The sequence below is a fragment of the Sus scrofa genome, chromosome 3, assembly GCF_000003025.6.
Source record: "Sus scrofa isolate TJ Tabasco breed Duroc chromosome 3, Sscrofa11.1, whole genome shotgun sequence".
Classification (NCBI taxonomy): domain Eukaryota; kingdom Metazoa; phylum Chordata; class Mammalia; order Artiodactyla; family Suidae; genus Sus; species Sus scrofa.
In genome coordinates, this window is record NC_010445.4 from 114,855,617 (window position 1) to 114,997,639 (window position 142,023).

The following is a 142,023-nucleotide window of genomic DNA, read 5'->3' on the forward strand; positions in this document are numbered from 1 at the left end:
GCCACCGGCCTACGCCAGAGGCACAGCAACGCGGGATCCGAGCCGAGTCTGCAACCTACACCACAGCTCACGGCAACGCCGGATCGTTAACCCACTGAGCAAGGGCAGGGACCGAACCCGCAACCTCATGGTTCCTAGTCGGGTTTGTTAACCACTGCGCCACCATGGGAACTCCTGTTTTTAATTCATTTAAATTTATTCTGGTTTGTTCAGTTTTAAGGGCCCTCTCTTTCATTCTTGTTGTTTGTGTGTTTTAGAAGGTAAAACTTTAACATATATACAAAAGTCATGACTACATAATAGTTAGACCCAGAGAAGTATCACTGCACCCATCCCATCTACTGTGGAAGGTAAGCAGTCTCATTAGTTTCTTTTTATCTGCCTGGTGTTTCTTTTGCTAAAATCAACAATTACGTGTATATTTTCTTATTGCCCCCCCTTTATTCTTAGACTAAAGGGAGTTATTATAGATACTCTTACACATTTCCTTTTTTACAAAATTATTTATTGTGTGTATGTAAGGGGGGGGAATGTGTGTGTGCGCGTGTGTATGTATTTTTAGGTTTACAGAAAAAGTGAGCCTAGAGAGTTCCTTTATATCCCTTTACCTCCCCACCCCTCATACCCAATTTCCTCATTATTAATATCTTGCACTACTGTGGTACATGTGTTACAATTTGTCAGCTAATATTGATACATTACTAACTAAACCCCATAGGGCTCACTCTTAGTATTATACTTTCTATGGGTTTTGACCACTGTATTACAAGGTGTATCCATCATTGCAGCATCAAGACCAACTTCACTTCTCGAAAAGTCTCTTGTGCTCCATGTATCCATTCCTTGCTCTCTGCCCTCACGACCACTGATCTTTTTACTGTCCCTGTAATTTTGCCTTTTCTCAAATGTCATGGAGTTAGAAACCTGTCAATTTATTGGGTAAATACCAAGTACACATGCCCACTGGTTTATATAGAAAGCATATATTTCCTTTTTTAGGAAACTGCCAAACTGTCTTCCAAAACAGTTTTACTATTTTTATTTTACATTCACAGCAGCAACAAATGAGAGTTCCTGTTTCTCCATGTCTTCATCAGAATTTGATGACGTCAATGTTTTGGATTTTGGCCTAAAAATAGATTTGTAGTGGTATCTCACTGTTCTTCTACTTTGCAGTTCTCTAATGGCATATGATATTTAGCATCTTTTTCATATACTTATTTGCCATTTGTACATGGTGAAGTGTTTGAAAATCTTTTGTCTGTTTTTCAGTTGGGTCTCTTGTTGAGTTTTGAGAGTTCTTTGTATACTTTGGATACCAGTCCTTTATCAGATATGCATTTCGAAAATATTTTCTCAATCTATGGCTTGTCTTTTCATTTTTGTAATTGTGTCTCTATTACTCTACTTTCATTTAAAAAAAATTTTTTAGGGCTCCACCCATGGCATATGGAGGTTCCCAGGCTAGGGGTTGAATCAGAGCAGTAGCCGTGGGCCTATGCCACTGCCACAGCAATGCCAGATCCAAGCCTCTTCTGCGACCTACACCACAGCTCACAGCAACACAATTTGTTTCTGCTGAGCCACCAGCAGAAACTCCTTATTTTTTAATTTTTAGAAATAAATATTTGGAGGAGTTTCTGTCGTGGCGCAGTGGTTAACGAATCTGACTAGGAACCATGAGGTTGCAGGTTCGATCCCTGGCCTTGCTCAGTGGGTTAAAGATGTGGCGTTGCCGTGAGCTGTGGTGTAGGTTGCAGACGCGGCTCAGATCCTGCGTTGCTGTGGCTCTGGAGTAGGCCAGCGGCTACAATTCCGATTAGACCCCTAGCCTGGGAACCTCCACATGCCACGGTAGTGGCCTTAGAAAAGACAAAAAATAGGGAGTTCCCGTCGTGGCGCAGTGGTTAACGAATCCGACTAGGAACCATGAGGTTGCGGGTTCGGTCCCTGCCCTTGCTCAGTGGGTTAACGATCCGGCGTTGCCGTGAGCTGTGGTGTAGGTTGCAGACGCGGCTCGGATCCCGCGTTGCTGTGGCTCTGGCGTAGGCCGGTGGCTACAGCTCCGATTCGACCCCTAGCCTGGGAACCTCCATATGCCGCGGGAGCGGCCCAAGAAATAGCAACAACAACAACAACAAAAAAGACAAAAGACAAAAAAAAAAAAAAAAAAAGACAAAAAATAAATAAATGAATAAATAAAATAAATATTTGGAGTTCCCATTGTGGCTCAATGAGTTAAGAACCTGACATAGGGGTTGCGAGGATGCAGGTTCGATCCCTGGCCTCAGTGGGGTTAAGGATCTGGTGTTGCCTCAAGCTGTGGCTGAGGTTGTAGATGGAGCTCGGATCCAGTATTGTTGTCGCTGTGGCAAAGGCCATCAGCCACAGCTGATTCGACCCCTAGCCTGGGAACGTCCATGTGCTACAGGTGTGGCCTTAAAAAAATTTAAAAATTAAAAATAAATAAATACACTTTATTGGAGTGTAGGACTTAGAATGTTGTGTTAGGTTCAGATGTACAATAAAGTCAGCCAGCCACACTTATACATATATATCCATTCTTTTTCAGATTCTTTCCCCATAGAGGCTGTCACAGAGTACTGAATAGATTTCTCCGAGCTATGCAGTAGGTCCTTGTTACTGATTGAATTTGTGTATATCATTTGTATGTATATGCAAATCCTAACCTCCCAAATCCCCCCCCATTACTTTACTTTTAATTTCTCTATATTATTATGTTTTAAGTAGGTTTCTTTTAGAATGAAACCAGAATCTTTTTAGTCTTTAAAAACCAATTTGGGGGTTTTAGATTATTTACATTTAACATAATTTTTAAAGAATTGCAGTAAAATATACATAACATAAAATTTACCATCTTAGGAAGTTCCCTTCATGGCTCAGTGGTTAACAAACCCGACTAGGATCCATGAGGATGTGGGTTTGATCCCTGGCTCGCTCAGTGGGGTAAGGATCCAGCATCGCCATGAGCTATGGCTCGGATCTAGCATTGCTATGGCTGTGGCATAGGCTGGCAGCTGTACCTCTGATTTGACCCTAGCCCGGGAACTTCCATATGCCATGGGTGGGGCCCTAAACAGCACCAAAAAAAAAAAAAAAAAACAAAAAAACAACAAAAAAAAATTGACCATCTTAAATATTATTAAGTGTACAGTTCAGTTAGGTATTAAGTACATTCGTGTTGTTGTACAGCCATCACCACTATCCATCTCCAGAACTTTTTTTATAGCGCTGAAGCCCAGTCCTTACTAAAGAACAACTGCCCGTTCCCTCCTCTCAGCAGCCTCTAGCAACAACCATCCTGCTTTCTGAGTCTATGAATTTGACTGCTCTGGGTACCTCATGTAAGTGGAGTCTTATGGTATTTGTCCTTTTGTGACTGGCTTATTTCACTTAGCCTAATGTCTTCAAGGTCCATCCATAGTATAATATGTGTGAGGAGGTCCTTCCTTTTTTGAAGTTGAATACTATTCCATTTTATGTATATACCACCCTTCTTTTTTTTTTTAATCTGTTAGCAGGCACTTGGGTTTCTTCCACCTTTTGGCTATTATGAGTAATGCTATGAAAATGGGTGTACAAATATCTCTTTGTGTTTTCAGTTCTTTTGTGTATATAGAGAAGAGGAATAGCTGAATCATATGGTAATTCCATTTTTAATTTATTTGAGGTACTGCCATAATATTTTCCATCATGGGCACACTATTTTACATTAATTTCCCCTCATCCTCATCAGCACTGTTAGGATTGTTATTTATAATAACAGCACTGTTGTTATTTTCTGTGGGTTTTTTTTTTTTTTTTTTGAATAGCAGCCACCCTAATAGGTGTAAAGTGGTTTACATTTAATGTAATTATTGATGTGTTTGGATTTAACTCTGTCATTATGTGATATGTTTTCTGTTTGTCTCCTCTGTTTTTTAGTCCTCTAATTCCTCTCGTTTGGAGTCTTTTGGATCATTTAAATACATTTTAGTATTCCATTTTAATGTATCCATTGGTAAAAGGACTTTGCAGATATGATTAGGGGTTGTGAGTTAGGGAGATAATCCTGGATTACCTGAGTGGCCCAGTGTGATCACTTATAAAAAGGAGGCAGTAGTAGCGGAGTCAAGACAACATATTGACAGGAGAAGCTGGAGTGATATGCTTTGAAGATGGAAGAAGGGGCCTGGAGCCAAGGGATGCTGGCAGCCTCTAGAAGCTGGAAAAGTCAGGGAAAAGAGATTCTTTCCTAGAGCTCCAGGAAGGACAGCTTGATCGTGGTTCATAAGACCCATTTTAGACTACTGATCTCCAGAACTATAAAGGTTTTCCTAAGCCTCTAGCTTGCAGTAATTTTTTTATAGCACCAGTAGAAAACTAATGGTTCGGAGTTCTCTCGTGGTGCAGCGGGTTAAGGCTCCAGCATTGTCACTGCAGTGGCTCTGGTTGCTGCTGTGGCGCAGGTTCAACCCCTGGCCCTGGAAATTCCACATGCCTCAGGTGTGGCCAAAAAATAAAATGAAATAAATCTTAAAAAAAAAAAAAAAAAAAGAAAAGAAAAGAAACTAATGGTTCCGGGGCCAGTCTAGCAGGACATGGGGTAGTCATCACAGTGTGTATGTCACAGCCTTTGCTCCGCTGATCCTGTTCAGTTCTCTGCATGTGCATCTCAGGATCTCATACAGTAGTTTAAAGGGCTTCATTCTCCAGCTCCCTACTCTTTGTGATCTTCTCCCTCACTGCCCCATTCCCAAGAGCCCCCTTTCCTGGTTGTTTGGCTCAAGAGGGAAAAGAATCTTCAGGGTTACACCTGTTATCACTGTCACTGCAGCCATGAAGAGGCTGATTTATTACTGGGGCTCACCTGGATTTGAGTCTGAAGGATGTAGAGAGAGCATTTTCCTTTGGGGATTCTGGCTGCCCTCGGGTGTAAGCTGGGGGATATCAGTGACAAAAGGCAGACCAGGGAACTCACCACCGTGTGGGTCATTGTTTGAGTTCACATGCTTTATTTTTCAGAGCCTTTAGCAATTAATTATATTGCTTTACATTTGCTGTCCATATTTTCAGTTGTAACTGGTGGGAGAGAGTCTTAACCAGAACCAGGGGCTTCTTCATTTCTTTGTTATTTTAAAAAATTTCTTATCTTTTCCCCACTTGTGTTTGTCTTAAGGCATCATCTGTTTGTTTGTTTGCTTTTTAGGGCTCCACCTGTGGCGTATGGAGGTTCCCAGGCTAGGAGTTGAATTGGAGCTATAGTCACCAGCCTACACCTCAGCCACAGCAATGCCAGATCCAAGCCGCGTCTGCGAACTGCACCACAGATCATGGCAACACCGGATCCTTAACCACTGAGCAAAGCCAGGGATCGAATCTGCGTCCTCATGGATACTAATCAGATTTGTTTCCACTGAGCCACATGGAAACTCCTGTTTTTTTCCTTTTCTAAAACTAACTCTCATGTTCTTTCTATTTTCATTCATTCATGTTCTTTCTATTTACATTCTTTTCCCCCAATTCTTTCTGAGTTATTTCACATCCTTTGTGAGTTTTTCTAATTCTGGTTTATACTGTTCTTTCTTCTTTTACTGTTTTTGTCCTTTTCCTTGTTTTGAAATAGTAGGTTACAGTTTTCATGTATTTTGTAGGCATGTTTTTCTGGAGAGACTTTATTGCCTGTAGGGTTAGGTTTCTCCTTTTAAAGATTTTTCTTGTAATATATTTATGTGAGATTTTCCCTGTCCTTTTGTTCCTCATTTTTATATGAAATTACTTTTCTTGGACTTTACAAGGAAGCCTGAATTTTATGGCTCTAGAGCTCTCTCTTCTGTTATTTTTGTGAAATGTTTAAACGGTATATGACTGCTTACTTTCTGAAATCTCCTTACTTTGTTCCCTGCCCCTACTTTTATTTGTATTTCTCTTTTGTCCCTGTGCTGTTCAGTTTAGAGTCTATCCCTAGTAGCTTTTTTTTTCTTTTTTTTTTCTTCTTCTTTTTTTTTAGCTGTACCTGCAGCATATGGATGTTCCCAGGCCAGGGATCAAATCTGAGCTGCAGCTGTGACATATGCCACAGCTGCAACAACACCAGATCCTTAACCCACCGCACTGGGTCAGGGACTGAATCCATGCTGCTGCAGAGACAATTCCGGATCCTTAACCTGCTGTGCTATATCGGGAACTCCCCTAGTAGTTTTCTTAGTATCAGGCTTGGTTCTGAAATGAGTCTTGGCTGATTAGTTTTGAGAATTTGCAAGGTTCATACTTACCACGGAACCTTTGCACTCACCTGACAACTAGAGGGTGTAAGACTCAGTGTCAGATGCTCTCTGCAAACTGCCTCCTCCCCCGCCCTGGGCTTTTTTGATTCCTGTGATACTTTGATACTTTCATTAGACTTTCATTAGACTTTCCTCTACTTTCATCTTCACACATGTCCCACAATCTCATAGGTGTTAGTGGTTTGATCCTACTCAGTTGGGATTTGAGTTGAGGAGGCTCCTTATTATTCATTTTGTTTTAGCTATAATCCATGAGTCTTTGAATGTTTCGCCCTGGTTTTTCTGTTTTTAATGGTCAATTCAGGAAGAGTCACAAAAGCTGTATGTTGCTTGCCGCCATCTCCCATATTTGTTATTTTGATGTAAAGTTGTGCTGTTCTGGTAAATGCCAGGGGTTCAAAGTAAGAAATTTAAGGGGGAGAAGTGAGGGTTATGGGAAGACAAAAGGGAGCTCTCCAGGAACAGATGAGAATAAGGTCAGGGCACAGGTGAAGGTGGTGGCCATGCATTAGTACTGGTGCCAGCCTACATGAATGTGGGGTTTTTCTCCTTGCAGGTGTCACCCCAAGTGAAGCCTCAGAGGAGCTGATCGTTGGATTAGGACTATAATTAGGTTGTTGGTCCAACGAAGCACCGGAAAGTTAGGGGATTGAGATAACTTTTGGGAGGGAAATTCCATTCCTGGGTATGAATGGAAATGAAACCAGAGTGAGGTTACTAAGTGGAGAGACAATGGAAAAGACCTAGAAACTGAGCATCTGTAATAAAACTAAAGGGCAGATACAATGGGAGGATCCATGTGAATAACTGGATGGAGACTTGCCTGAGTAGAGTTTGAGAATCCTGAGGTAGAACAGTTTTTTAAAAAAGGTCCAGTGTTGGAGCTCCCATTGTGGCTCGGCGGTAACAAACCCATCTAGTATCCACGAGGACCAGGGTTTGATGCCTAGCCTCACTCCATGGCTTGGTGAACTGGCATTGCCGTGAGCTGTGGTGTAGGTCACAGACGTGGAGATCTGGTGTTGCTGTGGCTGTGGCGTAAGCCAGCAGCTCCAGTTCCAATTCGACCCCTAGCCTGGGAGCTTCCATATGCTGCAGGTGTGGCCCTACAAAGCAAAAACAAAACAAAACAAAACAAACAAACAAACAAAACCAAAGACCTAATGTCAGGTGCAGTTTCGTATACTTGCTCCCTAATAAGTTATTAAATGTTCTGGGATTTCCAATTTCTCAACAAATGATAAATCAGTAAGCATTACTCCAAAATTGTGTATTGTCCTAGGAGCTTAAGAGCCTACCAGTAAAACCACAGGCTTAAGAAACTTTGGAACTATTAATAATAATAATAATAAAAAAAGCATGACGAACTTGAGCCATATGTCTGTGGCTATCTACACAGAGTACAGAGCTTTTCTAAAATTCTCATTATGACAACAAAGCAAAATTAATTTTGATAGGAGATAGCAGTATTTCTAAACATGTGTATAGTTACTAGCTTATAGCTGAAAGTTCCTTGAGAAAGTGTTAGAAATTGATAACAAATTTCTATTTTAACATTTTAATAAGTGCAAAGTATTTTAACAAGACTTTGCAAACAGAATGCCCTTTTAAAAAGTAGTGTGACAACCCACAACTAACATTATGCTTAATATGTTACTTGAAATAAAGGTTATTTGTGGTAGGAAGTCTCAAATTACTTCACATATTTAAAGGGAAACATCAGTAAGCTGTCAGTTCTGTAGTTTACCACAGTTTAATAAAGAAACTTCTTTAATAAGATTGTTTTAAATGGAGTTTGTAGCAAAGAAAGGAGTAATTGCCTATCACACTGTAAAAAATCAGTTTCACATCTTTGGAATGTTTCTTTACACTTCATTTCCACATTGTTTGAGCTTAAATATATATCTCCAAAAACAAAAAAGCAGAAGATCATCAAAAAGCTCTTTTTTTCCAGATATGCTCAAGGTTTTATTGTTGGAATGGGGTGAAGCTTTGTCTCACTATTACCACAAATGTTAATCTAAACTGATACTAGAATATTTTTATATTTTAATATATTTTAATGAGAATTACTGGAATTAATATGAAATTTTGATTTTTATTTAAAAAATTTTTTAAGATTTTTATTTTTCTGTTAGAGTTGATTTATAATGTTCTGTCCATTTCTACTGTACAGCAAAGCACCCCAGCCATATATATATATATATATACATATATATACATTCTTCTCACATTTTCCTCGATCATGTTCCATCCCAAGTGATTGGTTATAGTTCCGTGTGTTATACAGCAGGATCTCATTGCTTGTCCACTCCCAATGTGGTAGTTTGCATGTACTAACCCCAAACTCCCAGTCCCTTCCCTCTCTCTTCCCCCTGGCAAACACAAGTCTGCCCTCCATGTCCACGATCTGTTTCTGTTTTGTAGATAGATCATTTGTACCATATTTTAGACTCCACATATAAGTGATATCATATGGTGTCTGTCTTTCTCTTTCTGACTTACTTCACTCAGAGTTTCTAGTTCCATCCATGTTTCTGAAAATGGCATTATTTTGTCCTTTTTTATGGCTGAATAGTATATATATACATACCACAGCTTCTTAATCCTTTCATCTGTGGATGGACATTAAGGTTGTTTCCTTGTCTGGGCTATTGTGAATAGTGCTGCAGTGAACATGCCGGTGCATGTATCTTTTTGAATGAAAGCTTTGTCTGGATATATGCCCAGGAGTGAGATTGCCGGGTGGTATGGTAGTTCTATATTTAGTTTTCTGAGATATTTCCATATTGTTTTTCATAGTGGTTGTACTAATTTACATTCCCACCAATGGTGCAAGAGGGTTCCCTTTTCTCCATATCCTCTCCAGCATTTGTTGTTTGTTGACTTGTTAATGACGGCCACTCTAACTGGTGTGAGGTGGTATCTCATGGTAGTTTTGATTTGCATTTCTCTAATAATTGCTGATGTTGAGCATTTTTTCATATACCTGCTGGCCATCTGTATGCCTTCTCTGGAGAAATGTCTTTTTAAGTCTTCTGCCCATTTTTCCATTGGGTTTTTGTTGTTGTTGTTGTTGAGTTGTATGATTTGTTTGTATGTTTTGGAGATTAAACCTTTGTTGATTGAATTATTTGCAAAGATTTCTCTCATTCTCTGGGTTGTCTTTCTTTCTTTCTTTCTTCTTCTTCTTTTTTTAATGGTTTCCTTTGCTGTGCAGAAGCTTTTGAGTTTAATTAGGTCCCATTGGTTTATTTGTGTCTTTATTGTCATTATTCTAGGAGGTGCATCAAACAAGATGTTGCTGTGATTTATGTCAAAGAGCGTTCCGCCTATGCTTTCCTCTAGGAGTTTTATAGTATCTGGCCTTACATTTAGGTCTTGAATCTGGTTTTTTAAATATTGATGGGACAAGTGATTTTTCTGTTCTCTGCTGCAGCTGACTCATTGAGAAGATTATCATGTTATGCAAGATTAATAAAGTACAAAATGCCCAAGAATCATTCCCAGGAATTGGCAGGTCACACTTTTGCAACTGTCATTGGATAGTTGGGTTGGGTATTTTAATTACTGCATAGAATGGTTATTGTGTGATTATTTCCATTTTATCCATGTATTCACATTGTAGTGTAAGAGAAGCTAAAGTCTTTTTGGAACTTAGAAAATTGCAGTGAAACGTATTTTTCTACATTCAGAAAAAGTTTTTTTGTGGGTTTTTTGTGTTTTTTTGTTTGTTTGCTTTTCTTTTTTTTTTTTACCTTTTAGGGCCATGCATGCAGCCTATAGAAGTTCCCAGACTAGGGGTCCAATTGGAGCTGCACCTGCTGGCTTATGCCACAGCTCACAGCAATGCTGGATCCTTAACCCACTGAGTGGGACCAGGGATTGAATCCATGTCCTCATGGATACTAGTTGAGTTCATTACCTCTGAGCCACAATGGGAACTGAAGGATTTTGTTGATTTCAAAGAACGTTGATCTCATTTCTTCTGCTACCATATAAAAATGTATCAATTTTTCTTAAGAAATAATCTGAGAATTCTCAACTAATTTGCTTCTGAATCCTTCACAATATTACCTTTACTTTCTGATGTTTTTCTTTCAAAGATGAGAGGCAGAATGTATTGATCCCAGAATCCCATGTAACTATTAGAGCTTGTGTCATAATTTGGTAAAGAAAAGTTTTTTAGATATAGGGCGTGGGGTGGGAGCAATCCGTGGCCAGATAAGTTTGGAAAACACTACCTTGTATATCCCCTTCAGTAAAATTGTAACACATGTTATTGTGTTCTTGCCACAGATGTTCCATAGTAAAGAAATCTGTTTAACTTTGTTAAACCCAGCATTTCCCAAATTTGTCAAGTCTCAAAACCTTGTATATGATTGTTTATAGCTGCATTATTAATGGATAAAATGAGGAAAGATTGCAAATGCCCATCAACCCATGAATGGTTAAACAAATGTATCCATTTATATATGTGTATGAAGTTTATCATATGTGAAGTTCATGTCAATAAAGCTGTTACTTAAAAAATAACCATAAAATGAGTTCCTGCTGTGGTGCAGTGGGTTAGGAATCTGACTCAGTGGCTCAGGTCACTGCAGAGGTACAGGTTAGGTCCCCAGCCTGGCGTTGTGGGTTAAAAGATCTAGCGTTACCCGCATCTGCAGTGCAGGCTGAGGCTGCGGCTCAGATTGAGTCCCTGGCCTGAGAACTTCCTTTATGCCACGGGTGTGGCTCTTAAAACAAATGAACCAAAAAATCCCCCAAAAACATAAGAAAGAGGTTATAGTAGCAACAACTAAGGAGAAGTAAGGACTTAAAATAGGACAGTGGTCATAGAGAGGTGCAGAGAAGCAGGGGGTAAAGTGAAGAGCTTCAAAGACTGAGTTTTACTACAAGGGACACCAAGGCCCCAGGGCTGAAACCCTAAGGAGACAGGGCTGATGGATCCTCTGTGTGTGTGTGTGTGTGTGTGTGTGTGTGTGTGTTTTGTCTTTTTGCCTTTTCTAGGGCCACTCCCGCGGCATATGGAGGTTCCCAGGCTAGGGGTCTAATCAGAGCTGTTGCTGCCAGCCTATGCCAGAGCCACAGCAACGTGGGATCTGAGCCTTGTCTGTGACATACACCACAGCTCACAGCAACACTGGATCCTTAACCCACTGAGCAAGGCCAGGGATCGAACCCGCAACCTCATGGTTCTAGTCGGATTCGTTAACCACTGACCATGATGGGAACTCCCTGTGGTGCTTAAGTTTGCACTAGCAGTGTGGCTAGCTTCTCTGATGGGATTCTATACACACAGTAAATAAAAACCCTTTAACAAAAACAATTGCTCCTTTAGTCACCTAAAGTCATCTAAGGGATAGCTTAAGCAATGCACAAAATTGTGGCCTCGCCTTTCAACTATCCATAACTCAAGATATTTCTCATGCTGCCAATAGAATCTGGCTGCCACTGCTTATCAAGGTGAGGTGCCCCTGGGCAGGGACAGGGGAGATGAGAGAACGTGGTTCCTGCCTGCAGAGGATGTCGTCTTATTGACCTAGTGTGAACCACTCAAAGGCTGTGCTCGCCTTGCGCTAGGAGAGACTTGCCAAAGTCATAGAGGTTACATAGAGGGTCACAGAGCACATGGATCATAAACTGGGGAAGATGAACGTAGATTTTTGGATGGTCTGATTTTTGCCATCATGTGGAAAAGGTGGGCTTCTTGGAGTTAGGTCCTCCTTTGAGGCAGCTCTTTGACCCAGGTTGGGAAAACATTTTCACCTTCTGCCTCTTTGGGTGCCAAGGTCATGGTGTGTGGCCTTTGGGGCCGAAGATGGTGCAGCCAGGCCCGTCTCCCCTTCCCTTTACTCTCCCTGACCGGGGCTGTGGTCAGCAGGAAAGTAAGGAACTCTTTATGAGTTCATTGCAGGTGAAGGCTCACAGCAGGAGTTCCAAACAAGGCAGCAATGTTATCTCAGTCAGTGGCTCTTTCTCTCCCCCCAGTGCAAGCTGCCTGTGTGAAGCCGAAGCCTTTGGTGGAGGAAGCCAGGGTGGTGTCGAGACTCTTACCAGGCATTTCAAAAACCACTTCTAAAGGGGACTGTATCTCACACAGAACTGCATGTCTGTCTACTGTTGTCACTCTGCATTCTTTTTCAGGCAGCTAGACTGCCTGTCTCCTCCTCATGTGTGTTTTTGTCTTGTTCCTTTGTCTGGAACACGTTCCTTTGTTGTCTCATGTTGTCTAGCTTTCTGTGTTTGCGGTCCCCTTGACAGCAGCTGTGTAGATGGAGCAGATGTGCCCAGTCCTGGAGTTCTCAGGGATGGTGGCAGCTCTGAATGTCTATCATATTCACAGAATTCTCTGCTTTCTTAACACAGATTTCTCAGTAGCTGGGGAGGAGGCAGAAGGAGGCTTCGTCTTGGAGCCATAAAAGCTACCCAATGTCAGGTGGCCTTGCAAGGCTGTGTGATGTAGCACAGCCTCCCTGGAGTCCCATCGAGTGGGGTTTGAACACTGGTGTGCCTTAGATTGAGCCTCTGCTTCGTGTCTGGAACCTGTGGTCTCACCTGTGAAGCAGGGATAACCAGCCTCTGCAGGATGGTGATGAGCATTAAATGCAATCGTGAAACTGGGGTGTAACTGTTCCTGCACACACTGCTTCACTTTTTGGAGATTATTTCCTCTTAGAGAGTTGGAGATGATGCCATGGGCCTTTTAGGGGAGTTGAGAGGATAAAATGAGATCATGTATGCTAAAATATATTGTGGAGGTTTAGTTGGAGAAGACCTTCATGAGGCTCTTGGGAACCTCTTCCAGAGTTCTTGCACTAATACATGTATCCTTATGTTGAGCTACAATCTTCCCTTTATTGTTGTCCTTTTCTTCTTTCTTGACCTTCCAAGGACACAGAGAAATGTTGGTGTTCCTTTGGTTCATAAAAATCTTCCCGCACTGAAAGATAGAATCCACTCACCCCCTAGGCTTTAGGTTTAAAAAAAAAAAGTCTTTATTATTACTGGAAACCTATTTTCTTATTTGTAATTCTTTGTTACATTATTCTGAGCCCTTTATAACTTTTCCGTTGCTTATGGTGCTCAAGAGAGGAATGATCCTGGAGAGTTTCTCAGACTAAAATATACTTTAGTAAAAAGATGACTTTCCGTCCTTCCCATTCCCCGTTAAAAATATCTGTATCTTTATTACAAAAGCAATGTCATCACTTTATATACACTTTAGAGAAGAGAGAAAGAAAACTACCCACAATTCCATCAGTTGAATTTCAGTAGTTTTATGACTGTACATCTGGTCATTTTTATATACAGATTTTACATATCTTTGTGTGTGTGTGTATATATATATAGCTTATATATCATCATATACATATCTTACATAACCACGATCATACACAAATATGAGTCTTGTCCCCCCTCGCCCCTTATGTTTTCTTTAGTCGCTGCATGGCTTTCGTCCCTGTCTAGTAGAATAATGAGGATTCGATGCTTGAAGTGCTTAGCATGTTGCCCTGCATAGAGTTCGAGTCAATAAATGGGAGCTAGTTGTTGCATGACTTCTGCAGTTTGCCTTATTTCCCAGTGGGTGCCTGGAAGGGGATTGACTGGGTCAGGTAGGCTTTAGGTTCTGGATACAGGGCACCCGCCACCTTGCTTTCCAAGAGCCATTTCAGTTGACAAAGCCCTTGGTGCTACTCCAGAGTTCACTGCTCACCCGCAGTTGGAGTCCTCCCCGCACCCCCTACCCCGCCTTTATTTTTAGGTTTGGGAAGCTAATTTAGTAGGTAAAGATGTTACCTCATTGGTTAAGTTTCATTATTTTAGAATTATCATTTATGTGGACAATTTTTGTTGTTGTGTGTTTACTAGCAAGGTTGCCCTCTTTGCAGGGTCTGTTCATGACCTATTTAACCATTGGAATCACTTAACAGTTTCTAACTGAATAACACAGGCTCTTGAATAAAGATGTTAATCTTTTGTCATATGGACTGCAAGTACTTCAGCTGTTTTCTTCTTATTTTGAGTTTTTAAAAAAGTCCTCACACACGCACACGTGCACACGCGCGCGCGCACACACACACACACACACACACACAGAGCCATCTCCTGTTGGTGGCTGTCATGATGAACTTTCTCACCATCCATGCCTTGTCTGATTGTGGGACCTTGCGTCCAACAAGAGACTCTCCCCTTGGTTGCATGGGCCCCGAATAGAGTGGACATGCATGTTTTCTATGGTAACTACACACACTTTTCATGGGCCCAGAGAACGGTTATTTTAGGACAATAGAGTAGAGGAAGGAAGGAGCTAATAAAATTATTGCTTGGCTTTTCTAATAGGTTATAATTTCAGCTCTTCGTGCTTGGCATTTTCTAGACATTGTCCATCCTGTCCTCCAGGACTGGTGTTGCTGAAGATAACAGTGCAGGTATTTTCGGCGAGCGTATGCTCCACTCACCACAAAGCCTCAGCCAAGTTCTCTGAGAACTCCCACCTACCCCAGCCTGCCTTCCGATTTCTTCTTGCAAGGAGTCACTAGGTCTTGGTGGGATTTGGGGATTAAGGGTGGGGGGCTCTTCACGTGGGTGAAATGCTGGTAAGTCTGCCTTCTTCTACTAATCCGTTACGTCTTCCCTGCCAGAGAGGGAGCCGTCTTGTCTGATGTTCTGCGCTGTCACCCAGGGCTTTGCGTGGGTGTCCTTAGCAGTGCAAAGCCGGTCAACACAGCACGTTAAAGAGCCTCAGACATGACTGAAGGCAGGGAGGCCACCCTGACTGGGTTTTGGGACGGAAGTCCCACCTCATTCTTCCTGGAGGAAGCGTGCTGTGTCTCTTTTAAGGCCGACGAGCTGGAGTTGCCGCGTGGATGTGGCAGAGTCCTCCACGGGGGCTCAGGCACAGGAGTCAGATGTGGGGGCAGCAACCTTGGAAGCTTTCAGTTGCACGAGCGTAGTAAGAGCACTTAGATGGAAGCAAGAGCCTCAGCATCAACGCCAGAGTGTCCGCTCGGCCCTTTCCCCTTTGACCTCTCATTGCCCTTGACAGCTCTTGGCTGTCATGGCCTCCGGCCCTACCTACACCTTCTCTTGCTAGGGAGCCCTGTCCTTTTAGGGTCACCAAGACCTGCCTTCAGGTCTGTGACAGGGCCCAGACAGCTGACGTGAGGGGCAGCGTGGGCCTGCACTGGGGTTTCTCATCTCGGTGGCAGGGACAGTGGCACACAGAGGCATTACATTGGCTTCCGAGTCTAGATCTATAAATATATTTATTATAATATAACAAGAACTTAACAATAAACATAGACTATGTACAAGATCATTACAGAGAACCCTGTTTTCTATCATTCACAGAAATAGCCAGTTTTGCTCCAGTGTGATAGATGAGGAGAGAAACGGAATTTCACTGTCATCTGTGTTGAGTCTCGCTGACCACTAACACCTCCTTTGGAGGCAGACGCACACCAACGCTAACCTTAGCCCTGCCCCAGGCAGTTAGAAACTTGTGCTCCAGTCCTTGGGTTCACACTTGCACCCTGTTTGACATAAATACTTTAAATGACATACAATGTATGTAATTTTGTGCTTATTACTTTTTTAAAAGAATAAATAATATTAAAAACTGCATAACGAAGCTCGGTATCTTGTCCAAGTGGGAGCCACACTTGTAGCGCTAGAAGTGGATGCCCGACATTGGCATTGGAACTTTGTGTCATCAAATACTGAAACGTGGAAAGCGTGTCCTGTCCTTGTCTCCTTACAAATGGTGTTTTCTTTCTTTTTTTTTTTTTTTTCTTTTAATCATGTCATGGCGGCAAGTTGACTTCCCAGATAGAAAAATGGTCAATGCGTATTTGGTACCAACTTCAACTAAACAGCGCAGCAGCGGCGGCCGCGTTCCTCGGGCCCCGGAATGGAAACTGGTCACCGCGTGAGGTTTGAGGGTCTGAGGACTAGCGGGAAGGCCTTTCTCTCTGAGCCACGGTGTCTACCTCCCTCCTGCCTCCCCTTCTCTGGGGTTAATACGCCACTGGAGGCGTGATGCTGTCCTTACCCCCCAGGCCTTGGCTGTCATGGCTCATCTAAGAAGGCTGTCCCCATCCTGAGAGCTCTTGCGGCAGGTGCCTGAATATATAGCTATAAATATCAAAAATAGTCTCCTGTGCTTTGGGGACGTGTATTCTCCCTCCTTCCCTTCCAGCCCGGCCTGGGTCCTCAGCTTTACCTCATGGAGGGAGCTGCCCGGTGGCCAGGAGCCAGAGCTGGTTTCCTTCTGGAACAGAGTCATCTTTCTCTGACACGGCCTCCACGAGGCACAGCTTTTAGGGGGCTGTCTGGGAGTTACTTTTTCGAAAAATAAAACGGGGGCGTTCACCCCCCCCACCCCACCCCAGGAGAGAGCCTCTATTCTGCACATAGAAAAACGAGGGCAAATGCCCCACTCTGGCACTACCAACAAAGAGCTTTGGGAATTCCCGCACTAACCCTCTTGCGGCCGCCGCCTCCTCTCGGTACTTAAAAATAGCCTTTTGTTTATCAAGAAAATGCCTTGAAAATCTAAATAATTCATATCGGATAAGAGAAAGCTAGCACAATCACCTTGACCTCCTCCGGCAAATACATGGTGGAAAACCCTGCAAAGGGACAGACGGCTCCCCCCAGCTGTCCCCGCGGCCGCCCCCCACCCCGTCCCCGCACCGCTGCTCCAGTCACTTCTGGCTCCACACGGTGGCTGGACTTGTCTTCGACCCAGTGGGGACCAGCAGCCTCCCAGGCCCTGTGCCCCGTAGTAGTGTCCCCTGTTTTCCCTCGGCCATTGAAAGTGTAGGTTGGTTAAAAACAAAAGTAGGAATCAAAGTGATAAGGACACTTTGATCTTAATCCAAGAGAGCCTGATGCCTAATATTGTCATAGGATAACTGATCTATGGTTGGCTGGGGATCAAGCTTGCTCTGCAGGAAGGAAAAAAACAGCTTCTCTCTCCCAGTTGAAAAATATGTGAAACTCTATTGCACTGGGCAGAGTGAGCGCCTCCACTCAGAGCAAGTGCCTCTGCAGGAGCCCCAGGCCCAGCCGGCCTGCCTGGCTCGCCCGCTTGCTGGGATGGTCCTGGTTCCCGCTGCTTGGAGGCGTCTCCCTCACTTCCCCCAAAGGCGAGGATGATTCTCCTACATTCAGGGGAGAGTGGATTCAAAATGTTTAGCGCAGTGAGTTCCTCGACGGTGTCGGTCAGCCCCTCGTCGGTCGGTGCTGCTGAAATTGATCTCTGTGAGCAGCATTTGCCTCACCAGACGGGTCCACAGTCTCATCATGGGCTTCCTGCCGCCGCCGTCAGCCGCTTTGAATGTATTTCTTTATCACCACGCAGCCGTGTCTGAACACGGGGCAGGGCATGTGGGGAGGAGGGTCCACGTGTTGGTGGCAGGCTCGTAGGCTTCCATGTTGCCCAGGGCGGGCCCCTCGCTGCTCACGATGCCTCCGGTGGCGTAGATCTTGCCGTCCAGCACCACAGCGCTGTCGGGGAAAGCAGGGAGCATTAGCCCTTGGCTTCCACTGCGGCCTGGAGACAGGTTCTCAAAACCCTGGCCTGTTGCAGGCCGCCTCTGCCCTTTTGCAAACTCATCTGGGATCCCGCGGCTCTCCTCTGCCCTCTGAGCCCAGCTGGCATAAGGAAAACACCTTTCCCCAGGATCAGTCAGGACGCCGTGCCATCCTGCCTGCCCAGCTGTGGAGCCGAGCGGCAACTGAGTGTTGGCCGCTTAACCAGGAGCGTCACCCTTGCCTGGGGGCTCAGAGTCAGCTTCCTGTGGTGGTTCCTTCACACGCAGGACCTGGTGCCCGTGCCTGCAGGGCCCCGGGTGCTCTCTGTGGTGTTTCCTGGGGCCCCAGCACCTCCCCTCTGAGGCTCAGGGGCCGTGGCCCTGCCGTCTCCCTGACCGCATCTCCGCTAACCCTGCACACAGCCAGCTATGCTTCCAGCCTGATTTCACTCTCATTTCAGCTCAAGGCCGTGTCTTCCTGGCTGTCCCCCGGAAGTGAACGGATACCCTTTCAAAGTCTCCACGCATTTCGGAAAACCTGAGCCTCGGTAGAACATGCGCATCTAGACTCTTAATCAGGCACTGAAGGCCCGGCCTTCTGGTCCAGCTCTGCACCATCTGAGGCCCCTGGCGTGTCTCCCCGAGCACGCCCCGTCCCTGCTTCTCTTGCAAGACCAGCTTAAATCTCCCCTCAGGAACATCTCTCCACACCCACTTTTACTCCCGGGGCGAGGGAGCTCCCCATGCTCAGGCACTGCTCCCACTCCAGGTGTCTTGATCAGTGCACAGAGTCGTCAGAGTTGCCCTGCACACTGCCACCATGTAGAGCAGGTGACATGAAAGCAGGGCTCCAGAACTGCAGCATCTCCCTACGAACGGGAACTTAGCCTCACCTGGTCCCGCGGCCTGATTCCTGGGTAGAACTTCCCCAGAGAGGAACTTACTTGCCCAAGGTCCCATAACACTAGTAGGCTGAAGCTTCTCTAGCTATGCTGCACACACAGTGGGCACTCAATAAATGCTTCATGCTATCCCCTCACAGAGGATTCAGTGATACCTCTGCCCAGGTACAAACACGGTCAGGAAGGCTCTGTTATGGAAATGCTGCAGATGGGGTCTCTGGGGCCCCTTTTTACTCCTGGTTCCTCTTGGTCCAGGACAGGATGGGGCCAGAAGAGCAAGTCTGTGGCTCACTGCCCCTGGCGGGTCAGAGCACCCCGGGAACCAGGCCACACTCTGACCACCTCTCTCTTCCTGTGGGGGCCGGTCTGGGTGTGTTTCTGCCCAGTCAGCCTTGAGACTGCAGGGCAGCTGGGCTTGTGCCTCGCTTGGTCCAGCTCCAGAGAGCCACCAGGATCGTGCAGGCCATCAGAGCATTCCCCCCAAAGCCACCTGTCCCCTGCAGGGTGTCACGCAGCTCTGCCTGGCACTGCCTCTCCTCTGTGATGGGGCAGGCGGACCTGGGGCTGGTGCCTGCAGGAAGCCCTTCATGTGCAGCTTTGAGAGGGGGTCACTGGAGCCACAGGGTTGGGCCTCTGAGCCAACCTACCCTGGCACTCACAACCTACTCTGCCACTTGTGCAGTTGGGGAAGGGGCGGTGCTGCTCGGGCCCAGGTCATTGGATGGAGGTCAGTCATCGTGCTCCAGCCCCTCCTGTGGTCCCTCTCTGCGTCCTCCTCCTCCCCAGCTCTCACCCGGTGACTGCGACCCCTCACCTGCAGAACTGGCGAGAGTGGTTCATGTTGGGGCCTGCCTTAATGTTCCCTTTGTCAGGGTCGTAGATGGTGGTGGCTCTGGCATAAGCCCCGCCCAGGATGAAAACGAAGCCGTTGAGGGTGACGGCAGGAGCGTACTTGTTGTCTGCAGGGAAGACAGGCAGGTCAGAACCCCTTCTGGGCCCCCCTTCTGTTCTCTGTCCTGCAGCCCCTCCAGCCTCACCGGCTGGCCTGAGTTCAAGGCTGGGGCCCGGAGGCACCTGGCAGGGACCAGCTTGCTCTTTGTCTACGTAGCGAGATCTGCAGCTGCACCTGGGCTGGGGCTTCGCCTCCCCTGGACTTGGGTCTGCAGAAGCCTTGGGCTTAGCTGGCCCTCCGGCCTTGGAATGTCGACACTGAGACAAACAGTGTGTGTGTGTGTGTGTGTGGGGGGCTGCCCTGGTCCTGGGCCAAGGGGATAGCTGCCTCTCACCAATCATCGGGGACTCGATGAAGCTCCAGGTGTTGGTCTGTGGCACATAAGACTGGAGGACGCCTGCGGCCCGGCCCGCCTCATTCACTCCCCCGAACACGTAGATCTTGCCGCCACACACCGTGGCTGCAGCGGAGTGCACTGCCTTGGGCAGAGGGGCCACCGCCTCCCACTGGTTGGTGATGGTGTCGTACCTGTTGAGAGAGGAGAAAAAGAGCCCAGCATCAAAGACGGGCCTCCTGCAGGGCCAGGGCCCCCACCAGGGCAGCAGACATGAGGGGAGCACTGCCACCCGCTTCCTGCCCTCAGTATAGCCTGAGGTCACATGGCTGGGGGTACTTGAGATGAGTCACTCCAGGTCACCCAGGATCGAGCCCAAGCCAGCCTTTGCAGCCGTCCTCCTGAACCTCAGGAAGGCTTTTTTTTTTTTTTTTTTTTGCCTTTTTTAGGGCCGCTCCTGCAGCATATGGAGGTTCCCAGGCTAGGGGTCTAATCGGAGCTGTAGCCACCGGCCTACTCCAGAGCCACAGCAACACAGGATCCGAGCTGCGTCTGTGACCTACACCACAGCTCATGGCAACACCGGATCCTTAACCCACTGAGCAAGGCCGGGATGGAACCCGCAACCTCATGGTTCCTCGTCGGATTCGTTAACCACTGAGACACAACAGGAATTCTGAGGGAGGCTCTTTTCTGTCTGTCAAAACCTCTGTGCAGACTCCGGTCTCCCCTCCTTCTGGGCCTCTCCAGCCCTCTCTTTCCAACTCAGTCTTAATCCTTCATTCAGCAGTCCTGCACCGGGCACCCCCTTACACACTCAGCCCGCGGGCGGAACCTGGGGAAATAGCAGCCTAGACCAAGGAAGGAGGTGGGAACTGAAGGAGAGGTGAACGGATGGGGCTCAGTCACTAATCCATGTCTCAGTCCAGGGTGTTGCTGGACGCCTCGGGACATGGATGGAAGGGGCACTACTTATGGGACAGGGAATTGAGGCTGGGAGAGTTTAGGGGAGGAGGATGATTTCGTAATATTTAAAAATTTTTTTTTTTTTTTAATGGCTGCATGTGAGGCATATGGAGGTTCCTAGGCTAGGGGTTGTATTGGAACTACAGCTGCCGGCCTACACCACAGCCACAGCAACCTGGGATCTGAGCTGCATCTGCAACCTACACCACAGCTCACAGCAATGCTGGATCTTTAACCCACTGAGCGAGGCCAGGGATCGAACCCATATCCTCACGGATTCTAGTCAGGTTTGTTACCACTAAGCCATGACATGATAGGAACTCCATGACTTAATTTTTAATACTATCCGTAGCTAACAACTGACTTGCAAAGTTCCTGGAGATGTAACGGTGGGTTCTCACGAACCAGTATGAACCAGCTCCAGCACATCATGGGCTTTGTTTTAATTTTAGAGGGAAGGTTTAATTGTGTTTCCATGCTGATAGGAAGGAGCCCAACTGGGTAAGGAAGGATGAACTAAATATGAAAGAGAGGGGAGAGCTGATGATGGGAGGCTCCCGGGAGGCAGAGGCAAATTGGATCCAGCACAGAGAGGGAAGCACTGGTCATTCAGACAGGAGAGGGGAAGGCAAGGATGGCACGAGCCTGAGGACATGGAGGAGGCACGGCAGGAAGAGGAGAGAGTTCTTGATGGATGGGTCCATTTTCTTTGAGGAGCCGGTGTCAGAGTGGGTGAAAGTATCAGAGGAGTCTGTGGGGTAAAAACCTTGAGGAGAGGCGTGAAGATGGGAGACCAGCCTCTTGAGAGGGAGAGAAATGGCTGCCAAGGGAGACGCGGAAAGATGACCTGTGCCGTGAGGACCCCGTAGAGGCTGGAGGACTTCAGTATATAGCGGAGCCAGCCTACAAGACCCTGGGGTTTTGTGTGCCAGCCATCAGTCCCTGGGGGCAGGCATGGAGCCAGTAAAGGGTTGAATTCTACAGGGCTGAACAGATTGCAGGTGTGTGGTGCAGGACAAAGTGTCAAAGTCAGAGGATGGAGAAGCGATCGCAAGGCAGGACAGCACAGGGAAAGCAGTGAGGACAGGCAGCAGCTGATGGCAAGAGCAGAACTGGCATGAAGAAGATTAGCCACGGAACAGGGGTCTTTGAGCTCTTTCTTCCTGGGGCAGCCGTGTCTCTGCCCTCACAAGCATTTGCCCTGGACCTTCCATCTCCAGCTGGCCACGCCGTTCACCACCCCCTCCGCCCTGGACTCGCTGCACCCCCACACTTGATTTCTCCCAGCGCACCTTTCCTGGGGTGCTCACGGGGCCCACTTTTCCTCATCAGCCTCCTTGGGACACAAGCCATAGCACGGTCACAGCTCGGTGACCCAGGAAGATGGCCTGTCTGAGCCGAGCCCCTGGCTTTGAGATGTCCAGCTCTGTGCTTTCACACACTCAGGATTTCAGAAGAGCCTCAAGCACCTTAAAGGGCAGCAGGAGCTGATTCAATTAAGCCCCCTGCAGAAGATATGTGGCTAATAGGCAATGGAGTAAGTGCCTTTTTGGACCATGTCAGAAGTTCAGATATCTGTTTTTTTAAGCCAGTGTGGCAGCGAGCCAAAGAGCTCCTGCAGGAGGAGCTGGGAGACAGTGGAAGATGATGTGGCTGTTAGTCTGCAGGCTTTCGGTATAATGGCACATTCTGCCGAACGCGAGAATTTCTTGTTATTCCAGGTGGCCGATTGCCAAACCGCAAGCCCTCCGTCAGCTCAATCTGTCAGCTTCCTGCTTGAGAAGGATATGCTAATGACATGCAAATGACCCCGCGGAGTGAGGCGCTCTGCTATCATTTATCCAGTAACCACAGCTACTGCAATATATTGCTGTAAAGTATTAGACCCAGTTATTTATATAATGATATAATACAGGTTTGTCTATTACACTGTTGTTTTAATCTATAATTATATAATCTTGCTCTATTCCTGTAATACAGTAATGTAATGTAATTATAATGCACCATACATCTCATTCATTATCGATATAAGAGCAATTTGTATCGTTAGTGCTTCCTGGGGAACAAAGCGTCCTCGGGTCTGTCCCCATCCCCCTGACCTTCCTGTCACCATGAATTCTCATCATTGCTACTGTGTGGCACAGACACTGACTTGACCAATGGGGGTCCAGAGATGCTCCTTGCGGAGCAGTGGGCGGCTCTATCGCGCATCCGCCACCCAGGAGCCTCCAAGTCTGTGCCTCGTTCCTACAAGGATGGCAGACAGATCCCACTGGGCTGGGAAGGGGCTCGGGGCAGCCTGTCCTGGGCTGCTCCTGGTCTCCTGGGGTTCCCAGGGTGGTCTGGCTGGTTCTGTGCCCCAGCTGATGTTTCACAGGCCCCGCCAGCCCGCAGGACAGGCTGCTCCAGGCTGCTCCTGGGCCTTAGAGGACCGCTTCTGGGCCCGAGAGGAGTGGAGTCTGTCTCCTGGCTTGGTGCATTTGATCCGTGAACAAATCCCTGTATTTATCAACAAGTATAAGTTTGCAAAATGAGTAATCAGTGTCTTAGGAGATTAAAAATAGCTGACAAAAGCAAGACAGGATGACAGATCTAGCTCAGTTTACTCCTACATAGAAAATGTCTCCTTTTCATGTGTTTCTAGGGGATGACAAAGGATTGGAAGCTGGAGCTGCTGGAAAGCGTGGGGCGTGATGGGTCCCACCAAAGGCTCTCAGCATCAGGGCTGAGCAGGGTTCAGCAGCAGTATTAATATCTTCATAATCACACGGGGATTCCCCATTAGCTCGGAATCAATATGACAATTAAATGCTGTTACAGAGCCATCTCTGGGCTCCACTTGGGGGAGTTAAAGGCCCACAGTGAGCATCCAGGGCCTGTCTCACTCTGAAGCCATCTCTGCCTTAACATTTGTCAAGTGTCCAATTAGCCATCGAGGGAAAAATACAAATTGAGGGGTTCGTGTGGCTCCACAGGCAAAAAGCTGCCACATGGGACAATGTGCTTTCTGTGGCAGCGGGTGACGGGTCGGGGGTGGGGGCGGCGGCGGCGGGGCGGTGGGGAGTGGGAAGAATGCAGGAGGGGGCTCCAGTGATCCTAGCCGTGACCCCTGAGTTAGAACTTAGGGCCAGTTCAGCCTAACTTGTCACTCCCTGGGCGGGCACTAGTTCACTAGTTTCTCTGAAAGCAGGACTGCACGGCAGCCCTGTCTGGTCCCCCCTCCCTGCCCCCGTCCCCGCCCCCAGTCCTGCTGCTGATTCATGAAGCAGCCTGAGCTCTTTCCGAAGCTTCCCTCCAACGTGCCCGTTCTCTGCATGAACTGTCTCCCCGGCTCAGAGAAAAAGACTGGTTCCACCCAGACAAACGCGCACCTCCAGCCCCGGCCCCTCCCGCCTCCGCGGATCCCTGGGATCCCTCCACGAGGTGCGGCCCGTTTTAAAGGCTGCGGTGAGGAAGCCAGCGCGGGACTTCCAGCAGAGGGCAGGCTTGCACACGTCTCCAGACAAGTGACAAATTCTCTTCTAGGAAATTCGAGGGTCCGCCTGACCTGTGTGCAGTGACCCTCCCTGTGTTACAAGCAGATTTCCTGGGAGGTGTGGGATGGAGGGAAGAAGGGAGCTCCCTGGTGTGTCACCTGCACTGGGCAGGGACACAGACGCACAGCCACCGGCATTTGGGCATCTGGACCATTGGTTCCAGCTATGCCCTATGTCCCACCAAGCCTCTGGGCCGCTGCTTCTAGTCCCAGCAAGTCCTCTAACTGCCTGCTCAGGGCAGCCAAACCCATCCCGTCCTTTTCCCCAACTAGGTCTCACACCTCCAGCTTGTGTGATCCCCTGAATGGGACAGGAGTGCCCTGAATCGGCGGCTGGCAGCTCTCATCTTCTCTGCTTCTCCTCCACGGTGCCCAGGGCTGTCCCTGTGCTGTGTGAGAAGAGCCTGGGACTGCGGCCTTTAAACGTCCAGGCTCCAGGGCGTCTTCATTGGGTGGGGGTTGGGGAGGAGGAGCCGTGCGATTTTAGCTTTCGGGGGATGTCAGAGGATGCCCCTGTCGTGACCGTGGCCTCATTACCTCTCCACGTGGTCCACGTTGCCCGCCACGCCCAGTCCCCCGAGGGTGTAAATCTTCCCATCGTAGACAAGGCTATTGTGCCGACAGCGGGGGACCGTCATTCTGGAGACGAGGTTCCAGTTATCGAGCAGGGACATGTAGCACCAGACATCGGCCAGCGTCACCCCTGATTCCATCCCACCTGTGGGCAGTAGGGGAGGTCCAGAGAGCAGGCGGGGAGTGAGGAAGGGCCCAGGGCTGCGCAGGCCCAGCCCCAGGGTCGGGGGAGAAGGCTTCACCTGCAAAGTGCACTCTCCTGGGCCTTGGCCTTCCTTAGCCCTGCTGTGGGGAGCGGCCCCCTTGGGAAGTCTGTGCCCGGTCCCCAGCCCAGCCCTGAGGGGCCTCACCTGAGAGGTAGATGTTGTCGCCGGCACTCACTACGCTGAAGAACTCGCGGTCGTAGAAAGGCAGGGAGGCGAGGGGGTACCACTTGTTGTTCTGCGGGTTCCAGCAGGTGACGGCCACCAGCGAGCGCTGGGTCATCCCCACCATCTGACGGCCCCCAACCAAGACGATGACCTCGGCCACACCTGCAGGGACATGGGTGGGCACACAGCCGATACCGTGTCAGCGTCGGTGCCTGGCGCCTCTCTGGGGGGCCCCCACTGGGGGGTTCAGGGCCTGTGTCTCCTACCTGCTGAGAGGCGTGGCCTCGTTCGGGGCGTCTGCATCTCCTGGCGGGCGTGGGGCAGCATGTGGTAGCGTTTGGCCTCATTGACCAGGTCCCGACACGCTTCCGACGACTTGATCAGCTCCTCGTTGTCAACCACGTTGAGCAGGTAGCTGGGGTGGATGAAGGGGAGGCGGACCACGGCCAGGAGCTCCGCCGCATACTGTGGGGTCAAGGAGACACAAGGTCTTCTGAGATTACATGGTGGCGCCACCTCTCGTGAGTCCTTTTGAGAAGGAAGAAGTGTAGGGGGAGTTCCCGTTGTGGCTCAGTGGAAACGAATCTGACTCGCATTGATGAGGACACGGGTTCAATCCTGGCCTCGTTCAGTGGGTTAAGGATCTGGTGTTGCCATGAGCTGTGGTGTGGGTCGCAGATGTGGCTTGGATCTGGTGTTGCTGTGGCTGCAGTGTGGGCCAGCAGCTACAGCTCTGATTCGACCCTAGCCTTGAAACCTCCCCACCCTCCCTCGGGTGTTGCCCTAAAAAGACCAAAAAAAAAAAAAAAAAAAAAAAAAAAAAAAAAAAAAAAAAAAAAAAGAAAGAAAGAAAGAAAGAAAAAGAAAGGAGAAGTATGGGATTGAGCAAAGTGGGTAGCTGCAGTCCACACTTGGCAGTGTGGACACTGCTCCCCCTACCTAGACAGAGCTCCGGGGGGTCCTGGCAGCTGGAGGCGGGCGGGGAAGGAAGGGGTCAGTCTGGCATTTGCAGCCAACCTGGGGTGGACCATGCACAGGTCTCAGCCCCCTCTTCCTGCCTCCACCCTGGTTGGGGGCCTCTGCCTCCCACCAGGCTGCAGAGTCCTGAAGGGAGGCACTTGCTCCCGGAAGAGGCGGGCCTGGGGCAGGAACTCAGGGACGGGGCGGGGAGGGCCCAGGAGAGCCGAGGGTGATCATCAAGCTTGCAAGTCGTAACCAGCAGAACCTGTGCTCCCTCAACACTAGCAAACCCCTTCAGCCGGTCCCATTGGCCCCTCACCTGCGCTGAAGGCTTTTCATGGACTTTTCAAATCCTGCCTCCTGCCTGGCAAACTCCCTGCTCCTCCCTCTAGTTTCATCCTACAAATAATTGGTGACTGCCCTTTGCCACACATTTAGTGTGTTACTGGGGCGGCAGAGACCTGGCCTCTTACCTCCGGGTAAACACGCTTTCACGGCGCGGAGAGGATCTGCCACCTAAAAGCTGGGGCCCAAAGGAAGAGTGTGGTTGGGGGTTTGGGGGGCGCAGGGTAGGAAGCTCCCCAGGGTGGGTGATATCTGAGCTGGGTGTGGAAGGATTGGTTCTCAGGCCTAAGGAGAGGATGGAGGGCATAAAGAGCTCATGCAGAGACATCAGAGAGTGAAAGGGAACGGCGCCTCCAGGGAGCCCCAGGGAGTTTATTCCTGTTAGAGGCAAGGGGCTGGGTAGCAGACAGGGAGAAAGGAGACTGCAGGGGTCAGCTGGGCGCTGGGCTCCGTTGCCCCCGTGCCTTGCTGCCAAGGCTTGTGCAGCGTGGATGAGGGCACGCCCGAGGGCTTTTAAACAGAAATCACACCACCAAACGTGCTCCTTAGTTAGGCCACCCGGCTGCAGGGTGGGACTGAATTTGGAAGAGACTGAAGGCAGGGCGACCTCTCAGGAGATGACTGCTGTAATCCTGGGGAGACCGGGGGTCCTGAGTAGGGAGAGGGAGAAGCTGGCTCTGGGAAGAGGGAGTCAGGAGGCAGAGGTGACAGCGCTGTGTGGCCAAATGGAGATGGGAGGGGTGGGGGGAGTCGGGGCTTCTGCTGTGGGCGATGGGGCAGGGCTGAAATAAGGAACCCAAGAAGATGTGTAGGTCTGGGGGTGTATGAACTAGAGGGCCTTGAGGGACATTGAAATCAAAGACAGAAGAATGGGCTTGAGACAGATCTGGGAGTTATGGAGGACTGTGGCCGGCACGATTACAGCTGCCCAGGCTGACTTCCTCTGAAAATGCCTGTTGCTCCCCCGTTCGGTCCATCAGAGGACCGCCTTCTCTTGGGCCTGGGGGCTGGGGCAGGGGTGCAGAGCCATCTCTGCATCTGTATCCACCCCACACTGCAGATCCCAGCACCCAGCCTTGGGTTTCCCGTTGCTCCACATGCAACGAAGTGGCCCCTCTCATCTGTCACTCAGTTGCCTGAGCTCATTCTGGGCTCCTGCCTCTGATCCTGTCCTCCCATTTGCAGCTCTCTGGGTGACTCTGAGCCCTCCTGAGAGCTACCTGGGTGTCTGCATTAACCTCAGGGGCGCCTCACACATTAGAACCAAGGCAATTCCATTCTAAGCAAGGCCAGTGCTTTCTGGTCTGGAGATCTCACCAGGCTGTGCTCAATTTCTTGTGCCTCCTGAGGACTCTGCCCTCCTTTCTTTCTGCCCTGGACTTTGGCTCTGATTTCTCTGCTGTCCTCTCCAAGCGACGTGCCCTCCCTCCCGTCAGGATATCGGAGGTTTCCCATCTCCAGCATAGTTTCCATTTGGTCTACGTGCTCGCCACCATCTCAACACCCAGAGCGTGAGTGGGGCTCCTCCTGCTGGGTCACCCTGGCTCAGGCACACACTTCTCTCTGCAGGGCCCTGGTGCTGCCCACCTGGCCCTGCGGCCTCTCTGTCGGCTTGGGTCTCCTTCCGGTGTAATGCCGGCCCTTGAGAATCCTCTAGTGCCTGATTTCTCGTCTCTCATCCCCCCTCCACCTCTTGCTGCCCACCTCCCTCCGCCTGGGCCTGGTGGCCCTCAGCCGCTCCCACTGCAGGTCGCCCCAGGCAGCCCTGCCTCCTCCACGTTCCTTCATCCCTGCACTGTCCCTGAGGGAGAACGGGCAAGCCTACCTGCGCACGGGACCCAGGATCCTTCTTGATCCACTTGATGACGGTCTCATACACTAGCTCCTCGGCCTTGGTGTTGAGGCTGTCGTTGGAGATGTAGGCGATGAAGTCATCCTTGGAGATGCTGAGAATCTCCTCCTGGGCCGCCACCTCGGGGAAGATCTGCAGTGCGAAGGCCTTGGCCATGTGGTAGAGCTCGCTGCACTGCATGGCCTCGGCCATGGCCAGCACCCCCAGGCAGTTGCTGGCCGTCAGCTGCTTCTCTGGGGACAAGAGCACAGGAGAGGACCACTGACCATAGGGCCCTGGAAGGGGTCACTGCCTGTTCTTATTGCCTGTTACTCTGGATCCCTCATTGAACCCCTGTCCTTGGGACCTGCCTTCAGCATCCAGAGTCCCCACAGGATCAGTTCCTATGTCCCTGAAACTTCAGGGCCATTTTTTGGGTTACCCTGTCTGATGCTGGCTCCCTTGGGCTCCCTCTGCTCCTGCAGGCTCCAGCAGAAGGTATGAGTAGGCTTGGAAGAGGGACTTATGGTGTCTTCCACAGCTGTGACCGGCGCGTCTGGGTCTCCTACTTTAGAGTCACAACAGCAGTAACACCCCTCCTAAGCCCACCCACCATCTCCCAGGGGCCTTGGCCTCACCCAGCCTGACCTCCAGACCTGTGTCAGTCTGGCCGGCCCTCCTGAAATCCGCCTATGGTTATTCTAGTCTAGACGTGTCTGGGTCCAGGAGGCCCATCCCTTTTGTGGATCTAAGTCTGGAGCTGTGGTTCTTCTAGGCTGTTCGTTCCCCCGGTCACATCTCAGGCCCCTGACCCTCCCCGCCTGGCCTGCTCCATCCCCGTCTCTCTCCCTCCCATCAGGCCTGTTCTGGTGGCTCCTGTCTCTGCCCCTCTCTCTCCCTCCTCTCTCAGTCCTTGCTGGTTTTGACCTTGCTGGTTTGTGCCCTGCGGCTCACCGAGAAAGGACACGCAGACTTTGCAGAAGGTGTGGAACTGGAACTTGCTGGCCGCCTCCAGCAGAGTCTTGGCGTTGGCCGAGTCGATGACCAGCGAGCCCGTGTAGACAAACTCCAGCAGCAGCTCGAGGACGTCGGCCTGCAGGTTGGACAGGACGAGCTCCAGCTTCTCCCGGCCACACTGGCTGCCGTCTTGCACCGACCTAGGCACAGAGACCAGGGTGTCCTTACCTGCCACCCCGCGGCCACGGCGCCGCCTCCTCACAGGGCTGGGTCTCCCTGCACACCTCATCACGCCCTTCGTTCTAGGACTCAAGGGACACGGCAATGACACACCTGAACCTAGCGACCTTACACGGGATCTGAAAGAGAAGAGTCTGACCAAAGACGCCCAGAAGAACAGAAAACCCTGCTTATCACTACTCGGCATGTCCATGCAAAAAAAGATGCAAATCAAAAAGCATGAGCTGTGGATGGGGACGAGGACTGGCCTCAAAGGGAAACAATACGGTTGGGCTCCTCCGCTGGCCCCAGCGCCTCCGCCAAACAAGGCCGGCAGGTCCCGGGCCCCGGGGCCCGTCTGCCGCTGAGGGGAGAGTCTCCGAGGCGCCTGGGGCACCCAACTGGCTGTGAGCACAGCCAATCCCTCGATCGCCCCGAAGGCTGAGGGCCCCAAGCTGTCCCGGGACCCTGACTCCAACCCCACCTCTTTCCAAAAACATATTGTTTCCTTTTAGGCATGGAAAGGAAGCCCTTCATGACATTGCTTTGAAACTGAGGACGAGACGAGATAGACGGACAGAATGGTCAGAGCCGGGAGGAGGGGAGGGAACAACCAGGGACTTCCGCCACAGACAGCCAGCAGCCATGACCCAGGACCTGGCCCGGGGCGGGGCCTCCTGCCACATGGAACACGGGGTCAGAGGTCAGAGTGGCCTGCGTGTAGAGTGTGCATCGGGCTTGTGAACTGGGGGGGAGCAGGGGAGGGACACAGATATATAAATATGTTCATATCTGGTGTCTACAGAAATACAAAACCATTGCAAAGGCTCCTAAGGCCTGGCAGCCGCACCCTAAAGCTGGACCTGGAAGGAAACAGATAAGATGAAGCAGAAATCACACCAATCCAGAAGTGACCAGGAGGAGAAACACCCAGAGCGTTAAGACTCAGGAGGCAGGGTTTTCAGGGGTGATCGGCTTGGCACTGGTCTTGGCCGCTCTGACCAGCCCAGCTGCCCACACCGAGCCTGGTCCTGCCCGGGGCTGGGTTCGGCCACATGGCTGGGAAGTGACCTCTGCATTCTCCCCCGACCCGAGGAGGCCACGCGCCAAGACTCTTGTGACGGGGCCCTTGGGTGCACCTGTGGCTGGCAGTGGGGGTGTGGAGGTGTCCAGCAAGCAAGCAGGCTGGCCCCAGAGAGAGGCTGACTCCTGTGTGAGCAGGGAGTTAGGGGACCTGGGTGCCCCGGCTCTGCCCCCGACAGGTGGGCAGCCCTGGCCTCTCTGGCCCTCAGGCTCCTCTTCTGCAAAACAAGAGGATTGAACTGGATGCGGTCTAAAGTCCCGTGGAGAGTTTATGTGGCAGAGGCTGGGAAACAGGCCTCCAGAAGATTCTGCTCTGCACGGCGTTACCTGGAACGCCACCATCAGAGCAACACCCTCTCTGGTTAGGCGCTGGCCTCTCAGGCCTTCAGTACCGGGGTGACGGGGCAGGGAACAGGTGGAGCTGGGAGACTGTTCCGGGTCACCACCCCCAGGGGTGCCAGGCCGGCCCCCCAAAGAGTGGCTCATCAGACCCAGGGCCCGAAGGGCCATTTTTCCTCCAAACCTGGGCAGGCTAAGCAGACGGTCTGAGCAGAGCCCCTTCTCAAACCCACAGACCTCCACAGTGTGAGTGAGTTTTAAAATGTCTTAACACACCTAGTCTTCTGCTGTCAGGATGGATTTCCATGCTCGGCTGACTCGGCTAAGTATAAAAATGGTTTATTATGTGATTGCCTGAAACCACAGAGTTTCTGAACACCCCAGGCCCGAGGGGCCACCTGGTCAACCTCTTACTCTGCGTCTTTGCTGCCTCTGCCTTCATTCCTTCACGCCACACTCTCTGGCTCTCCCTGCCATCACCCTTCATGCTCCGCGGAAGTCAGGCTGGGCTGCAGCCGGGGGCGGGGTGTTGGGGGGGAGAGGGGGCTGCTCCCCTTCTCCCAAGGATTCCAGCCACTGCTGCCTCCCTCTCTGGCCAGCCTGCCTGTCCCCTCATGAATCCCCAGCACAAAATCAGCAAAGAGCTGAGGAGGGTTTCAAGATGGACACACACACACACACACACACACACACAAACACACACTCTGAAATGCATGTGACACGCGACCCTGAGACCCAAGGATCACCCTGTGAGGAGGGGTGTTGGGCAGATGGAAGGCCAGTGGAGCCCACGGCCCCGAGTCATGGGTCTGATGGGACCTGCTTGGCTGCACTCGTGGGAGATGCTTGTCTTGCCCACAGTCCGAGCCCGGGAGAGGGTCCTGGGGACAAGGCGGTGCCTGCATGGCTGAGGAGCTAAGGTGTTGCAAGGGGAAACTTGGAGAGGGGGACCACGGCAGGTGCTGTCAGGGTTAGAGAGGACCCACTGATCCTGGGACGTGTGACTGAGGCTCTGCTGCTCCAGAACCGCCCCCCCTCCCAGCCACAGAAGAATACCTGGGGACACGAAGGGGACGTTGTCGGGTGGCTGAGTTCAAGATCTGCCAGAGGCGAGACCCCCGACAGTGCGGCCTTGTGCAGCTCCCGGCACAGGCCTGCTTATCCCACACAGGTGTGCTCGTGTGGCCCCGACAGCTGTGGGGGCAGAGGGAGGCTGGTGGTCACTCTCCACCACTGACCCATCGGACTGTCTTGGGATGGGACCTCTGTGCCCCTTAGGCCTCCTCCCTCTGAGCAAGGGTCCCCTGAGAGGCATTGCCCTTGATGGGTGGCCCTGGGCACCAGTGGGGAGCTGTGTCCTCCCCAGAAGAGTATTCTGTCCCTGTCCTAAGCTGGCTCTTGGGGTGTGAGCATTCCATTTCTCTGAGTCCCACGGAGTGTCTGAGGAGCTGCCAGGCAAGTGGGGTCACCACAATACCGATTGTGGAGAAAGGGGGAGCAGGTGCGGGCAGCGACAACCTTGTCAGGTTGGGGCTATGGACATGACACTTGGGGGTGGGAGCGTGGGAATGAGGGGCAGGCTGGTCCTGTCCAGCCCACACAGGGCCCACAGGATCTGTCAGAAAACAAGCACTTCTCCCAAGAGGGGGCGCGGCTTCAGGGTATGGGACACAGCCTCTGCTTGGCAAGCCTGTGTCCATGGATGTGCTAGACATGCCTCATCCCAAATATTCGAAGGTTCGCAATGCCTCCATTAGCAATCGGCTCAGCCGGGGTAAGAACTGCCTTCTCCAGACGGGAGTTCTCATCTATCCCTCCCCCCACACCCCGGTGATCAGATGCTAAGTTTTCCAGTTGCATCTGGAACTGCTGGGGCAGTGGTGGGTGGGGGACGGTCACAGAACAGGGATGAATGTGGATGGCACCTGCTCTGCTCAGGAGGGAGACCCCACCCTTCTGACGTGATGCCCACCTTGAGAGGGGTTCAGGCACATCATCCCCTCCAGGCACAAACACGAGCATGCACCGGGCCCGCGGGGTCCTGGTTCCAGGCTCGGGCAGGCCCTGGCCTGCCCTGGTGACCTGTGATGGGCCTGGCTCACGTCATCTGCCAGCACTGGAGAGGTGTGACTCTCTCTGTGCTTCTGGCCACACTGGTCTGTTCTCCCAGGAAACGGGGCAGACTGCCGCCCACGAATGCCCACCTTTGCGGGGAGGGGAGGGCAGGCATGCGGCTCAACTCCGAGGTTCACATCTATCGGGCTTCCTTAGGTCCAAGGGCTGTGCCACTCAACTGGAGAGATCCGTTTAGCTTCCCCTGGAGAGCGGGCTGGAGTGAGAAGCTTAGAGTCTACACATGGGGCTTGTGAGGATCAGCCTGGCCAAGTCAATTTGTCCATCTGTTCCCATTTAATCTGAAAAGAGGATTGAGTTCAAATGTGTCTTGGCTCCAACAGGCTTTGTGAGGGGAGGGTTTCCGTGGAGGGGAAACTGCCATGTCTCTGTCCCATTTGGGGAGATGAGGGGGCAGCGCTCCTCTGGGGCCTGGGGGGCGTGCCCTCAGGGGAGGGTGGCAGGGAGGGTGGCACCTCTGCTCCCTCTAAAGGACAGTCCCCGTCCTCTCTGATGGGGCCTGCAGCCCACCTGGCCAGTGAGTGCAGCCTGTGCTCCTGGTGGCACCAGCCATGCCCGTGACTTGTCCCGCGGGACACGTGAAGGGACTTCCTTCCACGAACGCACAAGAAAGTCCAGGGCAGGTCTAGGTCCTGCTCCCTGGGGCTGAGAAGCGACATGGGAGGCTGCCACCCCAGGACCCCATGAGGTCTAGACATCCTGCTTTCTTTTCTCCTGCCCTCCGCTCAGTCCTGCTGGGCTCCCCTCCAGCCTGGATGCATGCGAGCCAGGGCTGATGCAACACCAGCCTTCGCCTCCTTTTCCTGCAGGTTTTCACCTGATTGTCAGGGACTCAGATGGGGCAATGCAAGGGTGACGGGGAGCCCGGTGCTCTCAGCCGGGGCTTTGTTCTGAGCTTCCCCACGGCCTCGTGGACTCTGCTCCTGGCTTCCATCCAGCCCTCACTCCAGAGGACCTGATCCCTCCTGAGTGTGGGGAAGGGGGCCTGCCACTGAGGTCCCCGTCTCCGGCAGGGATTATGACGTCTTCTGGGAAGAGCCTGTGGCCAGTGTGCAAGTGTTTCTAACAGACGCGTGCACACACACACAGACACACACATGCACGCGCACGCACACACTCTCTGTGGCGTCTCTTCCTTGCATATCTGTCTACACTGTCAACCCTGAGATTTTATTCCCCTTCTTATAAACTCTGGGCACAAATACAACGTAAAATTTTCCTCTCCTCTGAGCTGAAGGGGAATCCGAGGCTGGTCCAGAGGTGCCGAGACCCACCTTTCCCGCTCACAGTCTGACTGTCATCTTTACCAGTCTGACCATGATACCCCCAAGCTTAAAACGAAGCCCTGGGACCCGGCTCCTGCCTCCCTCGCCGGCTCACTCCCTCCATTTCCGCCTCGCGCCTGGTGTTGCAGGGACACCGGGTCACATGTGCTGCCTGAATCCCTGGCCGTCCTGAGGCCTGGCTCACGTCTGCCTGGTCAGTGCCCCTTCTGGATTCAAAAGCCATGCCAGATGCCACCTCTTCCAGGGGCCATCTCCGAATATGCCTCCCGTAGGGTCAGGCACTGTGCCCGGGAGCCTCCAAACCTCCATTTCTGCTCTCATCCTCCTCCCTCAGGCATATTTCTTTACAGCTCCTCCCCAACCAGGCCGTGGGCCCCCAGGGCAGAGACCCCTCTCATCCAGGGGTTTGGGGAGACCTGCACCCAGGAGGGGCGGCTGTCTGATTGCTGATGGAATAGGTTCCCTGTGTCTGGCCTGCACCTCCAGGTGAGGGCGTCTGCCCGGGGTTGGGGCTGCTGCTGGGACCGGGTCCTCCCTCGGCCCAAAGGTTAGAGGTGGGAAGGGGCCCAGCCTGAGCCTCCAGGCCTGGGGGTCCTGGGACAGCAAAGGTTGATCCCCCACACACACCCCACAACCCCAGCAGGGCTCACCTAGGCCCTCGTGACGGTAGGGACCAGGGTTTCTGTCTGTCCCACCCCTGCTGTGTGAGTGCGGCTGCCTGGGAGGGAAGACCACTCCGGCCACTGCACCCTAAGAGTCCAGGGTCATAGACGGAGGACACTGTAATGACCTGGCAACATCAGCTGCTCCCTGACCACTGAGAATGTGAGGTTCTCGGGGATTTTACGTGGCCGGGAAGGAAATCACCTTCCTGTAGAGTCTGCCTTCCTCCCCACGGAAGGAATGTGTCTGAGGCCGCGGGCGGAAACGGCCAGGTGCGTCCGTGGTTAGGACTACAGACGTGAAATGCCAACTGGCTGCAAATGACCACTGTGCTTTTGAACTGCAGGGCTCTGGGCTCTGCTGTGGCCTCCTCTCCCGCCCGGGTGACTCCTGCACACTGAAGGCACAGCCCTGTCTCCCTGGACCTCAGATCTCTCTGGGTTCAGATCCATCCGTGTGGCTGCCCACCAGGTGCCTCTGCTCCGGTGTGTTTGGGCTGCTACAACTCCACATGCCAGATGCTCAATTAACTCCTCATCTCCCCCCAGCTCCGCCCTGGCCTGGGGCCCCGGACCTGCCGCCCTGCGACTTCACCCTTCTCAAGTCCTGGTGCTTTTTGCCCATCCCCTGGTGCGAGCAGGAAGGGAAACTGGACATCATTCAAACCAACCTCCTGTTTTACAGATGAGGAAACCTGAGGACGTGAGAGAGAGGACGTGACTTGCCTGGGGTCGTAGGACCAGTGGCAGAGTCAGATGTAGAACCCAGGTCTCCCAGCTCCCACGCAGGGGCCCTCTCTCCTCCACGACTGCCTTTCAGCCCCAGCTCCCGTCTCTCTGATCTGGATACACGGAGGCACGTCCTACAGTTCTCCCACCTGCAGGTGGAAATCCCCACTCCCCTGACCCTGACCCTGACCCTGAGGCCTCCACACCCTCATACCAAGCCCAGGGCCCCAGCCCAGTGGTCAGGGCCTGTCTGGCCATCCCACCCTAGCTCGCACCTATCTCTGGGGAGCCAGCCCCTCCTCCCCACTGCTCTTGACTGTCTCCCCCTCAACTTTTTATCCCAGGCAACCTGTCTTTTGCCTGGAACATTCTAAAACATTCCAGAACATTCCCTGCATCTAGAACATTCCAGGTGACCCACCCCTTGCCTGGAATGTTCTTCCTCCTCCGTCTTGGTCTGTCCAAGAAGCCTCCACTACTTTGGGTTCCTACCTCATGGTGTTTCTTCTCTGCAGTATGCAAGAGGTCGGCTTTACATGTAAGGTCTCTGAAGCGCTTACATGTCAAAGAGCTCCTGTGCTCCTCTCGCCCACATCTTTCTGGCCCAGGGCTGGGCCATTTCTAAGTACCAACCTGCCCCTGCACCCCCCTCTGTGCTCTCCAGCCCATCTGGAGCAGGGACCAAGGCCCAGGATGCCACATCTGTAATCCAGTGGCCAGGTGCCGGTCACTGTCTGTGGAAAATTTGTCAAGAGTGGCAATGCAAAGACCTCCCTTGGCCTCAAGAAGCCACTGGCCATGGCCCTTCACCCCAGAGCTCCTGACCCCTGTGCTCGGACAGAGAGAAGCCGAGCACTGAGGGCGGGAGAGCCGAGCTGTCCATGAGACTGGAAGTCACAAAGAGCCTGCCCCTTCCTGCATGGCTGGGGCCAGCGCGTTGGGCGAGGCTTGCACGCCGGGCAGCTCAGCTCTAAGTGAAAGGACACAACAGATTGGAAAGGAGATGCCAGCCAGTGTGCCATCCTGAAACAAAACACAGTCACTCTGGGGTTAGTTGGCAAGTCCAAACACAGCATTGGGAAGCAAGCAGAGGTCCTGTCCTCCCACTCTGAGCACAGTCCTGGCTCAGCGTCCGCCCCGGAGAGGCTGCAAGGCAAAATGAGCAGCGGCATTAATCTGCTGATGGGTGAGAGAAACGGGAGCGTTACCCGGGGCTGGCCCCCTCGGCTGCTCTCCCTCACTAAGGAGCTAGAAGGTGGCCCCTGACTTCTTTGCAAGGGTATAAAGCAGACAAATTAAAAAATCAACATAATGGAAAAAAAAAAAAAAGATGCTCATGCACCATGAAGACTCATTCAGGTAGAAATAGCCGGGGCAGAGGGCAGAAGGGGAGGGGCGCAAAGGCTGAGCGAGACCGTGTTTAGGACACACCTGGTCTGTGCTCAGACAGCGCTGGTTTAGTTTAGGCTCAGTGTACAAGTATCGAGACATGCAGCGTGAATGAGGCTTTGGCTACAAGTCAATTCTCTCCAGCTCGGGCTGTGGGAAAGCGGCCTCTTGGGTGCCTCGTGCTCCTCGGTGGGGGACAGTCTGGTCGATGTGCTTTCCTGGCATTACGTTCACTATCGACAGCAGTGACGATGGTGCTGGGGACCCGTGCTGGCCCGGGGTGGGGGGCGGTGGTCCCTTAAAGTGGAGTCTACAGTCCTTCCCAATCTCAGGGAGGGCTTGTGAGCCACTAGGAACGCCGGGGTCCTCGGGGGGGTGTGGTCTACTGCAGGCAGAGGCCCCTGGGGACCAGAAAAGCTGTGTGGGGCGGGCTGGGGACAGTGGCTGCTCTGAGGCTGTGTGTGAGAGGGCGCTCGGGAGGGGGAGGGGGAGGGGGAGGAGAGATGGCTACTGGCTCTGTGACAGGGAGTCACGCTTCAGGAACCTGCAAGAGAGGGGAGGAGAAAAGCGACACAAAAGCGTCCTACAAAGGAACAGACCCGACCACAGCTGGAAGGAAGGCAAACCTTTGAATCAGGTCCTTGAAATACAAGCTGCAGGAAGCTAGAACATTTTGGTGGACTTCAAACTCTCTGCCTTCAACAACAATTTTCAGGTCTGTAAACGCTTTCGCTCTGCGCTGCTGGTTCAATTCCTTCAACATTTCTGCAGAACAGAGAAGACAGACAGGGCCAGGTTCCCATTAAGAGTTTTTTTTTTTTAATTAAAAAAATTTTTTTTTTCAAGAAGTAGAGAAATAGGAAAATACTTGATACTGTTTCTTGGCAAGACTGGCTCAACACTGACAGTCAAAAGAAGTCACAAACATAATGCATAAACAAGCGGCAACGGGGAGGGGCTACACAACCAAAGGAGTAACAACTTTCCAAAGCAAAAAAAAAAAAAAAGGAAACAAATACGAAAAAGAAAACAAACAAAATCCACACCTCCCCACCCCCTCCCACCCCTCCGCGACCCCTTCCCCCGAAAACACCCCAGACCCAGAAATTGAAAGGCTGGGGGAAAAGATTTCCATACTGACAATTAGAAACATAGAGAATACATCATCACAGACAACTCAAAACTGTAATTTAACTACGGAACAAGTTCTCCAAATGCCAATGAGTGCCGATGGATTTGATACCAAGTAAAGCATGGCATTGTGATGTAAGATGGGCTGGATATGGTTCAAAGGAATAAAAACCACAAAACCTGCAAAAACAGCGTCCCTTTGGTTAGACACTCACAGCCATGGCTGGGCCAGCTTCTTGGGGAGGGTTCCCGAGAAAGGAGGGGTGCAGGGGGGACCTGGCGAGCCCTTTCAAGCTTCCAGGACTCAAGGCGGGGGGGGCGGGGGGGGGAGCACGGGGTGGATGGACTGCATCTCCTCCCACTTCTTGGGTTAGGCTCTCGGCCCCCACCCTTCACCTGGCTCTTCAGTGCAGGGGAGCCTGGCCTGCAACCCCAGGAGGTCCCAGAAAGTGGCCTCGGGGCCCTTCCCACCCTGACGCACACCTACCTTTAGCCTGCTGTCTTGGCCACCAGGGGCCTGCACAGAGCCTGCCTGCCCTAGGTCTGTGGGCTCCAAACCTAGGGGTGTCAGAAGCGTCTCCCAGACCCACCTCAAGGCTCAGAAGGGGGAAGGAGGAGAGCCTGACAGCTACCTTGCTTCGTTGATATAAACTCTCTCACTTGCAAAGTTAAAGCCTTCAGATGACCAAGGCGCTCACCAGCCTCACCCTGCCTGCCTGCCTCCTGGGGCCATCTGGGCAGAGCCTGCCCTTAGCATCACTGGCAGCTGGACATCAGAGGTCCAGATCCTCGGGCCAGAATGACCTAGACTGTTTGGCAGGCGAATGGGAGAGGGCGGTCTGCAGAACTGAGCCCCACCCTCTAAGCTCCCGACTGGCATGCTGAGCCCGCCCCCGCGGATCTCTGGGGAACCCTGGCCGAGATTCTGGAGCTCCCCTCCAGGTTGCCCTGCTCCCGCCTGACCAATCATCTCTGTCCACTTGGGCCAGCATCTGCCGCCTGCCAGAATCTGCCGCCTGAGCTCAGTTCCACCTCTGACACCGTGGCTGTAGACAAGCCCCTTTGTCTCCAGAACCTCTGTTTCTAGGTCTGTAAAATGGGGTTGGAGGCTCCCTTTCTATTTCCAGGGCCTGGAGAAGATCAGACGCTCAGGCTCAGGGGTGGGTGAGGGTTTGTGGGCTTTGAGGTCAGCCGGGCCCTTCTTCGAGAGGACACACTGGGCTCTGGCCCTCTGAAGACCAGGGATGACAAATGGGGGGGTGGTGCATGTGGCACACCCCACATGGGGGTGCCAAAGAGTTTGGGCAATGCAGAATCACTGTCCCCTGCTGACCCGTATCAGGCTAAGCAGGTGTGGTGGTAGGGCGCCTGCAGGGGTTGTGTGTTGGCGGCACTGGCCAGCAGGGCCCAAAGACCAGGTGGAGGGTATGGAGGGCGCCTCTGGGGCAGATACGGGGGAGCAGACTCAAGGGCTGGGGGAGAAAGAGGTGTGATGGGCAGACAGGAGGGTTCAGATCTCAAGAGCTTGTGAGGGGTTTGAGCTTAACCTAGGGGTCCCAGGGAGTTGGCAGGGATTCTGTGCCAGGGAGCGAGAGGGTTAGACTCTGGAAGTCATGTCAGGGGCAGGGCAGGGGGAGGAGGGTACCCTGTAGGGAGCTGGGCCTTGGACCCGGGCCTGAGGGAGACCTTCCTATCAGTTCTGTGGCCTTGGGACAGTTAACCAGTGTCCCCAAAGCCTCAGTTTCCCCCTGCAGTGAAGGTTAAAGCACCTAGCCCACAGTAAGCTGCTAGCTGTGTGCCTGGCACGTGGTAAACCCTTAACAGTGCTAAGTTCCTCGTTATTGTCAATGGCGGTGATCACTCTGTAATCCAGATGAGACGTGCCAAAGGCCTCAACTATAGAGCGATGGAAGGACAGAGAAAGACAAGTATTTAGGCTGTCAATGTCAAGGCCATCAGTGCTGGAGGAATCTTGGCAGGGCGGGGTGGGTTCGGGTGTGAAGACCACTTCCTGGCTTCTGGGGGACATCAGGAGATTGGGGGGGCAGTGATGAGCTGAGTTGAGGTGCTAGGGTTAGGGCTGTGGGACACCAGGGAGAGGTGCAGGAGGCCTGCGCCTGGGCTGTAGGGCACTGTGGGGACGTGCAGCACGGGGCTGGGGTGGATCTGACTTCGGGAGAGCCTGCTGGGTCCGGCTGGGGTAAGGCTGAGCAGCTGCACTCACACATCAGCTCCAACAAGAGCCACCGACTGAATTCCCAAACCCTGAGCCAGATGGGTGATGTCACCTTTTAGAGTGAAGTCCTTCGACGGGGAGGGAGGTGGGGGGAGTTCTGGGCCGATTCTTGTTCCAGCTTTGCCACTAATTGGCTTTGTGACCCTGGGCAAGTTGCTCCAGCTTTTGGCACTCAATTCCCTCAAGCACCCACGGCACCTGCGCTGGTGGCCCCGGCTGTCCTGCTGCTGCCGAGAGTGACAGGTGCCACCCCACGTGCCTGCAGAGTGAACCGTGCTCAGGGGGCTGAGAGAACACAGCACTGCACAGAAAGCCACTCCTTCTGGGCCCATAGCATTCTGATTGTTTTGGAAGATTTTCCTTCCAGCTGAGGTCCCAGCAATGACCACATCCACAGCCACCGCCCAGCAGCAATGCCCTGGGAATCCCGGGCTGGATCTGGGAGATGGTGCTTGAAGATCCAGGTCACTGTAACTGCGGGTGCTTTCTATTCTCGCTTTGCGGAAATCTGGATTTAATAGCTGGGCCAGATTACTCAGTTTCAGAAGAATTTTTCAATTTATGAAAGGGCTCGCCAGGGGATTCCTTTTCACAGCAGGGCCCTGAGTGCATTCAAAGTATTGATCAGTTGATACGTGCTTACTGCTGCCAGCTGAGCGCGCAGCCAGGGAGATGGCATTTCAGGACATTACAACCCAGGATCCACTGGAGAAAGCCAGCATTGGTTCGGGGTGCAAGCTGCCCTCCAGCCTACCCTCTGCCTGGGCAAAGAACGACCGTTTAATGTCTGAGGGGCTTGGAGGCCTGTGGGCTTGCGCCAGTACCCAGGCTGGGTGGTCTGCAGGCCTGGCAGAGGCTCTGTCTTCAGGGTGGGCTCCAGCCACAGGCATCCCAGGGCCCTGTGGAATTTGGCTGCCTGGAGCTTGTGAAGGCAGAGAAGCCCTGACCTCAGGGTCCCTCCTGTTGGCTGGCTTCAGGGAGTCGTTTTCTGGTCTTTCTGGCTTTGAGTGGGACCCGAGCTCTTGCCTGGCCCACATGAGTGGTTGCCCTGTACCCTGGGCCTTTGCGCCTCCTGGGGGAACTCCTCGATGCTCAGACCACATGGCAGAAATCACACGCCCATCCACTCAGCACGCTTCTCCTTGACTCCACCCCTCCTCTCCCCTCCCACGCCAAATCCTGCCTCCTTTACCACCTAGGAATCTCTGCATCCGTTTCTTTCCTTCCTCCTTCCTTCCTTCCTCCCTCCCTTTTGCTTTTTTAGGGCTGCACCTGTGGCATATGGAAGTTCCCAGGACAGGGGTCCAATCGGAGCTACAGCTGCAGGACTATACCACAGCCAGAGCCATGTCTGCGACCTATGCCAAAGTTCATGGCAACGCCAGATCCTCAACCTGCTGAGTGAGGCCAGGGATCGAACGTGCATCCTCATGGATCCTAGTTGGGTTCATTACCACTGAGCCACAACAGGAACTCCAGCATTCCTGGTCTTCTGACCTGGTTCACACCAGCGCCCTATTTGAGCTGCCATCCTCTTTCACTTGAATCACTGCAGCAGCCTCCAAGGCTGTCTCCCTGTTTCTGGCCTGATCCCCCCAAGCTACCTCCTAGCAGCCTGACCATCAGCCCCTCTGGGATCCTGGAGCAGAGGTGAGCCCTCACAGATGGGCCATTTATGCCAGCCAGCCCCTTACCAATATCAGCTGAGCCTGACCCAGATCAGTTGAGCCCAACCCAAACTGCGAACCTGAGTCATAATTTAAATAGGTGGTTGTCGTTTTTAAGTCACTAAATCTTAGAATTGTTTGTTATGCAGCAAGAGCTGACTGATATAGAAGGCATGAATAGATGAGGAACTCAAGTGCTCAGAGAACTTTTGTGTCAGTTTTTCCTTTGCTGGATCAGTCTGAAGTTAATTTTTTTTTTTTTGGTTGTTGTTGTTATAAATTTACTATCCTAAACATTTTAAGTTTGATGTGTTAAATGCATTTACACTGTTGTGCAGTCAACCTCCAGAACACTTCATCTTGCAAAATGGAAACTCTGAATCCCCCCCCCACTGCAAATGGAGGTTCCCAGGCTAGGGGTCCAAGTGGAGCTGTAGCTGCCTGCCTGTGCCACAGCCATAGCAACACCAGATCTGAGCTGCCTCTGCAACCTACACCACAGCTCACAGCAACGCTGGATCCTTAACACACTGAGCAGGGCCAGGGATTGAACCTGCAACCTAATGGTTCCTAGTTGGATTCATTTCCGATGTGCCATGATGGGAACTCCAGTGAACTCTGAATCCCTTAAACAACTTTCCATCCTCCTCTTCCTCACCTCCTGCAACAACCATTCTATTTTCTCTCTATAAACTTGATGACTACTTATACGTGTGATATATAAATGAAATCATACTGTATTTGTCTTTTTGTGACTGGCTTATTTTACTTTGCATAATGTCCTCAGGGTTCATTCATGTTGCAGTGTGTGTGAAAATTTCCTTCCTTTTGAAGGCTGAGTACTATTCCATTGTATGTATCATCCATTCATTTGTCGGTGGGTATCTGGGTGGCTTCCTCTTTTTGGCTACTGTGAAGAATGCTGCTATGAGGTTAATTTTTTTTTGAATATGGGAATTGAAATTTAAAAAAATTTTTATTTCCCCAATACAATTTTTTTCTACTGTACAGCATGGTGACCCAGTTACACATACCTGTACACATTCTATTTTCTCACATTATCGTGCTCCATCATAAGTGACTAGACATGATTCCTAGTGCTACATAGCAGGATCTCATTGCTAATCCATTCCAAAGGCAATAGTTTGCATCTATTAATCCCAAGCTCCCAATCCACCCCATTCCCTCCCTCTCCCCCTTGGCAACCACAAATCTATTCTCCAAGTCCATGATTTTCTTTTCTGTGGAAAGGTTCCTGTGTGCCATATATTAGATTCCAGCTATCAGTGATATCATATGGTATTTGTCTTTCTCGTTCTGACTTACTTCAATGAGGTTATTTCTTCTTCTTTTTTTTTTTTTGTCTCTTTGCCATTTCTTGGGCCGCTCCCGCGGCACATGGAGGGTCCCAGGCTAGGGGTCCAATCGGAGCTGCAGCCACTGGCCTTCGCCAGAGCCACAGCAACGTGGGATCCGAGCCACGACTGTGACCCGCACCACAGCTCACGGCCACGCCGGATCCTTAACCCACTGAGCAAGGCCAGGGATTGAACCCGAAGCCTTAGGGTTCCTAGTCAGATTCATTAACACTGCACCACAACGGGAACTCCTCAATGAGGTTAATTCTTAACACCTGGTCATGGACATCTCTGCATACCCCATTTCAAACTCCATTAGATGTGGTTTGGGTGTCCAGGCTCCATGGACCCAGCAGCAAATGGCATGAGAGGGAAAGGAGATCCAGGGAAAGTCCGCCTGGGACTGGATGCTTTGCTTAGAGGAGAATGAGGCCACAAACAGAACCAAGGCTGGAGATGAAGTTGCAGCCAAACTTCTGCATATTTTTCACCAAACGACACAAGTTATTTGTCAGAGACTAATGGGCTCGTTCCAGCTGGACTAGAAGGGCTGTCTGAGGTGGTAATAAAGAGGAAGAGATGTCAAATATTAAAAGGCAACGAATTTCAGTGGCTTTGCAGCAGAGAAGTCCATTAAATCAGAGCCCCGAGAAAGGTTGTGCAGCCAAATAATTTTTTTCAGCGCTCAAGTAAGAACCCAGCTAGGTGATAAATGCACCCGCTTCCATTGGTATTTATGACACATATTTGATAAAGGACCTGAAAAAATTATAAACTCAGAGCAGTTGTGAAATATACTGAGAAAGCCCAGCGAGGACTGTGTCATGCATGCCCAGAGGATAATTCATCCGGGAGCAGGAGCCCAACACGTGCCAACGCCGTGGGGACAAATGGTGGCTTTACACAAACAGAGCCTCCTGCTGCTCTTGCCCAGCTGGGCCACAGGCGGTCAGGGAGCGGCCAGGCTGCCCAGCTGGATGGTGCCCTTCCTCCTCCTCCCTCTTCTACCCAGCTCCCTCTCCCCTTTTTCTGAACTGGGCTCAGAATCAGCCTTGAAGGCCAGCTGGGATCTAGCTTCCTGGTCAGGCGAACACTGCCTACCCAGCCTGAGTCAGAGGGAGGGGCCTTCTACAGGGGAGTCACCTGCTCCCTGCCCTGCTGCCTCCCAGAGAAGGGAAGGGTGAAAGACTCAGGCTTCCTGCTGACTTCACATTTTAGTGAGGAGACCTTTTGGTTGGACTGTTAACCAAATGGAAATTCCTGCCATTTACCTGAAAGGGAACAAAACACCCTAAGAACAGTCACCACCTCTCACCACCTGGCTTTTCCAAGTTGTCCAATGTGGGGTGACAGACCTACCCTCAAGTAGTGAAATTTGGTTCCAAAGGTCCTTTCTGTCCCTATAGCCCCTGCCCCAGAGCTGCACACCAGTGGTGCTCACTAAGCATTTGCTGAGCAGAAACAAGAAATATCCTCAGGCCCTCCAAGGTGATAGAAAAATCATTAAAAATGTTCCCCTTAAATTTTTTTGAAACCCTTCTAGAACTAACAGAACCATCCCCTTCTCTTGCTCTTCTCTTAGATTCAAGGATTCAGAGGCAGCTGCCAGCCTAGGTGTGGGGGCAGCATGACCAGGAGACCTAGGAGCAAGGTGCAGAATCACCACCACTGCCCTGTGTTCTTGAGGAAGGGCTCTTTCCTCCTCTAGGGCCCACTCAGGCGAGGAGTGCTTGACCCCACATCCCTAAACTCCTCCTCATTGACTCTCAGCCTTCTAGGACCTGTTCTTAACATTTTCTTGTTTTCGTTTTAGGGCCGCACCTGCAGCGTATGGAAGTTTCCAGGCTAGAGGTCAAATGGGAGCTGCAGCTGCCAGCCTATGCCACAGCCGTGGCAACGCTGGATCTGAGCCCAGTCTGTGACCTACGCCACAGCTCGCAGCAATGCCAGATCCTTAACCCACAGCGGGAGTCCAGGGATTGAACATGCATCCTCTCGGAGACTATGTTGAGTTCTTAACCCACTGAGCCACAATGAGAACTCCTGTTCTGAAATTTTGTTCATAGCTTCATCTCTATTCATGTGCCCACTCACCCCCTCCACCCTCCCTCCAGGTTCACACCCGCTATGTCTTTTCCCTTCACTTTGGTTATTTCTCCCTGATGCTTTGGCCAAGTTTCCCCCAACACTTTTTTTTGGGGGGGGGCTCATCCATCCCTTAAGCCTCGGCATAAATTCCGTCCTATAAGAATTCTTACTGAGTTTCCTAATCACAGACCTGCCTGTGATCCCATGAGACTTTGTTGGTGCCTCAACTGCAGTAGATATCCCTGGCTGCCTCATTCCAGAAGAATGTCTGTCTGTCTATCTCCTTTCTAGACTATGATCTTCCGGAAGGCTTATTTCTCTGGTCCTTAAACCCCTGACACCATGTTTCGCATAAAAAGCTCATTTCTGATTGGAATTCAGCATGCATTACAGACCAGATGCAGACATGTCCTGAGTGGTAAGAATAACTTCCCCCAAACACGATCCAAGAGAACCATTTGAAATGTCACGGTTGTGTAGAGTCAGATAGAAAGAATGTGAAAATCAAACCCCTTCTAACTTCAGGAGACACTAGGGTTAAACAGTGACGACCCCACACTTTGAATGGCATCTATGGCTGCTTAAGCATGGTTACATGGCTAGGTCTTCCTCGGGGAGGGATTTATTCATTCTATTCAGCTCCAATGGCTTTAAAAAGCCTTAAATGGCCCTCCTAGGAAAGGATCACCACCCCAACAGCTCAGCTGAGCACAGGTGCAGCCTGGAACCTTCAAGGCAACTCTGCACAACAGGGGCCTTCGCACATAGCAGCCAGAGAGAGCTGATCGGTCCTCTCAACTCTCCAGATTCCCAGCTTCCTGCATGGTAAGATCTGCCCACATGTAGGCCAATAACTGGCTACCTTCACTGGCAGTTCTTGCCTTGTGACCTTGGGCAAGGAGTCAAAGGGAATGATCTTCTCTCTCTCTTTTTGGCCACCCCATGGCATATGGAGTTCCCAGGCCAGAGATCAGATCTGAGTCACAGTTGAGACCTGAGCTGCAGCTGTGGCAATGCTGGATCCTTAACCCACTGTGCTGGGCTGGGCATCGAACCTGTGTCCTGGCATTCTAGAGATGCTGCCGATCCTATTGAGCCACAGCGGGAACTCCAGGAATGGTCTTATGCTTGGGGAGGGAAGAGGGAAGCCAGGGGATAGAGGGTTAGGACCCAGCACCAGCCTGAGGAGCCTGGCCGGGGGAGGGGGGGGTGCCTGCAGAAGTGGGGGTAGGCTGAGCAAGGAAGGCCACTGGGCAAATCCTGAGGCTGCAGTTGGAGGGACATGCCTGGTTAGGTCAACACTGGCTGCTGTTAGTCCTTCCTGCCCCAGTAAAGAAGGTTCCGCCTGGTTCCTTCCCTTGCTTTGAGGATGGATGCTGAAGGGATGATGGGAATACTCTGAGAGGGAGAGGATGAACATGGCATGTGGAGGTGGTGATGTCAGAGAGATGCACGAGAAGGCCAGGGCTTAGGAGAGTTGAGTGAGAAAGGAGGTCTAGACCAGTGTGCAGAGAGCTCTGCAGGGACCTAGGCTCTAGGGTGATGGGCTGGAGTGGGGAGGGCTGATGTGCAGTGAGTTAGGCTTCCGGGTGAGTCAAGTCAGCACTCGAAATGGCCTGGTGGGAGCCCAAGGCACATGGGCTGGCAGCAGCCAGGGGGCCATAGGTTGTGGGGGGAAGGTGGCCCCATTCAGGGGCTAGAACTTGGTTATAACTCTCTCAGGGAGATGGGTGTCCCGAGGGGCCTTGGTCCTCAGGACCAGGGGAGGGTGAGACTGGGTCCGGCAGCAGGGACAGAGTTGAAACTTGTGTCTGGGGTGGGAGTGGGGTGTGCTCTCCTCCTCTGTGCCCCGTGAGCTGTGTTCTGCCTGTAGTGTATTCAGAGACACTGCTTCTTTTCCATTGGAGGGTAGATTCTTGGAAGGTAGAGATGGTTCTTGGCCACAGGGACCAGAGTCAAGAGACCAGGACAGACGGGGCCAAGTGAGAGAACCTGATTCAGCACCCTGGAGAGCTCTACGTGCCTGGGGGTCAGGGCAGAAAGCGGGGAGAGCTCTAGAGAGGTTAGGGGTGCCCTGGAGCAGGAGACTCAGCCCAAGGCTGAGTGAGGCTGAGGCGTGGACCTCCCCTCTGGGAGGCAGACTCTGGGAACTTCTGACACCTGGTGTCTATTCCACTCACCAGCTGATCCATTAAACGTGTGGTGTTTGTCTCCTGTGCGCTGGGCATGGGGTGGGGTTCCAGGGACACACGAATAAGCACATGTTGGCAGGTGTGGAGAGCTCACTATTTAACAGGCGACACACTAAACAACTGTGATGCCGGGTGAGATGTTTTAGCACCGCACAGAGGAGGCTCAGTGGAGGGGCAGTGGGCTCTGCTCCATGGAGGGCAGGGAAGTTGCCACAAGGCTGAGATGGTTAAGAGAACACTGGAGAGATACGTAGGAGCTGGCCAGGCAGGCTGGAGAAGCAAGGTGTGAGTCATAAGGACACGTGTGTGTGGGTTGAGTGTGTGGTCTGTATAAATACGTGGGCATGAATGCATGGCATGTGTGAGCATGTGAGGCGTGAATGAGCATGCATGCATGCATGTCTGTGTACAAGCAGCTGGGTGTGTGAGTGTGTGTGTCTGAGCAGGCGGTATGAGAGGCGGGTCCATATCAGACTGTGAAAGAAATAAACCCTCCCGCAGTCTTTCTCCCACAGGAGACTCGGAGACTCGGCGCCATGGGTGGATTTTATGAGAATGCGTGAGAGAGTCGGTTTTGTCTCCTTCACTCAAAAGGCTGCTCGGAATCAATCTCACCCCCCACACGCGGGTCTGTCTCTCATAACATACATCCACGTCGCCCCTGGCCTTCTGCCTTCAGGGATTCCTTCTTCCGGGTGCCACTCTGCTCTTCCAACCCATTCTCATGCTCCTCCTCCCACTTTCCCAGGGACACGGTCAGCCGGCCAGCACATCTGTCAGTCAAGGTTCAGGGCCCCAGGCTGAGAGCTGGGGGAGAGGGGTAGGAGCTGCAGAGAAGAGAGCGCGATAGGCGGGCAAGATAGTCCCCATCCCAGGGGACACAAGGTGCCCATGGCCAGAAACTGGCCAAGAGCTACATACATAGGTCAGGGAAGGCCTATGAGGCAGGAGAGGTGGGCACCCTGGGGGTGGCTGGGAAGAGCAGGGGTGTCGGGGATGGCTTGCTATGTCACCCGTGGAGAAGCAAAGGCACAAGAGGGCTATTATTCTTAACTACTAGTTCACAGTCTAACACACATTTTCTGAGGACCTACTGTGTGCCGAGCCCTGGACTATGAAAATGAAATCAGTTTCTGGCCTCAAGGAACTCACAGCCTGATGGTGGAGGTGGACGCTGCAGTGGACATAAGTCGGTTTGGTGGCTCGGCACTGGAGCCTCCTTTCTACTGGGGAGAACCCCAAGATGGGTGGGGAGCTGGGGCTTGTCCCTGTCGAAGCAGAGTGGAGGTGGCTCCCTGGCAGCTGACCTGTCACCATGAGACCTGGGCTCGGCTGGTCTGATGCTCATGCTTTGGACTTGGAGGTTCTAGGGAGGGGTGCAGGGCCAGCCAGCAATGACTACAGGGGCCCCAGGGATGGACAGAGCTGGTGGCTTGGTGGCACTTGGGGTGGGGTGGGGGGAATGGTGCCAGTGCAGAGTCCCAAGCAGACTGTGGTGGACCTGCCTGAGCTGTCTCTGCTCTTGCATCTATTCCCAGCCCAATTCCTCAGCCTCAAACAAATATCTACCCCACCTAACTGTCTCAGCTGTAGTCTGCGGGTGGCATCCCAGGACCCCAAATGGGACGGACCTGAAGGCACTTATGCTATACTGTGTCATATGCAGCATGGGGAACGCTCCTTACAGCAGAGCTGCCCGGGGAGCACAGGATGCGTGTGGTGCGGGATGATGTGCACGTAGGGGCAGCTAGCGATTGGGCTTGGGGACAAGCAGGACCAAAGCCAGGTGCAGGCCAGGGGCCTTATGACAGGCTTGATAATCTGTGGAACCTAAAGATGGTACGTGGGGAGGGAAATTTAGAAAAGCCACCCCAGTCGCCTGGGGCACAGAGGAGTGGATGGATGGGGGGGCAAATGACTGGAGGTGGTGAGACCGGGCCCCCGAGAGGCCGTTGCTGTTGGGCAGGTGAACAGCGAGGGTGGGGGAGGAGGTGCTGGGGAGGATGGGGACAGACGGGAGAGATACGCAAGCAGAACAGACACACGGCCCTTCCCCACATGCTTTAGCAAAAGCCAGCATTTCCCAAGAATTCTGAGAGCCACGGTCCCAGCAAATAAATCAATAGTTTAAAAGGATTTGTGAGAATTAGTGAACCGGAGCTGGGAGTACAATCAGTTCAGTTACCCAGGTAAAGAAGGAAATGAAACGGAAACCCCAGATGCCAGGGGCTAATGGCAGCTCAAAGCTCTGTGAATCACATGACAGGAGAAGAGAATTCACAGCCCAGAGGATGCGGGGTGAGGAGCCAGGGGAGGCGAGATGGTGTGTGTGTGTTGGGGGGGCATCCTCTGTGCCCCACTTGTGCCTTCTACTGCCTTCTTGGAGGGGGAGTCTCTCTGTGGCCATCTGCCCCTGGTTCTCCATCTGTGCCCACTCCTCCTGGTGGCCTGGCTAGGGTCAGGTTTGCAGAAAGACATCACCTCCTGTCATTTCAGGGGAGGTGACAGCCTAGGCATCATTTCAGTTTTTCCTGTTGCTCATGGTCTTTAATTGTCCCCATCCTTCTAGGAAAATTGGAAAATAAGCATAAAAGAAGAAAGTGGAGCAGTGCCCTCTTGGTGATCAGGTGCTGGCTGCGGGGCTAGATGGTCAGGTCTGCCTTAGAGAGCCGGGGCTGTCTAGGCGTCACACCTGGGAGACACCATGGCCACTGTGGAGGAGCCAGCCTCTGGTCCTGCCCCAGGACAGGCCCGCTCTCTGTGCCCCATCTGCCAGCCATGGGTCTGGCACACCTGCGTGTCACGCTGGCTGGCAGGGTTCTGGGTGCACGCCCGCCCGTGGATGAGGCATCCCAGGCCTGGTCCCCGGACGTGTCCCCAGATGGGCTCTCCTGACGCCCCCTTTGACCCCACCTCCTATCTGCCAGCCCAGGCTTCTGCTCTACCAATCCCTTCCTTTTCAGTACGTGATCTTTGCCAGTTGAACCCTGTCTCTGGTTAGACTGTGGCTCTGATGGGGTAGTGAGGTTGCCTTCCACTCCCCGAATGCCCAAGCCTGGTACAACCTCTGGAAGCCACAGGAGTGGGTCCTGGGGTGGTGCCAACATGCTGGGCTCCAAGCGGCGACCTCACGGCTGGGACCCTGATGCAGGAAGGACAGACCTACTTGGGCACACGCACCAGCCATGCTCCTTGACCTTCTGGGTTGATTTCTCTGACACCAGACCTTTCACACTGTTCTCGTTATTTCAGCTGAGCTGCCAGCTTTAATGATACCCCTCTCCACCCGGTCACTTCCCCACAGGTATTTAGCCTGACAGTCTATTTGTCTTAAGAAGCTGAACCTATTAGACTCTATAATAAAGCCAGAGTCCTGTTTTCACAAACTCTCATTGGAAGTAATTACCCCAGAGGAGCTGTCCGACGAGTGGGGCCGGATTTGAGTCTTGGCTGTGGCCCTGGGTTCTGGTACCTCCTGGCTCTGGGAAGGCTGGACGTGGGGGCTGGACACCCTGGGCACCTGCCACCGGGCCCAAGGCTGACTGAGGGTGGGCATGTGGGGCAGCTCCACTGCCTGTGTGGACACAAAAGCTGCGAAGCCCAGCCCCAGCCCAGTCAACCCCATGGGCTGGGTCCAGTAGGGAGCAGCCTATAGGAATGGAGCATCACTGTGCGTAGCGGGGAGGAGAGAAAGACAATCTCGCCATCTGGCCTCAAGAGCCTTTTTTTTTTTTTTTTAGAGCCGCACCCACGGCATATGCAGCACATGGAGGTTCCCAGGTTAAGGATCTAATAGGAGCTACAGCTGTCTGCCTATGCCACAGCCACAGTAACGCAAGATCTGAACCGTGTCTGCAACTTACACCATAGCTCACGGCAATGCTGGATCCTTAACCCATTGAGCGAGGCCAGGGATTGAACCTGCAACCTCATGGTTCCTGGTTGGATGCAGTTTCCACTGCACCACGACAGGAACTCCTTCAGAGCCTTCTTGGCACGAGGTGCAACTGCACACTTACTGGGGGGATGATGGCTGTGAGCAGAAGTGAAGGACGAGGTGTGGACATGGAGCGGCAGCCCCCAGCTGCATTTTGCATGGGCTGCTCCCTTTCCTTGGTCTAGAATGCCTTCCACTTCCTCCTTCAGGGCCCGTCTTCCCATCCTGTGAGACCAGGTCCTGATACCGCCTCTGGTCCCACCGCACTGGGCTTACACAGTGCCAAGGTTATTTTCTCACCAATCAGGTTCTTGGACTGTGGGAGACCAGGGGTGAGCAGGGAGGGTGTTTGCTGATGGAGGGGAAAGAAAGGGGACCAAAGGGGAAAGAAAGCAGAGTCTTGTAGGATTTGGGGGTGTTGGGAACTTGTGGGGTTCCTGACCCTGGGTCTGCAGTCCTCAGTGATGATGCAGCCTCTGATGGAAAGTCCTCTTTGGCTCCAGCCACAGCCTCCAGTCCACCCATGGATGGGGAAGGTGATGCTGGGCCTGACCTGGGAGCTCTTTCTGCCACCCCTAGGCTTGGAGCTTTTCTAACCCTACTGCAGGGGTCTGGGCTGGGGGAGTGTTGCCTGTGGTGGGTGGAGGTGAGGGATGCTCAATGGGCTTGGAGGCTCCGGGCGGGTGCCCACAGCCCCAATCCCAGGAGGAGGCTTCCAGGCCCTGGGGTGGGCCAGGAAGGAGGTTTTCCCTAGCCAGGTCTGCAAATCAAGCCATAGAGTTCCCTGAGGCCTCAGGAATGACCCCATGTGACCCAGCAAAGGAGGATCCAGGAGAGCAGTGGGCTGGCTGCCATCAGAAGCTACTCCCTCAGCTCCCATCTGCTCCTCTCTGCCTCCTGGAGGTTCTGAAACCAACATTTCCCTCCTTCCTGGGCCTCTGCCCGGGACACCTGGGCCTGTCTCCTGCCAACAAGACCTGTATTGACTAACCTGAGCAGCGTCTATTAATGTGGTACATCTAAATAGCAAAAGGAGACAGGAGCTGTCCACTTCTCTGGGAAATGCTGGAGAGTGGAACGTTATGGGTTTTGACCATTGCTCAGAAAAGCTCTCGAAAGCAGAGTTTGGATTTGATTAGCCTCTGTGCCCCAGTGTCTGGCAGGGCTTCTGGCCCTGAACAGGTTTCAGGTAAGATTCGAATGAGTGATGGAGGGAATGAATGAATGGTTGTTGGGTCAGAGAAGGTGTCTGGGAATAGGAGGCACCAACCTGGGTCTTGAATGGACAGGATTTGAGCCACCAAGGCCTGAGTCCTTCCGTGGAGGAAGGGCTGCTCCCAGAGCGCATGGCCCAAGCAAAGGCACAAAAGCACGAAAGCGCATGGCAGGACCAAGGACGCTGTGGAGTCTGGGGCAGCGGGCTGGGTGGATGGGTGGAATGAAATCGTCAAGCACGGAGAGTGAGATGCCGCAGAACCCCGAGAACAACCACACCAAGTGCAGTAGGGATTTCTTCTTCCCCAGGCAGCACCCACCAGGGAAAGAAAACTCTGCAAGCCCCAGCATTGGCTGTCTCCCAGCCTGGGAGGTGGACAGGGCTGGGTGGGCTTGTTCCGGAACACCCTGACTCCTCATTGCAAGCACCTTCTCCCCAGGCATCGGGGTGGCAAGGGAATCATCAGCCTGGAAGTCATCTCGAAAGAGAAAGGACATTGTGTGTGCACCTGCAGACCTGGGTCCACCCTGGAGCCCTTGCTACTCCTAGGGGCTGATAGGAGGCCCAGATGGAGTCCAGGGTGACCTGGGTGCAGGGCCAGGAGGAGCAGCCAGGTCTCCAGATGCTGAGCCGGCGGTGATGCTGAAAGGCACGGTGGCCTTCCACGGATAGCCCCTGTGTGTGTGTAGCTCTTTACACACCTTGCCACACTTAAGTCCTGAGTGTCTTGAGTGATTTGTACATAATGATGGAGGCAAGGTGAGGTACCCAGTGCCTCCAGCTGGAGGCTGAGGTGGGGCCTACCCTGCCTACAGCATCCGTTCTCAACCTTGGCCTAGGCCTCAGACTCATCTGGAAGCTTCAGAAAAGTACTCCCACCCCTGGAGTTTCTACACACTGGAAGGAGGTGGAGGCGACCTAGACACCAGGATTTTTAAAAGCTCCCTGGAAACTTTAATGTGCAACAAAGTTTGAGAACCTCTGGTCTCCTGCCCCAGTGCTGTTATTGTTTTGCTTTTTTGTTCTCATTCCTGAAGTGTCCAGATTTGCGTTAAGAGCTCAAAGAAACTTGGTGAAAAAATAAAATAAAATAAAATTAAGGAATGATGGCGTGAAGAGCCAGTAATTTATGCAAATGAATGCAAATAAACACACATTTCCATACATATGTTTATGCAAATATTCTCATGGTCCTTGCAAATCACTCACCCGCCTGCAAGCAGCTGCCTATGATTTCTTGGTGAGAATCCTGGGCAGGGTGCTCCAGTTGATGACAAGTGGTATCACGACCTCCCAGAGCAGATATCTCTATTAGCAAACTCTCCCCAGAAGTCCCCCTGGGAACCACTCACCAGCCGGCTCTGTGCCCCTAAACCCTCTCCCCTGTGCGCTCTGGCCTCAGGGCTCACTCCAGGCCACAGGCCAGGGAGGGATCAGGAGCAGCTGCCTGGTGGGTGCTTCAAGGCCAACATGGCTGTGGGCACAGAGAATGGGGTCCTGATAGCAGCTGGAGGACAGCTCGGATTGCCCAGGGCCTGGCTGGTTTAGGTGGACTGTGCCAATCTAGGTGGGCTGGCATGTGGCTGGGCACTCAACCCCGCTCAGCCAGTGGGTGTCTCAGGTGTGCTATCTGCCCGAGGTTCCACAGCTCATTTACTTAAACCCAGTGGGTGACACTGGACTTCAGAAGACAACCTGTCAGGTCCAGACAAGAGACTAGCATGCCCCATCACACCCCCTCAGTGGATGCTACTGTGTCTCCAGCACTGGTTTGCAACCCCTTCTCCCGGGCCTCGTCGAACATTCATGGTCTATAACTTCAGTCTCCCTTGCTTTGCTGCCTCAAGGATGAGCCATGAATGGAACCACTGCCTCTGGCTCTGTTCCCTTAGAAGGACTGAAACCTCAGTGCTTTCTCCCTGCAAACTCAGCATTCATCAGCATGTCCTTCTGGGCTGGACACACTCCCCAGTGACCCCCTAGGATGGAGGGCATTCCCCATGGGATTCTGGAATGTGAGCCTGAAGATCCACCTGAGAACCAGGCCCTCACGTTTTGGGATCCCAGCTGTGCACAGCCTTGGAAAGGTCACTCCCAACTTCACATTTTTCTCGTTGCTGCATCCAGGAGGAGGACACGTAACCATGTGGGAGGATTTGGGGAGCAAGAACGTGAGCTCCGTGAGGGCAGAGTTCTGTTTGTTACGCACGGTAGGTGCTCACTACATTTTTGTTGCCTGATGGAACAAATGGTGCTTCCCGCACAACACTCATGCCACACAAACTTCCCAGGGGTCCTTGAACGTATGTGTGACTTGGGATGGGGGGGGGTGCGGCCTTTCCCCATGAGGGTGCTCGCCTCTAGAAGGGCAGCTATAGACAGTGTCCCTTATGGACTGTGTGCACAGCCCAAGTGGAGCTGAAAGGCCAGTTCATGTGCACATAGCTCTCACCTTGGGTGGTGGCGGTGGTGGGGAGGTGGCAGGGGCCTATCAGTTCTTTCAGGCCTTGATGGTAACCCAGTGAGCGGTATTCCAGCTGGGTGCCAGAGGTCAATTCAGATATGACTCTGTCTTAACAAGGAGCTCTTACAACGACCTCCCCAGCAAGTATAAAGTCTCTGAGCCCCTGGTGACCCCCCACCCCTCCAAGCCCTTATGTGCCCTAGGAGTCCAGGCCCGTGGAGAGAAATATGCCATGCTGTGTTGGGAGGGAGAGCTCAGTCTTCTGCCCAACCTCCCCCCACTTGCTGCCTTCAGAGCTCACTCTTTTTTTTTGGTCTTTTTAGGTCCACACCCACGGCACATGGAAGTTCCCAGGCTCAAGGTCGAATTGGAGCTGTAGCTGCTGGCCTACACCACAGCCACAGCAACGCCAGATTTGAGCCGCATCTGTGACTTATATCACAGCTCATGGCAACGTCGGATCCTTGACCCACTGAGCAAGGCCAGGGATTGAACCTGCATCCTGAAGGATACCAGTCAGATTAGTTTCCACTGAGCCACAATGGGAACTCCCAGGGCTCACTCTTAGTTCTTGTTGGCCCAACTCTTCAAGATGAAAAAGAGCTTTCACACTCGGAAAAATCTCGCTAGAGCACCAGCTGGCTCGGGCTCAGCAAGCGGCTTCCCTGGAGTTGCTGCCCCGGCACCTGGGAGAGGGCCATCCCCGGACAGCACTGTCTCCCTGCTGCCTATTCCATCCTTGCTGGCTCAAATTAAGGTTCTAAAGGGTGATTTTATTCTTTAATTATTTAAGGCTAAGCTTTTACTGCCTCAGCTTTTCTGGGCTGTTTAGGAGAGTCCCCGTGGCTCCAGTCACTCTGCACCTGTGTCATAAGGGACCAAGATGATAAAGCCATCTCTCGGGGTCGGGGGGAGTGATTAGCCCCAGAGCCTCCATGGCTGGTTGGCTGTGGCCCTGGCCAACAAGTCTGGGTCTGTTCCATGGCAAGCTGTTGTCTTGAGGGACCAGCTTTCACCCATGGGCTGACCCTGAGGCAGGCCAGCCATGGACACTCCCAGTGTTTTTCTCCTCTTTGTTGAAAACTGGCTGGAAGGGTCAGCGGTGAAGGCAGGACACACGGCATACATTTCTGTGGTCCGTCTGATCCACCAAGCTGAGAGCAAACTCAACCAAGGCTGTTAGGAAGCACCCATTCCCTTCTCCCTGCTCTGGGAAGAGATGGGCTGTGGGACCATCTCACTCAGGATCCAGGGACCCAAAATGGGTCCCCCAGAGTCTAGAGTTGAGAAGGCAGAGCCAGTCCAGAGCCCAGGACCTAGGACAAACTTAGAATTTACATCTAGAGCTGAGAGCTTAAAACTCAGCAGCTCAAGCAAGCCCCAGTCAGAGCCCAGCGTTTGACACAGAGGTTAGATTCTTGATTTAAAAACCTGGAGCTCAGGCAACTAGACCCAGTTCTGAGACCCCCCTCCTCCTCCCAGCCTCAGTGTGCTAGAAAGTTCCCTTTGCTACCTTCAGCCTTCTGAGTGGCACCTGACAGTGTGTGGAGTATTAATTATGGTCAGAGCTTTGCAACATGCAATAAAAAGCCTTTTAAACCATTCCGATGGGAGGTGATTAACTCTATTAAGTGGCATTATGGATCTTCCTATCTGTTGCTTTCATAAACACAGTTGTAGGCGGAATGTTTTATTATGGGCATAAAAATGTCCCACATTACAATGCATAAGCACATATTGATGTTATATTTCTTTACTGTGCTACACGCCCCGGTCCCCAACCACTCGGAAAAGAAACTACACGTCTTAATAATTTATGCTCCAAGTTTTAACCAGGATTATCAATGGCAGCTTTTGAGCTTTCTCTTTTGGCAACACAATAGATCATAGTAAAAATGCACCGACAAGCGATGTGTCCGTTTGATTTTTTCCACCTGAATCAGCAGCCCAAACTCCAGACACAGCAGTTTAGGGCAAGCAGCACACTGAAGAATTTAAGTCTAAGCATTTAATCTGTTCTTTCCATAAATTTCTGCTGCTTGTGCTTTATAATGATTCTACTAGAGGAAGTTTATTTATATCGCAGATTTTCAGCATCAGCACATTGAGAACACAACGGCGATCGCTCAGTCAATAGCTTACAGCCATGTATAATATCACTCCGGAAATCAAAAGCCCATTTGAAGAAAAGAAGGCTCAGATTAAAGTCACTTTAAGACATCAATAACTTGGAACTGGCTGAAGAGAAGTTATAAATATCCATCCTGCGCATATGCAAATAGGCCTTTGCAGACGCTCCATCGCCCCAGCGCACCGGGAACCTCCTGCCAACCCTGCCTCCCCATCCGCACGTGCTGTGGTGCGCTGGGTGGCCAGGCCACGTCACTAGGGGTTGGTCCTCCCCTCTTGGGGGCGGTTGCAGGGGGCTCCTGGGCTCCAGCCCTGCAAACGGCTCGTTGTGGGTGTGGGGCTGCCTTTTAAGGCTGCGAGAAGGAACTCAACCTTAAAACTCAATGGAAAGAACAAACTAGTGCCTTTCCGGGTTTACCATGTGTTAGGTGCTGGGCCAAGGTACACTTGACATCTGCCGCCCTGAGCCATCTCTCTGACTCCTGAAGTCATATATGTCCAAGGCCACCCCCCTCCCCATCACCTTTTTCTGGGTGGGGGAAGGGCAAGAAGCACCCGCAGTTTGAAAAGTCCCCCAGGGTGCGTGCTTGGGGGTGGGGGTGGCGACAGACCACAGATTACATTCTCTTTCTGGCAGCTCTAGGACTGCAGGCCCCCATTTGACAGATGAGGGCAATGAGGCTCCAAAAGAGTCACTTGTCCCTGGCCACAGAGTGGCAGAGGCAAGACTTGAATCAATCTCTGCTTAATTTGAACCTACTTTTGTAATTTTAAGTTGCTGTCCTTCACTGCCTCCCGCTTATCCTAGCCACTTTCCTCAGGGAGGGGCTGGCCCAGGGGCCTAGAGAGATTTAGGGGCCACTGGGGAAGGCGAGGCTCAGGGTCCAAGGAGGCCATAAAGGTTACAGTGTAAATAAAGGAGGTGATGTGGGTGGTGGGGCTGCCGTGGGACTGGCTGAAGAGGCAGACTGGATGGAGGGCTGGCAGGTGGGGCCTGCTGGGTGGGCTCCTTGGGAAGGGCCAGAGGCTGGATGGGAGGATCCAAGGCGAAGCCCAGGCCTCGGATCTGGAACCAGCCATTGGCTTGGGCTCTGGAGTTGAGGTGGTGAGGGGACCTCAGACCTTAGGAAGGGAGGGAAGGCAGAATGGATCCATTGGGAGGGCCTGGGACTCCAGGTGGGGCTGGTGAAGCCAGTGGCCACAGACCAGAAGCTGCCTTACTCCCAGGTAACCCTAGAACTGGCCAAGGCTGCAAATGGCCAGGGGCTTATATGGCCAAAGTCCCTAATATCACAACTACCCCTTAGGAGAAAGAGAAATGCTGCTCATTGCCCGGGAGTGTGATGTGGTCCAGGGCAAGGCTCCAGCAGAGGGTGGGTCAGTGGGCAATAATAAGATAATAAATTTAAACCCTGCAGAAGTGTCTGGAAGAGAAAATGTGACAAAGGGTCGAACATTTGAATTAAGTTCTATAAAATCACAGAAGATGACTAAAAGAGGACAACTTTCTTCAGGATGATTTGCCTTAAAGATGCCCTAACTCTGGAGCCACCATGATGCCCTTGCTCACTCTGTCCCATCCCCCAGATTCCCACCCTGTGCTCACTGCAAGGCAGTAACATTTATGCTTCAGTACTGCGGGCAGAATAGATCACGTTCAGCTACCGTCATTCATTCACTTCTTTCCACTCATACATTCAACAAATACTGAGCACCTACCATGTTTCAGGCAGAGGGGATATGAAATAGACCCCAAGCCCTGACCCCGCAGAGCACAGATCCGAGAGGATGATGGTCACCTCTGCGTTCCTCCCTCGGCTTTTTTTTTTTTTTTTGGTCTTTTTTTTTTGCTATTTCTTGGGCCACTCCCGCGGTATATGGAGGTTCCCAGGCTAGGGGTTGAATCGGAGCTGTAGCCACCGGCCTACGCCAGAGCCACAGCAACACTGGATCTGAGCCGCGTCTGCAACCTACACCACAGCTCACGGCAACGCCGGATCGTTAACCCACTGAGCAAGGGCAGGGACCGAACCCGCAACCTCATGGTTCCTAGTCGGATTCGTTAACCATTCGTTAACCACTGCGCCACGACGGGAACTCCCTCCCTCGGCTTTTGAGGGCTGCAGCAGAGTCACGAGGAGAGGCATTCTCTCTCATGCATTTGGCTGCAGTTGGTCCCAGAGCTTCCAGCAAATGGCTTTTGAGAGCCTTAAGCTGCCCTGACTCATCATCGCGCTGCTCTTCTTCCTAGCCTGCCGGGAGGTTGTTCAATTTTTGGGGAGATCCTTCCCATGCCAGGGGTCAGTGTGTATGGCGGTCTCTAGGCAGAGAACTGGTCTCCTGGCGAATGAAGGGAACGCTGTGTGCACCTGTGCAGGTGCGTCTGTACAGGTGGAGCTTCTTGGGAAGGTCTCGGATGTGTAGGTTTCTCTCCTTCCCACTGCCTGGCCAGCATCAATCCCCAGCTCTCATTCCGGCCCTTATACTACTCGTCCCCCAACCCCCCTGGGGGGGGCGCTGGAGCCTCAAGGGTTGGGGGCTGGGGGACAGTAACCTGCACCTTCCCTTTCTAGGCAGTTCTTGTTGGGGCAGGATGCTCCGCTGTCCTGGAACTCCTGCCCTTGTTGGAACTCCCGGCAGGCACAGACACACTGTTTGCTGTTGTCCTCAGGAGGGGCCTCTGGTTTCTGTTTGGCAGCCCCAGGGGGTCTGGGGAGATGGTGGCTGGAAAACCCTGATGAGGCCACACCTGACTTTCCCCAGGACCTCCTTTGGGTGGGAGCGCCTGCCTGAATCAGAAGAGGCAGAGGCCAGTGTCACAGAGGGAGGAGGCGGCGGGAGCTGGGGTGACCAGAGCCACGCCCTGGGCAGCTGGAAGGGGCAGTGGCTTTGAGTGACAGGTGAGCAATGAGGACCACTGAGGGGTTTCGACTGGGGCAGGTCCGCACCACATGAGCGCTTCAGAGACGACGCTCACAGTGGAGTGGAGCGTGGTGGTGAGGGGCCCGGCCTGGGACCAGGGGCAGATGAGGAGGCCGCATGACCACCCAGGGCTGGCTGGCTGGCAGAGCAGAGGGTGGGAGGTCGAACAGGCCCCATGGAAGCTGACCCGGCGGGCAGGAGGGCCTGGGTGAGGGTGGGGGTGTGGATGGGCAGATGGGCTGAGTCTGAAAGGGCTTGGTGATGAAGAGCGGACAAGCCCGAAGTCCTCTGGGAGGTTTGGGGCTCCCCAGCCCTGGGCACAGCGTGGGGCCTCGTCTGGGCACCTCCTGGGGTCTGGCTGCATGGAAGCCTGTCTCAGCCACTGTCAGGACCGGAACCTCTGAGACTCTCTGTGTCCAGCTCCTCATTCAAAACTGAGGAGCCAGATTCCGTGGTGGGGGTGGGGCTGGGGGGCTGAACCTGTCTGGAAGCCAGGCCCCTTCTGCATTGTTCCAGAAAACTCCCACTTGCTGGGCATCCTTATGGCCAGATCCGGAACTAGGTGCCAAGGATAAAACAGTGCATTGGGGGCTGAAGGGCAAGGCTCTGGGGCCAGCTGGCCTGGGTTTCCATCGCAGCTCCGGCCCTGAGCAGCTGGGTACACGGGGTGGCGGGGGGTTACGTCATGTTTCTGGACGCAGGTTTCCTCAGCTGTGAAATGAGGGTCAGACCAGGACCCACTTCAAAGGTGGCTGTGAGACCGAAACGCGTCAGCACGTGCGATGGGCTTCGAGGCGCGCCTTCTCCGGGTGAGGGGAGGGACGCCCTCTGTGCGTTCCTAACAGGCTGCTCATGTGCACAACGCACACCTCCAGAGGGCGCCCTGCCCCGCGCAGCATCGAGGATTTTTTTTTTTTTTTTTTTTTTTTTTTTTAGTCATTGTGACAGTTTTCGGGTAGGTGGCAGGCAAAGGTCTTGAGAAAAGGGTATCTTTGAAAATTTCACATCCAGTTGCTAAATCGGCCGGGGGCGGGGGTGTTCTCAAGTCATTCACAGCCGCGTGGGGGAGACAGACATGAAAATAGACCATCAGGATGCTGGCTGGCGGCGAGCGCGGCGCGCAGTCTGCGCGAGCCGAGCCGGGTTAGCTGAGGAGACGCTCTGCTCCGCGTCCCCCTGCTCCCGGGCTCCGGCTGGCAGAGGCTGGCGCCTCAGACTCCCGACCGGCAGGCTGGCGTGTGGGAGGAACCCGGCCTGAGGGCGGCCTCGCTGCCAGGCCCTCGGGCTGCTCCGTCCAGACGTCACCGCCCCGGGCGAGGCCGTGCGTCGAGGCCGCGAGCTGCTGCGGCTCCAGCTCTGAGAGGCCCCGCTCCCGCTCCTCCGCCTCAGGATGTACACGGGTTCCTCTCCCGCCCCCGTCACGCCTGCTGCGGGGAAGGCCGGCGACCACAGAGGAAACACGCCAAGACCGGCGCACCCGGGGCTGCCTTGGCTCCGAGGGGACTCCCGACGCTCAGGACGCACCTCCGCTTCCCACCCCAGCCTGGCCAGCGTGCCCGAGGCAGGCGGCGCCGCGCTGGGCCTCCTCCCCTGCCGTCGTTGGTTGCTCCCGCTCAGCGAAAGCAGCCCTCCCTCGGTCTGCGGAGGGGACACGGGCCGCCGCTGAGAACCGGGGAGCGACTTCTGGGAGCTTCGGGGGATGGGGGGGGGGGCCAGGGCCAGGCTGCCCTCCCCTCCTCGGCTGCCTCGCCTCTAACCGGCCATCAGCGGAGGTCACTCCCTGTCACCCCCAGACTTAGCAACTTGTGCCCACAGGGGCATCTTTGCCCCCCTGGTGACCAGGGGGAGGGGTGGTTTCTGGAAGGGCAGGGCTTTCCTCGCAGACCCTTGAAGCCGAGGCTGGGGTTAGACATGGCGGCATAAGCTGTTGGGCCCTGGGAGGTGGAGACCCCTCACCCTTATGCTGGCTTTGAGGGGAGTGTGAGGCCTTCAGTGGGAGTGGACAGGGGAGGGGAGGGCAGCGGAGGGTGAAAGGCCAGAAGTGAGATCCTAAGCCCTGGTTCCCATGGTGACACTGCCTCTGCACACCTCCCCAGCCGTCCCCATGGGCCTCAGGATCCCTGAGAGCTTTAGTCGGGCCGCTCAGAGGCCCCGGGGGCAAAAGCGCATCTTCAGTCTCTCTGCTCCTGCACCCACCAGAGCCTGGAAGGTTCCAGACGCAGGACACCCAGGTGGCCGGCCAGCCAGCTCAGGTGAGGCTGATCCGGCCAGGGAGGGGCCGGTCCCCTTCTCAGTGCTCTAGGGGAGCCCCGGGTTCAGGGGAAGAGGAGATGCCAGCCAGGCCTGCAGCTCTGTCCTGAAGGCCTCACAGAGTCCCAAGCTCCCTGCCAGAGAGGGCTAGTGAATTTTTCCTGCTCGGCTGAGCTCCTTCAAAGATATCAGCACATGCTTAATCTTCCTTCTGTTCAGGAATGCAGAGTAATTTGCCCGAATGGGGATTTCTGCATATTTATACTAATGTCTGTGTTTAAAGCTTATGAGACAGAGAATTGCTGAGAGATGTCCATTAGCAATATATACAGACTGCAATTATTTCTTTATGGTGTGTGGTTTGACTGCAGAGTATTTTATTTCAATGGAAGTAGCAGGCTTTGCCCACTGTATTTTTTCTTATGTGCCCAAAGAAATCAATACGAACAGAAAAGAAGTGAAAAGAGGCAAGAATAAAAGGAGTGTGACCTTTTAGGATTCTGGGAGCCTTGACTATGCTATTCCGGGAACTGCCTTCGGCCTCGGAATCTAAATATGTGCACCCAAGTCAGGGGGTGGGCTGGGATTCAGTACGTTTAAGAATGTAGATGAGAACGTGAGAACCTTCCCCAGGTGCCCCAGCATCCAAGCTCTCAATTCAGTCACCCCTAGATGAGCTGGCAGGGGTGCCCCTCAGAGACAAGTAGGAAGGGAAGGAGGGGTGTCCTCAGAGGACCCTGCTTCTGACCCCCAGCTCCTTTCCCCCCATTTCCACCCCAGGGATAGAAGCTAAGAAGGAAAGCAGGTTTAGATCTAAAACAAAATTAGCCTCAAGGCAGAGGTTCCGAGACCAAGGCTTTCTGGAATCTGCTTGGGATCTGGTAGAAACCTAACTTCTTCCTGGGGTGGGAAGGAGGGAGGGAGAAAGAGCAAGGCCGTTTCAGAACCAATGCATTGAAACTTCCAGCATGTAGACCGCAGACCACGGAGGGAGAGCTTTGTTGGGGAGTTGCAGTCAGTGTAGACGGTAGCTGAGGGAGGAAGAGCTTTGTTGGGGAGATGCAGTCCCTGAGGGCCCAGACTGGGAGAGTGTGGCCAGGAGGCCACGGAATCCGTCCCCTGACGTCCCCTCTCGTGCTCACTTCCGCTCCATCTCCCCACCCATCCCGCCTCCCCTGCCTCTCACGTGACTTCTCCATCTTGCCACTCAGGGAACTTGAGGCGGACAAAGGCGGAGTAGGCCCTACAGACAGATGGGACCTCTGTGAACTCTGGAAGAACGCCTCAATTACTAGCCACTGGGAAGTAGCCCCCAAGATGCGGAACCACCCTGAACAGCCTTTTGTTTTTGATTTTTTTTTTTTTTTTTGGTCTTTTGGTCTTTTGGTCTTTTTGTCTTTTTAGGGCTGCACTTATGGCATATGGAGGTTCCCAAGCTAGGGGTCCAATCAGAGCTATAGCTGCCAGCCTATACCACAGCCACAGCAACACCAGATCTGAGCCGCATCTGTGACCTACACCACAGCTCATGGCAACGCCGGATCCTTAACCCACTGAGCGAGGCCAGGGATGGAACCCGTGTCCTCATGGATGCTAGTTGGGTTCACTAACCACTGAGCCATGACGGGAACTCCCTAGAGGGCTTTTTTGGATGAGAGAGGCTGGACAAGTCCAGGTGGACCGATGCGAATAGATGATTTGTGACTTTGTGTAACAGCAAACCGGTATGGACTTTTTCTTGCCTCCTCTGGGGCCCCAGGGCCTCCCGGCCCTCCCCCTTCTGCTCTCGAATGCCTCCATCCTCCCAGCTGGCCCTCGGCACAGTTGGAGCATCTGGGCAGTGCCAGCGTGCCCCTGCCAGCCTCCTCCTGCTGCGCCTGCCATCCCCTGGCCTCCACAAAGCTGGCTTTCATCTGCCGCCTCGACTTCCCCTCGGCAGGGAGGCACCATTCTTTTCCGGCCTCAAAATAGTTCCCTGAAGTCAGTGTTGACTTCTCACTGCCTTCTTGCACAGAAATCTTTTCCAAGAGGCGATGGGGTCCAGAAGAGGGACAGATGGTCCCTTTCTTTTTATAACACGGCCAGTCTTTTGAAGTGAAGAGCTATAAACACAAGTTTTGCCTTCAGCAGATGTTCTGTGGGCACAACAAGTAGCACTTTATGCTCTTCAGCAACTGTAAGCAGCATTAGCTGGGGCGGAGACGGAGGCTGGGCAGAGCCTCGGTGGGTATTCAGGGGCCCAGGGGCCATGGGGTGACAGGCCCTGTTGGGGCTGCAGCTAGACCTCGTCTTTCTGCTCAGCCCGTTCCAGGCCTACACTCCCTGGAAATGGTGTCTGCTCACCTTCCAGGAGCCCAAGGACCACCCAGCCCCAGATCCACCTGTGCGGTGGCTGTTTTTGAAGGGCTGGCAATTTAGCTGGGTTCTGGGCAGCTCCCCCAATGAATCCTGAGGGCAAGTCTCAAGGCTGTGGGGTGGGGTGGATGCTTTTCAAGAGATCCACGGTTAGTTTGATCGCTCTCTCCCTCGAGCTATTTACCATACGGTTGTCCAGTCCCCATGGCAGTACTGGGCTGATTCGGGCAAGATGGTTGGTCAGACGTATCCGTTGAGCTCCCAAGGAGCTGAAGGCTGTGCCAGATGTCAGCTGGAAACCAATTCCCAGAGCTCCACCCTGGTGGCTCCTCATCCATCCGTGACGGGGACACGCGGTACCAATAACTATCTCTAAATGGATGTGCTGCTATTTGGTAGATTTCAAAAAGTTCATTCATTTTGAAAGGGCATAAGCTCAATTAATAGACCTCATTAACTTCAAAGATGTATCATCTCTGCACAGAATTGGCTTTCTCATAGGATGATGAGCTCCATTAACTTTATTGCGCTGGCAATCCTTTGTAGAAGGCACAGGAGAGGTAGTGACAGGAGAGAAATGCCTGACTCTTGAGCTCCAGAAGCTTCCATGGTGGCCAGTGCCAGGTCTGCAGCTTCTACAAAGGGTCCAGGGTGCCCCATGGATTCCCTCTGGGAATTAGGTCCACCCACCCTGTCACCCATCCGTCCCACCACACTTTGGGAGATGAGAAAAGAACCCAAGAATCACCCATCTGTATTGAGAAATATCAGACAGATGATGCTCAGAGACAAGAAAGCCATGGTGGAACTTGCTCATCCTGAGCCCAAACACACTTAGTGACAATACAGGTTGCAACAGAAGCTTCAAGGGGTGGTGGAAACGGAAGCAGGCTGTTGTGACATGACTCCCTTCCTGTTCTACCACTTATTCTTGGGCTTGGATTATACACCCAGGCCTTTATTTTCCACTTATGAATCTGCCTCGCAGCACAGCGGCAAAAATTACACCCAGCAGGGCCAGCCTTACAGTCCGGGTTGGTGTCATTACTGCAAACATCCAGGGGAAGGCCACGTATCACTTCTGCCTTTTGGGATGAATGACCTTAAATTGGGAATTCTGGAGTCCCTACCCACACCGAAAAAACTTTACCACATAAATAACCGTTGGTTTAGTCTAAGAAGGTAATGAATGTCTCCATACAGAAGAAAGACTGAAAATATACGAATTATTTTTGGATCAATCAGGATTTCTGAAAGCTGCCTGTTTAGATGGCCAGATGGTCCAAGAGCCTTCAGAATCACCACATGGCGGTTCCTAAACTTAGGGGCCTCCGAGGTCCTTGGCAACAGGTTCCATTTGGTGTTTGAGCAAGAGTGAAATATCCAGGGCATGTGAACTGGGCCACTGTTTTAGTTCCTGAAGGTACACTGGCCTTCAGTGGACAAGTGTGGCTGACCCCTGAAGATGTTCATATTTCTAGGAAGGAGCTGGGCTCTTTAAGTGGGTCTCAACTTACTGAAATAACCACAATGTAATGGCAGTTTGGAGAGCCCCCAGGTTAAAAGACGAAAGCAAAAACTACGATGTTTGTGGAGACCTGCTCAGGGCAGTGTATTAGGCTGGCACCTCTCAGACAAGCCCCCAACCACAGGAGTGATGGGCGAGGGTCCTGAAGCCTGAGTTACAGACTTTTCCTTGTCACCTCCCTCTCTCCTTTTGGAGAGCATCTCCCCGCTCTACATTGCACCCTCAGGGCCATCACGGACCTTGTCCACGTGGTGCCATGATGACACAGTCCCCCCTTAAATAGATGGGTGTCACGTGCCTCCTCTCCCTCCCATTCATGCCTGGTGGAGCTGCCAGGGTGCACAGTGCTCCTGTGGGCTGTGCTCCTGATCACAGTGGCTGGCACTGTGGGCCCCGTGGGCAGGGCCTGGGAAAGCCAGGTGATCAGGTCCTGTGCAGCCCAGGCAGACACTGGGCTTGCCTGTCTCTATGTGTTTTTCAATTTGTTGGGTAGAGAGAAGCTTCTAAGGTGGAGAACTCCTAGCAGCAATTACACAGGGCACCTAGCGGGTGGGGCATCTGCTAGAGACAGTTTCTTGTGACATCTTGGTGACACCTCTGAACCTCGGCTTCCCCACCTGTGACATGAGGGGGGCAGGTCTCTAAATGACCTTTAAGGTAATATCCTACTCTGACATTCACTATTGTGGTGGGGGAGGGGAGGGGAGGGGGCTGGAGTGTTGCTTAGGAGTAAATGCTCACTGACAGCGAGCCGGGGATGTTGTTCGGAGAGCACAGCTGGGAGGTAGGGGTGGGGTAGGCGGGGCTGTGATATATCTGACCCCTAGACTCAAAAGGAAATGATTTTGAAAACTCGGCGGAAAGGTTAACTTTTGGCTATGGCCAAGACTGGAGGCAGAAGGCCGCAGTAATTTAGGGTGGGCTCTATAAACCAATAGTCCCAATCTTGATGAGAAAGAGGTGGGCTGAGACCCCAGTGAACCAGTGTAGTGGGCAGTAGGACTTTGTGAGATTTTTTTTTTTCCTTTCTCTCTCTCTCTTTGTCTTTTTAGAGCCACACCCATGGCATATGGAGGTTCCCAGGCTAGGGGTTGAATGGGAGCTACAGCTGCTGGCTTACACCACAGTCACAACAACACAGGATCAGAGCCGCGTCTTGGACCCACACCACAGCTCACGGCAATGCTGGATCCTTAACCCACTGAGTGAGGCCAGGGATCGAACCTGCATCCTCGTGGATACTAGTCAGATTCCTTTCCACTGAGCCACGGTGGGAACACCTTCCTTTCTCTTAATTTGGCAGTTGGCATGTATGTGCGCGCCTGTATGTGTATGAATGTGGGTTTTATACAAATAAGTCATGATTGTTACAGAAAAGTTGGACTCTCTGCAGTGTGATGCTCAGGACCAAAGGAGTGACTGCTCCTTGTCCCCCGGTGTCCCTTTTTAAGAGGCACTTGGACAAGCTGGAGCATGAGCCGGGAGGACCTCAGCGTACGAAGGATGAAAGGATCCCATAGGATGAAGTGCCGAGGTCACTGGAGATCTTTGCAGAAGAGGAAATTCTGCCTCCATCACAAATCCGAAGGACCATCATGTAGCACAGGGGCCAGCTTTGCTTTGATGGCCCCAGAGGGCAGGACCATGGACATTGCAGGAAGACAGCTTCGGACCATTAACAGGATAAACCATCTAGCAGTGGGTGGTCCCTGGGGTGGAGGCAGATTCTTGCTTCCCCTACATGGCTTCTGAGCTCCCTCCCAGCATGAAGGTTCTAGGGAAATAAAAAGTGACTCCAAATATAGATGATTCTAATAATGGAAATAGAGTCAGGGCTCAGTTAACAGGGAGCAGAGTGCGCAGCTTGAAATTAAACTGGTAAAAATGATTAACAGTAAATTTATGAAAAGGTTCAAATAACTATAAAACATTGAACATACCCATAGTTTCACTGTAACTGAATTTGCCAACTAGACTGTGCCCCCATCTCCCCCACCCCCAATTATTATGTTGAAACTCTAAGGAATGTATCTAGAGATAGCGCGTTTAAGGAGGTAAAGTCAATGAGGGCAGAAGGATGGGGCTCTAATCCAGTCTGACCGAATAAGAAGAAATTCCAGGGGTTTGTGCTCAGAGGAAAGGTCACATGAGGACACAGTGAGGTGATGGCCGTCCGCAAGCCAAGGAGACAGGCCTCACTCCTTGCAGCAGAAACCATCTCTGCTGGCACCTGATCTTGGACTTCCAGCTTCCAGAACGGTGAGAAAATAACATTTCTGTTTAAGTCGTCTAGTCTGCAGTATTCGTTATGGCAGCCTGAGCTGACTAATACGCGGCCAGTGACATGGGCCCTGCAGAAGGTGGTAAGAAACTAATGTTTATCTGCCTGGGATGTGTGCAGACCTGAGTCTGAGACACTGAGCCATGACCACAGTGAGAGGTCACTCAGAAGATGGGAGGAAAAGGCAGTGAGAGGCCAGTGGGCAAAACCAGACAGTTCGTGGCACTGTGCTTCATCGTCCAAAAGGCTGCAGGGAGAGCTAGAAATTCAGGAAGAACGTTTTCTTGGTGCTGCACTGAAAACAAGTGGGCTTTCCTCTAAGATATATATATTTTTAAAGAGAGTTACGCTAAGAAAATAGGCGATGACAACAACTTCAATAGATGGCAACCTTTTGGCCATTGTTGTCTTCTAGCAATTTACACAATGTTTTGTGTTCCTGACCTACTATGCTTGTATTATTTTTACCTCCTGCATTTCCAGAATAGTAAGTGTGCTCCTGAATGGAATGCAATTGCATCCGAGTCGTTTCTGGTTTGTGCCACAGTGTCATGGTTTCGAGTACTGTCACCTCCCCATAGCCCTGGGACAGGTGGCAGGCATGCCACACCTGCCCGGCTCTCCTCCTCTCAAACTCCTCCCCCAACCTCAACACCAGAAAAGCCCTCCGGGTCAGCCTGCCAGGACATGCCTTTCCTGGCCAAGAGGGCACCTGCTGGCTGTGTGAAGAGTGGTCAGGCAACAGGGAACTCGGCTTTAGTGTCTTGTTTCCATGGGAGGGAGAGGTTTACCCTGGGTATGAGCCGATTTCCCAGTCGGGGTGAATGGCTCCTAAGTGCTTCTTTCCCAGATGAAAGCCCCTGAAGACCTTGTAAGAGCAGAATGGCCGTGGGGACTGAGAGAACGGACTCTTGCCCAAGATCACGGATCCTTACCGCGTCGGGGGAGGTAAAGGGAACAGCCGGGCAGCCTGAGGGTCAGAGAACGGACTTCAGGGGCCCTTCAGCATGAATCACTAGCTGAACCTGACGAGCCTTGTGAACCATTTGCGTAAAAGCGTGCGTGTAACTCCATGGCAGCGAGTCTATTGAGAAGTCACAATTCCAGGTCGCTAGCTCTTATCTCAAGCATTCTCCCTAAGATTCAGCATTTGCTGAACGACCTGTCTTCCGCCTGCCTCCTCTGCATGAGTCTGTCTGCCTTTAAAGGCTCAGTCTGCAAGGACCTCTCCTTTTTTGCTCCTTAGCTCCTATTCCTCATCCCCCGCTCCCCCCAAGTGGAGAACAGGCTCCTCCAGGGAGACCTACCTCTGCCTCTCCCAGCACCTGGCACACTGTGAGTGTCACCACAGGGCCCCATGTCCACTAGGAGCTGAGATGTGTACAGGGCATGCAGGTGGCACACTGCCGCATATCTTTTCCCAGGAGAAGTCAAGTGTGGACTCTGCACACAGTAGGTGCCTAATTCAGCACACATTAGTCGCTCAATACATGCCTAGGGGTGCAGCAGGGAGAGAGGTACCATGGCTCATGCCTGTCAGTGGCTTCTGAGTGTTAGTGGTTTAGAACCAAAAGGTCCTTCATCCCTGCTGGTGTCCGCTTGGCCATTGCTCCTGAGAGATGACAGGGCTTGGGACCAGGGCAGCTGACTGCCTACTGGGGGTCAGCCCCATTTCCTGAAAGCCCTGGAATGGAAATGTTCCCTCCCTTTGCTCGTGTCTAAAGAGCCCTCTCACTCCTGTTGGCACCTGGACTCCCCCGGCCCTGCTTGTCAGTGTGGGCCAGAGCGGGACTTCTGGTCTGGACGATGCTCAGCAGAGCTCTGGGGCGGAAAGCCTGTGAGCAGTGGGACCCCGAGAGGGCGTACACAGGCTGGGGTGCAGAGGCCACCTCCTGCTCCGTGCATGACCCCGTCTCTGGGTGGTCTGACCGCTTTGCTGCATCTTTCCGCTTGCCTGGTTCATTCATTGTCAAATGATCTGTTAACAAAACCGTTAAGCCCTGGACAAACCTCCAATTAATGCTTAACAAACCCCTCGAGGACAGAGCCCTGTGAAGGGAAGGAGGGCCTTCTGAGGCAGGCTGGGGCAGGTACCATCTGGGCGAGGAGGAAAGACCTCGTGGAGACAGACTTTCACCTTCCGCGGGCTCTGAGACACGTCTTTTCTGGGGGCACGTGTATGTGTGTGGGGGCCGGAGAGGGAGACGTCCAGGTTAACGGTGGGATGGGGGCATTAGATCCAGAGCGATGTTGAGTGCTACGTCAGGCAGATCTGGCAGATTCTGGATAAAAATAATGGAGATCCTGACCCAAAGGTGCTCCAGAGGTATCTTTCCCCCCAGGATTCTTTAGAATTTACAGCAGTGGTAGTGATAACAACTGCTAACATCACCGTGTGTACACTATGTGCCAGGCACTGAGTTAAGACTCTCCATATGTTCTTATGGCCTTAGTATGTCTAAGAGGATGGCACTATCATTATTTCCATGCTACAGATAACTTAGTGGCTTAGAGATACCAGTTTTCTAGCAAAGTTCATTGGGTGAGCGGGTAGTGGAGTTTGAATTCTACCCAAGCAGTCTGGTGCAGAACCTGGCTCCTGGCCACCTTCCATGCTGCCAGCCACATGCTCCTGTCCCCGTCTTCACCTGCAGCCTTGGTTGGTGGGTCTGCAGGAGTGACATAATTCTATTTGTCCCTTCTATTGATATGGCCATGGAGGAGGACCCCTGCAGTGTCCTTGGCACCCCTAATTCAAGCTGAATGTCAGAGGATGCTGAGAGCCTCTGTGGATAGCTAGGAGGAGTCCCCTTAAGACAAAGAGCTCGTGGAAATAGAGAGAAGTTCCCAGCCACGGGGTGCTTCCTTCTTGTTGTCAGGGCAATGGTGGACTGCAAAAAAGGTACAATGAGAGAAGGCAATTTTCTTCTGTACAAAGTGGACCTCTGGGAACCAGGCAGTTTGAACATCATGATGTAACACATGAGACTCTGGAAGGCAAAGTGGTCTTTGGCTTTCTCACATGACCTGAGCCCCTAAAAGGCCATGGGCACTGGAAGATGGTCCTGGTACCAGGAGTGAAAAGAATCACAGCAAAGACTGTTATAGTAATTACAGCATTCTAGGCACTATTCTAAGAGCTTTATGTAAAATGGCTTGCTTAATCCTCACAACTGTTAAGAAGCAGATTCTAGTATTATCTTCCTTTTACAGAAGAGGAAACTGAGGCAGAATTTCAGATCCCACAGGGATTCTGGGGCACATATTTTGATGGAGGTTCTGAGGCACATATTTTGATGGAGGTGCTTGGGCCCAGGGGAAACTTTGGAATAGATGGACTTCTGTTTCGGGAGCTTGGGACAGGTGTGGGGAGGGGTGACCGTGACACTGCAGAATCAAGTCTCACACCAACTCTCCTATATGCTGGGCTCTAAAGTACCAACCTACTTTCACCATGCAAAGTGAGGAGGTGGCTGGGGCAAAGTCACAGAACCCCGCCGGATAATTCCCAGGCCAGCGCTTTGTGCCTGCATTCACCGAACTCTTCTTGAGCACATCAGCTCCAAGCACGGGCGTGGGTATGGGGAATGGCATGGGATGGAGTCCCTGCCTGCCCTCAACCCAGGGGCTTGCAGTCTAGTTGGGAGAATGACCCCAGAACAGGAAAACGGTATCACAGGCAATCAGCCAAGGGCCAGAGCACAGCTGGACAAGGGATCACCCAGGCAGTGGGGTGGCTACAGGGCGGAGAGGCGAGAGATGAAGGGCGGAGGCAGGCAGGAGCCAGATCCTAAAGTATCAGGTCAAGGGTTGGGCTCTGTCTTTCGCGCGGTTGGAGGCATTCACTGGGGAGTGACAGGACCAGACCTGTGTTTTGAAAAGACCACTCTGGCTGCAGCACAGACCCTGGATGGGAGGGGATGCACTGTGGGCCTGGAGGCCACTGATGCAGGTCAGGAGTGATGATGGTCTGAAAGAGGGTTGGGGATGGAGAGGTGAGGACCAATCCAGAGAGGCAGAGTCAAAGGAGTTTCCAGACTCAGTGCGTAAGGGCAGAAGGGCAGGTCAAGGACAACCACGGGCTTTGACCCTGAACTGCATGGTGTCCTTTCTGAGGCAGAGACATAGGAAGAGCAGGTCTGTGGGAAGAGGATTTCAGTTTGGACATTTCGTGCCTCTGGGCCAACCATGTGTGGGCCAACAGCTTTATCATGTGCCCCCAACTTCTTCCAGGATGTTTACTGAGGAAGCAGTGCCCTGGCATGTCAGAGGCTAGTGCAGGGAGCGGTGAGATCTGTGCTGGGCGCCAGGGCTGGGGGGAGCAGTCCTGATTCCCTCTGCCAGGAAGGTGACTCAACCTGTTCCCTTTCAGGGATGGGGCCATGGCATTCCCGTTAAGCAGCTTGACCAGGGGCTGCTGCCCTGTGAACAAGCATGGGCTTCTTCCAACTCCTGTGCGTTGCCCCTGCTCTGTGCCCCTTCACCAGCTTCTCTCTACAGAACTCCCCAGACACAGTTTAGCAGGACCTGTTTTTGGTGATATGTGGGCACAGTGTGGTCATACCCAGGATCCATTCTGTCCTCCTCTCTACCCAGTGACTGTGGTACTGTCATTCCATTTTCATCTTTTATTATTTTCTTTTAGGGTCACTCCTGTGGCCTACGGAGGTTCTCAGGCTAGGGGTTGAATCAGAGCTGCAACTGGCAGCCTATGCCACAGCACAGTCATGGCAATGCTGGATCCAAGCTGCCTCTGTGACCTAAGCTGTAGCTCATGGCAATGCTGGATCCTTAACCCACTGAGCAAGGCCAGGGATTGAACCCACATCCTCATGGATACTGGTTGGGTTCTTAACCTGGTGAGCCACAAGGGGAACTCCCATTCCATTTTCAAGATGAGGAAACAAAGGCTCAGAAAGGTTGGAGGACTTGCCCCAATAACACAGCTGTTCACTCTGCATCAAAGTATCTTCAGCAGATCTTTGCCACCCGGGGAGGCCAGGAGAGCTGCTGTTCAAGCTGAGGGCTCCATGAGGGCAGACAGAACTCCACAGGGTGGAGGACCAGGGTCAAGATTGGAACCGGAGGAGATGCAAGCCCCACAGAAAGCGGCTGTACACACCCCACTGTGGGACTCCTTGGCCCTGAGAATTCTTGTGGCCCCTCAGCATAGGCCTGTGAAATCTAAAGTCGAAAAAGACAAGCCTGTCAAATTCTCTACCTCCGGTCAACCTGGACTTTGCTTTCTGATCCAGAAGCAAGAGCGAGCAGGTGCAGCCTGGCTTTTCTCTCTCTGGACATGCACGTGCAAATACAATCACCTTTCTGAACCTCATCACGAGGCCCAGTGTTTGGGGCTTTAAAGTGTCTCTAGCCACGCTCTTAGCCACCAAAAATCCTTTGGAGAAGAAGGTAGGGGCCAGAATGACATCAATAGCCTGCACCTCTGCTGTGACACACACAGCTGGGCTCACGTGGCACTGGTGCAGTGACGCTGGACCTCCAGGGCTCATAGGATCTGACACTGGCCACCACCTCTATCCATGGACTAGTTCAGGCGTTCCAATCCAACAAGACCGGCGGCTCGGGTATTTTATAACAGGATTCGAGTGAAATAATCTTTTTTCCTCCCTTAGCACTTTGCATACATGCAATCTACTTTAATTAGCTTTCACTATATAATCTAAAAAAAAAAAAAAAAATCCGACAAATTGCTCCCACCTCCAAATTGTTCTTCGAGAAAGGAGGGATTACCTTGCGAGTTTCTTAAAAAAGAATCTATATGTGTTCAGTGCGTTGAAATAACACTCATTACAGTGAGCTGCATGCAAGCTGGTCTCTCTAGTCAGAGAGGAGAGACCATCGCTCGACCTCTCGCAAATCAAAAGCACTTCCACACTGCCTTTATTTTTCAATTGGTTATGTTTTAAATGAAAGCCCCACTGCCCTTTTTGGGAAGGCAAACTAACAGCACCCCAACTGAAATTTCAGCTCCGTCTATGGGAAGATAATTACAAGAAACAAAATGTGAATTGAAAATCAGGGCACTAATGAAGTCTAAAAATACCAGTGGCCCATCCTTCTGGCTGGCAAAGACCTGCTCTTCATGGAGGGGGATCTCTCCGTAATTACTCAGCCCCGCAAGAGGCCAGGTTGTCACGTCAAACAATAGTAGGAAAAATCGCGGGACTTTAATGAGCTAGATCTCAAGGAGTTCTGCGGTGGATCTTATTATAATGCTGGGCAAGCTTTCAAACAGAGAACAGGAGAAAAGGAAAGTTCTTTTTTTTTTTTCCAAGGAGAGTTCTGACTCGTGTTGATGCCACCACGCAGGGCCACCCGGTTCCCGCTCAGAGCCAGCTGCCTGTCAGTTAGGAGTGTGAAATCCATTGGGCTTCGGAGATGTAAAAATCCCTCGGGGCAAAATTAAAAGTGACCCAAATCCAAGCCCACGTGGTCTTGGGAATATGATCCTCACACAGCAAGTTGCAAAGATTTCGTTTCAGAATTCAGGTTTCTTATTTTAAAAAAATAGGCGGTTGTTTGACACTAGATCTGACAGACAAATTATAGCTTTAGCAATAAAGGCTTTTAAGATTAGAAATGAAAGGAGAAATTACCTAAAGGAAAAAAAAACCCACCCAAACCCCCTCGGGCTCGAGCGTGGAGGCATTGGTGGGTACCTGCTTCATGGTCTTTCTTCACCGCCAGTAGAGGGGGTGAATCAGCTGATGAGGGCCATCAATAGAGAAGCGAATTAAATGTTATTTCTGGGGAAACAGTCCGCTCCCTGGAAACGTATGGAAATCAGCGTGATGGAGGGGGCACGGGCTGGAGCTGGGGGGGTCTCGCTGGTTTACCACAAGGCAGGGCCCTGATCACTTTGTAGGCCCTCCCTGGCCCTCACCTATCCCTCAGTGAACCCTGAAGGGGCTGGAAGAGCAAACTGCACCAGGGGTCCCCTCTTTTCTCCCCTCCTGTCTGTGGGCTCAGGTCACGAGAGAGGACGGCTCATGCATCGAGCCCCACACAGATGTTACAGGGGTGGCTCTGCGAGGGCCCGTGGGACCTGTCTCTACCGCTTATATCTTCCTGATGTTTTGGGCTCAGATGCCTAATGGTGATCAGATGCACCTGCACCCGGCAGCTTCCGGGAGGTGGATCCCAGCTCCGTACGGAGCCCTAAACCAGGAACCGGTCCTATCTAGGCCGGGTAGCTTTTTGCACAGAACAACTCCTTTTCCTAAGGGCACGCCTGAGATTGGCAAGTCGGCAAGACCTTTCGTCAGTCCTAGGAGGCTCACTGGGATGGGGGGCGGGGACGCACCCCACGGTGGGGAGAGGGAAGCCCCCACCCAGGGCTTTGGCATAGCCGTGGGAGCAGCCGGGACACCCAGTGCCCAGTGTGTCAGAGTTGACAGCATGTAAACGGCAAGGAAGTTTTTCTTTTTAAAGGGAGAGGGAGCCTAACCAAAACAATTCAAACAACAAAAAAAAATCAATTTAGTCAATTTTTTAAAAAAAGATCTTAAACAAAGCAAGAGTTTACCAGAATTTAGATGTAATTTTCTATAATTTTGTCATTTAAAACTAGTGCTGATTTCCAAAACAAAGGCAGTTGGGGCGCAATCAGATTGGGAATTAAACCCAGCGGAGATCTAGACACGGCTTTGTTGTTGGGACGCTTGGCAAGGCCTGGAAATTGCTCGAAGCGATAAAGATAGAGATTCATGGGAGCAGGCTGGACCAACCAGAATGGCTGATGGGAGTTCTAGCTCTGCGAAGAGTCTGTAGGCCCCCTCCCCGCAACCCCCACCCACAAGTAGGGAGGCTGAGAAGTCACACCTGCGTTCACACTTCCTAGACCTCTACTGTTCTTTCAAAGGAGGCCTGGACACCCAGCAGGGCAGATGGCCCATTATATATCTTTGGCCCTGGGTCCAGACTTGGCTGCCTATCCTCCTCCACTTAGCAGGAACAGACGCCTGGAGGGCTGGAGCTCTGGGGGTAGGCAAGTCTGGCGCAGATAAGCCCCACCAGCCTTGGCCTGTGGCCCCCGCTGCTCCTGCCCACCCCTCTGCATTCTGGCTACAGCCGTCAGGGGTGAGGCTGGTCTGCGGACACCCTTGGCCCTAACCTTCCAGTTGGGGCTCAGCCTAAAACCACATCCTGGTATCCCCCCCGCCCCCCCCCCCGCACCCCAGGCTCTGTTCTCGAGGATCTGCCTTGGAGCTCTCCTAGATGAAAACCCCCTGGGCTGTGGGGAGACGGTTAGATGAAGGCCAAGGCTGGAGGTGCTCTTTCTTGCTGCCTCTCAGAGCCACCCAGGGCTCCTTGGAACACAATACTCAAACTGGCTCACAACAATCCAGGAATGTCTTCGGGCCTCACCTCGTGCCCCAGGAGCTTTCCCATCCAATGGCGTGGTGGTGGGTGCTTTTCTCGGGGGTGGGGTGGGGGTGGGACACTGACAGTTCATGCTCAGGCTGTCCTGTGAGTGGAACATGGAGAAGGCCCCCCAAGGACTGTTCTAAGGAGGCCTAAGAGGAGCAGAGGATTCCTGCTCATTCTGCACTTGGCCTGGACTCAGAGGTGAGGCTGGCCCGGGGCTTGGGCTGAAGGCGGAAGGCCCCAGGACCCTGCAGGCTCTCCCCTCCCCGCCTCTTCTCTCCCACTCGCATTTCCCCGCCTTCCTGGCCCTGCCCTTCCCCTTCCCCTCTGGCTCCTCCGTCTGAGGCCAGGCTGTCTTGGATGAAAGCAGTTGGCACTGTGATATTGAGCACGGCGGGCGGCACGGATGTAGGCACACGGGGGCGTGTGGGCGGCAGGACTTACCCTTGGGGTGCCCGGGGTCGGTGAACTCATACTTCCCCACGCCAATGGTCCGTAGCATCTGTAGCCCGTGGGCCGAGTCTGACGTGGGGGGCCCGTTGGTGGCCGGGGCACCGCTGGGGAGGGTGGCAGACGGCTGGGCCGGCGGTGGTGGAGGCAGCAGGGGCCCTGCCATGTGGCCGTTGCCCACGGCGGTGGGTCCGGGGCGGGCCACCTGCCCTACACCGGGCAGTGTGGAGACAGCCAGGGGCTGCGGGCTGGCATACAGGGCCTGGGCAGGCATGTTGACCACCACGCTGCTCAGTGGCTGAGAGGGCGGCTGTGGGAGCGAGTAGTGGCCTGGCATCAGCGGGAGCTGGGGCCCCACGTGGGGAGGCAGTGAGGGGGTCACCCCAATGACCGGGGCCTGGACGTTGACAGCCGGGCTGAAGGTGGGCGGCTGGGCCACTCCATAGGAGTGTGCGATCAGGGCAGGCTGGCTCCCGGCGGCCACGGTGGTCCCCCATGGCCCTGTGCCTGCAAGGGAGATGGAGAGATGTTATCTGCCGGGACGTTCACTCCGCAACCCCGAGTGCCCCCGGCCCTGCGCTGAGGGCCAGGGTCACGGGGGTCAAGATCCCTGCGTCCAGGAGCCTGCAGATTAAGTAAGAATCTGTGACAACAGGGGCACCCAAAGGAGCACATTCCAAGTCTTAGCGACACGACTCTGGAGCTCCGGGGAGGAAGCGCAGTCTGCCCGGGAGAGGTTGAGGGGCGACAGAGTAGAGGGAAGAAAGTGGAGACTTTCAAAGAGATCTGGATTCAAATCTTGGCTCCGCCACTTACTGCCTAAGAGCCCTGGGCAAGTCGCTTATCTTCTCTGAGCCTTTTCCTCACATTCGTCAAATGGAAGAGCAACGCCTACCTCATAGGTCTGCTGGGAAGAACTGAATGAGGAAAATGTATTTGAAAAGACTCCCCGAATTAGCAGAGTGTCTGGCATGTGTTAAATGTTTCACACGTGTCGGTGTTTTTCCTTCCTTTCTGGAGAAGCACTGTCTGAGAAAGGGGAGGAGAAATCTGGACTGTGAAGACAGGAGCTGTTTGCTGGGCAAGGGGAGAATACCAGAGCCTGGAGCCGTGCAAAGGTCCTGCGGTGCAGGAAGGGAGAGCCAGAGGTGGGGTAAGGGAAGGCTGCTCTCCACGGCCTTGCTGGTGTGGGTGGCTTTGTCCTCAAGCAACCTCTGTGTGGCCAGCCCTGGGGGAACAAGGGAAGTCCATTTTGGCCCTTAACGAAATGGGGTTGAATAAGGGGGTCAGACACACTTCCTGAGATCCAATTCGAGATGCAAAGCCAGCTGTGCCCAGGTGAGGCAGAGCAGGGCCCAGAGCCCCTGAGCTCAGCTGCCACTGAGGGGACCTGCGAGGGCTTGTGAGTGAAGCTGGACGATGCTGTGACAGGGAAGGCTGGTGTGAGTCACCTCTGACTAAGTCCGGGTCTTGTCTCTGTCACCTAAATGCTTGTTTGTTCTGATGCCTCTGGAGCAGCAGCGTAGACGGAGGAAGAAGACTGGGAACCAGGGGGCTACTCAGCACTGCCAGCTCCAGAGGCTAGAAGGTGGGGCTCGCAGCTCTCACAGAAACACAATTTGAGGCAGGGCAGGCGCCATGATGGCGGAGTGACTATCTTGCCACCAGGGGCTACTGTCTCTGGGGGAGTCTTCCAAGTGGGAGCTGCCTGGCATGGTGGTGGAGAGCCAGACTTGGCTTCAGACAGCCAGCACTTCAGTCCTGGTTCTGCCCTCCCTGGCTCAGGGACCTTAGGCATAAGCCTTCCCCGGTTTCCTCCTCTGCCACGGGACACTCTTACCACTTCACGGAGCTGCACGAGGGCACACAGAGCAAGGCACAGAGTAAGTGTGCAGCGATGGTGCTGATTTTGATAATGAGTGAGGCTGGAGAACACTAGACGCTGACAAATGTCAGTGAGGCAGTGCCAGCAAAATTCTAGAACGGGCTGCTAAGGGGGCTTGTCTCCAAGCCCGAAGAATAGTATCACTGTGAGCCAGCCTGGTGTCTTAGGACAAGGCATGTCACCTGAAGCTCGGTTCTCTTCAGGATTAGCCAGGGAGCCTGGAAGAAGGCACCGGAACTTCAGAGCACAACTGGCCAGCTCTTGGCTAACTCTGGTGAACAGACAGAGAGGTGGGGCCACAGGCGATTGATTCAGGAGCCAGGGAATGGCCCAGAGGATGCTGGAGACTTAAGGGGAGGCCTCTGGTGAGGTGCTCACCATTTTTTTTTATCAGTGATTTAGATGAAAATATGGAAGACATATGACTGAGTCTGCAGGTGACAGAATATTGGAGGGTTAGGTACAGGTTAGCAATGAAGACAGAACCTAAGAGCTGCTGAGAGAGTCATAAGGAAGATATCAGCAAGGTCTTGCCCTTGTGTCCCCACATCCAGCTGCTTAGGCCAGATTGCGTGGGGATGGACAGGGGTCAGAGGGGCTGCCGTGACAGTCCTGGGGGGTCTCACTGTTGAGATAGCATATGGTGTGGCTGCCGGCAAAGCAGAAGTGCAGTAAGGCTGCAAGGGTCAAGGGAGAGGGGCTGCAGAGCCCTTGCGGGTTCTTTGTGTTGGGTCCTGGGCATCGAGGATGCAGAGAGAGGAACCCCTAGGCAGGTAAAGGGGCTGGAAGCCATGGGCTCGAGGGGTGGCTGAAGGACTAGGGGTGGTCAGCCTGCAGAAGACCTGGAGAGGGGCTGGGCGGGGATCTTCAGATACCTGTAGGGCTGTGCTGTGGATGGCCAAGCCTGCGTGTTCTGTGTATCCCAAGGGGAGATCTGGGACCAATTGCGGGTAACAGGGAAGGGTTTTTTTATGGTCAGAGCTGCCAGAAGAAGGCCTGAGGTGCTACAGGAGGTGATGAACCCCTAAGTCCCTGGGGTGTGGGGGGGTGGAGTCTCCCCAGTTCTCATAAAACTGTCAGCCAGGCAAAACCTCACTAGATGGTGTGACTTTGGAAATTTATGAATCAGAGTACTGAGGTTTGGGAATGACTATTAGAAATAATTCAAAGCAGATTTAAAGTCACTCCTATAATGTCACTCTCACTCCCTTGCCCTCCTTACTTTCTTGAGTAACAGAGAAAGGAGTAGTGACACAGCTACTGCCCAGGCAATCGCACAGGGTCCCACCACCAGCCCTCCGCCCCTGCCCCTGGTGCAGCCTCAGGTCCGGGCTGCTGCGGGCTGCAGACGCCTCAGCTCCCCGACCCCTGGCCCCGAGTGTAGGTGTCTCTTTTCACCCAGAAGCACACACCTGGATTGTCGCTCTCCCTCATCTGCTTGGAGGGTGGCTCGTCGGTGTCCCAAGGTGTGGACTGATTGATGGGCGTCTGTCCCCACCGGATGCTGGTCGTGAGTCCCTGGGACTGATTGTCTGCTTTGGAGATGCCGGGGGCCTGGGGAGAAGCAGAGCAGGAGGCTGAGCACTGCTGGCAAGGGTCCTGACCTGGCACCCACCCCCAGCAGTAAGTACTCCTGCTGCCTGAGCCTCGGGACCAGAGGCAGAGACTGGCCCCCACCCAGCCCCACAGGGAAATTTCAGGGCATTCTCATGGCTGCAGCCATGGCCGCTGTGAAGCTCCCACCTCTAGGAACACATTACCCAACCGGTGCCTCCTTGGCCACCCATGCCACCTGAGCTATCGGAAAGGAAAGAGCACTCTGTGCTGGGTGAAATGCATCGCCCCAGTCCTTGGGTCCTTAATAAACTGCAACAACATCCATGGGTATGTGTTGAGCACCGCATGCATACTCAGCCCAGGCCCAGGGCCACCATGTGACACATGAGAAGACGGCTCTCCAAAGTGCCACCACCAGGCCCCATCCTGCCCCCACACCAGCCTCGGACACCCAGACATCCCACGCCACAGAGGATGTGGGAAGGTGGGACCAGGGCCCCTGGGAAGTCAGCTTAGGTCCCAACTCCAGGGCTGGGAAGCAGGGAGCATCTTCACTGGGAGGCCTAGCTCCTCCCGGCAGGAAGCAGGCGGGCTCCCTGTTCCAGGATCTCACTGGCTAATTTAGATATTTAGATATTTAGATTAATGAGAAAATAAATCTCAGGGCGAAAACAAACATTAGGACAGCAGGATGGCTTTGGTCTCCTGATCTACCACCTTACGATGGAATATTATATAATCATTACAAATGATGTTTACTAAGCATTTTCAATGAGATGGCAAAACGCTTACACTATAGTGTTAAATGAGAAATTGACACAAATAGAGCCTCATCATGTAAAATAATATGTGCAGAGAGAAAACTCCCAAATATTAGCAGGAACGTTATTGTTATTATTATTTGGCTGTGCCTGCAGCATGCAGAAGTTCCTGAGCCAGGGACTGAACCCACGCAACAGCAGTGACCTGAGCCACAGCAGTGATAATGCTGGATCTTTAACCACTAGACTACCAGGGAACTCCAGGAATGCTATTCTTGGGTAAGGGATTAAGGGAAACTTCTATTGTCTTGTCTACACTTCTCTGTGTTTGCCAAATTTTCTACTATGGGCATTACCATTATTTATGATATTACAATATTTATAATAAGCAAAAAAAAAAAAAAAAAAATCTCCCCAACACAGAGAACTCGGATGTGAGGGGGTGAGTGTCTTAACAGAGGTGGTTTCAGGAAGAGCGACCACAGCTCCCAGCAGTGCAGCCACAGACCAACCAGGTTTGGGGTGCAGGGTGAGGTGGGAAGGGGTGGGGGAAAGACAGTTGCCCACTGGGGACAGTCACTGAAGGCCAAAGGCGCCTCAAGGGGCATCTGCAGGCCTCTTTCAGCGGAGGCCCCAGCGCTCTTGACGCCAGCTGGAAGCGGACTCGGTGACGCTGGTGGGGTGCAGCGCCCCCTCCTGGGCATCTCTGAGCAGCAGGACTCTCCTCACTAGGCCGACTGCGGCGGGAGGGTGGCTGGGCTTATTTGGGCTTTGATGCATAATGCAGATGACAAACAGCGCCTGCATCAGGGCCTGCTGGGAGGAGCAGGAGCGCATCCCATTAGGACCCGTAGGCTGAGCTGAGCTAATTGCATTAGGCTGTACTTTATCTCTGGCCTGCATTTCAGATGCTTCGCTTCTGTGAGCAGCACAGGAAACAAAGGAAAAAAGTGACCCTCCTGAGGAAAGAACAATTCGGTGGACACGCTTCCTTATCAGAGGCCTCTGCCCCATTTCTGTCTGTGGGACAGATGGGAGCTTGGGGCGGGGGGGGGGCGAGGGGGCTGGCTGGGGATTTAGCCGCAATCACACAGTCTTGAGGAACTTAAGACCCAAGAGCGCAGCTACTACAGCGTGGTCTGAATAGACAGCTTTCCAGGGTGCCCTGTCGGCAGCACACCTTCCCCCCCCCAGCAATTCCAGGCTAGGGGTGGGGGCTGGTGAGGGCTGGGGGGGGTGCTGGCGCAGAGGCGCAGGGGTTGCTTCCCCATAATAACAGGCTCGTCAGGGGAAGGAGCCGGTGTGATGTCACATTCAGGGCCCCGTTTGGGGGTGCCGTTTGAATGCGGAGAGCCCAGCCTCCTCACCAGGCCCCTCCTTCATTGGCAATGCAACAACCCCTCCCGCCAGTAGGGGGCGCTGCAGCCCCTCTCTGCTGCCTGGAATTCTCGGAGGCCTCCCAGGCAGGCGGCAGGCTTGGTTTTCCGGGTCCTCCTGCAGTCGCCCCTTTCTCTCCCGCTCAAGCCCCCCAGCCTGGTGACTTGACAGAGTGGGCAAGGGCTCTGTGAACGCGGGGCCCGGGGCCTGACCCAGACAGCAGCCACTCCCATCAGATGGGGTGGTTGAGGTCTCCTCCTTGAGACTAAAACTTCAGGAGTTCCAGGTTTTGCCCTAAAACTGGGGGCATTTCTGGAAAACTGCACACTCCTCCTCGGGCCCTGGGTCCCGAAGCACTCCTGCCATCTCACTCACTTGTACTTTTGCTGGTCAGTTGGTTTGTTCTTCAGGAACCAGCACTGGGCCCCTGCTTTGGGCCTGGCTCTGTGCAAGGCGCTGGGGACTCTGAGACTCAGCCCTGCCCTGGAGGGGCTGTTCCCAGCTCTGCAAACCGGGAGCTGGTAAGCCGAGTCACACTCCAGAAGGAAGCCAGGGTGCTGGGGATGCAAGGGGGTGCTGGGGTGGGACCAGGGTGCTGGGGCGACTGTGCTGTGGCTACAATAGGCCTGCTGTCTGCCTGTGTCTTTCATGACTATTACAAGTGAGTTCTTATAGACAAGAAAGCAGTTCTGCTCTGAAAAGGAAAAACAGCCTACTTTCTGTTTTTTTTTTTTTTTTTTTTTCTCTAGGAAAAATAAATAAGGACATTTCTGTTCTGTTTGGCACTAGTAACTTCTGAAGCTATGAGCAACTTGCAGTTCAGGACTTTGTATTTATTTTATTGAAACAAAGAATTGAACCTGCCTTCTTCCACTCCATCCAGAAAAAACATCGACAGCAGCTGTGCACTTTGCCGAGGCGCCTGGACATTGCAGGTGCTTAGGAATGTTGCGGCTGATGATGTGACTCAGCTGGGCCTGACCAGAGCCCCGTCCTTCTGCAGAGGGGTCCAGGCCCAAGGTAAACTCGAGGTTCCCTGGGTTCTGGAGGCTTCTGGGGGACTGTGTTCGGGTCCACAACTCCAGCTCTGAACTCGGCTCCTACTGTGACTTTCTGTCTTGGATCAGCATCCCCAAAGGTCCATGGCTCCACCAAAGACTCTCCAGGCCAAATGGCAGGCCTCCCCAGATTTCCCTTCTCACCGGGGGCTGCCAACCCAAGGATGCACGGACACCTGCCAGCAGAGCAGCCCAGGGAGGAGGGGAGAGGAGGGAGCCTCCTGTCGCCCCCTCCCACTGCCATCACCGAGGACTCAATCAAACCACAAAGACATCTGGCCTTTCCCCAGTTTTCCTGGCCTTGCTTCTGCTCCTGTGACATGATGGCACTCGGCACAGAGAGGCACGGAGAAGAGCCCTCCTCCTGCCCGGCGCCGCGGAGTGGCCCTATCTGCCCATCATCTGGCCGGAGCAGGCTTCTCTCTGCTTCCCTTTAATGAGATGCTAATGGGATGCATCATTAACGCAGCAGCTTTTAAACCCCGAGCTCTTGTAAATTTTCAAAGGTCACATTTTTACGGTGGCTGACAGCATCCCGCTTCTTTCAGCAACTGAAGAACACTAAGGACCCCGATCCTTTATGGATGAAACTCTCTGTGAGGGGCGCCACGGGCTGAAGCACCTGCTGTTCAGGGGGCTGGGAACCTCCACCTGCGACAAGCCTCCCGGGGCCCCCCTGGCTGTGCTCTACCAGCTTGGGGAGAACCAGTTACATGTTGCCTACAGAGCGGCACTGGGGCCCTGCTCCATTCTGGAGCCGGTGTGCGGGGCCGCAGGTAGTGAGGATGAGAAGGTGCCTGGTGGCGGGGCCGAGAGGACTGACACCACTGGGGAGGCAGCAGTGCTTTTCCTCCCACAGAGCACCCATTTGTTCCCAAGGCTGTGCACCCACGAAGCTGCTTTTGCTAATTTGTCCAGAGGGAGCCTTTTTTTCTACTGTGCACAGTGATGCCATATAGGCCAGTCGAACCCCAGGTGGTCAGGGAGGTTTGAAAAATGGCAGGAGGGAGTTCCCGTCGTGGCGCAGTGGTTAACGAATCCGACTAGGAACCATGAGGTTACGGTCGGTCCTGCCTTGCTCAGTGGTTAATGATCTGGCGTTGCGTGAGCTGTGGTGTAGGTGCAGACGCGGCTCGGATCCGAGTGCTGTGCTCTGGCGTAGGCTGGTGGCGGTGCTACAGCTCCGATTCACCCTAGCTGGAACTCCATATGCCGGGAGCGGCCAAGAAATAGCAACAACAACAACAAAAAGACAAAAAGACAAAAAAAAAAAAAAAAAAAATGGCAGGAGGGGACTCCCCAGGGCTTGTTCTCAGCCCATGCTCCGTGCACACGACGATCACAGCCTCAGAATACTGCCTTTCAGAGACGGTACTGACCTGTACTGGGAGGGGGCGGGGGCGTTCCATGATGGCAGGACCCGCACAGTGCCTGGCCCAGCTGATGCCAGCCTAGTCTAGGTGCCCAGGGAAGGAATGAATACAGGCAGGGTCTTGGCGCTACAGTGATGCCCAATAGCAGGAGTGTGTGCGTCACTGTTGGTTTACAAATGCATGGATGCATGGTGTGCACTGCAGGAGAGGGAATCATAACAGAACAGAGAGGTGAAATGGCTTCGTGCGCCTGGGAAAGCTGATCCTATGAGTTTCCCTCGCTGGGGAGGTGATGTTTCCAGACTGAGGGGGCCTCCTCTGCTGGGACCCCAACTACCATTGCCCTGGATGATGCCGGAGTCTGTTCAGAGGCATAATGCCCAATCTTCTGACCCCTCGCCCAGTACCTGGACAGGGTGGGGGATGTGGGGTCTGAGGCCACCTCCTGCCTCTGTGGGGCTGGGGCATCACTTGGAGAAACCAGAACTCAGCTCCTTCCATGGTTCACCCACGGGCATCGGAAGAGGGTGAATCCATGAAGCCTGGAAGTTAGAGCTGACGTTGGAGCACAGAAGCTTGTCATGATTCACTCAGGCAGAAGCCCCTCTCCTGCCGAGGGACCTGCCTCCACAGACTGGGACCTGCAAATCTTGACACTCTTGTCCCTTGTGTGGTGTGGCAGCACTGGCAGGGACTGCCATCTGCTGAGCGTCCCTGAGTACAGCCGTCCCTTTCCCTCACAGCAGCAGTGGCCCCATGAGAGCCCAAGAGATCCTGGAGTCTCCCAGCCTTCACTTCACTTTAATCGACCAGACAATACTTCTGTGCTCACCCTGGGCCAGAAGCACCACTGGACACCAAGGCACCCCCCAGCTGGGTGGGGGTTGGAGTGGGAATCGGCCTGGATGAAAACAGAAGCCATAGGGAGGACAGCAGTGGGCAAGCTGGGGCTGGCTGCACTCAGAGCTTTATCTGCAGCCTCATTTTTATCTCACGACTCCTCATAATTTCCACCTAATTTGGGAAAGACAAGCCTTGGTGAGACACCCCGGTGACCCCTGGCTCTGTATTCTGAGGGCCTCTCAGGGAGCCTGGCACTACTAAGGCGAAGGCCCAGGAAGGCAGTTCTTACTTAAAGGAGTGGCAGGCTGATGGTAGACTCTCAGGCGAGGGGAAGGAGGGGAGGGGGTGTGGTGTCTGAGTTTTTAAGATTGCAGCCTAGGGGTTTAAACCGAGACGGCTGGCTGTCTAGGGCTCACAGGTTACCCACAAGAGCACGGTTCCAGGATCACACAGGCAGAGCATCAACCACCTCTATGGCAGGGGCCTGTGCCCACAGGAAGATTGACGGGGGGTGGTGGTTAAGAACGAGGGCTTCTGGACCCCACCTTCGGAGCTTCTGAATCAATAGGTCTGGGGTAGGGGCTCCAGAAATGTGGCTCTTTAGCAGCTCTCAGGTGGCCTGGTCCACGGACCCCATTCTGGGTCGCAACGGTGGACCTGAGCTTCAAGTTCGAAGGCCCTTGTGCCTGAACGGGGGGAACCCGGGGGCTGATGCTGATGGGCCGGTCCTGATTGGGACGGATTTGGTGGTCTTGCCTATGTGGCTCATAGGAGCCAGACAGGTGACACCGCCTTCATGGACTCCGGTGCCCCATCTAGGCTTCAAGGGGCCAGAAAAATGCGTTGACAGACACCAAAGCTGTAAGTCTGCGACCTCTGGGAAGAGCGCATGACACTCAGGAGTCTCTCAGTTCTCCTTTCTTGATTGCTACCGAAGTACAAACAAGAAAATTATTGCAGTGAAATCCCACGGGGGGTGGGGGTGGGAAGGCTCGCCCGGGCTCTTCCTGCCCCCATTAACCAGGCTGCCCTCTCTGGCCCCCTGAACCCAGGCCGTGCCCTTGGCACCCCTTCGGAGTAGCGCCGTAATGTGCTCTGGAGCCCGATGAAATTTCTAATAATACTAACCAATGATGTGTTAAATTGAGACACTTCTGGCTCACATGCCGGAAACTGCACGATGGTTTAAAGGACCAGTGCTTACCTTTCTCTATCAATTTGCTGCTAAATTACTGCTTTCGGAGCAACTTACAGAAAAGTAATTCTTTATTTAAATTTTAATTTCAAACTTGTCATTTTAAATATATATTCAGATTCCAATCATATTACAGAATATGATGATGTCTCTGGAGGCCAAGTGTGCCCGCCAGGAGCCTGGCGGGGGCAGAGGATGTGATGGGGGGAGGGGGAAGGGGGCAGAGAAAGGAGGAGGCAGCTTGGCGAGGGCAGCAGTGTGCTGGGCTGGGAAACAGCACTGCAGAGGCCAGTGCTCAGCCTCTAACCTGGCCCTGGGATCCCAGACAAATACTTTAAGCGGAAACCATCCTGCACCCTCTCTCACTTACTGGACCGCCCCACGAGGTCTCAACAACCCCAGCCATAAATGGATGCCAGGCCCAGATGCGACGGGGCTGCCCAACCTGCCCCTGTGCTAATGGCTCAGGTCGTTTGAGCGCCTCCTACATGCCAGGCATGGGCGTGATGTGATTTCTTTCCCTCAGGACAGCCATGTCTCACTTCATTTTGCAGTTGAGCATAAAAAGGCCAGGATATGAATAATAGCTAAGTAGGACAGTATGGGGCTCTACCCCAGGTCAGTTCTCTCCTAAGACCCTCGGAAGTGCTCTGTGATGGCCGGAATGTCAGGCCGCCCCTCTCCAGCCCACCCCTGCGGGGGTTGATGGCCCCATAAATGGGCTTAGCCACACCAGCGCCGTGTCCACACCACCCCATTGGGGTTCCACTTGGAATCCCTCCTCTGATGTCACAGGAGTGTCTGCCATGGCCTCTCCCTCCCCCACGTGTCCAGCCCACGTGGGCCCCCTGCTCTGACCCTGACGGCATGTAAGGGCTGGGAGCCAGGTCCCCTGGCCTTCCCTCATCCCTCCCACCCCCTCAGACCCTAAGCCGCCGCTGGCGTGTTCCGCCAACCCCGGCCAGTGAGGCCTTGGCCCTCTCCAACGGGACTGCTTCTCCAGTCTCAGACCAGGGCAGCACAGACGGACACCTCCGCCCGCCTCCAAAGCTGGCGGTGCGCTTCCAGCCTCCACCTCCCCTCTCTCCCTCTGTCTCCACCAGCCCCTTCCCCTTGGCTTTCCATCTCAGGTATTGAAAAATCCTTGTTCTGCCCCTTCAGCCATGTGCCCTCGCTGCCGTCCCACCCCGCCCGCCGTGGTCATCCCCTCCTTGGGACTCAGGATACCTGGTGGCACTCTTGTTACCCCGCGGCTTTCACACCTGGACTCTTTCCACCCCAGCACTTCAGAGAAACCATCCCCTTTAAATGGACAAGTGCCAAAGCCAGACGCATGCTGTCTCTGCTCCTTGTTCTCGAAACTCTTCCCTTCGCTTTCTGGACCAATGCTTTTCCTGGTTGTCGTGCTGTTCCCTGGCCTCTTCTCTTGCCGCTTCTCTGGTGTGGACGTGTCCAGGGCTCACGCCACTGTTGCTCTGGCTCCTCCTCTCAGGTCCGCCTGGGCCCCATCTTCTTTCATAACTATTTTTTCCGACATGAAACATCCGTGCGGTACCCATTGTCTTTGATAGACCCAGCTTCCTATCGTATTCTGGAAGTAGGTTTGCGTTTCCATTTTCCAACATCAAAGTCTCTACCTTGGACATATTTTTGCTGAAAGTTCAGCTGCGATGGCCTCCCCGGCAAATGTAAAGCGACTGCGGCCGGGGCGGGTTTTCGCTCCGTGCTCTCCTGTGTGCCCTGTCCAGGCCCCCAGCCCCTTCCTCCCAATGGATGGGCCTTGTGGACAAAAGAGATGATACATCTGGCGGAACCTTACAACTCCAAGCTTTCAACTTTCCTCTAACAACTTTCAGCTGAAAACTTCTTAGTCCCATTTCCAAGTAACTTTTCATCCATTACAAAAACCCGCAAAATTTTCAAAGGGGCTTTGAAATAAGATCACCTAGAAAAAAAAGCCCATCACAAACGAAAGTCTTTGAAAAGAAAGAGGCCTTTCCTGTGCTTCAGCTCCCCTCTGATATCAGTCTCCCTTTCATTCTGCTGAAAGGTGCAGGGCAGGCCTGGCCCTCAGCAGACGCCTGTGATGTGAGAGAGCCAGTGGCCCAGACGGACGGACGCGGACGAGTGAGGGGCACCTGCTCCCAGCGCTGGGACGGGCCTTTCATCGCCCCCTTCAATCAGCCCTGGCGGCTCCCCCGACAGCCGTGTTCCTTGAACCTGCCCGGCCTGCTCAGAGGCCCCGCCGCCCTGCCTGCTCCCGCTCACCTCCGCCCCGGCGACAACGCAGCAGCTCCCTCCGGAGCACCGTGACCCATCTTCATTCTTGTCGCCAGAGTGGGCGGGAAGGTGGGCGAGGCAGGGCAGCCCCGCTCTGATCTTGGATGGACGTTTTCCAGAAGCCGGCCCCGCAGGTGGTGGCTCTGGGACCACCCCTCGACCTCCCAGCCTCAGAGCCCGTGACATGCCCGTCCTCCCGCGGGTCAGCTCCAGACTCACAGACACACATCAGACAACAGCCGTTTCCAGGAGCCTTTGTTATCTTCCCATGTGCAATCCTCGGTGAATCTGGGGAGGCGGAGGCCCCTGTGAGGGTGGCTGAGCTAGGAGTGGGTGCGGGGTACATGTGGGTCTGTTGTGAAGCGTGTGCTGATCCGGCCTGGCCCTCCGAGGCTGGCACTCAGAGCGCCTAGGATGCATTCAGAACCGGGCTTCCTAGGGTTGGTTCTCCACCAGCCACGAGGGGAAGCAGCAGGCCCTGAAGGAGAGCTGGACCTGGGGTGCCGGCCCCTCTGCCCTGCCCCCCTGGGCCCTTCCTGACCCTCCCCAGAGGCCATTCAGGACCAAAGATGCTTTCCTAGCATGTGGGACCCACTGGAGCCAGAAGGAACCCCAAGAAGGAGTACGGCCGCGTGTCTGCAGCTCCCCTGGGGGCCCTTCCTCAACAAACGCCTGACGCGCCTATTCAAACCCACGGTCCACCTTTTGAGGTGTGGGCCTGGATGACGCCTTCCTTGTTTTGTTACAGACAAAGCACTGAGTTCTGAGCCCTCTGCCTTGTGACGCGTGCCGCCAACTCTCTGGGCAGAAGTCGACTGAGAGCTTGACTCTCACGCCTGGCAAGACGGTCCTGACACAGACGTCTTTAGCGACCTCCTTAGAAGCCTAATAAGAGAGAGGACTGTGGCAGGGTCACTCCGGGGCCAGGCAGGACAAAGAAACAAACAATGCAGCACAGATGTCGCTGCCAGGCGGCTCCTCAGACGGGGCGGTGCGGCTGAAGCAGCTGAAGTCGTTTCAGTGCTGGGACTTCAAGACTCACTGAAGCAAGTCAGTGCCTGAGTGTGCGTCTCAGGACACCGGCCCGGCCCTGCAGTGGAAGGTTCCAAAGTGCTCAGCAAGGGATTCCTTGGACGTCGTCCTGCGCTGCCTGGTACTTTCTCTGTGCTTTCTCGGCCCGGGCTCTCGATAAGGAGAGCAGTGTGTGGCCGGGCAGGGTCCTGAGGCAGGGGGGGACCCTCTGGCCAGCTCAGCTACGTCAGTTCAGAATTGAGGCAGATCAGGTGATTTTTTTTTTTTTTGTCTTTGTCTTTTTTTTTAATATTTATTTATTTTTGCTTTTTAGGGCCATACCCCATGGCATATGGAGGTTCCAGGCCAGGGGAAGAATCAGAGCTGTAGCTACCAGCCACAGCCACAGCCACAGCCATCAGGATCTGAGCCGGGCCTGCGACCTACACACAGCTCACGGCAACAATGGATCCTTAACCCACTGAGTAGGGCCAGGAATCGAACCTGCCACCTCGTGGTGACTAGTTGGATTTGTTTCTGCTGCAACACAATGGGAACTCCTTTTTTTTCCTTTTTAAAAGGAAATGGCATCATTCAGCACTAGCCCATTTTTTTTTTTCAGGCTTCGGGAAGCTTGCTGGGGCAGACAGGTTCTGGCTAAATTCCCTGGAGGTCCAGCTGCAAAAGGAAAGCGATAAAATCCTTAAGACGCGGGGTGGTGGGGGCGAGACAGGGAAGCAGGTCCTCTTGCAGTGGAGACACAGGCAGACTTCTCCTCCGGGGTGACATGCGGGGAGGAGCGGGGTCCCAGGGGGCCAGGGCAGTGTAAGGCGCTGGCCCTGCCCTGCAGGAGGATGGGCAGGCTCTGTACCATGCCTGGGCCCTTGGACCTGACCCACCACAGAGACGGCCTGAGGGGCTTTCTGCCTGGGGCTGCTTGCTGTGGCTCCTGGGTCAGTCCCCTCCACTAACACCCCTGCCTCAGCAGCCTGCCTGGGCCAAGGCCTCCTTCCCTTCATGTCCTCGCCGTGCTGCCTGGTTACCACGGCTCCAGCCATTCCTCAGGTGCATGGGTCATTCACTCCTTCACTCACCCCGCGCTTTCTGAGAAGCTCTCATGTGCTCGAGACAATGAAAGAGCCCGGGTCCTGGGGGAGGGCCCAGGCAAAGGGGAGAAATCATCATTATAACAGCTAATATCTGTCAAACCCTTAGACGTGCCCGCTTACAACCCTCAAGGCCCGAGAGCTCTTTGAGGCCAAGGGCAGTGTGTCTAACTCCATGCCACACTGTATCAGTCAGCGCGGGTTGGCATGATAACGCACCACAGATTGGTGACATCATGACAGAGATTCTCACAGTTCTGGAGGCTGGAAGTCTGAGATCAGGAAGTCTGAGGGCTCTGTTCCTGGCTTGCAGACAGCCACCTTCTTGCTGTGTCCTCACATGGCAGAGGGAGAAAATTCGAGTCTCTCCTTCTTACAAGGATGCTAATGTCATCCTGGGGCCCTCCCATCCTCACGTCTCTAAACCACATGATCTCCCAGAGGCCTCGTCTTTAAATACCCCCAACATGGGGGCTAGGAAGTCAACCTACGAATCTGGGGGGAACGCAATTCAATCCCTTGCACCCACAGAGCGTGCACGCAATGGGTGTTGAGAAGATGCTTGCCCAGGCGAGCCGAGCTGCTTCTTGTTTCTCCGCCCTACTTTGTCCACCAGACCCTGGGGGTGTTTCCTGGAGGGCTACCCACAGTCCCGACCAGCGTACGCTGGGTCCTCCCACCCGCCCGAGCTCTAATTTTCCGGTGGTTTGCTTTTTTCTCTCACAACATAATCTCCATGATCTCTAGTCTTTCCCGAATGCTGTTGAAAGCCTTGTTGTATTTATCTCCGGAGAATCCGCCGTGCCCCTGTGCAATTTTCCATTGTCATGGTTCATTTTAATTTCCTCTAAGGCTGTTGGCCACTCTCGTGTTCAGAAATAGCTTGTTCCACTTAATAAAAGCGCTTAAATATGCAGACACGAGAAGTTTCCTTTGCTTGCTCAACATCACAGTAAGTGGAGTGAGATGCACGCCCTGCCTTGTGCCACGAGGCCGAGCACACACCAGGTGGCTTCCCAGGAAGGAGGAGTGCGGAGTCAAAGGTCCGAGGGCAGAAGCAGGAGCCAAGAACCTCTGGTGAAAACCCAGCTCGTCGGAGTGGCCGCACGTGGCGTCGTTCAGCTGACAGCTCATCAGTCTCCGGAGGGCACATCCCAGCTCCGTGATGCTCAGAGCTCCGGCTCTGGAGGTGGAAGGCCTGGGTTGGAGGCCTGGACCACCTCTAATGTGCCTTGTGACTTGGCACAAGTCAGTTCACCTCTGGGAGCATTTGCTCCGTCATCCAGAAAACTGGCCTGAAAAGCCTCCTTCCAAAGCCTGATTTCGGTGAGCAGTAGAAACCCCCCATTTCCAGGGCTCATCACAGAAGCTGGGGCAGAGCAGGGGGCTCAGCAAATGGCAGCTATTATTACTATTATAGCTATTATTACTATGGGGGGCAGAATGCAAGAAGGAAGCCGTGCTCATGGCAATCTTTCTTCCACATCCCTTTTCTCTGGGTCGCTGGAGCCAGAGAATCCCCCGCAGGCTTGGATTATCGAGAAAGGACAGAGGAGAGGAAGGCAGGCTGGATTCTGATTCACACGCTGCGTCTGTGGACGCCTGGCTGTTTGGCCGAGAGACTAAAGCGAGGGCACTGCAAGCTGCAGTGGCGGCGGCTCAAGGTCTCAGAGCTGTGCTGGGCTTGGAGACCCAGAGAGCCAGGGGCAGAGACCCAGGGCACCTTCTTTGGCTTAAATAACAGCAGTGAGGAACCGAGAGTCTAGGGTGACTGGTGGATGAGAACAGGAAGGTGGAGGCACAAGGCACTGACTTCAAATCCCCAACAGAGTGGCAGCTGGACATGGACGTGCGGGTGCAAGTGTGCATACACGCACACTTGCCCGCTACACACCAAGATCCGCCCCCCTCCATGCCTTCCACACTTCCGCACAGACCCACACAGCCCCATCCCGCTCGGGCAGCTGGGGGACTCCAGCCCCCGCAGGGCAGGTGACGCTGGCAGACACCTCCGCCTGTGTCATGGAATCTTTTTCTCTGACGGCTCTGAAGCACAGAGTCCGCCATGGCCGTTCTGAGCTTCCCTCCCAGACACTTTTTCCTAAATCAGCTTCCAATCTGACTCATTTCAGTTTTAAAACAAGAAAACATCAACAAACACGATGAAGGGAAACAGATGGTAACAATTACAGGAAGGAGAAAACAGCCCGTTCCCGCTAGAAGGGGCGAGCAAGCAGACGGGTCCGACGGCGCATCGCCCCGGCCGCTGCTGTGTAAACCTGGGCGCAGGGCTCCCAGAGCCCGTCTGCCCTGCAGGGACCACGAGGGCTTCCTGGCACCGCAGGGCAGGCCCACTGGAACCGGGCAATCACCAGTTCTCCAGGGAGGGAGGGAGGGACGTTCCAGCACATTCCAGGCTACCTCACCAGCTCTGACGTCCTGTCTGAGGCCCGAGATCCGTGTGGGATGGCTCCCTCCCGTGAACACTGGGCCCCCGGTGACAGCAGGGGCCAGTCCCACCTTCCAGACTGTGAGCTCCTCAGGGCAGCACGGGGGTGGCTCATGGTGGGTGGTGGATGGAGCCAGGTAGCCTACTTCCAGTGCCAGTTCTTCCCCTTACAAGTGGGGGCAAGCTGGGGTGAGCTAACAGACCTCTTGGTGCCCTCCTTTCCTGACCCGAAAAATCGAGTTACATCTAGGCCTACACCCCAGGATTATGAATTGACATGTGCCAGGGACTTAGAACCGTGCCTGGCGCACAGGGGTGCTGTGTGTGGATCCTGCCTTGTTATCACCCATGCAGCCAGCCTGCTCCTGGTCTGGTGCTCAGATGGCATCAGCAAGGCCTGCCGGGTGGAGGGATGGGGAGGCGGGCCTGAAGCTGGGCCCCGAAAGACGGGGGGCTTTCCAGGCAGAGGAGGCCTCCCATTGCAGTCAGGGCTGACAGGATAAGCCCATGTTAGCGTCGGGGGGTCCCCGAGGGTCTGGGGGCAGATGGCCACGTCCCGAGCTGGAGTTTGCCGTCCTCCATCTCCTGGGACCATCGTTTGTCCATCCTCTGTGGTTTGCGTAGGACAAGGGCTCTGCCCTCCAGCAGATCAGATGGTAGAGAGACAGGCAAGGAAACAGGTGCAACCCAGAGACGCAAGTGCTGTGACAGAGTGGGGCACTTGCCCTGCTGGGCGGGTCCAGGAGAGCTGCCTGGAGGAGGGGGCTGCGTCCTGAGCGACAGGAGGAGGGATATGATGGGGGTGAAAGCAGGGGGTCACGTGCCCTGGGCACAGGGAACGTGAAGCCTTTGGGGTTCAGAGCATCAGGGCATCCAGAGTGAATCATTTGGGTCCCTGTCCTTGCTGAAGTCCCCCAGGCAAGGATTTAATGTCTCTGAGTCTCAGCTTCTCCACCTGCTCAAGGAGAAGGATTCCCTGCCCTCCCAGGCCTGGGGGCCGGGCTAGGTAAGGATGTGTATGACAAGTGCCTGGCTGGCCCCCCCCGCACAGAAGGAGGCTGCTGCTCTGGCCTCATCTGCGCACATAAGCGCTCATGCACATCAGCACTCCCGGCATGGCGGTGTCACAAATGTCCTCAGACACTGTTGTGGCACTCGTGTCTGTCCCCCCAGAGTTCATACGTTGAGATCCTAACTCCCACGTGGTGAGATGCCGGGCCTCTGGGAGGGACCAGGCCATGAAGGTGGTGGTCTCAGGAGAGGCACTGGCGCCCTTAGAGGAAGGCATGGAGAAGTTGGCAGATTGCACCTCCCGAAGAGGGTCCTCACCAGAACTGGATCATGCTGGCACCCTCCTCTCAGCCTTCCAGCCTCCAGAACTGCAAGAGCTGAGTGACTGCTGTTTATGAGCCTCCTGGGTTATGGTATCTTGCGACAGCAGCCCGAGCTACCCCACATGTTCACACTCCCAGCAGGTGGCACGCACTGACGCCCCATCTCCCCCTCTGCCTTGACACGCGCTCCCCCCCCGCCACCCCCCCAACCGCGGCTGCCAGCCCTCCCCCCGCTGAGCCTCTAGCCTCCTGGATGTGCGGTGGCCGCCCCAAGCCAGGGCCCTGGATGCTGAGAGCCACATTGAACTGCCTCCGAGTGACATCCTTCGGGGCTCTTTCTGAGCGCTAGGCAGAAGGAGGCTTCTGAAGCTCCGGGAGGAAGGGGAGGAGAGTGTACCTTGCCCCCTTCTCGCCTCCTCCCAGGGCCTCTCACTCACGAATGTGCATCAGGCAGCTTGTCTGGTGAGCGCTCCCCACATGCAGGGGGACAACTTTTGGCTGCACGTTTTTTGGCAGCGCCTTCTATTTTAAAATATATTAATGCTCTGCTTGTTCTCCTGGGGGCTTCTCATTTTCACATGTTTTCCCAGGCTGCCCATTTCCCAGCCCAAAGGAGTTTCTCCTCTTGGCACCAGAGCCCAGCTCGCTTCTCTCCTCCCAGACGCTCCAGGCTGGCCCTTCCCAGGAGAGCAGCAGCTCCGGACTTGGGAGACCTGGGCTCCGGGTAACCTGGACAAGACCCTTCTCCCCTCTGGGCCTCATGTGCAAAACCAGGCAGTTGGAAAACAGTAGCATGTCTTAGCCTGGAGGCCTTTTCCATTCTCTCCCCTGGCAGCCTCCCTTGGTGGGGGGGAGCTGGGGGCTCTGGGCTGCAGAGCCAGTGCCTCAGCTGCTGCTGCTGGGGAAGGCCTGGGACCCCCGCTCCGGATGCTTTTAGGACCTGTCTCCTTCACGGGCAAACGCTGGTTCTTCCGGGCCAGGGGACGGGGCTGGGGCACGTTGGTCCACGCAGTGAGGTGTGTGCCTCCACCTGCCGGGTTGAGCCTCATTAAGACAACATCCCAGGAGCTCCCTGAATGCTGGTCACATGATCAGGACCAGGCGGGCTTGCCCATGTGCTAGTTCTCATCATGCACGGTGTATGCCGGCCTCTACACCTGTCTCTGGACTCGGCCTTCCTTCTTACTGTTGGTGTTTCTCAGGGTTCTACAATGTTCTTCTCATTATCACCTGACTGCCAGCTCTTCGCCACCTTTAAATTCTAGACCCCACAGGTTCCAGCGCTTCCTGCTCTTCTCCACTTGCATGATCCACCTGCTCTTCAAACTCAGAGATTCCTAAGCTCTTCTTCCTCAACCCAGATCTGCTCGCTCTGCTGTGTGCTCGGTCCCAGAGCTGTCCCCCAACCCCCGGCCTGTCCCCAAGACAGGAACAGGAACTCAGCTTTCACAGCCTCCCTCCCTGCCTCCAGCAGCTTTGCCAATGAGCTCCTCAGTATTTCTCCAGCAGCCCTTCCCGGCCTCCCCCACCCAGTCTGCCTTTTACCTGGCCTTCCTGCCACTGCCCTACTCTGATCCTTGCGTTGCAGCCAGGTATTTTTCTAAAGTGTAAATATGACCATATCACTCTTCCTTCTAAAACCCTGTAGTCCCCGTCCAAGGAGTCAAGTTCAAATTCCCCAGGATAGTTTCCGAGGCAGCCCCTAGAGTTCCAGGCTGCCTCACCCCTCCCACCCTGGCACTTCACTCTCGCCAGCCCTCCCTGGCACTTTGCTGCTTCCTGTCTCCAAGCTTTGGTCCAAACCCTCCCCTTCACGTGTTCGCTGGGCTCCCTGATCAAGGCTCACACTGTCTTATCCCTGAAGACTCAGCCTGGACAAACCCTCTCCTGAACAACCTTCTTTCCTGGCTGGGCCACATGCATCACCTCCGGTCCTGAAACACTGCACACTGGCCCCCCAATCCTGTCCTGGAGCCCCTGGGTGCTACCAGATTGTAATTCCTATTTGCTCACCTGTTCCCAAATAGACCATGAATTCCTGGAAGTCAAGACTGTGCCTTGTCGCCAGAATAGGGTCTGGCACATAGTAGGTGCTCAGAAAAGATTTGAGGGGTTAATGAAGCCTGAGTAGGGAAGTTTTCCATGGCGCTCTGAGAAGGTGTGGCAGGGCAGTCTGCATTTAATGCAGTTGCTGGCTTCACCAAGGCCCCAGAAATGCTACAATCTCTCTCTTCCTGGTACGATTCCAGGGCAAAGTGAGTTTTGAGTTCTTTGTAATCAAGCTGTCAGTAGGGATTCCTGACACCAGGCATTGATTGTTTTTTGCCAAAGGGCATCTGGCAGTCAGTTCATATTTTGAGACCATCACCTCTTCTGTCATCACAGACCACGGCCCACTTCTGGGCCCCTGAGACCTGGTTCTCTAAAATTGGTGTCAAGGTTCCTGTCATTGGGATGCTTGGATTTCAAGAGGAGCCCCAGCCAAGGCCTGCACGAGTGGACCCATTTCCAAGATCCGTTTCTCTCTATGCCAGTCCTGTTGAGGCCCCAGACCTCTCTATAGAGCATCCGCCATCCTCAAAATATCACCCTGGCCCAGGAGTGAGGAGGAGATGCGAGCCCTGACTCTCTGCTCAGCCCTGGACATGTCTCCATGTGTGACATACTGGGCTCAGGGCCTCCCCTGTGGCAGGGACCATCACAAGCCCATTATTTTAAAGCATATTATTCACACTTGTCTTTCCCTTCCAGCAGAGGGTGAGCAGAGAGGCAGTCATCAAGTCTAGGAACCAAGGAGCAGGGGCTCTGATTGGAATCTGCCTCCTGCAGTAGAGAAGCCGCTCTTCCCTGGCCCAGGAGCTGCAGCTACTGCCTGTGTATCTGGCTGCTCTGTCCCTACACAGCCACAGCTTTGGTCTAGGGACAGCTGGGTAGCAGGCAAGAGGTCAGAACAGAGACCTGCGAGCACAGAGGATGTGGCCATGCGACCGCATATTTGTGCTTGTGCAGCGCCCTCCTCTGTCCCTAAGCCGTGTGCCCTGATGAAGATCTATGTTCGCCTGGAGGGTGCCTGGGAGAGTTCCTTTCACATGTCAGCTTGGCTGGGCCATGATGCCCAGATATGGGGTCATACATTTTTCTGGATGCTTCTGTGAGGGTGTTTTTAGATGAGGTTAACCATTAAATTAGTGGATTTTGAGAAAGCGGATTGCCCTCTCTGATGAGGGTGGGCCGCATGTAATCAGTGGATGGACCAAAAGACTGACCTCCCTGAACACAAAGGAATTCTGCCAGCAGATGGCCTGTGGACTTGAACTGCAATATCTATGCTTCCCTGGGTCTCTAGCATGATGGCCTTCCCTACAGATTTTGGACTTTCGGCCTCCATGACATAAGCCAGTTCCTTAACATAAATATTCACTCTATTTACTGCATGTTGTGTGTATATACACAGCCTATTGGTTTCTCTAGAGAAATTCTGACTAGTAAAGCAGCTTTAACAACATTGCAGGAGTTCCCACTGTGATGCAGCAGTAACGAAACCAACTAGTATCTATGAGGACGCAGGTTTGATGCCTCACCTTGCTCAGTGGGTTAAGGATCCAGTGCTGCTGTGAGCTGTGGTGTAGGTTGCAGATGTGGGTTGGATCTGGCACTGCTGTGGCTGTGGCTGTGGCGTGGGCTGGCGGCTGCAGCTCCGATTTGGCCCTGGCCTGGGAAGTTCCATATGCCACAGGTGCAGCCCTAAAAAAAAAAAAAAAATGAAAAAGAAATTGCATAAAGGCACAAGGACTAGTGGGCATGATGAGAGGGAGCTCTGCCATTTGTACAGGGCACGCACTGCATCTCCAGTGAAGACCTGGCCATGCCCTGGCCTGAAGGGTCCTCCTGGTGGGAGGGGCCCCTGTGATGCTCTTCCAGGGAAGAGTCCCTCCTACATCCCAGGCTGTGACTTCCCAAGGCAGCCAGCCAGCAGGCCCTCCTACACTTTCAAAAAAATGCAAACCTGGTCATGACACTCACCCCTGCTTCAAAAGCCTCAGGGGCCTTCCACGGTCCTCAGGTCAAAGTTAGAGCTGGCCATGCAGCCACCGAGTCAGTCCCTCCAGGACCAGGCCCCAGTCTGGTCCCCGCCTCAAACCTCACCAGGCTCCTCACACATGCTCACATCCCCCCTCTTGGTCCTCAGCCACTCTCTTTTCACTCTGGCTTTATTTACAGTCCTCCCTGGAGTGCTCTGTCACCACCTCTCCGCTCAACTAACTGGGACTTAAACTTCAGCACAGGCATTGCCTCCTCCAGGAAGCCTTCCTGACCCCTCCCTGTGCCCAAATCTGGGCTGTCTCTTCCTCCTCTGAGCTGTGCTGGGGCTCAGGGAGGGCTGTTGATCTTGGGATTCCTCACAGAGTATCATCTGCTTCCTCCTCCAGGCTGTGAGTTCCTTGAGGACCTGGACTGGGACCACGGTTGGCATAACAAATGTTTGTTGAATGACTGAATGAGAAGTTAAATGATAAAGTCACTTCAAATGGCTCCTCTTGGGTTTTCCCCAGTTAAAACACTCCAGTGTCACGCAGACTCAGTTTGGTACCACATTCATGGACAGGATGATGTAGTGTCTTTGCCAGGACGCTAGTCATGTGTCGCCTTGTGGGTATTTATATATCCAGTGAAAAGTGCTGCTGATCTAAATAGGAAAATGATAAAAAGTTTCCTTGGACACCCATGTTAAGTACAGAACTAAACTCTTTCCTGCATAACCTAACCTACGCCTCATAACTAGGTTCACAGAGAGGTTCCCTAACTTGCTCAAGGTTACACAGTCAACAAAGTCGAGCTGAGATGAAGCTAGGTCTGATTAGACAACCTGCGTGCTTAACTGCTGAGCCCTAAAGCCCGGCAGTATTTTCATTTTTGGTACCAGTACCCCCATGGGCGATAGAAACTGTACCAACTGGAGGCCCTCTCAGTCATGAGCCTCATAAATGAACCCCCAGACCACAGTTGACCCCCAGTCGTGCTGTCTCTCAGGAAGGACTGGCAGCTTCTCTCAGTTTCCCGTCCAGGGTCTGCGCCCTGGGGCCCCTCCAGGGCCCTCCCACCAGCTCCTGGGCCCTGTCTCCTGGGCAAGAACAGAGGTTGTACAGCTAGAAAGGAGTCAGGGCCTCTCTGTGGCTGCGGGCCACCCAGGGAGATGCCGTTAGTGAGAGGACAGCTGCCGGTAGGGGCTCGAGGCTCTTCTGTTTTTTCCACCAAAGCAGTTCTCAGTGGTGGGAGGGACTCACCATGGACCTGGGTCTCGGTCACAGTAAAAGGGTGTGACATTAAACAGCACGCAGATAATGTTAGCTTTTACTTCCAGGAGCTCAGCAGGACCATGGCTATACCTACCCCTGGGGGGCCAGGCAGGATGGGAGTGGGGGACGTGGAGGTGGGCTTAGGTATCAGTCAACTCTGCTTGAGTCCTTTGCTCTTCCAAGAGAATCTCTAGGTGGGAGGAGCTGGAAGGTACCAGGTGAGACAGACAGGTGAGGCCAGGGCTGTGCCTGTTTCCCTCCCCCTCCTGTCCCCTTCTCCTATTTCTATTTACGGCCTTTGACTTTCTCGACAGAGGTGTAGCCAGAGAGCTTTTTGGAGCCACCGGCCCCATTCTGAACACTAGGGATTCAGCAACCCCGTGTTCTCAGAGAGGACACAGCTGATCTGGATTCCAGAAGGGTGGTCCTATTTCAGGCTCTGCTCTATTCATGCCATCTGTATTAGTCAGTCAGGATCCTCCAGAGAAACAGAACCAATAGGAGCTTAATTAATTTATTAATATAGGGAATTGGCTCCTGTGATTATGGAGGTGGAGCAGCCCCAAGATCTGTAGTTGGCAAGCTGGGGACCCAGGAGAACCAGTGCTGGAAGTTCTGGTCCAAAAGCTGGCAGGCTCAAGGCCTCAGAGGAGCTGATGTTTCAGTCGAGTCTGGAGGCAGGAAAAAAACCCCCATGTCCCAGTTTAAGGGGTCAGGCAGGAGGAGTTCCCTCTTTTGTGCAAGAGTCAGTCTTTCGGTGCTATTCAGACATTCAACTGATTAGATGAGGCCCACCACACTAGGAGGGTCTTCATCTTTACTCGCTCCACTGATTCAAAGGTTCCTCTCATCCAGAAACACCCTCATAGACACACCCAGAATAACATCTGGCCAACTATCTCGCCCCACTCCCCTTTGGCCAAGTCAAGTGGGTACATAGAATTTACCATTTACTACACTTTCCATAATGATGTCACTTGTTGCTGCAATTTTTATATGACTCTGTCCTCTGGGTAGGGAGAGTCCAGACAAAACAAAAAACAAAAAACAAACAAACAAAAAAACCAAAACCAAAACAAAACAAACAAAAAACAAAACAAAACCCCAAAACGCCAGAACAATAAGAATGCAAAGCAGGGCTTGAGAATTCCTTCCATGATTATGGAATTTTCCCTCCCAGGACAGGCTCCGTCTGCCTGCCTCTCCTCCATCCCCTGCCAGTATGAGAAATATGCCCCTTCCCAGCCATACCTGCTCCCCCGTCTCAGCATCCGCCCCCCTCACTCGCTTCCTAACTGGGCAAACTATAACGGGCAGTGTCGTTTGTGCTTCCAACACCCTTGGTACCTCGCCCCGCCCAGCCTTCCCAAGCTGCTGCTTTCTGCATTACCCACAACATCAAAAATGTTCCACCGCTGGTTTCAAGATTCCTAAAAACTAGATTCAAAACATCTTGAATACTCTCTGAAGAAGCAATATATCACAGAAAAAGCTGTAACCTTTACTATTGCTGATAAGACCCAGACCGAAGGCTGATCAGGAAGGTAACTGCTGCCTATTCTCATTCTGTGTGGCTGCGGCGAGAGGTGCCCTGTAGCCCGTCCACCCGCCGTTTGCGCGCGCAAGACCGACGGCGGCTGCATTTCCAAGTGTTTGCCTGACGCCCCTTTGTATAACCTGAAAAAGAGTCACACTACTTGAAGGTGATATTTTCCAAGAAGCAGCCTTCCTCTGTGAACACAACATCCCTGAAAAGAATACTGACCGTTTCTACAGCAAAAACAAGACTTGCCTGGAATGCATTTTCCTTCCTTTTTTTCCCATTACAGAGCCACGAGCACGGAGCTGCGGCTGAGCCGCACCAAGGCCAGCTGGATGGAGGGAACGCGAAATGTGCTGTTATGTATGCGAGCCTCGCAACGACCAAAAGCTGGCCAGGAACTCCCTTCCCTCCAGAGGATGAGGGGCAGGCGTGGGGTGGGCGTGAGGTCCTTGGAGGCCTCCCTTCGGGCATTTACTCCCGAGAGGGTCTGTGCGTGGCGGGTACCGCGCTGCCCTGCCGAGGAGGATGCGGACAGGAAATCAGATACTTGGATTTGCCAGCTTGTTTACTTTCGTTTCTTTCTGAAGGTTAATGTTATGAGCAATCAAAGCAGCGGAGAGGAGGAGACGAAAGGCTGAAAAATGGAAACCCTTCAGACCCGGGAAAGGTTTCGCTTACCTTTGGTAAATAAACGTGTGTTCCTATTTTCACAAGGATATTTCTATTGCAACCAGCTTACGATGCAAACGGGGCCGGGCGAACACACTGTGATGTAGTCACAGCCCTAACCTAGAGGGCAAACGCTGACATGGAAAACAGACCAAGTGCAGGGGTCCCCCCATGGTGCTCCCTTAGCTTTGGCTGGAGCTGGAGCTCCGGCGTGGCCTCTGGCCACCTGCCCTGTTCTGGGTGGGGCTCTGATGTGAATGACACTGGGGACAATACCAGAGCCATCCAGACCTGAAAAGAACCACAGAGTCCCCTCTCACGGACTCTGTGTCCTGGACAGGTTGCTAGACGTCCCCAAACCTGTTTCCTGATCTGGCAAAAGGGGATGGGGTCAGTCTTAGAGTCCATCAGGGGGCAAGAATAACGGATGACCAAACCCACAGCCCAGGGCCAGCACAGATCCAGCCCCTCCAAAATGATAGCTTTTATTATTCTCATTACTCCAGAACATGTCTTTGTGACTTGGGTGCTTCGTGATTGAATCTACTTTTCTTTTTAATAAAATCTTGATTTAAAAAAGGCCTGGAGGCACCTGTACTTTCTTTATTTAGTGGCCCAGGGAATGTGGCGAAGACAACATTCAGATTCTCTGCAAATCTTTCACCTCTGATGTTCACTGGCACGTTTTGTTTTTTGCTTCTTTCATCTTTCCCTCTTCCCCCCAACTGAAGAAAGCTTCGTTTGGGTAAAACGGCAGCGATGGGGCTCTACCCACCTCTCTGGCCTTCCTGTCACAGAATTAAAGATACGACGAGCCCGGGTTGGGTGTGAGCTTTCCGTAGGTTTTTTGCCTCCCCCCTCCCCCGCCTGCCCCGTGGGCCCCAGAGCAGGGGTGGGAATGTTTGCTGACAGGGGACAGAAATGAGCAGCAGCTTGTGCTGAATGAGGGGGACAGTGACTTCACCCAACCAGACTGATTAGGCTTCTTCATTTTAAACCAAAGCCCTCAGCACCAGCTGCATCCAGACAGTGACCCCAACAGCACGGATTCAGCCGGCTGCAAACATGAGCGTGCCGGGGCCCAGGTCTGTGAAGCCACCTAGATTGGAATAACGGGTTTTCTCCAAGGAGGAGCCAGGTGGGGGGTCCACGTGAGGGGCAGCATCAGCGACAGCCCTTCCTGCCATGCCCGCTACACGTGTGCTGATGTCCTCCGCTGCCTGGACGCTTGGTGCACCCCGCCTGCCATTAGATGTAGCCTGGTCCCCAAGAGACGGGACCTCTGCCCTTTCAGCAAGGTAGCTCTCAGCACAGAACACAGTTGAGAGAGGCCCCAGGGCATGTGGGCTCCTGGGAGGTGGTTGGATTTGGGATCTCTATGGAAAGTAGAACCAATCAGATTTCCTGGGATGTGGGACTTGACCATGACCCTAGGATTTCTGGTTGGAGGGACAGGGAGGAGGAGTTCTTGGGACGCACAGGTAGCTGAGTGTCAGCGAGCACACTGGCAGCTCCAGAATGCCTGCCAGTGCTCAGAGGCTGGAATGCAAGTACTCCACGGGGGCCAGCACCTCGCTCAACCCCAGTGGTACCCTTCCTCCACGGGAGCAAGACTGTGCCTGGGGAGATGGGAACAGAGGCCACCAGAGGGCCCCAGTCTGGCTAGAGAGACCAGACTCACCTGAAGCAGGAGCAGAGGTCAGCAGGAGACCTCGAGGGACGTGTGGGAAACTGAACAGGCTGGACCACGCATCCCTGAGGACTGGGTCTGCAGAGGAGGCCTGGTGGGGCGGGGAGGGGGGCGGTCTGAAATGGGAGGAAGGCTGGTTGGGGCAAGGAGATGGAGCATCTCCTCTGCCTTCCTTGGACTGGAGGCTGGGGCTTCACCCTGGTGGTGGCAAGACTTGGAGCAGGAGATGGCCGGGTTCCTGAGTGCCCCCTGGGAAGCTCTGCAAAACTGCCACTGGGAACAACAGGAAGTACCTGGGGAAGCTCTGAGGGTCCTGACTGGTCCTTTGGGCCCAGAGATAGGGACAGGGTGGGAGGTAGGGCAGTGACCCCTTGAGGTGGCTTCCCTGGAAGCTGGCCCACCAGCAGAGATTGTTCCAGTTCAAATGGGGAGTCAAGGGAGCATCTGTGAGGAGGCCGAGTTTACCAAGAGCAAAATTCCAGAAGGAGTTTTCCCATCTGTCAAATGGGTTAATAGCGTCCCCTTTCCTCACCCCGCCCCCCGCCACCCTCGGGCTTTCCAGAATGAGATAAAGTATCTGAGGATGCCCAGTGCATTGCAGTGCATGCTCCATAAACACCAGCTTCTGCGTCTTCCCTGAAAAGATAGATGGAGGAAGGGCTGAGCTGTGAAAGGGGGTCCAGAGACCCTGGGACATTGGAGGGCTAAGCAGGTACGGATAGAGGTAACCTGGCGTCCAGAATGGAATTTTGGAGGGGCCATGTGTAGATGGAGGCAGAGCTGACCCGGCTCCATGAGGACAGCAGTCCCTGATTCCTGCCAGCAGTGTCCAGCGCCCAGGCACCGCTCACCTGTGGGGACAGCACAGCCCACGTCTCCTCCCTGCTCCCCGGCTCCCTCTGCTCCAGCCCTGCGGGGCCCTGGCTACTTCCTGACCAGACAACTCGTGCATCCTCAGGACCCCAGCCTCTTCTCCCCTCAGGTATCTGAGTCACCTAGGCTCTTCTGTCCTTCAGGTCTAGGTCTTTCCTGACCACATCACTTAAAATGGCACACCCAGGAGTTCCTGCTGTGGTGCAGTGGAAATGAATCCAACTAGTATCCATGAGGATGAGAGTTTGATCCCTGGCCTGGCTCAGTGGGTTGGTGATTCGGCATTGCCATGAGCTGTGGTGTAGGTCAAGGATGCAGCTTGGATGTGGTGTGGCTGGGGCTGTGGCATAGGCTGGTAGCTGTAGCTCCAATTCGACCCCTAGCTTGGGAACTTCTACATGCTTCAGGTGCAGTCCTAAAAAGTCCTCCCCCTGCCAAAAAAAAGGGCAGGCCCAACACTCCTTACTTCCTTTTCTCCATGGCGCTTTTAAATATGATATGTGAGTCAAAAGAATGCGTATTCCCTAGTTTGGGGGCACAATATTCTATACCTGTCCATTAAGACATGTTTACTAATTGCATTCTCAACTTTCTACACCATCATATTTTTTCCTTCCCCGCAACCCAGGCCCGAGCCACAGAAATGACTATGCCAAGTCCTTAACTGCTAGGCCACCAGGGAACTCCTTAGAGAAAGCGTTAAAAATCTCCCACTCTGGTTGTGGATTTTTCTTTTTTTATCCTTGTAGTTCTATCAATTCCTGCCTCACACCTTTTGAGGCTATGTTTTCTTCTTTTTTTTTGTTCTCACCCAAGGCATGTAGAAGTCCTGAGGCCAGAAATCGAACCCATGCCACAGCAGTGACCACATCGGATCCTAATCTACTGAGCTGCCACCAGAGAGCTCCCAAGTTTATGGGCATGCAATTATTGTATCTGCCTGGTGAACTATTTTTTTTTTAAATTATGAGATGTCCTTTAACTCTATTTTTAACTCTACATTATTATTATTATTATTATTATTTTTTGTCTTTTGTCTTTTTAGGGCCGCACCCATGGCATATGGAGGTTCCCAGGCTAGCGGTCGAATCAGAGCTGTTGCTGCTGGCCTACACCACAGCCACAGCAACGCCACATCAGAGATCAGAGGCGAGTCTGTGACCTACACCACAGCTCATGGCAATACCAGATCCTTAAGCCACTGAGCGAGGCCAGGGATGGAACCCACAACCTCATGGTTCCCAGTCAGATTCGCTTCTGTTGCACCAAGACAGGAACTCCTATTTTTAACTCTGAAAGTACTGCTTTTTGTCTTAAAGTCTGCTTAGTTTGATATTGACATAGCTACACCTGCTTTTCACATGGAATCTTTTTTTTCCTGTCTTTTTATTTTTAATATGTATATATTCTATCCTTGAATGTGTTTTCTCATAAACAGTACAGAGTCAACATTTTCAAATTCAGTTTGAAAAGCTGATGATGATATGTTGGAACATATACTTTTGATGAACTTAGGTTTAAATTTATCTTTTTATGAAATGCTTTCTATTGGTCTCATCTGTTCTAGGTTTTACATTCTCCTTTCTCTCCTTTTCCCCCCTTTTCCGTTCTTTTGGATTAAATATTGTATATTATTTCATTGTACTATACATAGACATTATTATCTGTATTTCTGACTTACTGATGTCTAATATTTTTTAATTACTTAATGAATTTTATTACATTTATAGGTGTACAACAATCATCACAACCAAATTTTACAGCCTTCCATCCCAAACCCTCAGTGCATCCCCCCACTCCACAACCTGTCTCATTTGGAAACCATACGTTTTTCAAAGTCTGTGAATCAGTATCTGTTCTGCAAAGAAGTTCATTGTATCCTTTTTTTTAATTTCCATATGTCAGTGATAGCATTTGATGTTGATGTTTCATTGTCTGAGTGACTTCACTTAGCATGATAATTTCTAGGTCCATCCATGTTGCTGCGAATGCCTTTATTTCTCTCCTTTTAATGGCTAAGTAATATTCCATTGTGTATCTGTGCCACACTGATGTCTAATATTAACTGGTATTTATACTCTTCCTTGTCAACTTAAGGGCCTAAAAGTATTGACTCCATTTGCCATCCCATCACCCCATTTCTGCATCTCCTTTTTTCCTATGTGTTAAACTCCACATGTGAGCATTTTTATAGTTTTATAAGCTAATATCCATTTAGACATACATTTTTACATTTTCGTTGCTTTTCAATCCTGCCTGAAACTCCAATCTTTCATCTTGAATGAATTTCCTCTGCCTCAAGAATATACTTTAGTATTTCCTGTAGTGTGGGTTTTTCTGGTGACAGATTACCACAGCTTTGTTTTGTCTGCACATTAAAAAAAAAAAATCGTATTTTTGTTCTTGAAGGGTATTGTCACTGGATATAAAATTCTAAGCTGACAGTTTCTTTCAGCATTTTAAAGATATTTATTTCCATTGTCTTCTGACTTCCAAAATTACTCTTTAATTATTGTACCTTTGAAAGTCATCTCTTTTCCCCTGCTTTTTGGATTTTTTTTTTTTTTTTTTTTTTTTTTGTCATTAGTGTTCAGCAGCTTTACTATGAGTGCTTCAGTATGAACTTTTTATTTATCCTGCTTGGAGTTTATTGTGTTTCTTGAATCTGTGACTTATGTCTTTTGAAAGTTTAGGAATGTTCTCAGCCATTATATCTTCAGCTGCTGCTTCTGACGGATTTTCTCTGAACTTTCTTTGGAATTCCAATCATACATATGTTAGACTTTTTCACTGAAATGTCAATGTCTCTTATCTTGTTACCTCTTTTGGGTATTTGTTCCTCTTGTCTTTCTGTACTTAATTCTGGATATCTCTTCTTCTTCTTCTTCTTCTTTTTTTTTTTTTTTTGTCTTTTTTGGGCCATACCCTCAGCATATGGAAGTTCCCAGGCTAGGGGTCATAGCTGCAGCTGCCGACCTACACCAAAGCCACAGCAATGTGGGATCTGAGCCACGTGTATAACCTACACCACAGCTCATGGCAATGCCAGATCCTTAACCCACCGAGCAGGGTCAGGGATCAAACCTGCATCCTCAGGGATACTAGTCCAGTTTGTTACTGCTGAGTCACAATGGGAACAAAGGATATTTTTTCTAACCAATATTTTAGTTCATGTTGCTCCCTTTGGTAGCATCCATTAAACTCATTATTGCGTTCTTAATTTTGGGTATTATGCATTTACTCACATTTGGTTCTTTTAAAAATATGTGGAGTTTCTCATTCTCTGCTGAAAAATCCCTATTTTGTCTTTTAACACCTTAATCAAGGTAAAGTATAACTATTTTAAAGTTTGTGTCTGAGTCTGTAAACTCTGATATATTTAGAGCCCTGGCGGATCTCAGTTTTTACTTTTGTTGTTTGTACCGATGTTTGTTCTTACCGTCTTCTTGTGTCTCCTTGTCCAGGAGATGAGGGCTATCCATGGCTTCTGGCACCAAGGAAACCCCAGGGGACTCTCTGATGTATTTGTTACAAGAACACTCATCTGCTTGGCCCATCCTTCCTACCACTCACTGCCAAGCCACTGAAGGTCAGAGTCAGGATCATGGGCTCTGAAGTCGAACAGGGGTCTCGGTTCAAGTCCAAACAGGAGTCTGGTTCCCAGTTGCTACTTGGATTAGCAGTGTGCACAGTCTTGGGCCAATCATTGAGATCCTTTTTCTTCCAGCTCACCCATAAAATGAGGATAATAAACATGACCTCATAGGTTTTGTTTAAAGCATATATCAGAATAACATGCAAAGCACTTACTGTAGGGTCTGGTGAATAGTAAGAGCTAATTAGATACTTGTCATTGTTACCATTATCACCTGTCCCGAATCTCTCAAATCCTCCCATTTCCCTTGTCCCCACTGTTTTTGCTGACATCCAGGCCACCATCATCATGAACTTCTGCATTTGGCTCCACGCTGGTGGTCCTGCCTCCTGTCCCATTGACCCACAATGCCGCCAGAGTGAACATTCTGAAGTGCATATCTGATCTCTACTCTGATAAACCCTTCGGTGGCTCCCCACTGCTCTCAGTGGTCCACACTGACCTCTCCAATTCTGTTCTGATTGCTACCCATGTCTGAAAAGGGGATGAATTGTTTTCAGTCCTCTGATTACCAAGTTCTTTGCCACTGGGCTTCTCCGGGGAGCTCCCCCTCCCCCAATGGCCAACTTCTACCTGGATATCTCCAACTCATTCCACAGGTCTCAGCTTAGACAAAACAGCCATGGGGAAGGCTCCCCAGTAGCTGGCAGTATTTTCTACCGCCATTGCCGACCAGATCACACTGAACTGTAATAGACATACACCTGTCCGTAGCCACCCCAGACCTAGAATGGGGACTGTTCTAGTTACCACAGCATCCCCAGTATCCAGCACTCTGCCTGGCTTACCCTTAATACATATTTGTCAAATGAACGCGCTACTAACTGATCACTATCAGGGGAACAGGATAACAGAATCACAGACAAAAATAGAACCCAACTCCCAGTCCAAGAATCTTCTGGAACCAGCTCTCCTACCAACCTCCTTGTAATTATTCTATTCCTGTTCCTAGGGCAAGGCTTGCTAAAAACCTGTAAATATTGTGTTCCCTAATTGCTTATCTGCACCTTAATCACATAGTAGTTTTATTATTATTGTTATCATTATCGTTATTATTAATGGTGATAAATAAAACAGAGCATAAAAGTATTTCCAGAAAAAAAAACAATGGTGTGATTTAGAATTTTTAATTAATATGAGTTGGGTTTGTCTTGAGTGCTCTGTGTGAAAATGGATAATCCTCAGTACCTCCCCCAATGGGTTTGGTATCTAAATGCTCCATATTGTAATTTACAACCGGAGGGGCCCACTGTGTTTAGAAAACCATCACTTCTCTGGTTATCTGGTTCCCATCAGCATCGCTTTCTCAAATGAATGCATTTCAATTAAAGGAGGCATTTACCAGAGTATATGTGAGGTGTGTATTTTGTGAATTATAGCTCTAACTTTGAATAAACACACAACAACAAACATTTTCTGAGCTCCTATGATATCCCAGGCACTGAGGATAAAACAAACAGGAAGAAGGCTAGGCTCTACCTCCAAGGAGATGCAGCCTCCTTGGAGGAGGATGTACACAAAACCAAGGTTCAACGCGACTGGGGCAAGAGGGGGAGCGCTCTCCCAGGGCGTGCGGGAGTTCCTGGTACAGACAGTAAGCCATGGACATGCTCAGGAGGAAATGAAATTAAAGACTGACACTTCACGGAAGCAGATACTGCCATTTTCGTGTTTACAGACACTCTTTTACTCCCTTCTGTAGGTGCTTACAGCTTCCAAACTATTTCTGGGCATTGCCTTTCTCCCTCTCATCACACTAGGAACAGAGATGGATATTACTGCCTTAATGTGGGCACCAAAAGGTGACATTTTTGGCCAATTACGGATAACTTCTAGGCTGGGTGCCCCTCAGGCCCTGGGTCAATTCAAGGGTCCTCCCTGACAAAGACAGGGATGTGCGAGAATCTTGGCTGATTAAAAGATAAATTGGGGAATGGCAGTTCACCTTATGACAGAGCCTTGTGCATCAAAGAAACAGAGTTAAGAATGAGGTACCAAACCCATGTACAATTGGAAATGATTCAGTATCAGATATTCAATTAAAAATAACTTTCCCATTTGGTCTAAGACTTAAAAAACCAAAGCGGATTGCTGGTGGTCTCCTAACTCCTTTTCAGCATCCCACCTCCGGTGGTAGGGGTTCCCAAGTCATAGTTGCACCTCACCTCATCTCTCTAGGCACCTTCAGCATCCAGCAGGTGGGGGGAGAGTCTCCTCTTGGGTCTGAGGATCCCCCTTCAGATCTCCCATGATCTCTGAACCCCTGTGTGCTCCGGGCAATTGGTCAGCTTCTCTGAGTCACCATCTCCTGCCTGCCAGACACCGAGGGCACAGCCCTAAGTAGCCCTTGGGCTGCTAAGGTCCCAGAACAGCCTCTGCCCTGTAGCAGGGGCTCAGCAAGACTCTGGCTCCCTCCTTCTCTCCCTGATGCGCCCACTCCCTGGGGACCTGGATCCCCCATGAGAGTCTCTTCTCTCCCCCTCCACTCTTACTTCCGTTTAGCTTTGGGAGAAAAACCCTGATAAAACCAACTCACACCAAGCAGTGAATGACTCGTTCCCTCAGGAGGTTAAAACTGCTAATTGTATTTTATAAGAAGAGGAATTTCAGAAAGTGAACCTTTCATTGTTAAATTGGGCAGGCTGAACACAGAATTTTGCGCAGATCCCTTAAGAATCTGTCAGGCAATGCCTGACATGGTGCCTTAGATCTAGCAGCTAGGCGGAATCGAAAATCAGCTAATGACAGAGCGAGTCACAGGAAGGGCAGTCGCACAAGAGGATCCTCAGCACAGGAGGTCACAGAGCCCCTGCGCCTGGCAGCAGCAGCAGTGCCTCCCCAGGGCTGGAGGAGGGGGAGGCTGCTTCGCCTTCTGAGCACCCACTGTGTACAAGGCTTTGTTTTGTAGCTAAAGCATAGCTTCTGCCTACCCTACCTTCCTGAGTGTCTAAGGAATGTTCTGGAAGTCTCTCTCTCCAACCCCACCCCCCCAACACACACACACACACACACACACACACACACACACACGCCCTCACACATACACTCAAAGTTGACCCTGACCTTCATCCCCATACACTAACTTGTCCTTCAAGGAGTTTTGCCGGTTCCTGAAGACGTGGTAGAATTTCATAGCGCTAAGGACCTGAGAAGGAGGAGGGTTCTGAGTAACTTCCCTACTTTTACCAGATTCCCTCTTTCTTTCAGGCCCAGAGGCTAGGATTTGTGTCAATTTGCACTTTAATTGGTAAGGATTTACATGTTCTGAAAACAGGACCAAAACTGACTTCTATGCAGGGTGAGGGCTTGAAGCCTCGACCCCTCGGGGCCTCCTCCATTAGGGGCACAGCGCAGCATGGAAGTTGCCCAACAAGATACAGGGCCATGTTGTCCTCCAAGCAGTTGAGGACTTACTCCAGGGTCTTATGGAGGAAGGAAGTCAGGTCAGGCTGGATCAGGTTTGATTCCAGCCGACAGGGCAGAACCCTCAGCTGACTGTCTGTAGGAGCTTCCTGGCTCCGGGCTCTACAAATGGCTGAGGGGACAACTGCTTTCAGGCTTTGGCTGCAGCCCTAGATGAGGGCAGGGAGCTGAGTCAGGATGGGACCTCCTATGCCCACAACCAGCCAAGGAGCAGAGAAGAAAATGTGTGGGGGAGGGGTTGGAAGGAGCAGCTTTAAGGAACAGAGCCTCTGTAATTTCAGAGGGTGGGGTGGAATTGTGCATATTTTCAAGGCCTTTTTTCTGTTCTCGTGACTTCTTCCTCCCTACCCCCTGGGCCCCCCAGCCCCGACCCAGAACTCAAATGACCCAAAGTGACTTGGTCTTTCCATTGTTCAGAAGAGCACCCAGTGCTCCAGGGGCATGTATCCTCAGGGCACATTCTGTGTCAGAACCAGAAGGAAAAGCTCTCAGTGTCCAGCTTCAGGGCTCCTGCTGCTGCCTGGAAGGGACACTGTCTCCCAGGAAATCTGCCACTTTCATCATGGTCAATCCTTTCCTCTGGTGACACCCACGTCCCAGTGGGACCACTTATCAGCAGGCCTTGTAACCAGCAGCAACTGCCTCAGTTACGGGGAGGTGGAATGCTCTGCCAGCTGTCTAATGGTCTTGGGTCCAGATGCCACACTCTGGGTAGAAACAGGGGCTCTGCTAGGCCCTCCCCAGCCCCTGGGCACAGAGGGCCAGGCCCACAATAGGACTGTCCACCAGGCACCAAGCCTAGTTCTGTGGAACTGACTTCATGGTGCTGTGGCCACCTCATCACACATCTGGGCACCTCTGCGCAGGACATGGGTGCAAAGCTGGACAACTTGGGGGCCCACAAGATCCTGCCTGAGCTCTGTGATGAGCTGAGTACAGGCTCCTCTTCCCCTGGACCCTGAATGCAGCTGCATCAGAGCCTTTGATAATGACTCCACTGGGGTCCCCAGTTGGGCAGCTGATCCCTGGAGCTGGACAGGGGCTGGGGTGTGGACACAAGTGTGTTCACAGGCTTTCCCAGCATCAGAAAGGATGTACTTCCCTGGCCGCACCTCCTCCAACAGCCTCTTTCAGAAAACCGGCCTGGGGTTACTCTTCCAAGCACCCAAGTCCTTTGAAAAGGCCTGGGCCTTGGAGCCCACCCGTGAGCCCAGGGGCTGGGTGGAGACCCCGAGGCTCCTTCAGCCCTGGAGCCTCAGATTTTCGTCCTGAGACACAAGAGTTCAGGGCCAGCCAGAGGTCTCCCGAGATGCCAACAGCGTAGGGCCAGGCTGGGTCTTTGGGGGCATGCACACCTGTCCTGATCCCTCCATCCCAGCCACGACTCCTGACCCAGGAAGCTCCTTGACTGCCCGTTGAGGGTGGGAGTCCAGCTAACCCCGAGGGATGAATGGAGCTTGTGGGTTGAGGCCCACTTCTGCCTGCCTTTTTGGGCCCAAATCACCCCCAGATGTATACAGCAGGCACCAGGACTCCCGTGGGGAGTGGGGTGGGGGGGACGTTCTCCAGGTTCTAGGTTCTAAGATCCCATCCAACTTGACTTCTGACCCTTGACCTGCTTTCTTAAATCCTTGCTTCTCTTCCCCCCCATCCCTGGTGAGGGAATCACTGCCCTGACATTGTCCTACCCTGAGATGAGGTGCCATCCTGACCCACCACCTCACCCCCGATTGCCCAGTACCCAGTGGAGCACAGAGGGCGGATGTCCAAATTCAGTGTCTCATTTGCCCATTGGCAAGTGTTGTGACGTTGTTTCCTGAGAAATCAGGGGTCTATGAGCTGCAGGATGGCTGGCCACTTCAAGCTGGCCCAGGACGGCAGACCTTCCCACGTTCTGATCTTGCTCAGTTAGTGGGGTGCTGTCCCCAAGGGCCGGGCTGAGATAGCTCCTGAGATCCAGTCCCACCCTCCTCCAGAAATCAGACCCTCTGGAGAAAGGACCCAAGTTTAAACAAGCATCTTTTATTTTTTTAATTAAAGCATTTTTTTTTTTTCCTTTTTAGGGCTGCACCTGTGGCATATGGCAGTTCCCAGGCTAGGGGTCAAATCAGAGTGACAGCTGCTGGCCTACATCACAGCTACAGCAACATGGGATCTGAGCCGTGTCTGCGACCTATACCGCAGCTCACGGCAACACCAGATCCTTAACCCACCGAACAAGGCCAGGGATCAACCTGCATCCTTGTGGATACTAGTTGGGTTTGTTACCCCCGAGCCATGACAGGAACTCCTGAACAAGCATCTTGTCTTAGAACAGTTGCCTGGAGCTGTCCCTTGGTTGGGAGGGACAGTCCCTGGCTTATAGCCCATGGCTGTGGCCTTCCTGACCCCTGTGGCTTGCCAAAGATGCTCCACTGACCTCACCCAGGACCCTGGGCAGGTGGGGAGAAGGCTCCCCCGGGTGGGGTGGTCACGCTGACTCAGGGTCAGCCTTGGGACTGACCAGGACAGAATGTCTCCAGGAGGGCCCTGCGCGGCCTCTGTAGCCAGCGCTGTTACTAAGAAAAGCCCAAGGAGAAAGGGTAACTCAACACGCCTGCCCTGGACAGGCCTGTGGTGGGAGGATGGGCAGATGACTCAGGAGATGCTCTGGGAGGCACAGGGATGGTGTCACATCCAACTGTCCAGCACGCTAAGCCCCTTATTTGACAGGGGGAAGAGGTCCTGCCTTCCGGTTGTCTCCAAATCCTGCGGAAACCAGGCATGGTCCAGAGGGGCCCTAGGGAGTGGACAGCCGGTGCCTGTCAAAGGTTCTGGGGACCATGGACACCCTCGGGAACACTTGCTGTTGCCCCCTGGCCCCTGTGTGAGTGGGTGTCTCTAGGGCAGTGATGCCATGGCCACGGGCTCTGTCCCCCCCACCTCAGCCTGGCCATTTACCCTCCTCTGGACCCAGAGCCTCCAGGGCTTTCTTCTCTGGGTGACACTGAAGCAGTAGCTGTCATCTGAGCCCCTTGTATGTCCCACACCGGGGAGGCTCGGGTGTTTCTGGTGTGGCCCATAAGAGATCAGAGCGTAAACAAATGGCGTGCTAGGATTTGGGGTGGAAATCCCTGAAGACAACATGAAAAAGTCATCAGACAAGACCAACTGGGCAGAGTGGGGGGCTAGCCTGAGACCCTGAAAGCCAGAGATGCCTTTTTCAGTGGGTGGGTTGTTACGGACCCACATTCATATGTTGAAATCCTAACCCACCATGTGATGCTATTAGGAGGTGGGGCTTTGGGGAGGTAATTGGGTTATGAGGGTGGGGCCCTCATGCATGGGGTTAGTGCCCTCATTAAAGTGAACCGAGAGAGCACTCTAGCCCTCTCTCTGCCGTGAGAAGGCACAATAAAAGGTGGACAGTCTGGAAGCTGGAAGACAGCCCTCATCCAACCTCAGCCAAGCTGGCACCTTGATCTTGGACTTTCAGTTCCCAGAACTGTGAGAGATAAACATCTCTTGTTTATAAGCCACTTGGTCCAGGGTATATTTGTTATAGAAACCAGAACTGACTAAGGCAGAGTTGCACTCATGTTTTTTACTGGGCATCTCAGCCCCGGTGGTTTTGCCTAAAGGAATTTGTTCTTATTCCAGACTGTAGAAGCTGGAAGGAGATGGCAGTGAGATGGGGAAGACAGCTTAGCTCTCCTAGAGCCTGGCTCCATCCTAAATCCCACCCCCCTGCAACCGCCCCAGGGACTGAGCTGGTTCCCTAAAGGGTTTGCCCTTATCTGAGGGTGTCACTGACAAACACAGCATGGTTTAATAAGACCCCAGACCCGCCAGTGCTTCCCTGTGGAAAGCAGAGGCTTGAAATTATATGCCTGTTCCAGTGTGGAACTTTGCTCCCTTATAGCCACGTAAATTACTTCATCTCATTTAACTGCCATTAGCAAATTATTAATCTAAATTCACACACCCAGAGTGAAATTACTGAACTCAGACATTTTTCTATCAAGGATGCTTTCCTCCCAACCAAAGCCCATTTAAAATGTGTGCGAATTTTAGCAGCCTAGCCAGTCTTGCATCCCCGCTTGCTGAGCCTCTCAATAGCCCTTGCAGGCGTTTACAAGCTCGTCTCCCTTTTTAATGGTGCTTTTTTTGGTCTAGTTTTCGAGCACGTGAATATTTATGGGGTTGGTACAGTACAGGGGAGGGGTCTGGAGCCCAGACTTGGAGGTCATTGGAGGTTAGACACATCCAGATTTAAATTCCAAAGAGTCTGAATATTACCTAACCACAGATTTCTGTCCCCAGGCCTTAGTTTTATGATCTGTGAAGTGGGAATAAGAGGACTTACAGGGTTGCTGTGAGACTTCAATGAGATGACGCAGAGTGCTCAGATATGCCACAAGCAGGCAGGAATGATGGCTGTCGTGGCTGCTGTTATTCTTAGCTAGTCAAGGTGGACAGGGTCAGAGGTGGCCTCTTCTGCTCTCTGACTCTGGGACAAGAATGTGATAGGGGCCCAGAGCAGACTCTGGCCAGGAGGTTCTGGGTGAGCCAGGTCTTTTCCCATCTCCCAGGCTGAGCGAGTCCACGCCTTCCTTGAGCGCCCTTCTTTCTGGCAGGAATCTCTCATCCAGAGAACACTGCATTTTAAGAAGGTCTCATCCAGGAGTCAGTGGCGGTCATGCCATCAAAAGGGCGAAACTGTAAAAGCTGAGCTGGTGGAGGAAGGACACTCCCTACCCAGGAAGGTCCAGGAGCCCTCCAGGTAAGCGTGGACACCGGCTTGGGATCCTGGGACAAAGATGCTCATTAGTCCAGAGAACAGAGCCACGAACACCCGGTCTGGAAGACCAAGGACTTCTGCTTCAGTAGCTGAGTCTTTCAGCCTCAAATCCTTTCACTCTTTCTCCACTCCATGTTTTAACAACAATGCTATTTAATATGGGCCAGTCTGAATAACTTTATCCTTCCCTTAGATCTGTGCCTATAAAAGGATACTGTGTTGTCCAGACGGTCCATAATTCATTAGGCTGAAGTCCCTTCCATCTGGAGACTTATACAGTTGTTGAAAAGCTGTCACTATAACCTATTGTCACTGCAACCTTTTATGAACCAGCCTACATTTTTATGTCAAAAATTTATCTTAATGGCCTCACAGCTCTTACCTCCAATTATTTCGGTGTCACCAACCTCCAGCTTGGGCCGTGCTCCAGCTGATATGCGGGAACAAATTTCCTCTTTGCTCTTATCCCAGCCCCACTCTGAAAACCTCACGGATAATGTGGTATACCCCCTCAAGAGGCATACACACACACACACACACACACACACACACACACCCACACACCCACTCACTGCAGAATGGGAGAGGAGACTAGGACCTTCAGGGGACACCCTCAGTGGAAGGCTGTGGGTGAACCCAGAGAAGCTCCATGTGACCAACATGTGGAAGGAAGCACCTCGCAGGAACACGTACGCAGCGGCACCTCGCAAAGAGGCTGGGCTCATTTTCCCCCTTGGTTTTAAGACTGCCAACAGTGATCCACACATCCCCTGTCCACACAACAGAAAATGCTAGCGGGGGAAAAAAAAATCATGGGTGCAATGAAGGGTGTCTGTATCCTTACTTAGAATTCTTATTCTTACTTTCCTCCAAAACATATTTATATATTTACATGTACACAGTGTAAATATATATTTATATATGTAAATAAAAATATATTCTATAATAAATGTGTGTAAGATACTATATGTTCTATGTATATTACAGCATTTAAAAATATTTCACTACTGAAGGAGTCAATGATAAGTGAAAAGGTAGTTCAGGAAACTGGCATTTCTGGAGTTCCCGCTGTGGTGCAGTGAGTTAAGAATCCAACTGCAGCCACTCAGGTCGCCGTGGAGGCACAGCTTTGATTCCCCAGCCTAGCATGGTGGCTTCAAGGTCCGCACCTGCGGCGTAGGTGGCAGCTGCAGCTTAGATTCAGTCGCTAGTCTGGAAACTTCCACATGCTGTGGGTGTGGCCATAAATAAAAACGAAGAAAGACGCCGACATGTCCTTCATTGCCTTTTTATTCTTACTGATGGGAAAAGCCCTGGCTTCCTCATTCGGGGGTCCCTTGACATTTTCTACCTGTGAGGTCGTCGGTATTGTCCCTACTTACTGGGTGGGAAAAGGGGACCTAGACATGCTAAGAGGCTTAGGCAAGATCAGGGACACACCTGGGCCTGGAACCCAGAGCTCGAAGCTTAGCCGGGGTCCTCACCGCCAGCCTCAGCCGCTTCTGCATGATGCACTTCCCTCCTCATTGAGAAACAAAACCTCTGCTTTTCTTGCCCCGCCTGCTCCCATGTAGCTGCTTAAGTCATAACGGCTCCTTCTCCTTACGTAGGAAAGAATGCTGGGGTAGGAATTCGGGGGTTCCTGTGACCCTTCCCCCGGGAATCTGGCCTGAGGGCTGGCAGCTCCCAGGGGCTCCACCCCTCTCCCTCAGCCTTCTGGGTCTGAAGAAGTGGCCCCCGGGGTCTGACAGGGACAGGCCCTGCAGTTCGATGCTCTCGAGCCTTTCTTTCTTTTCTTTCTTCCTTCCTTCCTTCCTTCGTCTGTCTGTCTTTTAGGGCCACACATGCACCACATGGAGGTTCCCAAGCTAGGGGTCCAATTGGAGAGGCTGTCGGCCTACACCAACGCCAGATCTGAGCTGAATCTGAGACCTGCACCTCAGCTCATGGCAACGCTGGAGCCTTAACCCACTGAGCGGTGCCAGGATCCAACCTGAGTCCTCATGGATACTAGTTGGGGTTGTTACCCCTGAGCCACAATGGGAACTCCATCGGGTCTAATTTCAGTGCAGCCTTTCTGAGCTATCAGGCTCCTTCTACTGGGAGGACTCCCAGGGACCCAGCCCAATGAAGATGCCCCATCACACACAAAGTGCAGGGCAGCCCAGGCCTCTGCTGAGGCCTTCCCTGGGCCTGCCATGGGGTCGTCGGCAGGCACTCTGGGAGTTGTCTCTGTTGCAGACCCTGCCGTGCTTGCGTGTGTGTGATCCGTCCTTGGAGAGGGGCCATGGGTTCTTCTTGTGACTGTGTAGTGAAAGCACCCATGCAGCCAGCCAGGGCTGCAGGAGGAGCTGGCATCAGGGAGTGTGGGTGCCACGAGGACAGGGCTGTGTGTGCCTGTGCCTGGCACATGTGCAAGTTGTGCACATGTGTATGCAAAGCAGTACAAGGAATGCTGCTGGAATTCTCATTTTTGCTTGAGGCAAACCCAGGTATGTTAAACTCTTACACACTGTCTTGCAGTCAGATGAACCTGAGCACAAAAATCTTGGAAGGTTACTTACTTGGCAAATGATCTTGGCAGATGAAATTCTGCACACCTCAGTTGTTTCATCTTAAAATGGGGGTTGATAAAACCTGCCCTACAGGACATAATGCAAAACGTGTGCAAGGCACTTAGCCATGCCTGGCAGGCAGTAAAGATTCCACAAATGCCAGCCGCCACCACCATTGTTCCTATTGCTGGCCTCACATGTGCTGAGTCTGGTTGTTGTCCCCGCGACGTGGCGACATTTCCCCCTCGCTCTGCAGAGCTACTCAGCTGCCTTTCTGATGCCTCCAAGCCCTGGAGAACCAAGTGCTGCCCAGGCTGAAAAGAAGCCTTACTCCTGGCACCAGGCCCAGAGGAGGCCGGTGCCTACCCCAGTGCCCAGGGGAGGAGCAGCTCGCCCAGTGCAAAGGCTGGGGGCTCTGGGGCTGCGTGGGGAAAGGACGCAGAGGACGCACCTCCACTGAGGTCTCTTTAGAAGAACCTACCAGGGCTCTGCATGTCCTGCCCTGGATTGGTGACACATCGGTGCTGGGCTTCAAGGCCCCTTCAAGGACATTGAACTCAAAGCCTCTGGCCAAGACCAGAATTACCAGACCCTTATCATCGTCTCATTGTAATGCCCCTTCTCCCACCTTGAGCAACCTGGCCTATTCCTTCCTACCCCCTACTCGGAAAGTTATGTGGCCCCCTCATCCTGCCTCTGTAGGGACCTTACAGATCCCCAGCTGACCAGCAAGTGTATCATAAAACCCAACCAATCTGCAGGCCATCACGTGTATCCTGCAACATCTCTTCTCCCCGGGTTATAAAAGCAGACGTGACCACGCACTTGGTGTTGATTCTCTGTGATTATCAGCAAGTCGTCCCGCTGAGCTTGCAGTGTCTCTTATCTCAATAAACTCTACTTTCTCTCCATCTTGCCATGCTCAATACATTCTTCTTTCTTTTCACCCTGATGCAAGTCCAGAAATTCTTTTCCCACCCGCATGCACAGACCACGACGGGGCACAGCCGTCCGGATTTGGGGCAGAGAAGGCCTTCCAATGTAGGTCTTAGTGATGGGTGAAGGGACATACCCGCCAGTGGGCAGCACACCCTGGAGGAGGTCCAGGGCTATGAAGCTGAGTTCTAGGACCTCAGATCAAGCCCAGACTCTCATCCTCGCATTTGAGTCCCTGCTTCTACCCCCTTTCCCTTATGCAGCTTCATTCCCCATTCTCTGCTGGGTACTGTCTGCTCCTGCCGGGCTGGTTTCTTCAGAGCTGCCCTGCTGCCCCTTGGCTTGTCCTTCCCAGTCTCTGCCACCCAAACACATCTAGGCCAGCCTCCTTCAGGATGGCCACCGTGTCCGCTGCAGCCGGGAGCCTAACTGCCAAGTGGCCTTTACCTTCTGCCCGGACCTTCTTTTTGTCCAGTTCTGCCAGTGCAGCCAGAACGAGGGTCCCTCAGGGCAAGTGCTGAGCTGAGCCCAGCAAACAATACCCCCCTCCGAGGCTGTGCGACTTCAGGCAGGTTCCTCAACCTCTAAGCTTCGATTCCTTCCTCTATAAAACAGGGGAAATGATAAACAAATGCTTAATTGCACATGTTTAAAAGGAAGCCTCCCCCCAAATGTCTTTTCAACGTGAGGGTCTGGATTTTGGGGGAAGCCGATCCAACAAAAGCAGCCCCCACCCCCACCCCACCCCAGTATAAAGCGGTAAGCAATCCGAGTCTGAAAGCTATTTTATTTCCCTTCTCAATGGGAAGAGACTTTGCCATTAGCTCTATTTGATTCTAAACCAAGCCCTGAGACTTCCTGTGCCCACAGGCATCCATCTGGCTGGGACCAATCCAGAATTACCACTTCCGTGAGTGGGAAAAACCCCAAAATGGGTGAAGTACGCATGGGGCATCTCCCATTTATTTATGTCCCCCCGTGTCTGAGATGGAGGAAAGAATTCCCCATTCTAGGTAAGAGATGGCGTTGCCCGGGTACCCAGGTCTTCCTCGCTCCTTCATTTAGAGGGAGATGCTCACAGGGGAGGGATTAAACACGCGCTAAAGAGGAACCCTCCTGCTCTGGCAGGGGACTCCCCCTGGCACGTTGCATTCCCGCTAACATAATCTCATCTTCTGTTATGGAGAAGGATGACTCAGAGTGAGCTCTATTTTCTGCTTAAATTTAAGCCACGTTATGTGCAAGGACAGTGTGGCACAGCCCCTGATTAATCACGGCGCGGGTCTGAGTGACTCTGTCTGTTCCGGGCTGACGGGAGTGCGGTTACTAAATGGGCTCCTTCCTCTCCCCGGGGACACAGCCACCAGGACACAGAGACCTCTGCCTGGAGATCAAGTCTCCTAGGGGCTGATTTGTAGCTGGAACCTGGACAAGCACTCAAGAACCGCCCCCCTGCAGAAGGAAGCAGGTGTCATTTAAATTTAATGGTTTTTAACCTGTTGATAGCCCTAGGGGATGGAGATGCTGCTGCCTGGCTGGCTGGCTGGCTGGCTGGCTGGGTCTGAGCACAGGGCACTGGCCGCCCGGGGAGGGCACCGGGGTGTGAGGCTGCTGGGCAAGGGCTGGCTAGTACACGTAGCACAGCTCAAACCACCGAAGGGCCCAGCTTCTCCATGGCAACCCCAAACAGCCTGTTCATTCCAGAGGCTACGCTGGCAGCAAAAGTGGACCTGGTGCCATGGAAAGGTGTCCTCGTGACAGACGATGCGAAGTGTGAAAATCATTCCTGATGGTCCACAGGCTCCCTTCTGGGAAGGTTCGAGGATGGAGCCAGCCCAGACACAGCCAGGGATGGCCTCGGAGAGGGAAGGGAAAGTGATTTGGAGACAAGGAGTCATGTTCTGTGGAAGGGGATGCTCTCTGCTTTGGGGAACTCAAAATTTACTGACCTGGCAGCCCCCCTGAAAGAGAGACGACCCAGGTGGGAAAAAAAAGTGGGAGAGATGGGCGAGCCATGGGGGAGGGAGAGTCCACACGACTCAGGACTCCAGGGTGTCAGGATGGATTGTCCTGGCTGTATGTTGGGGACACTGCAAGACTGGATGCTTCTCCCCCTTAAACCAGGATGCACACCTTCAACCCCATGGCCCGGCCAGTGGCCACCACCCTCCATGCCTCCTGCCTACTCCTTCCTTCTCTGTGTTTCTGCTCCCACCCATGCTGGCTGCTGCCTCCCCAGCCTCTTCCCTGGGCCTGGTACTGATACCTGGTTGGAGGGAGGGAAAGGGGCTTGGCCTTGGAGTTACAACTAAGCAGGGGCCTGTGGGCTCTTGGGCACACAAGCCTTTCTTTGTCTCCCATTTCTTGTTTTCAGAAAATAAACTTCAGCCTCCATGGCCTTCCCTGAGCTCCAAAGGGTAGGTTCAAACAGTTGTTCATCAGAGAAGGGAGGGGATGCAGAGACAGGAGAGGAGCAGTCAAGAAGCAATAGTGCAGCTCTGGGGGCAGGGTCCTGGTCCCTCCTCAAGGAATACAGATAACAGTATCTTTGAGTTCTGCAGAACCAAACCCCCAACAAATGGACGACGTTAATGAAGCATTGTTTATTCTGGAAAGAAGACCACCAGGCCACTGAACACTAGCTTTGCAAATAATGCAAGCTTGCCTCTACCCTGATTCTTATCGGTGGCTCTTTTTTTTTCTGCCCCCAAAACTATAAAACCACCTCCCAGTCTCTCTTAAGGGGGGGCACAGTCTCTGAGGCATTAGGCTGCTGAGACCCTCCTTTGTGTGGCAAAGCAACAAAGCTATTTTTGTTTCTCCTTCGCCCAAAACTCTGTCTCCACGTTTCCGTTTGGCACAGACGAGCAGAGGCTGAGTTCCGGCAGCAGAGTCAGATACACGTGGATGTGAATCTGTTACGCGGGTCGGAGCGGCGTGGGATAAGTTAGCTAACGAGTGGGAACCTCGGTTTCCTTATCGGTACAGTGGACACATCAACGCGGGGTGTGTGGGGCCCAACTTGGGGGAGTGCATGTAAAAGCAAATGAAACGACGTGCGAGAAGGGGGTCGTTCCCCCTCCCCACGGCCCCCCCTCTCCACGCTCCACTGTCCTCCTCCCACCCAGCCCGGCTGCGGGTCCCTGTTTCTGAGCACCTGCCCAAGATGACCGAAGCCGGGAGACGTGATCACCGAAGGTGATGCCGAGAAAGTCCATCAGGATGTGCCGAACGCTCTGTCTCTGTTGTGGTAAACGATGACTTTAATTTACAAAGCAGACGAATACTAAATCTTCATGAAATTAAAAACTATATTATTTATGTGAGCGGAAACGGAAAATGTTCTGTAGCTAGCAGCGATCTGGCTTTGTAGGAGGAACACTAAAATAATTAAAACCACTCGTGCTTCAGTAATAAATAATGATAATAAATAAATGTCCTGACCTTAAGCGAAAATATAAAATTAAAACCCATTTGGTATGTAAATTCATTCAGGACGCTAGTGCATCTCCCAGACTAAGACGGTGTGGGTTGGAGGGAGCGTTCACTACATGAATTTTGAAAGGAAAATCAAAGAACAACAGAGTTGTGTGTGTATCGACTCATTATTCTCCTTTAATTCCATCTAATGCTGTGTGGAGCCTTGAGGCTGGGACATTAATTTCCTGCTTTTTCTGTTTCACCAATTCCTCGCGGAGACCAGGAGAAAGAATTTCAATCCTGGAGGCTGAAATCAGGGGAGGCCAGAAAATTGCAGGAGGGATGGAAGACGGAAACTTGGAAAGGCAATTTTTAACGTGTTTACAGAAAGACGATGAAAAGCGTCGGTGAAGAACGGCGCTGGGGCTGGCTGGGGGTGGGCGCCCTAGGGTTTGGGGCACACACACCATCCAGCAGGAATGAAACGTCCCGGCTCCCGGGTCCAGGTGGGAACCATTCCAGGGCCTGGAGGAGCTGGGCAGGAAGTCCGTGGACGGCTTCTGACTCCAGGAAAACGCCAATCAGTTCCAGATGGCCAACACACCCCTCATCCCAGCCCCCTCTGACAGCACCGGGAAGGGCTGCTTGGTCCAGGAAGCCTGTGGCTCAGAGGCATGGGGGGTGGGGTGGGGGTCCCAAATAAGGCCAGCTCAGGAAGCTGCAGGGCAGCGTGCCAGGCAGGAAAATCAGACACTTGCCACCGCTGCTTTGCAGTAAATGCAGAGACACCTTTTTCATTTGTCCCCTCCTCCAAGGCCCAGTCTCTCATTCCAGGCTCCTAACTCCCTAGTGAGGTGGGCAGGGCAGGGATGGTCATTGCAGTGTGACAGGCAGGGAAAGGGGCAGAACCTGCTCCAGGCTGGACCTCTCAGGGCCAGGGGGTGGGGAGGAGAAGGAAAGGAAGGCTCCCTGGACCTGCCCGGCAAGGAGGACCCTGGTCCTGACTCCATGTCCGCCAGGGGGTCTGATGTCCTTTCATCCCCTCACAGCTGCCCCAGGGGAGTGATGGAGAGGCCGCCCCATGGGAAAAAGGGACCACACACTTTGGTGTCCAAGGGGACCTAGAATTACCAGCATCCTGGGGAGACGGCGCCTCAAGGAAAATGACAGGCCTGCGGGTCACACACACCCTCCCCATACTTTTTTTTTTTTTAGAGCCACACCTACGGCATATGGAAGCTCCCCAGTAGGGGCTGAATCAGAGCTACAGCTGCCGGCCTACACCACAGCCACAGCAATGCCAGATCCAAGCTGCACCTGAGACCTACACCACAGCTCATCGCAATGCCGGATCCTTAACTCACTGAGCGAGGACAGGGATCAAACCTGCATTCTCATGAATACTAGTTAGGTTCATAGCTCGCTGAGCCACAGTGGAACTCCCGGCCCTGGTCCCACTTCTGATACACACACTTCTGATATGACACATTCTTCCTGGTAGAAAAGAAGGGGAAAAGTCCAACCCAAGTCCTTCAGTGTCTGAAAGGTTCCAAATCGCCCAGTTTTTGTAAACAAAGCCCTGGGATAAATGACACATTTTTCTCCACTTTTGAGTCTCAAACATGACAAATCACTGAACCGCCAACAAGCCACTAGACCAGGTACCCTGATAACTGAGATGCTCTCCATCCCTGCCAAGGACTCCTGGGGGGCTGGGGAGCCCCCCAGCTCCCCACAGGACAGGTGTGGCCCATTTCAATTCAACCAGGGCATTCAGGCCCCTCCTTCTGCTTGCCAATTTCTGTGTGACTCCAGGATGGACACAAAGACAAAGAAAGCCACAGCATTTGAGCAGAGAAAGCCCCTAAGAGGACCAGTGGGGCTAATGGGGAAAATAGCCTTTTTAAAAACCCTAAAAAACCAAATGGTAAAAATTTCCTTGAAAAGGCTTCCAGGTGGGGAATAAAGACCTGGACCAGCGTGCCGGGGGGAGGGGCCGCTGGCTCACCTGCAGAAGGACAGGGAGCGTCCCACACCCACGCTTTGGGGCCAGAAGAAGGTCCCTTTCTCCCAACAGATTTGTGACGCATCTCCTCTTCATGGCTGTCCCCAGGAAGGAGCGAGGTGACCTCGAGCTCTCTGTTCCTCCCTCTCTTGGGCAGACTGGCCACACCCCTGGGCCGTCCACTCTGCAAAGGGCTTTGCTTATTCCGGCGAAAATGTCTACGTGACCCCAAAGCAGGGCTGATCTCGAGGCACACGTGGGCAGTAGCGGCCTGGCAGGGCCCTGAAGAGACCTCGGTGCCCCTTAAGAGGCTTTGGGGCCTGTCGCCACGTGGAATCTGAACCTCCTCCTGGGCCCCCCCGCCCCAGCCCCTACCCTGCTGCCCCAGGTCGGAGCGTGATTGTGCAGCTGCCCTAGGATGTAAACGACAGCTCCCCGAGCCCGCGTGCAGAGATGACTAGGTCTTTGGGTCACAGTGACCTGGAGCTTTGGGAGGCCAGCAAGGGGCTCAGTGTGGGACTCAGTTCCCTAGGCTTAAAGACCACCCCCCCACATTCCTACCCCTTCCCCCCAGCAGCTGCCATCATGCAGCCTAATGCCCCCAGCTTCTAACACCCTCATGTCCCTTTATTTATTTATTTTTTTTGTCTTTTTGCCATTTCTTGAGCCGCTCCCGCGGCATATGGAGGTTCCCAGGCTGGGGGTCGCATCAGAGCTGTAGCCACCGGCCTACGCCAGAGCCACAGCAATGCGGGATCCGAGCCGCATCTGCGACCTACACCACAGCTCACGGCAATGCTGGATCCTTAACCCACTGAGCAAGGCCAGGGATCGAACCCGCAACCTCATGGTTCCTAGTTGGATTCGTTAACCGCTGTGCCACGATGGGAACTCCACCGTGTCACTTTTTTGAAGCCATGCCTGCCACAAGCCAGCTGGGACCACCATCCCCCATGAGGCCCAGGATGTCTCCCCAAGGGGCTACTCTAACTTCTCTTTTTCTGCAGCGGTGAGCAAGTGAGGGCTGCCTGGAGGAGGTGCTCAAGAAACGCCCATTCATTCACGCATCAGTTCCTAGAAACCTTCCGTGTGCCCAGCCCAGGGGACCCAGGGACAGCTCAGAGGCTAGAGTGGACACAGGCTGAGGGAGGAAGTTGGGGGGCTGTCAAGAGGACCTCTGCCTGTCAGATGCAGGAGGGAGAGAGGAGGAGAAGGTCGGTCCCTCTTTCAGGGGTGGTGGAAGTTGGCAGGAAAGACTTCAGGGAGGAGACCACAGGGCCGGATTTGGGCAGATGAGTTTGGGGACATGGTGGGGGCGCTGGGGAGCACTTCAGGGAGAGGAAGGAGCGAGGGCAGAGGTTGGAATGAACCCACACTGCGCAGGTGGGGTGGAGGGTGAGAATGAGCAGACCGGGCTGGAGCCCAATGCGAAGGCAGTTCCGCCCTGGGTGAGCGTGAGGAGGGCAGGCTGGAGGCAGGGGCGGGGTGCTGGGAGACCCATTTGGGGTCTGATGTCCAGGGGAATCTGGGTGATGCCTTGGACCAGCACCGTGGCCTTGGGAATGGAGAGAAGAGGCTGGACAATGGGGATAGTTTAACGAGGATTGATGGCGATTAGCCACGGCCTGTGGCGGGGAGGGAGAGGGAGGAGTCAGCGATGGCACCTGGCTGGACATGGGGGCCGGAGTCAGGAAGCCCAGGGGGGAGCACAGATGGGAGCACAGAGCTGAGGGGCTGCATGAAGTGAGGCCGGGGTGGCCATGGGTATCCAAGCTTGGCTATGTAGACGAGAGGGGGCTGGGCTGGAGATGGAGGGCATGTGCGAGCCTCAGGCCTCTGCCCCTTCAGTCCCCTCCACGGGGTGGCCAGAGGGCTCCAGTTCAAATGCCCACTGGCGGGGGGTGGCTTCTCCCACGGACCCTGCACAGGCCAGGCGCACCTCTGCTTCTTCATCCCTCTGCCTGGAAGGGTCCTGCCCAGATACCCCTGTGGCTTCCCGCCCACCTTCTGCAGGTCTTTGCTCAAAGGTCACGTAAACAGGCTTTTAAAGTGGCAGCGTGCCTCCCTCCCCACCCCGGCGCTCTCTGACTTCCTTCTCTGCTTTATTTCTCGGCAGCACTTTTTACTGTCTGACATTTACTGCTCATTGGCTGCTCTGTCTCCGCCCAGGAGCATGTAAGCTCCATAAAGGCAGGGATGTTTGTTTTGATTAGGCACCCAGTAGGTGCTAAATTAATATTCGTTTATTAGTGAATGAGTGAATAAGTCAGTCTCCTCTGGTTGGCCCCACTGCCACCTCCACTGACTCGAGGATGCCCCGATTTGCTGCTAACTCAGGCTCGTACCTGCAGAGGCCAGCTCTCGGTCTGGGCATTGAAGGTATCGGGTCCTAGATGACCCCCATGTCTAGGCGCCCGGCAGGGCAGGGATGGAAAGCGGCCTCCCTGTGGGTGGTGATCTTAGCACGCGCCTGGCCACCCTCGGGCCTCACATAGGTTTGGAGAGGAATGCGCAGCCTGGGCAGGACGCCTGGAGCTGGATGGAATTTATTGCTCCGAAAGCTCCCTGCGTTTTAAGATCTTGAACATCAACCCACATACTTTGGCAGGGGCAGAGGTAAAAAAATAAACCCCCAAACCTACAGGAAACAATCTGGGGAGAGCAGGAGAGGGGGAGCGTGAAATGGACAAAACATATGAGCCCAAAGTCTGAACAAACAGAGCAGGCAGAAGGGCCAGCCCAGCCTAGCTAGGGCCTTCGAGAAAAATCCCAGTTTAGGATGCTGCTTGGGAAGGCAGAAAACTCCCGAATGTGATCTTCCTTCCAGCCTGCATCGCTCACTGGTACAAAGGCAGGAACCAGTGAAGGTATAGAAGAGGAATCAAAACATAAGAGGAATCAAAATATAAGAGGAATCAAAATATAAGGGGAATCAAACAGAAGAGGTGATAAGAGGCAGGAGGGGTCTGGAGGCCAGGAGGCCCAGCCACACAATTAGCTCTGCCATAGATGCTGTGCCACCCTGGTCAAATCCCGTCCCTCCCTAGGCCTCTGTTTTTGTTTGTGAAGTGAGAGGTTTGAACACTAGGCCTTCTGGCTCTGCTAGCTGCTCCATTTCTTGGTATTCTAGCAGCCTCCTCTGAAACGGCCAGCTGGGCTCTCCCAGAATGCCAGCTGTGTTCCCTTGCAAGTTATCACAATATGGCACGACCCAGCATGGAAATCCACAGTTGTTCAGTGCACAGCTTGCGCAGCTGCACATTGCAGCCTCATCTGTCCTGCACTGCAGACACTAGCTCCCCTTTAAAAGTGCATCAAGCCCCGGTATTTGGGAAGGCTCCTCCGAGAACTGCTCTGGGTAACAGAAGTATTGAATTTAGCTTCTGAGCTGTGTAGCATCCAGATGGCTGCTGGGCCGGCCCCACTTTGCTCAAGTCAAATTTTCCTCTGAAGCAAAAAAGGAAAAGCTTGTTTCCCTGTAGGTCTCAAATGTGCCTTCTGTCTGCTGACCCTTGAGCTGCATCCAGGCGGGGTTTTAGGCGTTCTTTACTGGAGTCCGGTGCCAAGGCTGCTCAGAGCTGGGCTCCCACTTCCAAGGCTGCTCAGAGCTGGGCTCCCTCTTGAAGTGACCTGGGTCGACATGGCTGAGTTTCCCTTTTCTGGCTGCGGCGGCGCTGAGTGGAGCTGAGCTGAGGGAGGTGGGTGGGAGGGGTTCCAATTAGCCCCCAAGGCCTGCAGCTCCAGGGCGGTCCAGGGCGCGGGGCCTCTCCTCCGCCTGGACACACCCGGGGCCACCCTATTAATAGCACAGCTGCAAGAACGCTGCCTCCTTCGGAGTTTCCATTGCACTTGCACTAGGTCTGGCTGTCCCAGTGGGGATGGCTTCTTTGCAAAACAAACAGCAGGATCAATATTTCTTTCACCAGTGGAGGTGTAGGGTCTTCAGATGGCAGACCAGGCCCTCTCTCCGTTCCTGCTGGTTGGGTCGAGGGAAGAGGGGCACACAGGCCACCAGGCCCTTTTCTGCCTCAATTCAGTGATTTGATTCCATTCAGCTAATAGACATTTATGGAGCACCTTCAATGTGTCAAACCCCACTGGGCTCCAGGGCAAGAAGGTGAACGAGGCGGGCCTGGGCCGGGAGGAGCTTGCGTGTTGCAGAGACAGACCCCAGACAGACAGTTACGGCGGGTGTGTAAGTGGGGAAGAAAGTTTGAGGCCAGGAGGACCAGCATCTGAACTCATCCATCTTGGGCGCAGCTGGTGTCATACGAGGTCAGTTGGACCCGGCACCCCCCCAACCCCGTGCGTGACGCAGTCTGAGTGTGTCAGGCTGGCAACCCGGTTCCTGGTGAGGCAGCCCCCCAGCCTCACCAGGAATGCCCGGAGAGCTCTGGGTGTGGCAGCTCGTTCTGGGGTGGTGGGACTGCAGGCACAGTTCCTCTCCGCCTCCTCTCCCTCTGCATCTCTTCCCCCCGCCGCCCCCCGCCCAGGGCCAGCAGAACACGCCTGGCCTCGGCCTTCAGTGCTTACAAAGTCCTGGGGGAGTTTGTTAAAAATGCACATCAAGGCTGCCGCCCTCGAGAGTGAGCATCAAGAAACTTTTGCTGAGGGCGAGGTGGTGTCTGGGAATCTGTCCGACAGACAGGCTCCACGGGACTGGCTGATCACCTCCTGCTCGGCCCCTGCCGCCCCCACCCCCAGCCCCGCACACACATGGGGCCGGACAGCATTTGCTGAGGGAAGTGCTGTTGGAGGATTCTCTCAGGGTGACGGGGTGCACAGCTGACGCCAGGCTGCCTGAGCTCCAGTGCTCGTCCTCCACACCACACACCTGCACGTCCAGCTCTGGGCTCTGGAAAACTTCCCTGACGTTCCACCCCGGGGGCCTTTCCCGACTCTGCACATACGGACATCGGTGCCTGTGGAGCCCGAGCGTGTGAGTATGCGTGTGGGTTGTGCGTATGTTTTATCAGAATCCTGGGTTCAAGGAGCTGGGCTCCACTCTGGGGGGCAGTGTCTGCATCAGACTCCCCAGCTGCCTAGCGCAGAGGCCCATGGAAGACTGGCCCAGGGTCCCGCACCGACAGGGCCCTCAGCGAACATCTCTGGCTGACTGGCTGCCAGGCCATGACCATGGCCTCTGTCCCCAGAGAGCTTTGGCAGGACTGGTCACCAAGATCACGAAGAGTGAGAAGCCCAGGGGCACCTCTGTCACCGTGGGGGGTAGGGGGTGGGAACCACTAGAAGAGGAAACAGAGTTGCATGTTGGGGGGGCGGGTGCATTTGTCTCCAAGACCCAGGTGCTGAGGCTCCAGCAGATCTAGGCATGAGTTGGGGGTGCCCCCTGGAGCTCTGGCCTGACAGTTGGAGGGCTGGGGTGAGTTGAAGATGGTGGGGGGAGCTGAGGCCCTGTGATGCCTCAGTCCGCTCCCGAGGTGGCGGGTGTGCTTTCCCGCTGACCAAAGGCAGAGGCCTGAAGCCTCCTGTGGCTTCTTACCGACTTTGCCTCCCTCCTGAGACCCGCTTGGCATCCTGCTCTGTGCCAGGCGAGGCCTGGGGAAGCCAGGAGGAGGAGCAGGCCCTGCCACGGGGTCCTCACAGAGGGGTCAGGACAAGCCCCAAATGCATCCTCCGAAAGTCTCTGGGAAGACCGACGGCTGGGAGTGGGGTGGGGACCAGCAGGCTTGGGGGAGGGGGCTTTAAAAAAAGAAAACAAAAACCACCACAGAAGGACAGGCGGGAAGACACCTGAGAAGAATGTTACAACAAAACTGGCACACTCGCTGTTCCATCTCAGCCCCTGAGTTTTCAATCCATGAAAACAAAACACGCTCCCTGCCCTCGTGGCTGGGTTCCGTGTGGCACCAGAACGAGCAAGACCAGGCGGACCTTAGACCCTGAACTGGGAACAGCGTAGCCGGCATGTCTTAGGATTTAAAGGAGACTAATGGAGAAGTGGTGCTTCCTTCCCCCAAAGCTCCGATTAAACTCTGGGATATGGGTGACACGTACGCGGAGGAGGACACGGCACAGTTAGAATTCCACCAGCAAACATTCTAAAATATTCATGAAACATGGGACCAGGCCTGACTGTTAACATTGCAACTGGTTCCCTCCAATGAAGTGACAAATGGGCGCCAAGCGCTGTCATCTGTCCCTTTGATCTTTCCAGGTCCCGCCAGTGAGTGGAGGGGGGACACGGCGGCCTGGGGAGGCTGCAGAGGAGGGGGCCAGAGCGGAGCTCTCCCGGTGGCTTCTCTTTGCATGTAAGAGGGCGAGAGAACAGTGCATTTCTTCAGCCTAGGAGGCAAAATAATTGATTCTCCAAGTCTTACTCAAAAGTGATTAGTGGGGGGCCCTGGGGATTCCACTGCACCGCATGAACCTCCTTTGTGAAAGAAGCATTGTTATATATACAAATCTCAACGCATGGCACAGGCAAAAAGCAAGATGTCTAAAAAAAGGAAATTGGCCTTGGAAAGAAAATACGAAAAAAAAAAAAAAAAAAAAGAATAAAATGAACTCCTGGCTTCCTTGGTTAAGAGCTTCTTCAGAGCTCCTAGACACGCTGAGCAGGAGCCACGGTGCAAAATTGCTGCAATTTAACAGGGCATCTAATTAAAAGGAGCGACATGAAGGGCCTTTTCTTCCTATGCTGGGTTTTGCTTCTTTCTGTGCAGGGTTCAAAAGTCTGACAACTCGAGGACAAAGAGTTATGTCCCTAAACAATAAAAAGCAGCATATTGGCTACTGAATTACTGGTTTTTATATCCTTCCGTCCAACAAATGTTCTGAGGCCTGCTATGTACCAGCTGCTATGCCAGGCGCCAGGTCACAGAGAAAAGCAAGACGCTGGCAGGCCCAAGGGGGCAGGAGAGAGTTTAAATCACTGACATGCGGTGCCACGTGGGCTAAGGCAGTGGTGCCTGTGGCCTCCCGGGAGGGGAGGGTCACCCAAGCGTAAGGACCCTTCCTCCTCCCTCCTCGGCTTCCGACCATCCTATTACCCCTACTTTAAAAAAGTGATGAGTTCAGGGAGCAAGGGATGGGGAGTGGTGGCTGAGCGGATCTGGGTTTCTTTCCAGGGGGATGAAAATGTTTTGGAACTGGATATCGATGGTGGTCCCCAAAGCTCGCCACTATCCTAAATGCTGCAGAATTGCGGGCACTTGAAAACGGTGCATCTTACGATTCTGTGTACTTCAGCACAGTGTTACAGAGGTAACATTTTCTGAGGTCAGATTCCACTGACGCTCTGCTGACAACTTCAAGGGTTACTGGACAATCGTGAGACGGGGCAGAAAGGGCTGGGGGACATCCGTAGACAGGGAAGCCGTCCCAGAGGCTGGCCACATGCTCTCATCCCGCGCAGTCCTGGCTCCCAGCTGGGCTTAAGCATCGGTGATGGGAGGAACCCATCAAGCTACATCACAGCCACCCTCTGAAAGGCCACCGCTCCCAAGAGCACATTCTCCGGAGCTTTGCGTGGTCTAATTTTAAACTCTCTCCCATGGCAGAGCAAGTAAAGAGCTACTCCTCCTCCCGAGAGGAGTCTGCTAGTGCATTCAAGTTCACTGCCAGAAGGTGGTCGCTGGGCTGTGCACGGTCACCTTCTTGCACCCCTCCAGGCCTCCTGCTTCCAGTGGTCCCTCCTCTTGGTGAGAGGGTTCCCTGGACCATGGATCTGGGGAGGCCACCAGGGGTGTGGGTGTGGAGGGGGGAGAAGAAAGGAGGAGGTGGACATGGAGCTTTCCCCCGAGCTGACAGAGACCCCCAAGCCCTTGGCTTTGAACAAACTGCCCAGCATTAAACTCCTTCCCTGACCCTTCCTGCGACTGCGCAAATATTTACGTCCCCTTTCCTGCAGCCGGCAGTCCGTCTGTTAACATGCTGGCCAGACCGGGACCTGGTGGCAGGGAACTGACCCAGAAGTATGTATAATCCTCTCTTCTAAATGTGCTTAATACCATTGATAATCTTGTCACATAAATCTCCCGGTTAGCAGTGAGCTGCAGCTATCGCCAGACTCCAAGAATCTTTCAGTAACGGATTCCGCCTCCTGTCATCTATCTCCTTTCTTATACCGTCTCAGCTGCCATGTTGCTGAGAGCTTGGAAGAAACGCCCTGACCTTTAAGCGCCCTGTTTCTCGGATCAGTCTCTCGCAGGTGAGGCCAAAGGAGCCCATCCACCGGTGGGCTGTGCCTCCCCGAGGACCTCTGGCCTCGCCCTGCTCCCCTGCGCCCCCTGCCGGCCACACCCTGCGGTGGGGTCCGGAGTCAATCTGCGCTTGCACGTCATCTCGGTTTGAGGTCAAGGATAATTTTCCACACCACGTGCTAGCGCCCCGGACTTTCTCTGTCCCCCCCCAGTCATCCCCCAGCCTCCGTGCCTGAAGACTCCCTCCAGCACTGCCAGTTTGGGGTTGCAGTGTTGTCCAAGGCTTGGTGGGGTAGGATTCGCCCTGACAGTTCAGATGTTCCTCCGAAGAAATTAAACCCGCGTCTGTTAAATCACTTCCGAGACGTACGTTAGCAGCGCGACCACCACCGGGCAGGGCCGATGTTTTCCAGATGAAGATTTTCTCCCTTCCCCCCCCCACGGAGGGCAAATGTGGGAGGAGGCTGCCTCTCCAGGGGAGCGGTGCTCGCTCTGCTTCCAACCCTGGAGCGGTTGAAGCATCACTGTCTTTCGAGTAGCACTGAAGCCTGCCCCACTCTGGGCTTTGGGCTGCCAGCTACCACTGGTAAACCATCGGCCTGCCATCTAATTTCATCGTTAGACTCGCGGGAACAGCTGGGGAGAAGGACCCAGAGCAGGCCTGCTAGGCTGAGGCTCCCTACCTGGGGCCCGCTGGTCTTTTCAAACAGGCCCCTAAGCCGCAGCTTACATTTAAAGGGTCGAGGCAGGTAGGAGGGTCTGGAGAGGTCTCCGGCCCAGGGCGGGCCTGCCTCGGATCTCCGGGACCAGCACAGTTCTGATGTTGTGCACAGTGACCTGCCAGAACTAACACGGTCCAAGGGCCCCCTTTGAAGCTGAGGAGTGGCTGAGACCACGGCTCTGGCATATTCTTCTCCTTTCAATTATGATGAGATAGAGAGGCGCCTGGATGGCAGCAAAGAGAATTTTCTTCTGAATTAAAGTCGGTGAGAAGAGGGGAGCAGTTAGTGCTTGGAGCTTTTATTTGACTTGTGTGGTTTTTTGATTTAAAGAATTTCCTGATGCCTGTCTGGGTTTGATCAAGAGGCTTCCGCCAGAGGAACAACCAACAGAGCCTGTCCATTCCCATTTTCTTACTCCAGCTGAACAGGAGACCCGATGCAGGCTCACGTTACACGGAGGCCACGGGGAGGGACTCACCCGCACTCATAAAGCCGTACCTCTCTTTGTGGACACTGACACGGGTGCACGTGCCCCAGTGCCCGCACCTTTGGAGGGGCTGCTGCTGTGGCTTGTGTGGGGGTGGGGTGGGGTGGAAGGATGGTAGTGGCTCACTTTTTTTTTGCTTTTTAGGGCGGCACCCACGGCACACAGAAGTTCCCAGGCTAGGGGTCGAATCAGAGCTACAGCTTCTGGCCTACACCACAGCCACGGCAATGCTGGATCTGAGACACGTCTGTGACCTACACCACAGCCAAAGCAATGCTGGATCCTCGACTCACTGAGCAAGGCCAGGGATCGAACCTGCATCCTCATGGATCCTAGTCGGATTAGTTAACCATTGATCCACAAAGGAGCAGCTCACTTTAATTGCCCTTTGAAAGTTTTCAAAGTAGAGCCCATATGTTACAGGAAGCAGGCAGGTGGTCAGTAGAAAGCTTATGGAAACATGTTTTGACATCAAGGAAAAAGGTGTGATGGTGTTTCATTTCAACTCTGTCGAGAGGAGGTCAGGGGGCCATCCAGCGCCAGGATCCAGCTCTGAGCATCAAGAGCAAGCTTTGCAAAAACAACACAAAACAAAAACCACCAAACCACCAAAAACCCAGCCCCCCCCCCCGCTTCTTAGGGCCTTCTTTAAGGAGATCCAGGCAACAGGGGCTTGTGTGGAGTGTAGCAGTTCCTCAGGGTGGCTGCAACAAATTGCCAGAAGCTGAGTGAGTGGCTTAAATGACAAAAATGCATTCTCTCTCTCGGTTCTGGAGGCCAGAGGTCCAAAGTCAAGGTGTTGGCAGGCCACGTTCTCTCTGAAGACTCTAAGGGAGAATGATTTCTCATCTCGTCCAGCTCGCTGGCCCCGGGGCACTTCTGGGTTTGTGGCAGCATCACTGCAGTCTCTGCCTCTGTCATCACATGGCTGCCTGAGTGTCCACTCTCCCTTTCCTTTCCCTCGAAAGGATACTGACCCACCCTGATCCAGGATGATCGCATCTTAACTACATCTATAAAGACTGTTTCCCAATAAGGTCACACTCAGAGGTTCTGAGTGGACATACAATTCGGGGGACTGCTAGTCAACTCACTTTACCGACAGGGTCTTGAAAGTAAAGTCGTATTTCTCTAACTCTGATTTCTCATTGATTCAAAGGTTTTAAAGATGAGATGGGTTTTTTCGGAGGAGGCACATTCTTAAAACATGACTCAAAGCTGTTCCTGGTGGGGCTGGTGGGGCTGGGAAATTTCAGCAAGTTCACAAGTGAGCACAGGATAGGTTTGGGGTGCAAAGCCCAAACCCCTAGTTGTGTTCTCAGTCCACAAAGCAGATGGCTGCCTAGCATCCCAAGAAAGTCCCTGTGGGGCAGGGCCACCTCAGGCAGCTGTGAAAGTCACTGCCAGTCCTCGGGAAGTCCCCCAGTGTCACCACTCTGAGATGGAGGCGCACTGTTGGGCATTCCCACCCTCCACCCTCCACCACGACTCCTGGCTCAGGGTTGGTGCTTAGAAATGTTAAATAACAATAATAATAATAACACATCTGAGTATGACGCTTTAATAGCCTATCTATCATTTTCCTACTTTATTTCTGAGGTTTTAAGAACTGTGCCCTTCCTGCACAAAACATCAGGGTGCATTTATATTAAAAAATGAAACTAATTAAAATGTTTGAAAACCATAAACCACACCACCATAAAACAGCAGCAGCCCTATTTTTCTAGTCGAAAAAGATTTTTCTTCCTCATTTTGTGGCCTGCCCGGTGAGCGGACTCCTGGAGTTTGGAGGCACTGGAGATGGAAGCCTGCAGGCAGCGGCGCTACCTCTGAGTGAGGCCTCTGGTGCCCTGACTCTGGGGGGGCAGTGGCCAGAGGGCCGGACGCCTCCTCAGATGGGGGAGGCTGCAGGACAAGCTACCCTTCATCAGAACTCAACCCACTGAATGAGCGCCTGTGTCTTGGGAGAGTTTTTCAGAGGCAAACCCCAGTCCTTAAACACAGTGACGCTGTTGGCCCCGCAGTGCTGAGCTAGGGGGTGATGGCAGCTGCAGAGCAAGGCTGATGGGCCGTTACAGCCTGTGAGTGGCATGTCCTTCACCACAAAGGGGATGCCTCAGTTGGGGAAGGACACTGCCTTCACAAAAGTCCATAGCAAATGGCTGGGCCATAAGAACTTTCTCTGTAAATGAGGTGGGCACGTTTGCTGAATGACTAAACGATAGAGAATTCCAGTGATGTTCCCCAGGCTGGGAAGGCAGGCGGGCAGGGTGGTGGGGGCCAGGAGAGGATGAAGCATGCACACTGACAGAGAAAAACAAAACCACACCCAAGAACCCACCACCACCACAACCACCCACAAGCAGAAGGTGGATTGGAGCCCAGGACTGTTTGGGGCACGGGGTCTGGATTTGAGATCATCACCTTCAGAAGATGACTTTCCGTTTCACAGAACCAGCGTAATCACTTTGCAACATGCCCCGCGTGGGGAACCCCTGGAATCAGAGAGGAACTGGCGCGTTTTGATCCACACGCATTGACTTTATCCGTAGGCTATTGACGGCAATCCCCGAGATGCCACACAAAGAATAAGAGGCGGCCAGAGCACTTTTCTGAAATAAGAATATATGACCGTGGAAAAGTGGAATATGATTTTCAAAAGTGGATGACTCTTCTTCTTTGGTAAAGCGAGTGAATTTCCATGACTACACCTTCTTCTAACCACTGAACTTAATAATGCAACATATATTTACTGAGCGCCTAGCAGGCCAGTGTGAGGTGCTAGCGGTATAAAACCTAAGAAGACAGGATCGTTTTTTTTCTCAAGGACCCGTATTCTACAGGGAGAGAGAAGCAGAGAGGGGAAGGGCACCCCAGGAAGGCCATGGTCGTAATAACAGATCTTGCCCGTGGAGTGTGCACTAGACCCCAGACGCTTGCATCATTCATTTGTCTCCTCTCCACAACCCGACAGAGCAGACTGCATTATTGTCCCTTTTAATAAAAGAGCAAACCAGGCTCTGAGAGAGTTAGTAACTTGCTAGAAGCCACACCGATGAAAGTTAGAAGGGTTGGGATTCTAACTCAAGCAGTTTGAAACTGGAGTCTGGGAGTTTCTGTCGTGGCGCAGTGGTTAACGAATCCGACTAGGAACCATGAGGTTGCGGGTTTGATCCCTGGCCTTGCTCGGATCCTGTGTTGCTGTGGCTCTGGCGTAGGCTGGTGGCTACAGCTCCGATTCGATCCCTAGCCTGGGAACCTCCATATGCCATATGCCACGGGAGCAGTCCTGGAAAAGACAAAAAAAAAAAAAAAAAAGAAAGAAACTGGAGTCTGGGTTCCACTCCTCATCCCATCTCTGCTGGCACAGAGATGTGTCACGTGCTCACATATCTGAAGTGTTTATGTATTGGGGGTCCCAAAGAGGATTGATTCATGGCGTTGGCTCACCAACGGATCATTTCACAGCCCATGTGAAAAACCTTCTGGTCCTGCCTGCCTCTCAAACTGCACACCCCTGTCCTCTCTCTAGTTGCCCCCAGACACACCATCTGATAGAGGTCAAAGTTGACATCCTGACACAGCGCCTCTAGTGAATGACAAAGGGGAATCACTCATTTACAGTGACCAGCTGCTTCAGAACTGCACACACACGCTCAACAATGGTCACAGGAGAATTTCTTCAGCCCCCGGGGTCCCTAGATGGGGCAGGGTCGGCACCAGAAGATCTTCTGAACAAGCTAAAGACACGGAAAGTGTCCACCTGCTGCCCAGCTCTGCACGTGGGGCGGAGGCTCGCTGCCTCCTCCCCCGACCCTCCTTTTAGACTTTTTCTGGGGCAGCCTCTCCTCTGCTCTGAGCTGAGGTCTTGGCTTTGATAACAAAGACAGGAAGCCCCATTTATCCTTCACGGGATCATGAGAAGACACTGGGGCTCTGAGCTAAGGGGTGGCACAGCCAGCAGGTGGTGAATCCTTTGGGATAGCAGAGCAGGACCGTGATGCCTCGTGGAGATGGGTGTCACCAGCCAGGACTTGCTCCACCAGGGCTGAAGTGGCTGATGCTTGACTGGCTGCCTGACCATGGATGTATGGAAGCCAAGGGGTCCAGGGACTGGAGGAAAGGGATCCAGAATAGACCTGGATAGTCTAGATAGAATCTCCAGATTCAAGAAGATTTTGCTAGAAAAACCCCATATCTAGTGTTGCATGTGGCAGTTAACTAATTTCTGTTGGGAGGAAGAGTCTTTTTTGGAAGTGTGATGCTCATTTCATGGAGCCTTCAGACCAGCCAGGTGCAGGCTTTCCCCACAGCCCTGCGAGCTGGCAGATCCACGGGGCCCCAGCAGCCTGGGGAGGGAACCGCTGGGATCTCAAACATGGATAAACCCTGATTCCAAGCACCATTTTCTTCCTCAATTATTTACAAAGAACATGATGTGGTGGAATGGAATCTAATTCATAACGCCTCTTTAATGCCTTTATAACACAATATTCACAATATTCCCTGCTAATCTCAGCAGATGACAAGTTGCCACTATTGAATTCTCATTAATATGAATTATGGATACAATATATTTTGCCCAATATCCTCTCCTCGGCCTAATATTGTGGGCGAATAAAAAATTATACCCGCAGCATATTCCTGATGCACGAGGCAGTGGCAGTGTGGAGTCTGGCTGGGCTGGAGGCGCTGCGCTGGGCAGTCAGGCCCTAGAGCTCGGTTGGGGTGAGCTGTGGTGACTCGTGTCTTCCTGCCTCCTCTGCTCTCCTCTCAGGATGGCACTCACCATTGGAACCGGGCTGTTCCCGCCCCATGGCAGGCTTGTGTGTCATAGCTCGGCAGCATCATGAGGGGGCAGTAAGCTGGACTGCACTGGGCTTGCAGTGTCAGCCTTGCTGCCTCATATGATCAGGGTGACCATGGCACCTGCCCCCTACATCCCCTGTGGGATGCAGCAGGTTAACAGGGGTGACTACACCTCGAACCCTGGCCGGCCCACCGTGAGCAGTTAATATCGTTGATGGTGAGGATGACCGTGGTGGTGACAGCAACCCCAAGGACACATCTAGGTCCCTGGCTGGCTGGCAGCCCTGGGTTGCTTATAGCATGGCTTCTAAGTGTATGAGGTACAGTGCACACCTGTGCCAGGGAGGTACACGTGCACCCTCGGTGCTTGCGACATTTATAACTGCCCCTGAACGCAGCCCCGCTGAGGCTTCACCCGCAGCCCCAGCTCTTGGGTGCTGGAAAAGATGACCACAGGTTCGCCCTCCAGCGGCTCGGACATCCTCAGGCCCCTCCTTCTCCAGGCCTGCCTTCCCGCTGTCCGCTGTCCTGGCCGTAACCTGCTGCAGGTCGGGGAGGCCAGCAGGCCAGCGTCTCCTGGGAGCGAGCGAGGCTCCGCCCCGCCCCCTGCAGTCACGTGTCAGTTTAAGTGCCTTCATTTGATTGGCCTCCATTCCAGCCACTATGATTGACACGCCCACTTCTCTTAATAAAAGAAACTCCTTGGTGAGTCAGGTCTCCCTGAATTTGCAGATATTTCCTCTCTTCCTTTTGACGGCGGTGGAGCATTTATTTAT

At 53.0% G+C, this 142,023-nt stretch overlaps 1 protein-coding gene across 2 annotated transcripts; it reads right to left on the bottom strand.

Moving 5' to 3' along the window:
* Nucleotides 16,043-82,030, bottom strand: KLHL29 (kelch like family member 29). 2 transcript variants are annotated; one of them, XM_021087786.1, is made up of 11 exons: nucleotides 81,290-82,026; nucleotides 77,987-78,499; nucleotides 38,023-38,161; nucleotides 29,554-29,756; nucleotides 28,594-28,853; nucleotides 25,730-25,928; nucleotides 25,443-25,625; nucleotides 25,057-25,237; nucleotides 20,019-20,212; nucleotides 19,547-19,691; nucleotides 16,043-17,804 (listed from the first exon to the last, which is right to left on the bottom strand). In XM_021087786.1, exons 1-11 carry the CDS (start codon nucleotides 81,309-81,311, stop codon nucleotides 17,648-17,650), a joined length of 2,196 nt encoding a protein of 731 aa, XP_020943445.1. In that variant the 5' UTR covers nucleotides 81,312-82,026; the 3' UTR covers nucleotides 16,043-17,647. The 2 variants fall into 2 exon arrangements, with proteins under 2 accessions (XP_020943445.1, XP_020943446.1); XM_021087787.1 differs by lacking the exon at nucleotides 19,547-19,691 and having other exon boundaries at nucleotides 81,290-82,030.

Coding starts and splice junctions, on each gene's coding strand:
- KLHL29 (XM_021087786.1), bottom strand. CDS start 81,311: ATGAGGGAGAGCGACAATCCAG. Junction 78,500..81,289: donor GAGGGAGAGCGACAATCCAG/GTGTGTGCTTCT, acceptor TCTCCCTTGCAG/GCACAGGGCCATGGGGGACC. Junction 28,854..29,553: donor AGTCTGCGTGTCCTTTCTCG/GTGAGCCGCAGG, acceptor TCTTGTCCCCAG/AGAAGCAGCTGACGGCCAGC.